This window comes from Lathamus discolor, chromosome Z, assembly GCF_037157495.1.
Source record: "Lathamus discolor isolate bLatDis1 chromosome Z, bLatDis1.hap1, whole genome shotgun sequence".
Lineage (NCBI taxonomy): Eukaryota > Metazoa > Chordata > Aves > Psittaciformes > Psittacidae > Lathamus > Lathamus discolor.
This window is the reverse complement of record NC_088909.1, coordinates 26,313,192-26,418,058: the sequence shown is the minus strand read 5'-3', so window position 1 is coordinate 26,418,058 and position 104,867 is coordinate 26,313,192. Positions and strand designations below refer to the sequence as shown.

Sequence of the window (104,867 nt, the reverse complement as noted above, 5' to 3'; positions counted from 1 at the left end):
TGCCTGGGATTGCCCTGACCCAGGGCCAGGAGCCTGCACTCGGCTTTGCTGAACTTCATGAGGCTGGCCACCTCTCCAGCATGTGCAGGTCCCTCTGGATGCCATCCCTTCCCTCCAGCGCGCCGGCTGCACCACACAGCTTGGTGTTGTCTGCAAGCTTGCTGAGGGCGCTCGATCCCACTGTCTGTGTCAGCGACAAAGATGTTGAACAGGGTCTGCCCCAACACCGACCCCTGACAGACACCATTCGTCACTGGTCTCCGTTTACACATTGAGCCATTGACCGCGACTCTCTGTGTGCAGTCATCCAGCCAATTCCTTGTCCAGCGGCTGTGCATCCAGCGAATTCATGCCTCTCCCGTTTAGAGACAAGGACGTCGTGTGGGAGGATGCTAAATGAAATTTATTGGCTCCAGAGAGCACGAACGTGGCGGGAAGGGCCAGGGGCAGCTGGTCACTTGCGGGGGGAGGCCAGGCCCCGGAGGTGGTAGATCCAGGAGCCGCCAGGGCAAGAGACCACCAGCCTGCTGGTGACAGGAGCCGGGCCGCCCGTGAAGGAGACGGTGATGGTGGTGCTGCTCTTGGCGCGCAGCATCTCGGGGGCCCTGACGCTGAAGGCCGGGTGCTTTACGGCATACTGGAACGCAGTGGCCCTCGGGAAGACGTTCCTGAAGGAGATGGAGGTGGTGCCGCCGGCTGGGATGAGGAAGGGGCCCTGGGGTTCAGGGGGCAGCGCAAGGCCGATGAGTGGGATGCAGTACTGCCCGCCCAGTGCAGAGCTGAGCTGCAGCGTGGCCTTGGCTTTGCCCAGGTGGCAGGGCTCAAAGGTCACTTCCACATTCAGCTCCGAGCCCCCAGCGCTGGCGGGTGCCGCACTGATGGATTTTGCCGTCCGGAAGTCGGCACAGTCGGTCTGCGCAGGGGAGACAAGAGACCATGGGGGGTTGGTCACAACAGCAGAGCCAGCGCCTCGGGAAGAACACGATGGTCCCCTGGCCCTGGCCCGTCCCACCCAGACCATAGCCCTGGTGAGTGCCTGCGGTGAATGGGCACGAGAAGTGTGCAAACGTGCCCAGCAGGAACAACCCTGCACCCAAGCCCCAAGACTGCCAGACCTGGGCTGCAAGCGGGAAGCAAGCCCAGGCACCACGGGGCCTGCAAAAGCAGCTCCAACCAGGGCAGCAGACACGGGCCCGCAAGGGAGGACAAGCCCACACTAGTGGGAAGGCCCCTGGGCTCACATGGCCACCCTGGCTCTGCCAGGCCACGCCAGAGGCACTCGGACCCCCTGGTGGAGAGGGCTGGTGCTGGCCAGAGGAGCTGCCTCCCAGCCAGAGCCCCGGCAGCCCGGGCTCACCTGTAGGAGGTACTCGGTCTCCTGCTGGGCAAAATTCCGGATTTTGGTGGTGATGGTCTGACGGGAGCCCAGCGTGGTGCGGAAATACACGGGCTTCTCTGGCCTGCTCGAGGTGGCTTTCAGCTGCAGGTTGTAAGACAGAGAGCCCAAGTCGCTGCTCTGGAGCACCAGGTGCCCCGTGCTCTCACCCGTTTTCAGGGGCTGATACTCCAAGACAAGATCCGCCTGGGAGGAAGGAAGGAAAAAGCCACGGCGTCAGGCACAGGCAGGGAACACGTGTGCCTGAGAAGGGGGCAGCTGGTCCCTGCTCTGCTCAGGCAGCGCTTGAAGGCTGGGCTGCCTTCCCCGCTCTGACTCCCTCTCTCTCGGGCACAGCCTTGCTCCTTCTGGGGGACGGTTCACTCAGGGACAGATCCCAACAGCTCAGAGCCCTCCAGCATGATGCCAGAAGCTGCCCACCCTAAAAAGCCCCTGTGCTCCCCCAGGGCACACACCACCTCCTGTCAATGCAGGCTGCAGACAACCTGGCCGCGGGATCAGGCTTGTCCTGCAGTCACTCGCACCTGGAAGCAACACATTAAATGAGGGGCACATGGCACAAGGGCCTGCCACGTGACGCCCAGTGGCGGCGTGTTACAGGGGCCAGCAGGGCAGACTCCACCAGCGCAGGATGATTCCCACTGGGGATATTCTCGCACACTGCTCCCTCTCTACGTCATCGGCAGGGAGCTGCCACCACGGAAAGAGGCCCCACATGGCTCCTTTCAGGCATCACCCTCCAAGAGCCCCCCCTCCGGCCACGAGTAGGGAGAGCAGAGTGAGCCGGAGGAGCTTTGCTCCTACCTTTGACTGTGCAGGAACAGTAAAGTGCTGTGGAACGCTGACGTCCGGCACTTTGCAGTTGATGGCAAATGTCACCGGGACAGGCAGAGGGTTGTCCACCTTGACGGTGGAGGACACTCTCTGCCGAACGGCGGTGCTCATTTCAACAGTGCCGATGGGTCCCGAAGCCATCACCTTGAAAGTCACCATGTGGAACAAGTACTCTCCGGTTGTCTCGCTGAGGAAGGTCACCTGAATCAGACAGAAAGGGAAGTGCTGCTCATTCCACACAGGAAAACAGACCCGGAAGAGCCCACCGAGCTCAGCGCCCTGCTTCCAGGAATGGCTATGAGCACCCAGCGAGGAGGAGTGCAAGACCAGAGAAAGCACCTGTGGTATTTCATAGGACCCGTGCACGTGGAGGTATGAAAACGGGCGTGTAGCTTCTCAGTGAGCCAACAGCTCCTTGAAGGGCCCTGCAGACCAGTGTCCTCACTCACCTTTGCCCTGTAGACTCCTTCTTTGTAGGAGAAGAAGGTGAGCTGGTAGTCCTTCTTCGCAGAGCTCGGCACGTCGATGTATGAACACCCCTGCAGCACGGAACTGCTTTCCAGGTTCTCTGGTTTGAGCATGTCAATAACCACCAGGAACCTGCGGGTGAGAAGGACGCAGTGAAGGTCAACAGGAAGGACTCCCATAGGATACCCATCGTGCGGGGGTACAATACAGTCCCTCTCATCCTCAGTGCCTCGGGCACAGGGCGCCAGCTCTCACCCCCCTTGGAGGAAAGCCCTCCAGGATGGCTCTGCACAGGCAGAACGTGGGTATGGCCAGACACAGCCAAGGAGAGGGAAAAGCTTTCAGGAGGGAGCTTCCAGGCACTGGAAGCTTCCTTCCTTGTGCTGCTGCAGGGATTGCTCATGAGGCCAGACTCCCTGGGCTGGACTCACCTCTGTGGTCTCTGCAGCCAGTTGGACACAGGGATGAGCTCCGTGTGGGAATTCCTGCACGGAACCTGCCGGGAAATGGCCCCTGAACACCTGGGGGCTTCAGCAGTTCCTTCCAGCTGGTAGCGTAAGCCTGTCCCGTCCGGCAGGGGGAAGAAGATGGAGCCCTACAGACAACGAATAGGACAAGTCGGCTCTGGAGCACCCCTGGACAGTCCCACGCCTGAGGCTCTCACTGAGGCAGCTTTCAGCACGTCCAGCTGGCAGAGCTGTGACTGCAGCCCTGTCCCGCGCAGGAGGAGACAGACGCCAGCGTCGCACCTGCTCTGAGCTGCTTGTGAGCGGGTGCGTGGCCCACAGGACACGGCACAGCTACAGGACACAGAGGCATCATCTCTGGGCAAAGCAAGGAAACACGGGCCCTGCAGCAGAGCTGCTCTGCACATCCCAACACTCCCTTACTGGCCCCACTCACCTGGGCATGTCCCTGCCAGCCTGTGCTCACGCAGGGACAGCCGTGGGTAGGGGGTGGCCGTCCCTGATGAGCTCCATTGCCTCAGTCCTGCTGGCCTTAGCCCCAACAGCGCTGACCAGAGAGCAGCCTGTAAGCTGGCACAACAGGGGCCCCCAGACATGGGCCATGGAAAGCTCATATCCATGCTCATTCTGGGTGCCCGTGCATCCCAGACACCTGCCTCTGCCTCCACAGCAGCTGAAAGCTGCAAGACTCCTCACGCAGGCTGTACGTTAAAGAGATGCTGAGCACGTGCGACCCTAAGGGCACAGATCTGCTGAGCACCCTGGAGACTTGAGGCCAGAAATCTCTGACCTGGCCCACTGTAAGGCCAGCTGGAGCGTGACAAGGAGCGGGACAAGGACCCGGCAGCTCCAGCACCACAGAGCCCTTCTGAACTGACCCCTTGGATTTAGGAGCTTGTTGCTGGCCTGGCACAGAAAACATTGCAGAGGGGCCAGTCACCCCTATGTGCCCAGCCTGAGACCTGCAGGAAGGGCTCCTCCCAAAGCTCCTGCATGACCCTCAAGAGATCTCTCTCGTTTCCCACCTGCCTGCTCACGGCCAGGACGGCACTGACAAACTGCAGGGCAGCTTTGCCCTTCTTGCTCCCTGCAAGCTGCAGAAAGACACCAGCCAGGTGCTGCTGGCAGAAGTGGTTGTGCCCGGGGCTTGGAGAGCCTGTGCAGCCCGTGCGCTGAGCATGGGGGTCTCTGAGCCCCCTGGGCTGCCACAAGCAGCGACCCAGAGCTACGCAGAACAAACTTCATTTCTTGGCCTGCAGAAAGCCTGGCTTTTTACGTTAGCTGCTCCAACACGTTTGGTGCTCAGTCCCGACTTCCCATCTGCCCTTTGCCCGTGCCTGGCCCCCAGCCACCACAAAACCCAGCTTCCAACAGACAGCACAGGACACCTTCAGCTTGGACAGGACCTCCAAAGGTCATCTCGGCCAACCTCCTGCCCAAAGGAGAGTGACCTACGAGGGTCATGCCACGAGGGTCAGCACGCTGGCACAGCTCACCTACCTGATGCTTCTTGTTCCCACAGCTCATGGTTAGGGGTCTGTAGGTGACCTGGTAGGCCTTTTCTTTTTGCCTGGCCTCCAGATGGATAAATTCAGGCCCTTTCCAGTATTTCCCCTCAACAATGGGCTGCAGGGTCCAGGCCTCGCTGCTCGGGTTCGACAGGAGGATGGTCTGGCTCTGCTTCTCACGCACATTGCAGCTGAAAGTCAGGGTCTGCAACAGAGGAGCACAGAGGCTGCTGGGTCGTACCCACAATCCTTGCCACTCTTCTCACGCTGGCTCTACACCAGGTCCTGGAGCACGGGGAGCAGCTTTTCCTTGTCACATGCAAAAATTACACTTTGGCCACAGCTTTTGGAGTAAATCAAGCTGGTTGTTCTTGAAGAAGGGAGCAGAACAAGCCTTTCGCATGCTGGGTGAAAGGAAACTTCAGGGGAGTCCTGAAAGGAAACTGCTGTGCAAGGACAGATCTGCAGCCACACAGCCCTTTCCTTCATGGGCAGGATGAAGAGGAGCTCCATGCTCTCTTTGGGAGCAAGAGCCAACTGCTCCCAAGCTACCCCCTCCCAGGGGCTGGATGCAGATGCCTTGCCCCTTCCTACTGCTGAATGCCCTCCCCTGGCCCGGCACGGGGGAGAAGTGTGGCTGCGGGTGCAGTGCTGGGATACAGCGGGGTGGCTCTGTGGGGAGGGTCTCAGGAGAGCCCGGCAGGGTGCTCCCACGGCACGGGTGCTGCAGTGCAGAGCCAGGACAACCGAGCTGCTCACTGGAGGAGCAACACCTCGAACAGGGGAGAAAGGCAATGACAGGGCTCAGGAACTCTGGCAGTCCTGCCCAGCACTTTCTCTCTGGGATACCCCGGCACAAGCGAGTCTGCGCTCGCAAGTGTCCTTCAGTTCCTGCCGTGGGAGAGATGTGGCGCAAATGCTGGGGTCCAGGGGCCCATCCTGTCCCTGCTGCGTTACCTCTCTGGTGCCAGGGGCCTCCACGCAGGATCCTGATAGCGTAAGGCGGAGCGCCTCGCTGCCCGGGATGAAGCACCGCAGCCCCTCGTACTGGACAGCCTGGCTCAGCTTCGAGGGGCGGAAGGTCACAACGAAGGGGACATCCACCCCTGGCCTGATGTAACCCTTCGTGGGGCTGATAGCAAAGTCCGGCTGGAAGCTCTCCACGTCCCACAAAAACCTTGCCAAGGAAAGCACAAGGACAGGAAAGAAGGATTAGCCACGGGGAGCTCTCAAGGCAGGGTAAGTCTCAGCGTGAGGCTCTCCGTCTCTGGTGGGCTTTCCCACCACATCTCAGGCCTGATGCTGAGCCACCTGGCAATAAGGCTTCAGGCTGGGCAGGACCCACTGCACCCATCTCTAAATGAGCTTTTGCTCGTACCCCCTTGCTAACTGCCAGGGCCTGACTGCACGGCCATGGCTGCACGACTCTCCAGCGGGATGGAGAAGCAGAGAGGAGCTATCTGGGCACACTACGGCTCCTCACAACCCTCATCCAAGCAATCAGCCCTCAGAGAGGCGGGGGGGTCCTGCTTTACCTGACTCCTGCGTCGCCCGCGTTCCGCATGACGACGCGCCGGCACGTGTAGCTCTGCCGTACCACGGCTCCAAAGCTGAGCTGGTCCTGGTCCAAGCTCACGAGGCTGCCCTGGCAGGAGCCCCGCACCGCAAAGAGGGAGCGCACCAGCCCGCGGCACTCCAGCAGCACTTCCCCGCTGAACGGCTGCATGCGGCGCTTCGGGGAGAAGGTCACCTCCACTTTGCAGGTGTCTCCTCTGGCCTTCAGCTTTAGCTCCTTGCTGGGCTTCAAGCACAGAACCTACCCGAAGAGATGAGTGGAGACTATTTCATCTGGCAAGCCAGCTGCAGAGCCTCCCTCACCAGACTCAGGGAAGAGGCTTCCAATTCCTCTTCTGTCCGCACCAACACTGACCCAGTCCCACTCATTCCCTCGTAGGCATTCCTAGGTAATACCAAAGGTGTTTTCTGCCATGTGTCCACCTGGTCACGGTGAGGTCACCTCTGCCTTCTAAAGCTTTCATGGAAGTTCCAACAGAGCTGTAACCCTCCCTCTTTCAAGATTCACCTCCCTCGCCTTTCCAGATCTAAAATATGTGGCTGCATCCTGACCTATGCGTCTAAAACAGGTTAGAGGAATTGTGCCGCCTTCTCACTTGTGGCTCTCGGGGAGTCCTGGCACCCAGCTCAGCTGAAGCATTCACACTGCAAGCATCTGCTGGCAGAGCAGTGCCAGCAGGGAGGACGGGGCAGGCACAGGCAGCCAGGGCAGCCCACAGCTGTCATTAGCTACTACCTCCCACCCACAGCAGCTCATCGCTCCCTGCAGGCACGCTAAAGTGCTCTGCAGAGAAGGAATGGCACTTACCCCAGCTTCCTGCAACTCTGGCACGGTGGATGTGACTCTGAGCTTAAAGGCGAGAGGGCCTGCACTCTTGTTGGCTATGGTGACGATCTTCTTCACCGTCTGCCCAATGCAGATGTTTCCTAGCTTCACCACCTTTCCTGGTGGATGCACAACGTCAACCTGAGGCAGGAGGGATTGATATCAAGCCAAAGGAAAGAAGGAGAAGAGGTTTTCTGCCACTCTCGTGGCAGAAACACAAACCATGGTACGCTAGGGAAGAGATGAGGAAATGAGAAAACCATGCTGGTTGCCACCTGCACTTTTAGCATTTAGATTTCATCTCACCTTCATTTCTATGCCCCTTCCTTGGGCCTCAACAGTCAGCTTCTCAGCCGGGGCACACGGAGGCAGCAACAAGCTGTTGTGGCTGTTGTCGACTTTAGGTGTCCGTAGGAGCTGCGCACAGAGGGAAGAGAAACCACAGACAGCATGAGTTTCTGGACCTTCACCACGTGAACAGACTCCCCAGACGAGCCATCCCCTCCCATATTCTTTCCCCCCAGTGGCAGGGATTATCCAAGTCCCTCCACAGCCTGCCAGCAGAGCCGGCTAACCCTGGAATGCCACCGGGCTTTGCCCTGCGCGCTGCCCCCGTCTCCCTGGCACAAGCCTGGGAATGCTGGAGCGCTGGGAATCTCCAGGAGCGTGCACAGACCTTCCCCCTCACCTGCTCCTCAGCAAGGTGCTGCTGGTCAAACTCCAGTGAGTAAACCCCACAGGGGTTCTTCACCACCACTGTCCCCTCTTCCCCATGGCTCTGTGGCAGCAGCGGTCCCAGCTCGAGCTCTGCGGGGCTCAACTCCAGCCGTGGCTCCAGACCACATCCCAAGACCGGCACCCGCAGGCGTTGGCTGCTCTGGCAAATCTGGATCTGCAGCTCGCCCCGGTAGCACTTCTGCAAAGAAGCAGCACAGAAAGCTCCTCCGTGAAGCCCCAGGTGACAGCGCCTCCAAGGCAACAATCGCCCCAGGGTCAGGGGTCTTCTCAGCACCTCTAAGCTGAACCCAAACCAGGCAGTTACTTAGAGCAGGGGCTACAGCATCTGCATGGCTCTGAGTAACTGCGGTGAGTCCTGCTGGGGAGTGTAAGTGGTCAGTTGGCTACCAGATGGATCTAAAACAGCCTATCAGAGGTTTTCACCTAGTCGTGGGGGAGCGCAACGCACGTGAGAAAAGTCTGCTTTCTCAGACACAGTCCTGGCGCTGCAGCACTGGGCAAACATCAGCTGTGTGAAAGAGGCAGCTGAGCTCTCACTGGACAGAAATAAGGATCGTCTTCTCTGCTCAGTGCTTGGCTCTGGTCAAAGCTAGACACGAGACGCTGAAATCTCCACGAGCAATTGAAAGATCCCTGCGACTGTCCCCAGCCATGGAAGCACTTGGGTCCATCCTGTCACACGCTGCCAGTTTCCAAGTCACGGTGGCCACATGCAAACTGCCTTTGGGAATGCTCCACCATTTAAGCTGACTCCCAAACTGCATGGGACCGTGCAGGGGAAACTGAGGAACGGTGGGCACAGGGCTGGCAGAAAGCTCCACGCGGAGGCAGAGCTCATTCCCCGCTCCCTGTGCTGGCCTCCCCTTACCACACTGCCCTGACAGTCCTCCTGGGGGTGACACCCACCAAACTCACCTCTCCCGTGGGTGAAAAACGGACTTGGACATGGCACTGCTGTCCTGGAGCGAGGGTTCCAGCTGAGGGCAGCACCTCAAAGCCACAGGGCGCGGGCCTCATCTCCTCCCGCAGCTTGTCACGCTCGCTCGCTGGCAGATGTTTGTCCACCTGCGCACAGAAACCAGTCGCGTGAGGTCTCCTTGGTCTGCGAGGACAGACCCTCGGTTCCTGCAGTGCTCCGAGATGCTGGCACGGTGCAGGGAGCACCTTCATCCCACCCAGACGTGGCCACCCCTGCCTAGAACTGGAGGGCAAACATGTTGGCAGGGCAGGCAGATGGGGAGGCAGTGTCCTCGGAGGGGGAGGAATGGGTGAAGATGGCAGAGAAGTGAAGCGTCAGCTAGTGAGCACGCCCAGGTGAACCAGCCTTGCTCTGTACCCTCAAAAGCTTCCTCAAGCGAGCTGCAGCCCAAGTGCTCAGGCAGCCAGAGGGGCGGGAAAGCCAAGAGAGGCAAAGAAAACCCAACCGAGAAGTTGTGTGTTACACGTTGTCTGTGCTTTACCTCCTTAACAGCCTCATTCATGCTCATGGACCATTTACAGGGGACCTGGGACGTGTTGTGGAGCTGGATGGTTTCTTCCTGCCACTGCCCACACTGGACAGAGGAGAACTCCAGCCTGTCCCTCGAGAGGCAGAGGGACGGCTCAGCCACAATGGCACGCAGACGGACCTGGAACGTGGGGCCTCCTCTGACCTAGAGAAGGACAGAGCATCCAGTTGAGAGCCCGGCTGACACTCGCTGCTGTGCCCAACCTGCTGCCTGCCCCACAAGCTGGCCTACCTTGATGGGCAGGAGCACATCCACCTTTCCCAGGGGCACGTTGGCACTTTGTGGGTCGAAGCACACTTCAAATGTCTTGGTCTCACAGCAGGGCAGGCGCTTCACAAGGTCCAGGCACACGCTGAAGCCTGAACACAGGAAAATCAAGCAGCTGAGATACACAAGCAACAGGAAATGGCTCAGAAGCACGGCAAGGCCACAGGGGTGTCCTGGCTGGCAGCTCTGTGAAAGACCCCTTTCCATCTCCAGAGAAGCTGCTCTGCTCCCCTTGTCACTGCCCAAAGCAAAAGGATTTTCACAGCCAGAATCCAGGGGTTGCAGGGTAAAAACGAACCACATTGGTTGAGGAGCTCCAGCAATTCCTTCAGCAGGCATCTCAGGGAAGGACGCATACACCTCTCCAAAGGACAATTTCCAACTAAGATACCAAATGCTGTGGTGTTCCCTGGACAGCGGCTTAGAAGAGACGCCTGGCCACCCCTCACAGACAGCAGTCCCCGTGTGACGGAGCTGCAGCCTTACCCCAAGGCCTCTTTGCGAAGCCTGTTTCGATACGGCACAGGATCCCACAGGCCGTTCAATAAGGCTGAGCAGAAGTGCTCTGGCACTAGGAACTCTAAACAAAGCACTTCCGAACCACAGAGGGTCCATCTGGCTGCAACATAAACCCTCAGAGTGCACAAAGAAACTCCGATGGTGCTCACGGGAGCCAAGAGCAGTAGATGCTGAGAGGCGATCACGCTGATCAGCCCATCTGGCCCCTGCAATGACTTTTTAGGGCAGCCACAGGCAGACCAGGTCTCTGGGCACTGCTCGACAGAATTCAGGCTCTTGAACAGGGCACCGGCCAGAGGGGTACTAAGGAGGAAAAAGCTGCCCAAGGAAGTACTCAAATCTCCCCATGCCCAATGGCTCCAGCTGATGTGGCAGAGACAGCCCCTTCAAGCCCCCGTGAAGCCTCTTTACCACTGGTTACCTGTGTTATACAGGACATATCCATCGGCCTTGAAAGATGCAGGGAAGTGCCCGGTGTTGGTGAGCTTCACCATGTGTGTGTGGATGTCACCGGGAACGACATAGCCAAGGTCCAGGACGTATTCGGGCAGCTCAGCTCTGAAAGGAGGAGGAAGGACACTCTGTAAAGCCCAGCATGGCGTGGGGTGGAGAAGCAAATGGAGGGGATAATTCTGTATCCACTGCTGTGAAAACTCAAGCCAAGCCCAGGAAACCCAAGGCCTGACCTGAGCACCCAGTAATAAGACTTGGCTAAGTCATGGGGAGTGCAGGGCCTAGGATTTATCAGCCACCAACAGGATCTTCGAGTCAGTTTAAAGCGGGTACTGGACACAGTTCCTATGCTGTGAAAAGCCATTGCAGAGAAGTCCACTGCGTCTCCACGGGTCTCAATGAAACTGCTAAGCTGGTGGCCGGCCCAAGCCTGAAACTGCTTCAGGACCTTCTCACAGGATTTCCTTGCAGAGGATACCTCCACTGCTCTGCAGCCAGATCTGTCCCCAAAGCAGCGCTTGAGAGTATCGCGTGCAGTAACCAACACTACAAGATTGCTGTGAAGGTCTTTTTGCAGGCAATCCCACTTGGAAAAGCACATAAGGGATTTGGACCATTCCCTGCTCTTCCTGCTTAGTGGGGTCTGCTTCTCGGCACAAAGACACCGGCTTGGAGATGCCCCTTTCACAGCTGGTCAGCAGGGGTGGTGCCTGTGCTGTCTGCAAGGGCTTGCTGGTCTGCACCCCCTCAGCTCTGAGAACAGAACCCAGCAACTGTGGGGAGTGGAGCACCTCCAGAGCTCAGGGTAGCACTGTGCAAGTGAGGACACCGAGCTGCCCACAGGGAGCACGGCGTAGCTCTCAGCATCAGGCCCTTTCGGAAGTCTTCAGCTATTCCCAACTCTGAGACACAAGGAGCTCTCAGGGGCAGGGCTGCACTGCTGGCTGTTACCCTCGCGGCCCCTGGAGACAGGCTACAGGAGTCCCTACTAACTTGAGAAGCCTCCGATGTACACGCTGGTGAAAGGCAGTGTCCTCCGGGGGACGGGAGGCGAGAGCTTTCTGCTGCTCCAGGGCATGTTCCTCTATCAGCATCTCCTCCATCTGCATCTGCAGCTGAGCATCCCACTGAGGAAAGGAAAGACAGGGGCTGGTTAGCCAAGGTCCTTCCCAAGGCACAAGCTTGTCTTGGGTGGAGGATCCCACCCTGCTCTTGTTGAGAGGGGCGACGGAGTCAGTCTGTCTCACTGGTCGGTGTCTGTGACACTTCCTGCTCTCTCAGGCAGGATCATATCCCCACAGAAATGAACTCCAGTGTCTCTGCCTGCCCAGTTATCAAAGCTGATCTGGACAGACACACAAACAAGCCAGAAACCTTCCAAAGCTCCAAGTATGTCCCTGCCTCCAGTCAGTGCCAAAGCAGCCTGGACAAAAGCTCTCCTGGAAAGGGAACCATGAGAGAGCTGGAGCCTCCTGGAGATACAGAACACAGCACAGCCTCAGGCTGCATTCAGGCTGCTGCTTTACGCTCTGTAAACCTGGCAGGGCTTGGCCGGTGAGCAACAAACCCCCCAGCACCGCCCTGTGTGTCCTTCAGAGCACCAGAAACCCAACTGCCCGAGCACAGCTTTCAGCATCTCCCTGGGGTAGTCAGGAGCTGGCGCATCGCCACGAGGGACAACTCCCAGAGGTGGGCAGCCCAAGGGGCACGCTGAGCTGACACACTCCGTGGCCAGGGGTGTGCAGGGAGGTGCCCAGTGCCGGCAGGGCCCTGGGCAGCTGCCGTGGGGCGCAGGGGCTCCAGTGTCTCGCAGGAGGGTGGCACGTGCGGGACAGGGCAGCAGCTCTACTCACCACGGTGCCCGAGTCGTCCACGCGGGGCTCGGCTGCCACAGCCTCCCCCAGAGCAATGGCCTCTTCTCTCTGGCTGCCTTTGTCCAGCTTTTCTTTGGCCTTTAGGAGGATCTTCTCATATTTGGCGTTGCCTGAAAGCACAGGACACCACCCATAGCAGTGGGGCAGCACAAATCCCACGGAAGACGGGAAGCCCCATTCCCCCGACACCCAGACACAAACTGCTCCAGCAATGTAGGGAAAGGAGATCCTGCTGCTTCTCACCCCCACCCGTCTTTCTCGCCACACAGGAGCATCTCAGCCCCACAGCGTGATGCAAACCCAACCCCTGTCAAAATCCCTGCCAGCCTCTATTACAGCTTTCCCAAGCTTTTCTGCCCAGCCATCATCTTCCCAGACCTTGGCAAGCTGTGCACGATGGTTCCTGCGGCAAAGCCCACATGGGCTCATCTGCCAGAGGCTAAAGAAGCAACCAGAGGGCTGACCTTGTCTGACAGCCCTGAAACCTCCAGGCCTGCTGGAGGTGCCTGTGAGCTGCCCTGTGGGCATATGGCATGGGGGAAAGCCGAGCAGACAGGCAGTGTTCACCTTTGATGTTCCTGGGCAGGTCCAAGTGGATCCTGGGAAAGGTCCCCTCTCCTTTCAGGGAGATTTTTTCTGGCTCCAGGTGACCCAGTTGGATCTGGAAAGCCCTGCAGAAGACTCCAGGCACTCCTGGCAGGTAATACACTTTCAGCACTTGCTGCTTGCCAGGTTCAACGTAACCCTGCAGGGCACACAAGAGGGAGGGACGCAGTGTACCAAAGAGGATTCCGTGGAGGGATGGCTCACATGACAGACGCGCTGAGAACACAAGACAGGTTCTCATACATAAGGAAACATCAGACATCACCACCTCCAGCTTTCCTGTATCCAAACGCCTGAGTCTCACAGCTCTTCTGCTCACAGGGTTTACCCTCTGCTAGCCAGAGCCAGGCACAACAAACCAAAGCTCTTTCACCAGCTGCTCTGGAAGAACGGAGAAGGGCCTCTGCTTCCAGCAGGGCCAGCAGCTCCTGGCAGCAGCTTGCAGGAGAGGACATCAGCATGTCACCCCTCAGACGGACAGGCACTGAGGAAGGTGGAAGCCACTTGGCCCTTTGGCTTCCTCTTCCCATCGCAAAAGGGCACCAAGACAGGAACACTGCTCCAGCTCTAAGACACCCAGGCAGGATGACAAGCTGCGATGGAGTGATGCTCCAGTGATGGCACAACCAGAGAGCTCAGCACTCAGCTCCAAAGAGCTCCCGGAGCACTCGTGCCTCCCACTGGTGCTTGCTGTAGGACAGCAGAGCCAGCGGCGCCCAAGGACAATCAGGGGCTCCGTTAGGATTCTGCTCGATGGACCTCCTCTGCCTCTGCAACAGTCGCTCACAGCCCTGTCTCTCCTGGCTGGTTTTGGACGGGGCTTGTGTGTTCATTCCCCCTGTTTTCCCCCAAAACGCTCTCCTGGGCAGCCTGACACAGGCCGGGTGAAGCCCTTGTGCTACTCACCCTGCTGGGCACGACCAGGGGCACGCCAGGCAGAGGGTTGGCTGCAGTGCCTGTGCCGGGGCTCAGCACCGCAAAGGCAAATCCCAGCTTCCCGCTGTTTTGCAGGGTCAGCGCTGCTTCCGTGACTTTGTTAAACACCTGAGGAGAGGACAGAAGAGCAGGAAGTTACAGGCACATGTCTGCTGCCAAGAATTTCATTCCTCTTCCATTGGGTTGAAAGCAAAGGAACACAGCCCAGAAGCAGGGAGCGCACAGGAGAGATGGGCACTGGGCTCTCTGGGTTAGCCTGGGTAGCCCGCGGCCACAGGGTACTCCTGGGCCCTACACAGGAACAGCTATTTGTGGCAGAGGTGCAATAGCAACCATGGAAAGATCAGTAATAAAGCAAGTAGGGGACACAAGCTCTCTGCACTTGAAGGTGTCACCCAACTGCAAGCTGAAACACAGGAGGAGGCATTGGGGCATTTCAGGAGAAAAGGCACCTGCACACAAGTATTTGTGGGCACAACACAAGCCAAAACGGAGGGAGAGAGGGCAACGCACACAGGGCCAACAGCTGGAAACAGCTGTGGGGGTTGTAACCGGAAAGAAGTACAGTGAGGGTTATTCGGGGACATTCTATCCGGCTACGTTGACTGGAAGCCCAGGTCAGCTGCCTCCTTGGTTGATGAATCAGGAGCATTAAAAGAGAGCACCTCATTTGGGCTTTAGGAGCAGATCAGCGGATGGATGTCTCAGGGACACATCCCTCTGCAGATCACCACTGGGATCCTGCCTGCCCCAGGAGGCAGCGTTAGTTAGAGGAGGGATTCCCAGCTTTGGGCGGAGCTGGGGTGGAGATGGCCATTAAACGCCAGCTTGGAGGTATCCCCCAAACGTGTGACTTCCAAGCCACAGAGCCAGCGAAGCAGCTGGGAAGGGCGGAGAGCCCTGGACCCGGGTGGGCAGCAGCCCACCAGTCATGCTTGGAGGCAAGGAGCACTGACAAGAGCAGCGTGCGGTACCTGCAGCCCGCAGTCGATCTCGGTGGTGTCCAGGAGGTAGCTGATGCGCGAGGCCTCCCCACGCAGAGCCACCTCGTAGCTCGGGCCTCCCTCCACCCTGCACAGCGCCGTGACCTGGCTGACGGTGTTGGCGTGGCCGAAGAAGGAGAAGCAGACGCGCTGGCTCTGGCCCGGCTGCAGCTCACCGTGCAGCGGCAGGATATCGAAAACCTGCAGGCAGGGAGGAGAGATCCACACATGGAGCGCGGGACTGATGCAGGAGAGCAGCCTCAGCTTGGGCCAAAGGACAGACGTGGCTGCAGGGGCCTCTTCCTCAAACACAGGCAACATCATCCTCATCTCACACTGCAGCCGTTCCACTCACCAACGGAGAGACCATGGGGAAAACCTTCTCCCACAGTCCCAATTAATGCAGTAGCTAATACACTACATTCATTTGTGGTGTCTCCTGGCAGCAAGAAATTCTCTCTGCTGCAGAACTTGCCTTCAAAAACACCTTTTCCTGCCCTCAGAAGAACACGAGACTGGGAGCTGAGAGCCTGTGGAGCCGGGGGCAGGATCCAGCCCAGCTCCTCGCACTCCTCATGCTTTTCCCTGTCTCTGATTCACATCCTGCTCTCTCCAGATGCTGCAGCAACTGCTGCCGCAGCAAATGCTGCCGCAGCAAATGCTGCTGCAGGAATTTCTTACCCACCACTAGATGAGGACCAAGATGGATAAAGTCCTCCATAACTGCCGCACAAGGAATGTTCTTGACCAGCCCGATAACACCTCCCATGTGGCCTCTCCAATGACCAGCGATGCGCTTGTTATGACATGAGGCCACTCTGGAAGCAGCACCCAGGACACCAGTGGGAGTGGGAGTACGTAACTGCTTGCTACACTGGAAATGTGGAAGTGAGACAGATTCCCACTTACCTCCTCCACACCCAAGGCGAGGGGCTCTGTCTCCATGAACCTGGAAAAAGAACAGACCTTTGCTCAGGGACCTTGCAGTGGGAGGGAGGGAAGTCTGCACAGCAGCTCCTCGGCAGGATGGGGCCCCTGCGGGGGCATCAGTGGTGTGAGCTCAGCAATGAGCTCCAAAACTGGGATGGAGCAGGTCAACGCCTGGCAATGACACTGCTATAGCAGCGCTGCAGGCAGCTGGCAACTGCTTGCCTCCAGATCTGCTATCTCCTGCAGTGTGATTCTGAAGATCCATTCCGTCACTGGAGAAAACACCTTGGTGCAAAGGCTTAGCTCAGCTTTGAGCTCTCAGAGGTCCAAGGGCTGAGGCTTAGGGTTAGTCTGTCTCTAACCACGTGGGTCTACAACAAGAGTAACCACGAGAGATTCGTGCCTCAGAAGTCAGAGAAAGGGCACAAGTTGGTCTACACTGCCTATGTCCAGCCACACAGCAACAGTTGGATTGTGTTGCTCATATGATCACTCTGCCCCAGGTAGCAGCAATGACCAAAGAGCAAGGAGGAAAGAACGGGCTGGACAATTAGAAAGAAAAAAATGTAAACACACAAAGTCTTGTTGAGGCAGAGAAACAGCGTTTTTCTCTCCTGACCAAAATAAACGTGCGCGACTGATCCTGGGAGTCTCTGATGACCAGCTCCAGCAAGGTCCCAGGTAGGGAAAGTTCCAGTCTTTGATCTCCCCTTCATGAGACCTGATGCTTGATTCCCTCCATGTCAGACTGAGTTAGAGCTGATGATTTAGAATACCAACAGTGCTTAGTGTGGACCAGAAATAACATCTGACACGCTGCCCTTCTGCAGGCTCCTAATGAACACTTTGAGTGTTTGGTGGTAACACCTTGGAGACCATCTTCATTTCCAGCTCTGGCACACAGCATCCCATGGTGTCTGCTGAGCGCCCCGGAGTGCCCCAGTGCCCTGGTCGTCTCCCCCAAGCCCTCCTAATAGCCACAGCTCATCTCCAGTTCCCAAGAGGTCACCTCCTCCGAGTCAGATCCCAATTCCCTTCACACAGCTGCTTCTTGATCGTTTCCCTTGTTTGTAATAACAGCGCTTCAGTGCCACGTGGTGAACTTTGCTGCGTTTCCTAGGGCATTACGGAAAACCATTTGCTACCGTCCTTCAAACTGCCCAGAGCAGACTTTTGTGCTATGCAGAGAAGCCGCAGCAGAAGGAACACTAGGAATGTGCTTCTAGATGTGCTTCAGCACCACTACAAGTTTGCTCTTGGCCTTGGAAACCATAGACCACCACTGCATGGTCCTCCTTCCCAGGGATGTCCATACAAGGGCTCCCTCCAGCATCTACAGCTGGACCTAAAGTCACAGCAGAACCTGCCATTCCTCACTAAAACTCTACATAGCTCTTCTGTGAATGTGACGTGCAGTTCAAGAGATGAACACTCACTTCAAGGGGCTGTTTGCCTCAGGCCACGAAGATCTGAGAAAGCAGCTTTCTACATCAGCCCTCCTGCCCCCAGGAACCCATACAGGCCTACAGCAAAGCAGAGCAAGGGACTGCGACAGCAGTGTGTCACTCTGATGGCAGTGCCTGGGTAGGATCTTAGTACAAAATGACAACAGATGGGCTTAGCAGGGAAGGACACCTTCTACATCCGCTTCTCCAAGTGCCGAAGCACGGCTTTGCAGCTGCAGAGATAAAGCAGGACTCCAGCTTATGGCTATGTGAAAAGGGTCAGTAGTGTCCTACAGTCCCAGCCTGGCTGGAGAATGCTGTCTCCTTCCCAGCATCAAACCGGCGGAGATCACCTGTTCCCTGAGCACCTTGGCTGAGCACAACTCAGAGGTGTGATTTCCTCAAGGGAAGGTTGAAAACAATTTGGCAGATCAGGCAAATGGCCTCGGGCTTTGCAAACCACAAACAGGACATCAGGAAGAAGAGCTTCCAGGAGAGGGAGAGGTGCGCATACCTCACTGGGTTCACCTGGCTGTCCTTCAGGAATGCCCAGTGGTACTGGACAACCAGTGGGCTGCAGTTGGTCATCTCCATGTAACGCACATCCTTGCTGTCATTCAAGATGCAGCCAAAGTCCACGGCCGTGGTCTGGATCTGGAGATTCGGGAAGTAGACTTCTCCCCGGACGGTGACCTGCTCTTCGTGAGGATGCTCCAGGAACTTGATCTTCAGAGCCTTCTCCGCTGCCCGGATAAGCAAATCCTCCTCATAAGCAGGGTTAAATCCGATGCAGAGTTGAAGTTCCTCCCCTGTCCTCAGCTTCATGGGCTGCAAGGAGATGAAGAGAAAATGCTCAACGTGTGACCCCAACACGGGCTTCTGGCTTCATCCTTCATTTTCTTCACGCTGTCTGACCAAGCACCGCACTTTTTTCTGAAGCTGCCTGAGGCTCACGGTTCTGTGCTCTGCACCAATACAAGAGGAAATCCACGTTGGTCTCCTGAATTCTGGAGCCGCAGAAGCCACCTGCTAAACACAACCAAAGCAGCACTCTGGCACCCAGGCCTTCGCCCTCACTCTGGAGGAACTCCTTTAGCCTGCAGCACAGCGGTGGCTGCACCTCTGACAACACGTGCACTGCAGAGCCCATGCCCAACACCTTCCGCACACACCAGGGCAGGAGCCAGACAGCAGCTGGAGAAGCCTACCTCAGCCTTCCCAAAGGCAGGGCTGCCCTCAAAGACAGCAAGCTGTTCCCCAGCTTATCTGAGGATGGCTGCTGGAGAGCTGGCATGCCTTCCAGCAGACACCTTTCCTACAGCTTGCCCACAGCTGGGTGCCTGCTCCCTCCTCCCCCTGTCTTCAAGCCAGGAGGTCTCTTCCCCATTCAGATGGCATTCTGTTTCCTTCAGCAGCTCGTTTCACATCTGATTTAGCTTGGGCCACTTTACTGCAGACTCTACAGAACACACTTCCATCATGGAGGACCTCCCAACAGAGACACACCACCACGTTCATCCCTCTTCAAAGCCCAGCAGCAAGAAAGTCCGGGGCTGCTCACCTGAGCATTTGCAGGGAGAGGCTGCTGGTCCGCAGTGCAGATGGAGAAGGGCTGCTCTAAGGCAAGGACCACGCTGAGGGGCAGCGAGCACATGTTCTTTACAGAGAGAGGCTTGTACATCACAGCCAGGACATCACCGGGGTGCTACAGAAACAGGAGACAAGAAAAAATGACCTTGAAGTGGCCATGGACCTCCTCCCCTTCAGACGCATTTCAAATTTTCCAACCCCAAAAGTGCATCCATCTCTATTTACTCTTTTGATTGGTTTCTACCCCTCTGCAAAGCTTGTCCTCCAACTCTAGCAGACGCTTTCGCGTTTAGAACCCACAGCCTTCCCCAGGGGACAGGGAAACAGTCTCGCGTACAGATGAGGGAGCAGCCCCCCAGTGGAGGCAGCTGCTTCAGCAAGATCCAACACAGAAAGTGAACCCACTCTGGCTCCAGTTGTGTGTCCTCTCCTGCCCAGAGAGCACACACAGGCACAAGGCACAAGGCCATTTCCACTCCCATACAGTAGTTTCTTACCACCCTATCAGCTCTGCCAGGCCCGCAAGGCAGTGATGCTGCTCAGAGGAGGCAAGCAAGCAGGATATGGCCTGCAGCGGACAGCCTGCAGCAGCCCGAGGTCAGCTTTGAACATTCACGGGCACATGCAGACAGCTCCAAACCTCAACAGTCTGGCCGCAACCTGCTGCCCCTGCTCCACTGACAAGATGTTGCAGCCTCAAAGCTAAGCTCAGCCTAAGCCTTTTCCTCCTGTCCATGCATTGCTCCGCGCTTCCTGCATGGTTTATCTAAACTAGACAGTCTTTGGGAAACTAATTGTGGATGCATTGGCATCCAACTCCTGCAGTGTCGCAGCACGCAACACATGGGAGCATGTGGCATCAAGCAGACCACAGGCAGACATCAGGGGGAGCTGAAAAGCTTCTGATTAGATGTGAACCGCCTGCTCACAGGATTTGTGCTTCTCTGGAAGCCTGGGAAGTGGAGGAGAGACCTGAAACCGCAGAAACTAAATCATGAGCTATCTGCTCTTTTTCAGACACCTCACGCGACGGGGAAAGGTGATGCAGGAGTCGGGATCCAGACACTAAAGGGCACACACGTTGCACTGGTGCTCTCATCGCTGCAGCTGAAGGGCACTCGTGGGTCCTTTGAAGAAGGTGAGGCTTGGGAAAGGCAAAGAGGCAGCACCCATACCGACGGCAGGGAAGGCAAAGAGGCGCAAGAGATGCCAGTTTTTCCTCATTAGCTTGAGGAGTTGACAGGAATCTCAGCTTTTCTCAGCTTCCCTACACGATCGCTGCTCGGACATCACCACACCTTGGAAGATCCTCAAAACCCTGACTACAGACACTGGCGTCTCTCTAGAGGGGGGCATGCTCCCCCTCGCCAGAGCAGCTGTAATCTCAGTTCTACCTGGCTCAACTTAGAGAACAGCCTCATCTCTAGCAGCATCCTCACTCCTCTCACCACCACCTCAGGGAGGGTGAGGAGGGATCTGCTCTCCACCTGCAGCCCCAGCACAGCAAGTGGCTCTTCCAAAGCCCACGCTGCTCTCACGGGTCCCACATCTCAGCCCGTGCCCTTGGCTCAGCAGCTCAATTCTGTCTGCACCTCGAGAAGGGCAGAATAGAGCTGCGGAGACTGTCCCCAGCCCCACAGGGGTGAAATAATGATCTCGGCATTCATGACAAAAGCTGGGCCTGGCTCAAGTCAACAGCCAAAGCTCTGTGGACTTGGAGAACTTCCTCCTTAGGACACAGGCACACCCCAGCCACACCAGTCAGTGCCAGGATGCAATGCAGAGACTCACCTTCTCCACCCGGAAAGTGATTTCTCTGCTGGATATTTGCAGAGCAGGAGCAATGAACTCGCACGTGACGTCCACCTGCACGATCAGATTCTTCACTCCCTCCTTGCCCACGATGGCGTGACACAGCAGCTTCTCCTTCACCACCTGCATGCGAGCCACACGGCCCCCAGCGGGTGTTATCAGGGTGTCCACAAAACACACTGCATCTTTGAGCCGCCCACCCACACGCCCCATTACTGCATGAAGTTACAGCCATTGGTCTCCTCAGGAGCCCTCTCTTCTTTATAAGCTGCTTCCTCTTTGTTCTGCACTCACGCGTCCCTCGTGTTACAACCCAACCACCACAAAAGGCCCTCAGGAGTCTTGTGCTGCCTACAGCTGTCAGAACAATCCCTGCCCAAACGGTTATTGCTTTGCTTTGTCCCACTGCCAAACAAAATGCTTACCGAAAACTGTAGGAACTCATGAAAAAAAAACAAACCAGACTGTATGAAGGGAAACAGGGGATAGAAGGATCAATGCCAGCAAATCCTCCCTTGCAAGTTTAGTGGAAAGGATCCCTGGGAAAACCCCAAACAGACAGCCTGCCTTCCTAGGATGTACTGTGTCCCCCTAGACCTGCCTGTAAAACAAACCTCCCCAGGAAAGAGATGTCTTCAACCTGGCATGAAAACCCTCCACTTAAGCTGGATGCTCTTACATCCAAGACTTTTCCTGATTCCTCCTCATGGTTTCACTTCCCCACATTCCTCCCTTTTTTCCTCTCTCTTCCCTCTGATAGACCACCACAACCCAACTCCTCCTCAGAGCCTAGAGACGTCAGAATCACCTGTGCTGCACGTGCACCACAGGGTCTTGGGCTTCTAACCAGCCTCAAGAGTATGAAGTTCCCGAGACCTAGGGAAGGTGGAAGACCCAATCCCAGGCTCTTGGCTTGGACTGCACGAGCCAGGTAGCCACAGCTGAGCTCACAGATGCCCATTTGGCTTTCCAGGAAGGCACCCTCACCAGTGGCCTGACCATTTCCCTTCTGGTTCCTTCTTCCCTCTTCAGCAAATCCTCATGGGCTCAGGACTGCACACGGACAGTCCCATCGGAGTCAACCAGCTGAGGGATCAAGTCTTCCTCAAGCTACCACTCAGGCAGTGTGTGCCAGGGAAGGCACACCGGGGTCAGACGGCAGCTCCTCTGCAGAGCTGGATTTCCCCCGGAGAGAAGGGTCCAGGGAGGAGAACACTCAGTGACCCTGCTGAAATCTGCCCCTCTGAGCTGCAACCCAAGGGTGCTGCAAGACCTGCCTGCCCTCGGCACACGGGGGCTGGCTGAGGGAGCGGGGCGAGCGCTGATGGGAATACTGACACAAGTCAAGCTCTCAGTTCTAATGATCCCTGGAACACTTTCCCATGTGGACGGACATCATTCGGATCATTAGAACTGGCACACTGGGTTCATTTCTCTCGTCCCGGTCTCCGGGCCGGACAAGCTCCCGGCCCGTGTCTGTCTACAGAGGAAAATCAATGCTGCTCCCAGACACTCCCTACCTTCCTGGGTGTTTTGTTTCACTCGCTGCTTCCCCACACAGACAACTGCCCATTTCTTTAGTTACTTTCTGCCTGGGCTCCCAGTCTACCTCTAACTTTAAGGCCAGCTGAGAAAACTGGGGCTGCTCAGCCTGGAGAAGAGAAACCGCGGGGAGACCTCAGAGCAGCCTTCCACTAGCTGAACGGGGCCTACAAGGATGCCGGACACGGACTCTTCTCAGGGACTGCAGCAACAGGACAAGGGGTAATGGACTTAAACTCAAACAGGGCAAGTTCAGGTTAGATACAAGGAAGAGGTTCTTCACTGTGAGGATGGTGAGGCACTGGCACAGGTTGCCAAAGCAGTGGTGAATGCTCCATCCCTGGCAGGGTACAAGGCCATGCTGGACAGAGCCTGGGGCGACAGTGCCTTCAGGCCATGTTTTGCTACCACCAAGTTGGCTTTATGGTAGCCATGGAACTCAAAAAGCCTCAGCAACTGACGGTGGCGAGCATGGAAAGCAACTGGTGCTGCCACGGTAACTTATGGCAGGAAACCAGGTTCTCAGAAGCACTTGCCCATTTGCTCAGGCAAATGTCAAGGGGCTGCAGAAATGCCCTGATGCAGAACTCACCTGGGGGGTGCTGCAGGAGCCTTTCAGCACCACCTCCACTGTCTGGCCGGGCATCAGCTCCGTCCTCAGCGGCTGAAGCTTCAGCACGGGGCCACAGGAGGAAACCTTGCCCTTGCTGTTACTGATGCGAGGGAGACGCTTGCGCTGCTTAAGTGTGGTGCCACCTTCTGTGGTCCAATAGAGCAGATGGGTGCGTCGTCCTTTGTTTGTCATCTTGAAGCGGTAACAGCAGGGATCCAGGCTAGAGGAGAAGAAGAGACACAAAATGGCAGGGGAGCTGCTATTTGCCACTGGTCACCCAGCTTCAGCACCCTGAGGGCACGACCTGACTGCACACTCGGCTTCACCAAAAGCCAGACCTTGGCTGCCCCTAGGTTTGTCACCATCCAGCAGCTGCTCTGCTGGCACCCTTCCAGCAAGGAAGAGCTTCGTAAAGAGCCGGCCCCACATGCAAGTAGCTGGAGGAACAGCCTCGCTGCCACTCCACCTTCCCCTTGGGAGCTGTTGTTCATGCCTCTGAGGCGTCTCGTAGGGAGCATCCAACCCTCATTGCCCACAACGTACCACCCTCTGGTGGCGGCTCTGCAGCCGACAGCAATGGCAACAGCTCCAAACTGAGCCCGCGGGCAAAGACATAAAGGGGGGCAGAAGACAACTACATGAATCACATGGACACCGTCCCCTCCATTGTGCAGCCAGCTTGTGGCTGCACTGAGCACAGGAAACTCTGGACAAGCACCAGCCTCCCTGCGATGTCCCTGCGTACGTGGAGGGCTCGTGGGTGCGTATTTTACCTCTCCAAATCTATCCCAAGTACTTAAGGTAGGATTAAGCTGCTCTTTCTACCCCAAGAATTCAGGTATCGGAGCACCACGGACCCTCTTTGCAGCCACAGAAAGGAAGAGCCACCCCAAGAAGACTGTTCTTCTTCTCTGAGGAGGTCTCCAACACAAGGCAAACAGCACTTCTTTCCTCCTGTCTCCAAGAACATGACTGGTTTCAGACACACACGTTGGGACCACTGAATCCTCTCCTTCCAGCTCACCAATTTCAATCGAGACTCTTCATTTATCCCACTCCACCTCAGCAGACTTCCACACTTCCACACTTCCTCCCCCTTCCAGAGCTGGTCCTGCATCCACACTCGCTTGCCCGTGCCTCGGGAAGCAGGCAGGAGAAACCAGGGAAGAGCCACCACGTCTAATAAAGAGCAACCGGGCACGGAGTGGGGTAGAGGAGCCAACTGGGGGATGACACAGGGCAAAGAAATTCTGCTGCTCCTCCAGGGCTCCTGGCCAGAGGGGAAATAAACCAGCGCCATTCATTCAGTCGAGGAGCTGCTAACAAGCTACTGCCCAGGCTTGCTGCTGCTCTGAGATCTTACTCCAGACGGAATGGCAAAGCAAGCACTATCACTGCAGAGAGAAACATGTCTGTACTTGTAAGGCAGCATTTCTCAGCTGGAGGCTTCCAGGACCTGCTCTCTTCCTCCAAATCTTTGTTTGATAAAGTGAGGAGACAAATGGATTATGACTAAAGACAATTCAGCAACAACTTAGCAACTGCTCTCCAGCTCGGTGGCTTTCAGAGTACCTACTGACTTGCAGATGGCCATAAAATGTTTCCAAAGGAAGCCCTGTGGCTTCAGGGAAGCAGAGCCAGGACTGTGAGCACTGAAGAAGCTTGAGGGACTGCAGCAGAACTCCTCCTTGCTGAGCCCATGGGGAAGTGGGAGCTGAGAGATTCCCTACCTGAAGCAGGGCGCCAGGTTGAGCTCCGGGCCAAAGGGTTTGTCAATGACAATCGTGGTGCCAACGCCAACAGCCTGGACGGGGATGACGTAGGCACGACTGTTCTCAATGAACAGCACCACCTCGTCCTTGAATTGCTCCGTGTCATCCAAGTTTGCAGTGACAGCCAGAGACACCTCGGCCTTGGCAGGGATCACTCCCTGACTGGGTCCAACGGTCCAGCACGAGTCTGCACCAGCCTGGAAGACAAACAACACTCATTTAGGACAGAAACCACGGACCTGGCTGCCACCAGCCAAGGCCTGCCCAGGCAACACGTTCACACCGAGCCAGTGGGTGTGAAGATTCCACTGACATTCATGTACAGCTTCTCTGGCTCGTGCTGACACAGGGCAGCTCGCTTGGAAAGGAGCCCTGAGAGCTCCGCTCCAAACGTGAATCTGAGAGTCTGCTCCCTGACAAAGCTCATTTATCAAAGCTTGGCAACAAGCCCGCCAGAAAATTGTACCCCAGAAACTATTCCTGAGGAATGAGGATGGGGGTCTCGACGGAGCCAGACCTTCAACTCCCTGGCGTGACCCAGCACAGCCCTGCTGGGCCCGCCCAGGCCAACAGCCCACGCCAACAGCCCAGGCCAGGGGAGGACGATTTGCATCCTCTCCTCATTCTTTCAGTCAGCATCTGCTCTGGCTCCAAGGGGCAGCACCGTGCACTGCTGAACAGGAGACCTGCCAGGGCCACAAGGCTCTGCCGAGACACATTCCCTTGGGTTTCTAGGTCAGCTTCTGCCTGCCCCCAATCCAGCCTGTGTCTCAGAGACAAGAAACCTCTTGGAGCCACGCTACAAAATACCCCCACTTTCAAGACAAATACCCAACCTCTGATAACATCTCTGCTACTTGCTTATCCTTGAGTGCGCCGCAAAATGATGCCGTAGCTGCATGCACTGCATGCACAAAGACAGTGGCTATTTCTGACCCTATAGCAGCTTCTTGTACTATTGGGCATCAGAGCTCCTGAGTAACCAGTAAGGGCTGGGATCCACCACTTCAGAAGTTCACCACGATAATCAGAATCTTATCCCAGCACAGACATCCATCGTGAATGAAAGCTTCCACAATCTGGTTACAATGGACACCAGTGTGCAGCTGACGGATGGAGGGAGGGAAGGAGAGAGGGAGGAAGGGACGGATAGCTGCCCCAAGGGATGACTGAGGAGACACCACAATCAGCTCTCTTGAATCTGTTTACAGATGAGTCACTGAAGTGATCTGGTCACTCTGGCCTTGCACAAGTGACAGAGGAAGCAGAACTCCACGTTACAAATGCAGCTGCACTTGATCAAGCCGTAGCTCTAGCGAGAGCCGTAGCTCTAACAACAGCATTCCCATTCCCGTAGCTCTAACAACAGCATTCCCATTCCCGTAGCTCTAACAACAGCATTCCCATTCTCAGTCAGGCTGAGTCACTGTCCTCGTACGGCTGCTCATGAAGGGGAAATAAACCCCGTCCTGCACCAGCTGGCTGCAGAGCCTTGTCCCAGGTGGTTCAGCATTCCCGGTGGGGGGGACCCTCTGTTCTTCATTTCAAAGCTGCTCCTTATCCACACAAACAGCCAGTGGCAGGAAACAGCCCAAAAGCACCCCGAGCCCTGCAGGAGGCGGAGATCAGAGCCTGAGGCTGGCTACATGCTCCCGCCAACAACCGGCCTCCTCCTGCCTCCTCAGCATCAGCATCTCCTCAGCACAAGCACGGGGACCACTGTGGTTTAGCCTCTGCCCCGAGCACCGTCAACGGGATGTTTTACGGGATCAAGGGGCAGAGCTTGTCTCCATTTGTGCTCCCTGTCCACAGCTCACCCCTCCATGATCGCATCTGCCCTCCCTGCCAGGCTGGGGAGGCCAGGGACACCACTCTGCGCATCGCGGCTCTCCAGGGCACGGCTACGGCTTGCCCAGCTGCTGCCAAGCGCAACATTTAAGAACCAAACTGCTCCTGCTTTGCCTTTGGGAAAAGCTCTCAGCTTGCTTCTAGAAGCACAGCTGTCTTGAAGACTTCTAACCCTCTGTAATTCAGTTGCCAATAGGCACAGCGCAACAGGACATGTTTGCTTTCCCCTGACGAGCAGAGTAACAATTGCTTTGCTTACCAGCAAGTAAGAAAGGGCACTGAAGGAGGCAGCTGCTGAGGGCACTGGGGTGCTTGCTCTTTGCAGAGGTCAAAAGGAGATTTTTATGGTGTGGACAAAGCAAGCTGCCTGCGAATCCCCCACTTTGAGGTTCTATTTAACCCCCAAACGCCTGGAAAAGCAGCAGGAGGGAAATTCAGCCCCCTCCTCCTTGCCCAGGGGGCTGAACCTGTGCTCTCACACCCTGCTGGATGCCTCATGCGCAGACACAACCAAGTCCCCAGCCACAGGCCTGCGTGAAGCGGCTCCAGAACTTCAACAACCCAGCCTGCAGAAGAACAAACCTCCTCTCAAGCCCCTCACAGACGCCCCTCCGGTGGGGAGCACCCCCCAGACCCAGCACACGAGCCCTTCCTGGCTGCATCAGCCCCTGTTAGAAGACCCCACAACCTCCTTCTGCTCCGCAGCCTGTTCCACCCTGCCGCCTCCAGGAATTAAACAGCCTCTTTCTGCAGCCACATGCTCTACAATGTTACAGAGCACACAGGCTCTGCAGGTACACAACCCTTACAAGTCTGCTTCTGGGCAACAACCCAGCTGGTTTGACCCCCGAGGAGGTGTGAAACCCACTTCACCCTAAGCGCCTTGAGGACAGACCTCTCAGTTCCAAAACAAAGACTCTCACAGCTAAACGCCTTCCACAAAATAAAGGGAGAACTTGCAGAAATGAACTCCTTTCTGCTCAAACATCTCTGCAAACTCTGTTTTACTGACGGGTGCCCCAGCTACAAGTGCCCCCGGAGCCAGGCTCCTCTTGCTGCACTCGGATGGAACATCTGGCTTTCTCTCTCAGACACATCTCAGTGACATGGAAATGTTGCATAGAAATAAGTGCTCCAGTCACAGGCTGCTATGGGCCACTCACTTGCTCTGGAAAACAGCCCCAGCGACACTTACCATCTTTGCCGAGAAGGATGCGGGGATGACAGACTGATTGGAGAGGTGAAGGGTCCGGGAAGCATCTTGTAGAACTTGGATGCTGCCAAAATTTATCTCACTTGGGTGCACGTGGACAACTGGTCCTTCTCCAGTGCTCAATAAATGGATTTCCTGCTCCAGGAGGCAGGCAGGAAAGAGAAAAAAACAACAGGGAAGGTTTAGAATGACTGGACAGCTCTAAGGGGGCTCGTAGGCTGAGGGAATTCTGACTGTTTGAAGCTGTCAGGGTTGTGAGGCTGAAACAGGAAGGCTGGAGCAAAGGTGGCACCTGGAGTGGTCCCTGCGGATCTGAAAGCCACAAGATCCCATTATGAGGGGATACAGAACCCCCATCTCCCACGCATGCTTTTCACACCTCCTCCATGCTGTCAGCTCTCCTTCCGCTACTCTGTGCCTACGCCTGCTCCTTGTACTGCTCCATCATGCCATAAACCACCCTCCCTGACTGCTGCGGCTGCACAGCCACACTGCACAGGAACTTCTTCAACCTTCCCAAAGCTTCTCCTGTGAAAACCAGTAGAGGCTGGAAGCAAAGCTCTTCTCAGCAGAGATCATGCAAGTTAGTTGCCTCTCATTTGTGCTTGTGTGCATTCCTGGTATTACTTCTTTATTGCACCAAGACATTCATTATTAATTGCATCATTCGAGCAGTATTTTTTTCTGCTGACAGCCTGAGACCCAAAAGTTTGTTCCTGCAGAAGGGGCACAAACTAGCGGAGGAGGAATGTGGATCCTTTTGCTAAACCCCCTTCTCACATCACTAAAACCAATGAGAATTTATCCAGTCTGGCGGGATTTCCCCAGCTCCAAACACCCCAAGCCTTAACCAGGCTTGTAGAGCCTGAAGAAGGGAGGGCTCGGGGGAGACCTTAAAGCACCTTGCAGTGCCTAAAGGGGCCAACAAGAAACCTTGAGAGGGGCTTTGGATAAGGGCCTGCGGGGACAGAACAGGGAAGGACGGCTCTAAATTGACGGGGGGGGGGGGGTGGTGATCAATATGGGATCCTGGGAAGAAGCTCTTCCCTGTGAGGGGTGGTGAGGCTCTGGCACAGGTTGCCAAGAGGAGCTATGGCTGGCACAGGCTGCCCAGAGGAGCTATGGCTGCCCCATCCGTGGCACTGTTCAAGGCCAGCTTGGATGTGGCTACCAGCTCCCGAAGCTGCACTCAAGCCATAAGGCAGACCTAGAGGAAATGACACCCAGAAACTCCCATTTGTGCAGGCAACACCCAGCCAGGTTTTGACCAGCATTTGCGGGCTGCGAGCAGCAGCCGAGCACGAGCGCAGCGCCTTGAGGATGGATTGACCGGGCACAGGGTCACTCAGTCCCATGTCTTCTCCAGGCATTAGTGTTGCTTATGCCACGAATGCCTTCTTTCCTTGTAGACAACAGCCATAGATCATTTTCCCTGGAAGAACCCCTGTACGCTCTACATCCCACCAAGATGAGAGGCACAAAGGCACACGTCTGCCCCAGCACTCACCAGTGGGGATTCTTTACTCCCAAACACCGCAACACGAGCAACGGTGTCCTGCTTTCCCATCACCTGGACTTCCAGTGTGAACGGGATCTCCACCGAGCTGTGAGGCTGGATAATCCCACGGGGCTCAGGGCTGGAGTACCACACAGCAGCAGCATCCTTGTTCTCCTATAAGGGACAGAACCAAACACGGCTTCAGACTGACCTTTGAGGAAACTTTCAACTCTTTAACATCTACCACAACGCCAACTCACACACGTGTCTAAAAATGCCTAGGAGAAAGCAGAAAGGCACAACTCAAGATGCAAGACATGTATGGGTTCAGCATCCCGAGGGGGGCCAACAGCTGCTGCCTCCACAACCCCCCGTCCCGTGCTGGCAGCCTCCTTGCAGCAGCTTTTCACAACCCTACAAGTTCTCCCGCATTGAAAGCATCCCAAAGACTTGAATATAATCTGCTTCCTGGAGAGTTTAAGCTGCTTCCTGGAGTTGATATTCAGGTAGCTTCCTGTTCCCAGCAAACCTTTAGGGTTGAATACAAACCAGCAACATCTTAACCAAACCCGTTTTTTCCCTAACAAACCCCTAGGTGACATTGGAGGCAGGAGGCGGATGCGATGCCAAACCTGAGGAAGAGCCCAGTAGCAGCCTGGAAGGTTGCTGTCGTTCACAAGGGTCAGCATCTGCTGGTAAGGGACTTTGAGAGAGCATCGTCCAAAGGTCAGAGCCGGGTGGAGCACTCGCAGCGGGGGAATTACACATCTAGGCAGAGAGATGAGCAAAAGGGAATTAGATTCTGACACAGCGTTGCTTACTTGTTTACTTCTCAATGAGCACCAAATGGAGCACGACCCATTTGTCACCGTCAAATAGACATTTGATACGCCTACAGTGAGAAACAGCCTTCAACTTCTTTTTACCCAACAACCTCTTGCAAAAGAGGGGCAGACCCTGAGTCTCAGCATCACAAAAGCTGCTCAGTGCCCAGGCAGAGCACGGTGCCCAGTCCCAGGTCAGCTTTGCCCCTCCTTTGCCCCAGGAGGCTCGCAAGGACCCTCTCAATGGCCCCAGCGAGGTGTGAGCTCTGAGGGAGCTTTCCCACCGAGGAGCAGCGCTCGCCAAGGCTCCAGGAACACCAGACTCCAGTGTCTCAGGGAAAACACCGCTGTGTCCCTGCCTGAAATCCAGCCCTTTACCCCAGCAACGCAGGGTGCAGGCCACCACCTGCCCTGCGCCGTGAGCGATAACCCTCTCCCAGGCCCTGTGGCTGCCTTGCTCCTTTCCCCACGGGTCCGCACGCCAGCTGCTCCCATTTGCACTTGTTCTACACAACTGCAGCCCAGGCACTGACTGCACAACTCTGCCCGGGAGAGGGAACAGCACCGGTGAAATGCATCCCTCTTGCCGTTGAACTGACGCCCACCGCAGCACAACAGGCCTGAATGTGGCTGAAGCAAGAACAACTTTGAGCTTAACTCCGAGAACATCAATGCTCAGCAGAGCCAGACGGAAGCACAAAAACCTGAGCTCACCTTCCACACCAAGGACTACTTTGTCTGTCACAAGATCTCGCCTTTACTTTTCCCTCACCAGTCCTGCCCTAAGCCCCTTGCCCGTCTGCACGGCCCCTCCTTAACTGAGGCAGACAACAGCTTGCAGCAGCTGCTTGCTGTGGCCCAAACCAGTCCTGGATTCTGGCCACAACCCAGCACAAGTCCAACACTTGCAGGAAGGAGGAGAGGCGGCCCTTTGGAAACATTACACCTCAAGCCCCCAGAGCAGGCCGATAAGGAATATAATCACAGTTTCCTGTAGGAGAAGGCCCTGGGCCGTGCCTGTGCCTGAGCACAAGTGCTGCTCATCATGGACTGCTTTCCATGCGCTGCTGTTCTCCTGTCTAGCTGGGCAGAACTAGCTCATTGAGCAATGCTCCTCGTTTGGAGCTGGAGCCAGCCAGCTCTACGCAAGGCAGCACCACTTGCTTCTGGCAGATGCATAGGGAAAGAAGAGGGGCTGCAAGGGAAGCGTTGGTACCTGGCTCTGACGGGCAGTGATAACACCTCTCTGCCAACACCATCCACATCAGCCACCAGGGCCAGCTTGTATCTCTTCACGGTGTTGGAGCACAGGGTGACCTGGAAGACAAGAGCATCAAATACTTCATCACTCCCAAAACCCATCGGCCATATGCAGTGCCCTCCACATCTCCTTCCACAGCAAGGAAAGGGAGGATTTAGTAGATATGAGGAAGATGAGGTATCAGGAAGAAGTTCTTCCTTGTGCGGGGGCTGAGGCCCTGGCACCGGTTGCCCAGAGAAGCTGTGGCTGCCCCATCCCTGGCGGTGTTCAAGGCCAGTTTGGATGTGGCTTGGAGCAGCCTCGTCTGGTGGAAGGTGTCCCTGCCCATGGCAGGGGGCTGGAACTGGATGAGCTGTAAGGTCCCTTCCAACCCAAAACAGGCTAGGATTCTGTGATGTTTGCCTTTAATTCTTCTGCTGGTTCATGTGTAGAGCACAGTCTCTGGCAGTAACAGAAGTCTTTGGACAATACCTGAATTACTGAATGCGCTTTGCGTTGCCAGGGCAGATGTAGAGCCCAACACTAGTGCCCAACTCTTACTCGCAGGATGCTCAGAGCCAGCAGTGCTAAAGCCCCCTCAATGCCACCGAAGCTCCAGCTCCACCTCTGAAGCACACAGGGCTGGACTCTTCGCGTACCTGGATATCCAAGTGTCCCTTGGCGCAGATGGTCCCTGTGGAGGGCCTGATAGTAAATTCAGCTGGCTTCTTGGCACCTGGGGCTCGCTTTCTCCACGACGGACCAGTGCTGTCTGACACCTGAGCAAAACTGGTCACGCTGGGTGCTCCCGAGCCGTCCCCAGGAATGCGAAGGTTGAAGTTGAAGGGCACCGAGGAAGTGTTAGTGAGGCGGCAGCACAGGGTGCGAGGAAAGCCTGGGAAAAGGACACAACAGGAGTTTATTATCCCGTGACTCCTGGGGTGGACATCCTGCGGTGATAAAAAACTGCGCTTGGAGTTTGCCTCCTTTCAATGGCAATTACAGCTGATTGAGAAGCTCTGTGGGGAAGTCGTCGTCAATTACGGTCCCTTTTACGCTTGTCACACAGAAATGCCACTCTGACACAAGTGTCTCTAACTGTGAGGAGCTCTCACCTCCCCCAGACCAGCACCAATTCCTTCTCAACCATGACGGTGCATCCAGAACATTTACTCTCAAAAGTCAGTCCAGAAAAGTCCCTGTGAACTCCACAAACACTCCCACAGTTTTCGAGAGATAAAAGCAGTATGTTGTCATCAAAGAGATGATCCAGGAAAGGAAAGGAAAGATGAAATTGGCAGCCACAGCATGATGCAGAGCACTCTGAAGCAGTTTCTCCAGACAGGAACCTCGGTGCATCTCCTGGTTTGGGACAATCGAGACTGAGCCTGTGGCAGCTCACGGCCCACTTCACTGGAGGCAAACCTGATGCTTGCTCAAGAACAAGCAGGACCTGTGTCTCACCCTCCCAAAGGAGTGGGGACAAACGGCCATGCTGCACACCGCCTTTCATTACCCCACAAAGGCTGACATGGCTTCAGCTTTGGTACTTGCTTTCCATAATGGAAGCCACTGAGACAATCGCAGCTGATCTGGGGGGTTGTGTTCACATTTAAACTTGAGACCATCTCAGTGAGAAGTCCTTTGCGAGACTGAGGTGGAGAACCAGAATCTGCATCTCAGTGGAGAAGCTCTGGGTGCACAGCCGCCAGCTCTGTCAGCAGAGCTGGGCTTTTGGTGGGGAAGGAGGAGCCCATGTCTGAAGACATGGGCGCCCAATGCGGAGCTACTGCTTGGCCATGTTACCTGGGAGCTGACAACGAGTTGGCCTCACAGCACTAATTGATTTCTCACGCTAACGGTCAGGTGGGTAAATGGTGCCCTTGCCTCACAACAGCAAAATTCACCCAGGGCACCTACAACTTGCCTTCAACTCCCTTCTCCAGTTGGCCGCGGACAAGAAAAACTTTCACAGTCATTCTGTTGCTGGGGACTGGCAGATTGGGGCTGGACTGACTGTGAAGGACACCAGAGAACACTGACTTTCTACTCCCTCCGTTCTATTTGAACCATTCAATTGGCTCTGTGCCATTCTGTCTGGGTCTGTTTGATCTCATGATGGCAAAATACTGCCTAGCAGCTGGCAGTCCTGGTTTTGACATGCTGAAGGCGGCTATGGAGGAACACAAGTGACAATGCTGTCCTGGACAAGTGCTCCATCTGGGTAAGGCTCAGACCTCCCACCCTGCAGCCCAAGCCCAGGGCACACTCACCAAAGGAGACTTCACCGAAGCGGAGGGACGATACATTGAAATGAAACGCCGGCCCAGTGACACAGCCACTGTGAGGACAAAGGCAGAGGAGACATGGCCTCGGTTAAAGAGAACTGCAAAGCCTTCAGCTTTCCTTACCGTTCCGGTGGGTAAAAGCCGGCCTGAGAACCTCAGGGGGTTTCACATCAAGCCCTCACCCTCATGCTCAGCACAGCATCCAGGTGGACGGGAGGCAGCCAAAGCAAAGCGGTCAGCAGCCCATAGCTGCTTGTGGGGCTTGGGGCACAGTGTCATGCAGGGTATGCCCCCAGGTTGTTGATGGCCTGAGGAAGGACACCAAACAAGTGATGGCTGCGTGCCTCAGTTTCCCCATCTGTAATGTGTTGGACACAGGGGTGTCCCCAGTAAAGCACACTCAATGTAACTACCCTTCCCAGCCACAGCTTTCCTGCTTTGGCATTTCTTAGCTGGAACCGCTCTTCCCATGGAGTACAGGAACACCTTGCTCAGAAGATCTTGATCCACGCAATCGTTATGGGGGCAGGACTTTGAGACACGAAGCCGGGGGAGCCCCAGACATCCCTTGACAAGAGCCGCAACAGCTCAACAGAGCGGACAGTTGAATCTTGGAGGAAAATATCAGCCAACCACCAGGGCACCAGCTGACCCATCCAAGAGCAACACGTCTTAAACCACCCAACACAGAATCGTCAAATCATCTACGCTGGAAAAGACCTTTAAGATCATCAAGTCCAACTGTCACCCCAGCGCTGCCAAGCCCACCACTAATCCGTGTCACTAAGGGCCTCGTCTACACGGTTTGGGAACACTTCCAGAGATGGTGACTCCACCACTGCCCGGGGCAGTCTCTTCTGACCACCCTTTCGGGGAGAAACTGTTCCTAACATCAAATCTAAATCTGCCCTGCACACACTGAGGCCGTTTCCTCTTGTCCTTTCCCTTGTTACTTGGGAGAAGAGACCAGCCACCTCCTGGCTCCATCCTCCTTTCAAGTAGTTGCAGGCATAACGGAACCTGAACGCACCGCATCTCCTCACCTGCCCTTAAATTCAGCAGACTTGAAGGCTCCAAACTCCAGGACTCACCAACATCCACCTGAATCACCACGTGAAGCTGCACAACACCCATTAATTTATTTCATGGTTGATGCCAACCAATGCCAGCTCTGCCTCTCAGCTCAAAATCAAGGACCACAGCAAATGGTGTGTTCAACCCAACCTATTCCATGGCTCCCTCTTGCTGACAATTCCACTTCACTTGCTGCTGCGGTCGCAAGGAGTCAGCATCAAACTGGAGTCAAGGTTAGTGTGGGCTCCTAGTGTGGGGATGCCAGGATGAGAGCCAAGATCAAGACCTCAGACAAGCCTTTTCTTTCTCAATGAGGTAGGTGGGAGATGACTACCCAGAGAGAGATACAGATGTGGCCGCCAAGCTCTTAGAACCCTCCTCACCTCACAGTCAGCGTCAGAGGCTCAGGGGATCCCTTCACATTGAACTGGAATTCCTCTGTGAACTGCCCCACGACACTGGCATTGAAGGAGATCCAGATGGCCTGATGATCAAAAGGCAAAAGCATGCCCTCCCGGGGGCCAAAGGTGAAGCAGGAGCCCAGAGCTCTCTCCGGAGGGACCACGCTGAAGGGCGTCTCAGTAACTCCTCTGTTGAGCAGGAACACCTGCAGCAGCAGCGAGAAGGCAACATGGAAATACATGAGGAATCCTCTTTGCTTACAGAAGGCTCACTTCTTTTCTAGTTTAGCAATTAACATCTGTAAAAGGCAGAAGATGCTGAGCGCTGCTGCCAAATACAACAGGACGAGTTCTGCCTCGGGGTTTTTTTCCATGCAAAGCAGGGATAACTTCACACAAACAGAGCCACTCTGGGCTTATTCCCCTGACACAGAGCACTCCACTTGACCTGCAGTGCCAAGCGCCTGCTCAGCACCACCAAGTTGATTCAGACCCATCCCACAGCTCCACGAGGCTCGCTGCTGCCCGGGAGCCATCCGGATCCACCCCATGCCCTGCGCCCCGTCCTGCTCACCCTGTAGCTGTGGCTTGAGCCAACAGTCACCTCCCCGATGCTCAGCTGGTCACAGCTGAGTTGGACCTGGGGCCCGACGCCTTCCCCGCTGATGCACAGGGGCAGCCTGGTCTCACAGCCTGTGGAGGGAAATCTCTGTGAGTGCAATTTCCTCTGCTACGCGGCACTTTCCAGGTTGTCTCAGTGCTGCTGCCGGTCCCTGGGCTGGATGGAACCAGCTCTAGATGCTCCAGGAGAAGATACGGGACCCATCTCGTCCCTCAGGACATACGCCTTGGGGCTGCTTTCTCATTTCTAACCAACCCCCTGGGCCGGTGTCTCAGAGAACCACAGAATGGTTTGCGTTGGAAAGGACCTTAAGATCATCCAGTTCCAACCCCTTGCCATGGACAGGGACACCTTCCACTAGAGCAGCTTGCTTCAAGTCCCGTCCAGCCTGAACTTGAACATTGCCACGGGTGGAGCAACTTCCTTGGGCAGCCTCTTCCAGTGCCTCACCACTCTCACAGGAAAGAATTTCTTCTGTATATCTAAACTAAATCTCCCCTGTTTAAGCTCGAACCCATCAGCCCTTGTCTTATCTCTCCAGTCCCCGATGAAGGCTCTCTCTCCAGTCATGGGAAACCAGCCTTCTCACTGAGCAGATCACATAAGCCATAAATGTACTGCTAACGTGCACATCCCTTGGTGCAAAGGCAACCGAGACCTCAAGGCTTACAGCTAAACTCCAAGGTGGGTCCTTTCCCTTACATTTGCTAGAGATGACAGAGCACAAGATCTTCAGTCTGAAGGCTGCTCTCAGCCACTGAAGCAGCCTAAGGTGCCTGAATCCTGGCTCAAATTTTGGATGAGCTCTCACTGCCATCCCAGCCTACTCTGCACACAAAGTGAGCAGCACGAGAAGGAGGAGAGAGCCACGCCACAAAGACTCATCTTGGAGGTAACTGGTCTACAGGGGCCTGGTGCTCCTTCACTAAAGCTGTGTTGCAAATGCTGGCAAAGCCATGGCGGGAAAGCTTATTCCTTCACTGCTTGGTCACTTCTGGGATCAGGAAGGCAGAGCCAGGCATCCTGAGCCCTGGCCTCCGACAGGAGACCACAGGGAACCACGGGGACAGCGGCGTGTGCCAGCACTGCCCTGTTGAGCCCTCCAGAACTACATGAGGTCCGAGTGGGCTGGAAGAGTGTTTCTACCTCCTCTGTGGGAACAGGAGCAGGAGGAAAGAGCTGTACCTGAGATGTCACAGTAGACTGTCTCTTGGTAGACTCTGGCTTCTTCGGGCTTAAAGATCACATTGATTTCAAGGGAAGAATTGGGCAAGACATCTCCCTCCTGAAACAGAAGTGACAGCAAACCATTTATCTTCAAACATCACATTCTTGTTTCCACTGCAGCCCTGGAAGCCTTTATTTAGAGCATCAGCAAAGAGCAAGGAGCAAGCAACGCTTGCCAACAGGATTTACAGGAGAGCTTGGAAGCAGCAGCTTCCAAAGTCCCTCGCCTTTACTGGCACCCAGAAGGGGCATTTTGTTCCCCTCAGAAGAGACTGAGCTCTTGCTCGCGGATTTAAGTCTGGGCCACGCTACCAGTTTCTGCAACTCTCTGCTGCTCTCGCAGACAATCCTGGCACTGGTGCTCAGTCCCAGGAAGCCCTGCCACACATTTCAGGAGGCATCCCTGGTTTCTATAGGCTCTCACTTCCTGCAACTGGTTTAAGGAAAGGCACCTCTCAGCCTTACATGGGCTGCAGGAGCAACCAAGAAGAGAACAGCAGCCCCTTCCTCGGAAAACAAAATAGAAAAAATAAACTACTTTCACCCACTGTAAAAGAAAGAAGAGGTTGGGATTATTCCAGGGTTTACTCCAAGACGAGAAGGGATGCTGCGCTGCTCAGACAGCAGCCATTCTTCATCTCAAGACCATGCAAATACTCAGAAGGCAGGCTCTGGCTGATTGAAGGCCATGGGGTTTTTGCTGGCATCACCAGGAAAGTGAGCAGTTTTCTCTACCTATCTGCAGTAGAACTCAAAAAGCCCGTTTAAACCTGCCAGCCTCGTGTCCAGGCTCACAGACGACACTGGAAGGGAGACTCAGACGTGGTATAAATCCAGGTTTTAGGAAGGGATTGCTGTGCTTGGGCTCAATTTGGCCTCCTTTCCACCCAGGACCATTGCATTCTGCAGGTCAGTATGTGAACTAACAGTGCACCAGTGTCCTTTCTTCAGCCCCGCGCGCTACGTGGGAATGTGTCCTTACGGAGAATAACTGATACCTCTGAACACTGTGAGGACACTCATGAAGTGCCCTTAATTCACAGCCCTTGCAGCAGAGCCCAGCCTGGGGTCGGCTCTTGCTGCTGTTCAGAAATGCTTTTTGCAATAAGTGCCCCTAGCCTCACCAGAAACCGGATGTCTCCTCTCTTGGCACATCAAGCAGCTGATGTGGGATCTGCCAAGGGACCTCCTTCAGAGATGAGAAGGAGGAGGAGCAGCAGGAAGGGAGGTTCTCAGCCATCACTTACCATGGGCACAATGGTGAAAATATCACTGCAGAAAGGCATGGAGCCTCCCTGCACCTCTGTCCCCTGGTTCTGGGAGCTGCAGATGGGAAGGGAAGGGTGTTCTCTGAGAGGGGGGACCAGCCCGTGCTCCGTAGGAACATCAACCAGCTTGTCCTCTTCCAGCCTCTGCAGCCTGTGCCATGGGAGAGACGAACCAAGCAGATAATTGAATAAGCAGCAGATTTGCAAAGCCTGTCGTGTCAGTGCACGAGCAGCAAAGCACTCGGCGAGGAAGAGCAGCAGCTCAGCACAGGGCTGACCCTGAGACACAGGCTCCCACATGGATCCCATTACTGCCGTTCTTCCCAGCACAGCAAGGAGTTTTACTCCTCACTGACGAGCTAACAAGAGGTTTCTTAAAGCTGGCAGCCCTCAAGAAAAAGCCTCCTGCATTGGGAGGGGAGAAGCAACTGGCTTTCAGCTGCTCGTTACCAGCATCACACTTTTCCCCTTCCCTTTTGCACCCACAGGGGTGAGGAGACAGTATCTGCACTGCCTTCCACCAGAGGATCCCGGTGCACTTCCAAAGCAAAGCAACGGATTTGGGCATCCCATCACTTCAGTGACACAAATGGCTTTCTGAGCATGAAAACAGAGGTGCCAAGAGACGAAGGCACTCTGCCCAGCATCACCTAGTAAAGAAGTCAGGACCAGCATCTCTGAATGCAAACCCTACGTGGAATCTTGAACCACCTCATCTTTTCCCTCGTTTTGGCCTCCACTGCAGAGCTGTGATGCACTTGACCTCTCCCTTTATTGGCGGCTGCAGCAGAAATCATTCTAGTGTTTAAAGACCACAAGCGGGAGATGAAAGGGGAGCCCTGCTGCAGAGCGGTTGCTCCTTGCTGGCACACTGCTGTCCCCCCTTCACGCTCCAGTCCCCTGGCCATGAAGAACCAGCGGGTGACAGCACTGGGGGACCAGGGGAAAGCTCCACGTGCAGCAAATCGAGGCAACGCCGTGTGAACGATCATCACCCAGCTAAATCCAAACGCAAAGAGAAGGGAAACAGGCAAGGACGTTACTTGCTGCACACACACTGAGCCTCGCGCACATGCTGTGCATGAGGAGGGCTTCCACACACTGGCATGAGCAGCCCTCAACTCAAGCTCCGTCAGCAGGCCAGAATCACATCCCCAAAAGCGCTGCAGGAGGGACACCTTCTTTTGGGGTCACATCCCAACACAGGCTCCTGCACTGCCTCCTCTCAGGAAAAGGCCCTCTCTCCTCTGAGATCTCAAAAGCTTCTCTGACAGCAGGACGGTGGCCTTGGACCATCCCCAAAACTACGAGTAAGGAGGAACCAAGCGTCGTGCTCAGAGTCAAGGACAGAGACTGGCACGACAGCAAGTCTCATACGTAAAAAATCAGGTTGAAGTGAACTCTGGGGAAAGCTGGTGGCTTCTGAGGGGACAGAGGATCACCCAGGGTCCAGTCCGAGACAGGCAGGTGGGGAGAGATGCTAAAGAAATGGTCCAGGGAAGAATCAAGGCAAGCTCACGAGATTTTCTTTTAACTCAGTGCGTTTGCACAGAACTCACACACTGTGTCATTAAAAACAGACAACCGTGGAAAACTAGTTCTGGCCTTTGAGGCATTTCTGACCTAATTACGCTGAACTTGATGTGCTCAAAGCCCTTGAAAAGTGCTGCAGTTCAAGGCAGTTTCCTGATCAGCTCTGGGTTCAGACTAATTCCTGTATATCTGCACCCATCTGAGCCTGAGAAGTCGCACAAGGATTGCCCAAGTCACATAAGCTTTAAAGTGTCATTTCCAGTTCATCCCCCCAGGCTGTGAGTGTTTCTCTGCTGCCTAAAATGGCAATTTCAAAGCTTCGCCAGAGACACCCTTGGAAGAACCTGCCCCATCTCTCACCACCACGACGACACAGGTTGCTGAAGCCCAAAAGCACTTCCAAGTCCTGGCTGCCCTCCCTTCCCCGCAGAGCCCTCCACATCTGCCCAGCCTATGAGGAAGGGGAGAAACACCTCGTTGGGCCAGAAACCAGGACACTGAAAGGCAATTCCCCAGCCTACGGCAGGACGGCCTCCACCTTCTGGGCCAACCAAGCACTCTACCCTGCCTGTGACTGGAAAAGGAGCCTGCCAGCTTATCAAAGAAGAAACTGCTAGAGTATCACAGTAGCTGTGCCACCTGCAGCTCTTCAGGGCTACTGCTCAGTGCAGTCCCAGGTACCGAGTGCTGACACCTTCCTCAGCCTCATGGACCCTCCGTAGTGCACGGATCTCTGAACTCAATAGTTTGCCGCTCCCAAACGTGAGTTTGTCCTCTCAAGCAATCCAGTGATTGCACTCAACCTTCTCTCCCCAAAACATCATCCTCAGCTGTAGCATGGCTGGGACTGCAATGGCAATGGTTAAGCTCCACGCTGTGCATGGGTTTACGTGCCCTAATCCGTTCAAAAGCCCCAACAGCCCTCTGAGACCGTGTGTTAGTTTTCCCCTGGGGCATCTATCTTTCTGAGACGAATCTCTCAAACAAACCTCAGCTTCTGCCGCTCCTCCTCTTCCAGATCAACAAAACGCTTCCACTGGAAGTGGGCCGTGATGGCACTCTGATTCTGGATGACCAGGGATCTTAGCTTTGACAGCGTGACAGAAGTCTTCTCAACTGTCAAGGAGCTCTTGTCAAGCCTGATGTTGACATTTACAGCTGTTCCACAAAGGCTTTTGTGAACATCTTCACCTGGAACAAAGCAAAAGCAAGTCTCGCCTCATCTCACTTGCTGACGGAAGTACAAGGAACAGAGCAATCTGCAGGCAACAGAAGAAAGAGCTGCAGTTTTGAGCTGCATAAGCAGTTCCCCGGATCAGGACACTTAGCATATCCTGACAGCTGCACATGCTACAGCATGAGGATGTCCTGGCACCACCTTAGGCACCTTATTTTGAGGGTCGTTCGTGGAGATGTATCTTTTCAGATGTGCCCGGGTGCCCTTTGGGCTGCCATCCCACTCAGGTCACAGGGAATTCTACATCCAAGTCACTCAGGGACGCTGAGGAGCGCCACCTCAGCCATGCCTTGCCCAGGGTCTCCTGCAGGCAGGAGATGCCCCCAGTGTCGTGTCATCCTCATCTCCTGGTCCTGAAATATTGGGCATAGCTCTGATGTCAGAACCCAAGCGGGAGCATTTGAAATGCAATGGAGAAGGGCAGAAACAACAATGGAAACTACAGAGCAGCTTCTGTGCTGAGCTCTGCACTCAACAGGCTGCTACTGGGCCCTCGGATCCATCTGCCAACTCCTTTTGCTCCTGCTACAGTCACAGCCAGGTGCCTCACCACTGCCCGCACATTCTTCCTTGTCAAACGTGCTGCTGTTACCACTTCACCACCGGAGAAGTGAGTCCCTTCACTAGGGTAAGTGTCCTCTGGAAGGCTGGAGACTTACTTCCAGCACCAGAGCAACACGCACAGCAGCACAGCCATTTCAAAGTGTTTCTCCAAGGTGGTGTTCACGACCTACCTTCAGACATCATTGCACCCTCACATTAGTGACTCCAGCCAGCCCTAGCAGCAGCTTGCTCATAAACCTCACCACTAAAGAACTGCTGCTAACAAGGCGGTTTCTACAGAATCATTCCCAGGCTACAGCAAAGCTCAGAGCACCCTAATGGCTACCGCTGCCACAGTTACTGCTCCTCCTGGTCACAAGTCCTCAGCATGGCCCAGCTCTCAGCACAGCACCAACTGTACCCATGCAGCACATCACAAGAAGAGGGTCTCTACCTCAAAGGCCTTCCCGGGAACTGTAACACAACAGATCGGGATGAAAAGCAATGACCCGTCAGGAGAGCTCTAGGGGACAGGTTGCAGGCTCTTCAGAGAGCTCTCTTGCACGTTAAAAGCCATCTCCTTTTCAGTCAGGCTCCCTGCTGTGAGTTCTTCTGCAATGGAGCACCCAGAATATTCGCCATCGCCCCCGGTGCATCGTGCGCAGGAAGATCTGCCTGCCTTGTTACAGGCTGAAATATTCCAGCACAGGAATATCTGGCAGCCAGCAGGGGAGCTTTGCTCTACTCAGCGTGAAGGAACCTTGCAGAAGGCATTCAACAGGACAATGAAGCCACCAGATGATGACAGACAGCGCAGACACCGCTCTGTTTCGAAGGACACACGGAGGGTGCACCATGCGCTTACCTGTGTCATAGTGAACGATCATTGGACTCGTATAAACACCGGTCTTTGGTGGGTGGAATTCCACCGTGACTTCCATCGCTTCTCCAACGCCAAGAGTCCCAATGGAGGGATCCACAGAGAAAGGGCTGCAACACAAAGAGAGAGATCAGGACTGTATGGGAGATCCGGGCCCTCCGTTAAGTTTGCAGTCTAGTTCGCTTCAGCTCACTTGTGCAAGCAAGGAGCAAGCAAACCACAGTCGGTACAAGAAAACCAGAACATCCAGGATCAGAAATAGAGCGGGTGACTCTCCCTGCTGAAAGAGAACCAGACCTCAGAAGATCCCGCGGTATACCACGACCCCAGCCCCCCACACTCTGCACCCAGTTCTCAGTTCTCAGCTCTTCACCTCTGCACACGTGCAATCCAGTTACTCAGAATTCTGCTTTTTTGTGTAGTTCACTTAAAACTTTCCTAATGCTTCCCATTTCTTTATTGCAACTTGGGACTGAAATAGTTCATTGCCAAAGTTCGGGAACTCTTAAAACCCTTGTCAAGGAGCTCTCAACACACGCTCTATTACCCAGTAGAGTAGTTGGCAAGCGCCTTGCAAATAGATGCTAGACTTCACTGGGTATTTACTGTGGTGGTGCCTCTCACCAGCTCATTGCTTGCCTGTTTCTTGATGCTGTGTTTGGGATCCGTGACCTGAGCCCCTCGAACTGTCCTCTGCCACACAGCACCTTCTTCAGCAGTCAAGCTGCCTTCCTACCTTGCCTCTTCCAACCCAACAGCATCAGACCTGCAAGATGCTGCGTTGGAGACACCACTGCAGTGTAAAACTTGCTTGCAGAGCTTTCTCAAAACACTGCAAGCAATGGCAAACCCCACGTGTCCTGCCCATCTCCAGCACCTCAGATGCTCTGCCTCCTTTTTCTCACAGTTTACAAGCCCATGACCACGCAACAGCGTTTTGCGCAAGGGATGAGCTCCTTTACCTCAGAGTGGTGATGCTGTAGCAAGCCTCCCGCTTCCCCACGTTGCGCACCAGCAGAGTTTTCTGGGTGCTGAACCTGACTGGACACTCGGAGAAGTTCAGCTGCTCAGGGAAGTCCAGGCTGGCTCGGGCACCTATGGCTCGGATAGGCACAAAGAACTTCTCCCTCTCTGTGATGATGATAAGCTCGTCGAAATAATCCTGCAGGGAGAGAAACAATCTCAGCACAGTGCCTTTAGCACCATGCCCATGGCAGAAGAAGAGCTGCTGGTTTCTGTGACTCTCACAGTAGCATTCGGCAATGGACATGCACTTTTTACCTTCATGGCCTTCCATTACAGATTATTTCACAAGCAGGGGCAGCCAGGGACCATGGGGCAGATCCTCTTTAGTTTCTACAGGCATGCTGCCCGAGGGTAGGCCAGAGTATTGAACTACATTTAAGCAGCAAACAGAAGATGAGGAAAAGGCCATGCACAGGCAGCAGACTCTCAGCCCTGAAGCCAACAGACGTTACGTTAAATATTCCACCACTGAAGGGGAAAACAGCCTGAAACAGGCAAGAGCCTCCAGCCTATGGGAGCACAACCTTCACCCCCAGGAAGGAGTCTCCCCCAGGTCTAGATCCAGTGCAACTCCACTGAACGCAGGCCACTTCTTCAAAACCCACACCACATGCCTGCTTTGGAACCCAGCCCTGCAGGTTCACCTTCCCCTCAAGGCGCCATCTCTCGGGACCTCCACTCTCACCTTGTCCTCATCAGGTCTGAAAAGGATGCGGTAGGTTGAAGACATGCCCGGTGCTACCTTATAGTCCTCATTACTCGGGCTGATCAACTCGAAGTAAGGAGAGTTCCCCAGGATGACGTTCAGCAGACGAGGAACCTGCAGGGAAGACACAAGTAGGATTTTGTCGCTTGTGGAAACATGAGAAGGGACCAGGACAGGCCATGTGACATCCTTCCTTACCACCTTTCCAAAACACTTTTAGCTCTGAAGCTACACGCACGTAACACACGAGGGTGGACTTGAATCCCTTCTGCTGAGCTACAAGCTGCAGCACAGAGACAGTAGGAACAACACGCCCTGCTCTGAAGGCAGCAGGAAGGAGATGCAGTACCTCAAGTCACCTGCGTATTCAACAAGCCCAAAGAACATGCTTGCTTCTGCCTGCACACATCCATGCAGTCATACCTCTGGAGGGGGAATGTATTATCTGAAGGCAAACCAGCGTGCGTTATACGGGGAGGGAAGGAAGTCACTTCTGACACACCAGGGTGGAGCGGGGTGGTCAAGCTGCGGTGCTAGTCATGGCGGTGGACCAGCAAGAGAAGCAGACCACAGACACTCTGGGCTTCCTGAGAATAAAAGCTTACCTCAAGAGCAAAAGGACGAGCGCAGGAAGACAAAAGAACAACCCCAGGAAGAAGCAGATGGCTAAGAGAATTTAAAGGGGGCTGCAAAGCAGCAAGGGAGATCCGTAATACAAGGAAAGGCTGGTGCAGAGATGAGAACACCCAACGTGCCTCTACGATGGATACCACAGGCACGGAGACAGCAAACAGACATTCTCTAGCACACAGGCAGCAACGCCCCAGCACCCAATCTCATCTCAGAAAGCATAACAAGGAGACTTTGAATGGCAGGCAGCTCCACTGATGAACACGATGAGCCTTGGAAAAAATGGAGGCTCATTCTGCACCCCTGACCCAAGCCTGGTGACCCATGGCCAAGGCAGCCCTGGACGCTCTAAACACCCTTTGCTCCCACCAATGCCCTGGGGCAGCAAGCTCCAGGAGCCCATTTCCCACTGCAGCCACACGTTCTGGTCGCCAAGTCCCTTGGCACGTGAGCCCAGGTGGCAAAGATCTTCAGCAAGAGCCACCCAGGATGCCTCTGAGGGTGCTGAGGAGCAGCCTGAAGACAGGAAAGCAATTCGACAGCAAGTAGGCAAGAGCAGTAAGCATAGAGTGCAGCACTTCCGTATCGGAGTGAATACAGAGCACCTATTGGGCTCGATTACACTTTGCCTCTGTTACACATTGCTGCTAGCTGCAGTTTTAGGGGGTAGACAACCTCAGCTACCACGCAGGATACATCAGTAGGATTCCGAGGAATGTGGGAAACTCGTGAGACAGAGCACAATGTTCCTTTTCTCCAGGGCATGACCAAAACCCAGCAAAATTAGAACATAATGAACTCTCTTGGGATTAGCATCTCTATCTTTGTGCATTTAAATATGCCAAGGGTTTTCCTTAGAGCTGATCTGCCTTTTACACCAGGGCTCTCCGACGCCTGAGGTTGTACCAGCTTCACAACTGATTCATTTTGGGTAAAATCAACAGTTCACACACTGCCTCCCCTTCACAGGGCATAGAAATCCCAAGCTGCAGCTGTTACCAGTCTATTACGTTTTATTGGGAATGGCACCAACATCAATGCAGGTGTTGTTTTCCACTTGGGAAGCACGAATAGAGCAAATTCACTGTTTGCCTCTTTGCTGGTACTTGGCAAAGGCAAACATTCTGAGGTGCTGCACGGATGAGGGAGCAGCTGAAGCCAAAAGGCACAGTGGGAATGAAGCAGAGCAGTAGGAAAAGAGAAGCTGAGGCCCATTTTAATAAGCGAAGGGCACACCTGCAGCAAAGATTGCCCAAAGTCACTGTGAACCACACCAGTGGTGTCCCTTGGGCATAGGTACCCACATTGCAACTTCCCAGTATGCCCAAGCTACACCAGGAATGACACAGTACTCTCTGGGAGTAACTGAGGGACCATACCTTCATCCTTCCTTGCCAAAGGCTCTTCCATGCTCTACCACGTCCCTGTAAAACCTGTTATCTCAGGAGATACTCTGACTTCTCTTGCTGTTCCTCCCCCTACATTAAGCCCTGACGGTGTCACTCCTTTTGTCCCCTCCTTTGTTTCTCCCAACAGGGAGATTTGAGGAGGGCGTTAATTCACCTGCACACTTCCACCTCCCCCCCGCTCCCCGCTGTGCCCTCCTCTCACACACACGTCTTGCTCTTTCTTACACAACCGGATCCTGAATTACGCCTGTTTCTCACCTTTCTCTGCTTCCAGCACACTTCCTCTTACGTACCAAGAGAATCCCTGTGCGGAAGAAAGCGCTCCGCGACAGGACGTTGAACTCAGCCCCTTTCCTCCCTCCTGTCTTTTCCCACCAGCTTGCTCTTGGCACATGCCTCACTGGAGCAAACGTTTCCCCAGCTGAAATTCAAAAGGTCTCCATTTCCCCCTCTACAGCAGAGCAGAACAAAGTTGCTGCCACTTCTCAACTTCTCCCTGCTCATTTTTCTTAGGAAATCTCAACAGGATCACAATCTTTCCCGTTCAAGTTGGAGACCTTCAGGAGCACATTACCCTGCCTGTGCTGGGATTCTCCAAAGAGAAAGCACAGCCACGCTGGCTTAGAAACACCTGAGCAGAACCGAACTAAGCTTAGCAGGAGCCTCAAGTGGCACCTCAAGTCCTCCCCTTTAACTGCTGCTGCTAAGCCAGCCTGTTTCCCCTGCTCTTCCAAAACACCCAGCCTGGAATGCTAATGCCAGGAGTTACAACTTACTCCAGCACAAAGTGGAGAAAACTCAAGCCCTGTGCTTTGACACGGAGTTGCACACAGGGGGCTCAACAGGCTGAGAGAGGGAAACATGCCCTGCCAGAAACCAGGATTAACCAAGGAGCCACCGGGACATGGTGCACACTCGCGGTAAAGCATGACAGCAGGCAAGCACTGCCCAGCCCTCGACATTCCCATCAGTCCAGGGCTTTCAAGGGGAAGCATGCTGGCTCAGAAAGCTCCTTTGGCTTAGTTACCACCAGTGCGCGGCCAAAACCAGCGGCAGAATCCCCAGCATGGCAACATTTAACCCATCTTGCAGAATCACGCTGCTGAGACATTTTATTCTGGATGCGCTGCGCTGCAGCAGGTAACTTGCTCTGCTGCACACCACGTGAATTCCACTGCTCTCCTCCTCCAGCCCAGTGCTCAGCCTCCACAGCCCAGCACTTACCCTGTCGATGTTCCTCAGAGCTAGCGCCGCTATGTAGAACTGGCGGGGAACGTAGTTCTCAAACACCACCTCGGATGGGAACGGCTGGAACAACCTCTGGTCCAGGCCAACTGCTGAGAACTGCAGATGCAAGACAGAGCAGAGAGAGCTTCAGCTGCTGCCAGAAAGATTAACGAATGAAGATCCCACACTGATCTCCAGTAAATACAGTCTCTTGGTGAGTACATCTGCCCAGCTCACACTAGGAGATGGGAGCCCACCCACCTCCGCTCTCAGCTCACAAAACGTTTCTGGACCATGTTGAGCAGCCTCAAGCTAAGAAGCTCTTTTGCAGGCTGTTTCTCCAGGCTGCCTTCTCCAAAAGGCAAAGCAGCGCCCACCTCCAGCAGAGCCCTCTGCTAAGGGGCTCACTCAGCTCCAGACGCTTGCTGGAACAGTCACGAGCACTCAGGGAGCAAGCAAAACCCAGGAGTTTCCAGGAGCCTCCACAGGAAACAATTTGCAGGTGAACTTCCCTCTGAGACAGCGAGACTGAGTCCCACGCATCCCAAATATCTTTTTGGTTTTTTGATGCAGACCCGAGAAACCAGTCGGAAGACACCAGTACCAGGGAGGAAAGGCCAACAAGAAAGTAACAGGGCAGGAGGGAAACAGACAAATGAGGTGAATGCTGGATGGGGATGAAGTTTCAGCTGAAGTCTCAGCATCAGGGGGCAACTTGAGCTAGACTGCAATTCGTATCCCCTTTCCCCACGAGCTTTAAGTTGATGCTTCACTGTATTCTCTTACTGCTCGTTTCTTGAACACCGCTGCAGAAGCAGCTCTGAAAAATGCACGCAAAGACCAAACGCTGACCCAGCAGAGGCAGTACTTGGAGATAATTCCTCCCTGCTTGCTCTCCCCTCTCCCAGCTGCACTGCTGTCACTCGAGAGACACAGGCAGCTCTCCCGCTTCTCCACAAAAGCCACGCTCAGGCCGAGCCCAGTAGCTGTAGCACTGCCAGTTATTTGGGCGCCCGTCTTACGTGTTCCCACCTCCTGTGCTGCCTGGGGCAACCCGTAACCGATGTGCTACATCAGGTCTCTTGCTGGCAGCTTTCTGCTCAACAGCCTACCTCAGTCATCCACCCACCTGGACTGTGTGTTAGACTGAGCAGTCCTGCAAGAAAAGCAGCTTTGAACATCCACCTAAGAGAACACTGATCCAGGCAAAGCGCATCCACTCTTCTCTGCCCAGCAAAACCCACCCACTGCAGCAGAGGTTCCACTGCCTTTGTGCAGACCAGGACTTCAATGGCTCATTGGAGAAATGTGTTTTTTGCCTTTCCCCCAGCACAAAGAACTCCACCACCACCAGTTGGAAATGACAACAGGACCTCATCACCAAGCTGCTTGGGTAAGCTGGAGGCAAGGCTGCCACAAGCACGTGCCCTCTTCAAATGTCACATCAAACGGCAAGGAGAAGAGCAGGGAAAGGCTACCTTTTGATGGGAGACTTCACCCATGTCCCGAAGCTGGGTAGCCCGGGGCCGCCTCATCTCCCGAGGGCTGGCCAGCCTCTGCCTGGTGGTGAGAGACTCTTCTGCCTCTCTGACCAGCTTCGGATTACGAGATGCTACCACTCTGCTCTGGAATCCATCCGCCCTTCTGGAGGACCTCATGGGCCGGGGGGTCTTGCCACTGGCCATGTCGCAGAGGTCGCCTGGAAGAAGCAACAGTTGGACAATCCACAACCCCAGAACCTTAAAACCTTGGACCCACGGAACCCTGGAACCCCGCAACCTCAGGGAAGGGCTCTTAAAGCTCACCCAGTTCCAACCCCCTGCCACGGGCAGGGACACCTTCCACTAGGGCAGGTTGCTCCAAGCCCCGTCCAACCTGGCCTTGAACGCTGCCAGGGATGGGGCAGCCACAGCTTCTCTGGGCAACCTGTGCCAGGGCCTCGCCATTCCTGGCACACCCAAAGGACACAGCTGTGTCTCCAGCCTCTGGCATCCTTCCTAAGCGGAGAACACAGGGCCTCCCCACCCTCACTCATGATTAGACCATATTTAGGCTCCATTCATAGACGTAAAACCCCACAACAAACAGACCCTGAGCCAAAACAGCCTTTTGCTCTGGGGGCAGTCCCACGAGCCACACAGACGCACCAGGCGCTACTGGCACTTCTCACCCTCTCTGCAAGGAGCCTGATGATGTTTCTAACTAAGTCAGCACAGAGTTCAAGACTCTGATTAAGAACTATAGTTTCTCAAGGCTACTTTGCCTGGCTCACGTTACAAAGATTATCTGGCAAAAACGGCTCCTTCCAGGCAGGAAATCACCCCACTGCCCAAGAGCATTTCTCCATGCAGAAGGACGCCCTAATTTTCACTTGTTAACACCCAAACTCCAGGCTCCCTCCAGGCACTCCAGGCTGCCACAGCAGGAAAAAAGCAGGAAACCATCGAAGGCACATGAGCAATTAGCTCAGAGCTACGTAAAATCCAGGATGATATTCCCTCCTGCTTCCCTGTGCTCCACATCACCTCTGCTGTGTGCACTTGCTGTACACAGCAAGACAGCATCTAGGCAAAGATGGCCATTCCCTGCCCCTCGACTGCTCCCCACACCCTGCAAGCAAGGCAATCACTTCATTCCTTTACTGCCAAGGCAGCGACAGCACGGCACGTGTTTGTGGTGCCGGGCCCTCCACGGCTTCAGGAAACAAGGCTACCGTTTCCTTTTGTCCTTGCAAGAAACTCCAGAGCTCTGCACTGCCCTACGGACAGGAGGACCTGCTGCAGCAAGAGCTGGGATTTAGAGCTGGAAATAACTCCTTTTCAAGGGAGAAACCTAATGGGGATGATCCAGCATTAAGCTGGGTTTCAGTGGTTTCTTACCGGGTCTTAAGAATAACTGCCTTATTCGTTCCAATTCTCCGAGCTGTGATTTCACTTCACTTGAAACGAACCCTGTCGTCGCCCCCACAACGCTTATTTCCAGAGGGCTTCCAACCTCCAGAGCCCAGCCAGCCCAGCAGCTTCCCCCCGCGCCCTGGAGCAAGGCTCTTCCACAGCCCCAGAGCCTGCAGGGACCAGCCTCCCAGAGGAGCAGGAAAGGAGCACAACGGAGCAATCGGGCACATCTCCCTGCAGGGGCAGGACAAACCAGCCACCAGGACACAGCACCCCTCCAGCCCACCACCCCACGGCTCCCTGCTCCCCACCTCAGACAGCCAAGGCTCCCTTTGCTGCAGGACCTACAGCCTAGCTCCAAGTCTCTACCCTCACTGCAAGTTGCACGGCAATTTCAGAGCCCGTTCAAGCCCTTCTACCTGCCCAGCCCTGCTCTTAGCCCAGGGATGTTTAAATCCTGCCGGCTATCACACAACTGCCCCATCCCTGCTGCCAGCGGAGCTGCCTCCTCCCTGCCCAGGGCCAGACGCTACCTGAGCACGGGTGATTCACGCTTCTCCTGGAGGATTCCTCCGTGCGGGGCCCAGCCTTGGCTCCTGAATGCCCTCGCGCTGCTCGGCAGCTGTGGGCAGCTGCAGGGACAGGAGCCGCCCAGGGACGCCTCGGTGTGGCTCTTGCCCACCAGCACAGCAGCTAACTGCTGCTGGGCTGCCAACAGCCAGGGGAACCTGGGCAGCAAAGGACAGGGCTGGCACCTGGGCTGCCCAGCCCCTCTCCTCAACGCTCTGGCTTTGCCAGCTAGGGCAGGGTTTCACCAGCGCCTCGAGGAAGCAGAGCTCAGAGCCTGACAGTAGCTCAAGCCTGCTCCTGCCTCAGCGGCTCAGCAACTCCTGCTCTCACTGGGCCACGGCTGCTGCTCGCATTTAACAGCAGCAGCTCCCCTGTACGTCACAATAGGCGAGGGCCACACTTGGCTTCCACGGCCACCGCAGGGCCTTGCTAAAGCTACAGCCTTGCGGATCCCTGCAGCCCCCCTACGCCTTCAATGTCTCCCCCGCAGTGAAGCCCTGCAGCAGGGCTAAAGTGCACCTTACAGCAGCATTTGGTCACGCTCCGTGAGCGACACATAAATTGCTGGAGACACCGCAGATGAGCCAAGAATTTCTCTGCTTCAGCAGGAAAGAAAAAAGCTTCCGCACTGACTACAAAGCAACCATTTAATTCCTACTTTGCTGGCCCACGAGGAGCCCCGCCACACCAGGGCCATGGCCAGCCTGCCTTTGGGGTGACCCCTGTTGCTGTCCCTGGTGAGCGCCCGTCGATGACTTTGTATCCATTAAGCCTGCGCACACGGGCACACGCACCACACAAGGCCACCCAACTGCCCGGGGCATCTCAGCTGCCAGGAGCTTCACACGTTTGCAGCACAGCGTTTGCCAGAAACAAAAGCTTCCCATGAGACTCGGGGCCACAGGCAAAGCAAATCCTCACACCTGCCTGGCGGGGAACGTGGAGCCCTCACTTTGAAACCAACACTCATCATCTGGGCCTTTACAACACAGGCAGGGAGGATATGAGCCCCGAGTGCTAACTGGCTCTCCAGGCAGCCAGCCTCTGGAAACACTCCAAAACATGTCCCGCACCATGTCCAGCCACGAATCCAGCTGGAAACTGGAGAGCTCAGGCAAAGACACCTCAGGCGTGACACCCCTGTGTGCTGAAGGCACCAAGGCAGAAGCTCTCTAACTAAAGGAAACCTCTTACAAAAGCTCTACCACAGCTGACATCATTAATAGGAGCCCACTAGTAGAGCTTCCTGCTATTTCCTTCATAACCTTCAACTGCCAGCCAACGCTGAGACAGCCCAAGCTCCCTTCCAGGGTCATAGAATCATAGAATAGTTAGGGTTGGAAAGGGCCTCAAGATCATCTAGTTCCAACCCCCCTGCCATGGCCAGGGACACCTCACGCTAAACCATCCCACGCAAGGCTTCATCCAACCTGGCCTCGAACACCGCCAGGGATGGAGCACTCACAACCTCCCTGGGCAACCCATTCCAGTGTCTCACCACCCTAACAGGAAAGAATTTCCTCCTTAGATCCAATCTAAACTTCCCCTGTTTAAGTTTTAACCCCTTACCCCTTGTGCTGTCACTACAGTCCCTGATGAAGAGTCCCTCCCCAGCATCCCTATAGGCCCCCTTCAGGTACTGGAAGGCTGCTATTAGGTCCCCACGCAGCCTTCTCTTCTCCACGCTGAACAGCCCCAACTTGCTCAGCCTATCTTCATAGGGAGGCGCTCCAGTCCCCTGATCATCCTCGTGGCCCTCCTCTGGACTTGTTCCAGCAGTTCCATGTCCTTTTTATGTCGAGGACACCAGAACTGCACACAATACTCCAGGTGAGGTCTCACAAGAGCAGAGTAGAGGGGCAGGATCACCTCTTTCGACCTGCTGGTCTCGCTCCTTTTGATGCAGCCCAGGATACGGTTGGCTTTCTGGGCTGCGAGCGCACACTGCCGGCTCATGTTCATTTCCTCATCGACCAGCACCCCCAGGTCCTTCTCTGCAGGGCCGCTCTGAATCTCTTCTTTGCCCAACCTGTAGCTGTGCCTGGGATTGCTCCAACCCAGGTGTAGGACCTTGCACTTGTCATGGTTGAACTTCATAAGGTTGGCATCAGCCCACCTTACAAGCGTGTCAAGGTCCCTCTGGATGGCATCCCTTCCCTCCAGCATATCAACCGGACCACACAGCTTGGTGGTCACTGGCAAACTTGCTGAGGGCGCACTCAAGCCCACTGTCCATGTCAGCGACAAAGATGTTGAGTAAGACCGGTCCCAACACCGATCCCTGAGGGACACCACTCGTTACCGGTCTCCAGCCGGACATCGAGCCATTGAGCACAACTCTTTGCGTGCGGCCGTCCAGCCAGTTCTTTATCCACCGAGTGGTCCATCCATCAAATTGATATCTCTCCAATTCAGAGAGAAGGATGTCGTGTGGGACAGTGTCAAACGCTTTGCACAAGTCCAGGTAGATGACACCAACTGCTTTACCCTTGTCCATCAATTCTGTAGCCCCATCATAGAAGGCCACCACATTGGTCAGGCAGGATTTCCCCTTAGTGAAGCCATGCTGGCTGTCACCAAGCACCTTGTTGTTTTTCATGTGCCTTAGCATGCTGTCCAGGAGAATGTGCTCCAAGATTTTACCAGGCACAGAGGTGAGACTCACTGCTCTGTAATTCCCCGCATCTTCCATTTTCCCCTTCTTGAAAATGGGGGTTATATTTCCCGTTTTCCAGTCGTCGGGAACTTCACCTGGCTGCCATTATTTTTCAAATATGATGGCCAGTAGCTTAGCAACGTCATTCGCCAGCTCCTTCAGGACCCGCGGATGGATTCCATCAGGTTCCATGGACTTGTGCACGTTCAGGTTCTTAAGACGGTCTTGAACCAGATCCTCTCCTATAGTGGGCCTAAGGTCTTCATTCTCAAATTTTTACCTTTAAGTGGAACCGACTGAAGTCTTAACCGTGCTTTCCCAAAGAATCTTAGAGAATAACAGAATCGTAGAACGCTTTGGATTGGAAAGGACCTTAAGATCCTCTAGTTCCAACACCCTGTCACAGGGAGGGACACCTCACACAAGAACATGGTGCCCAAGCCCCGTCCAACCTGGCCTTGAACACTGCCAGGGATGGAGCATTCACCACTGCTTTGGGCAACCTGTGCCAGTGCCCCACCACCCGCACAGTGAAGAATTTCTTCCTTCTAGCTAACCTGAACTTCCTCTGTTTCACTTTAAGCCCATCACCCCTTGTCCTCTTGATACAGTCCCTGATGAAGAGTCCCTCCCCAGCATGCTGGTAGGCCCCCTTCAGATACTGGAAGGCTGCTATGAGGTCTCCACCCCGCCTTCCCTTCTCCACGCTGAACAGCCCCAGCTTTCTCAGCCTGTCTTTGTACAGGAGCTGCTCCATCCCCCTTAGCATCCTCGTGGCCCTCCTCTGGATTTGCTCCAACAGCTCTAGGTCCTTCTGTTGAGGACACCAGAACTGTACACTGTGCTCCCAGGGGGCGTCTCATGAGAGCAGAGGAGCAGGATCACCTCCCTTGACCTGCTGGTCATGCTCTTGGTGATACAGCCCAGGACACAGGGGGTTTCCGGGCTCAAGCGCACGCTGAAGCGCCTCATGTTCCAACCCCCAGGTCCTTCTCCTCACGCTGCTCTGAATCACTTCTCTGCGCAGCCTGCAGCTGTGCCTGGGATTGCCCTGACCCAGGGGCAGGAGCCTGCACTCGGCTTTGCTGAACTTCATGAGGCTGGCCACCTCTCCAGCATGTGCAGGTCCCTCTGGATGCCATCCCTTCCCTCCAGCGCGCCGGCTGCACCACACAGCTTGGTGTTGTCTGCAAGCTTGCTGAGGGCGCTCGATCCCACTGTCTGTGTCAGCGACAAAGATGTTGAACAGGGTCTGCCCCAACACCGACCCCTGACGGACACCATTCGTCACTGGTCTCCGTTTACACATTGAGCCATTGACCGCGACTCTCTGTGTGCAGTCATCCAGCCAATTCCTTGTCCAGCGGCTGTGCATCCAGCGAATTCATGCCTCTCCCGTTTAGAGACAAGGACGTCGTGTGGGAGGATGCTAAATGGAATTTATTGGCTCCAGAGAGCACGAACGTGGCGGGAAGGGCCAGGGGCAGCTGGTCACTTGCGGGTGGAGGGCAGGCCCCGGAGGTGGTAGATCCAGGAGCCGCCAGGGCAAGAGACCACCAGCCTGCTGGTGACAGGAGCCGGGCCGCCCGTGAAGGAGACGGTGATGGTGGTGCTGCTCTTGGCGCGCAGCATCTCGGGGGCCCTGACGCTGAAGGCCGGGTGCTTTACGGCATACTGGAACGCCGTGGCCCTCGGGAAGACGTTCCTGAAGGAGATGGAGGTGGTGCCGCCGGCTGGGATGAGGAAGGGGCCCTGGGGTTCAGGGGGCAGCGCAAGGCCGATGAGTGGGATGCAGTACTGCCCGCCCAGTGCAGAGCTGAGCTGCAGCGTGGCCTTGGCTTTGCCCAGGTGGCAGGGCTCAAAGGTCACTTCCACATTCAGCTCCGAGCCCCCAGCGCTGGCGGGTGCCGCACTGATGGATTTTGCCGTCTGGAAGTCGGCACAGTCGGTCTGCGCAGGGGAGACAAGAGACCATGGGGGGTTGGTCACAACAGCAGAGCCAGCGCCTCGGGAAGAACACGATGGTCCCCTGGCCCTGGCCCGTCCCACCCAGACCATAGCCCTGGTGAGTGCCTGCGGTGAATGGGCACGAGAAGTGTGCAAACGTGCCCAGCAGGAACAACCCTGCACCCAAGCCCCAAGACTGCCAGACCTGGGCTGCAAGCGGGAAGCAAGCCCAGGCACCACGGGGCCTGCAAAAGCAGCTCCAACCAGGGCAGCAGACACGGGCCCGCAAGGGAGGACAAGCCCACACTAGTGGGAAGGCCCCTGGGCTCACATGGCCACCCTGGCTCTGCCAGGCCACGCCAGAGGCACTCGGACCCCCTGGTGGAGAGGGCTGGTGCTGGCCAGAGGAGCTGCCTCCCAGCCAGAGCCCCGGCAGCCCGGGCTCACCTGTAGGAGGTACTCGGTCTCCTGCTGGGCAAAATTCCGGATTTTGGTGGTGATGGTCTGACGGGAGCCCAGCGTGGTGCGGAAATACACGGGCTTCTCTGGCCTGCTCGAGGTGGCTTTCAGCTGCAGGTTGTAAGACAGAGAGCCCAAGTCGCTGCTCTGGAGCACCAGGTGCCCCGTGCTCTCACCCGTTTTCAGGGGCTGATACTCCAAGACAAGATCCGCCTGGGAGGAAGGAAGGAAAAAGCCACGGCGTCAGGCACAGGCAGGGAACACGTGTGCCTGAGAAGGGGGCAGCTGGTCCCTGCTCTGCTCAGGCAGCGCTTGAAGGCTGGGCTGCCTTCCCCGCTCTGACTCCCTCTCTCTCGGGCACAGCCTTGCTCCTTCTGGGGGACGGTTCACTCAGGGACAGATCCCAACAGCTCAGAGCCCTCCAGCATGATGCCAGAAGCTGCCCACCCTAAAAAGCCCCTGTGCTCCCCCAGGGCACACACCACCTCCTGTCAATGCAGGCTGCAGACAACCTGGCCGCGGGATCAGGCTTGTCCTGCAGCCACTCGCACCTGGAAGCAACACATTAAATGAGGGGCACATGGCACAAGGGCCTGCCACGTGACGCCCAGTGGCGGCGTGTTACAGGGGCCAGCAGGGCAGACTCCACCAGCGCAGGATGATTCCCACTGGGGATATTCTCGCACACTGCTCCCTCTCTACGTCATCGGCAGGGAGCTGCCACCACGGAAAGAGGCCCCACATGGCTCCTTTCAGGCATCACCCTCCAAGAGCCCCCCCTCCGGCCACGAGTAGGGAGAGCAGTGTGAGCTGGAGGAGCTTTGCTCCTACCTTTGACTGTGCAGGAACAGTAAAGTGCTGTGGAACGCTGACGTCCGGCACTTTGCAGTTGATGGCAAACGTCACCGGGACAGGCAGAGGGTTGTCCACCTTGACGGTGGAGGACACTCTCTGCCGAACGGCGGTGCTCATTTCAACAGTGCCGATGGGTCCCGAAGCCATCACCTTGAAAGTCACCATGTGGAACAAGTACTCTCCGGTTGTCTCGTTGAGGAAGGTCACCTGAATCAGACAGAAAGGGAAGTGCTGCTCATTCCACACATGAAAACAGACCCGGAAGAGCCCACCGAGCTCAGCGCCCTGCTTCCAGGAATGGCTATGAGCACCCAGCGAGGAGGAGTGCAAGACCAGAGAAAGCACCTGTGGTATTTCATAGGACCCGTGCACGTGGAGGTATGAAAACGGGCGTGTAGCTTCTCAGTGAGCCAACAGCTCCTTGAAGGGCCCTGCAGACCAGTGTCCTCACTCACCTTTGCCCTGTAGACTCCTTCTTTGTAGGAGAAGAAGGTGAGCTGGTAGTCCTTCTTCGCAGAGCTCGGCACGTCGATGTATGAACACCCCTGCAGCACGGAACTGCTTTCCAGGTTCTCTGGTTTGAGCATGTCAATAACCACCAGGAACCTGCGGGTGAGAAGGACGCAGTGAAGGTCAACAGGAAGGACTCCCATAGGATACCCATCGTGCGGGGGTACAATACAGTCCCTCTCATCCTCAGTGCCTCGGGCACAGGGCGCCAGCTCTCACCCCCCTTGGAGGAAAGCCCTCCAGGATGGCTCTGCACAGGCAGAACGTGGGTATGGCCAGACACAGCCAAGGAGAGGGAAAAGCTTTCAGGAGGGAGCTTCCAGGCACTGGAAGCTTCCTTCCTTGTGCTGCTGCAGGGATTGCTCATGAGGCCAGACTCCCTGGGCTGGACTCACCTCTGTGGTCTCTGCAGCCAGTTGGACACAGGGATGAGCTCCGTGTGGGAATTCCTGCACGGAACCTGCCGGGAAATGGCCCCTGAACACCTGGGGGCTTCAGCAGTTCCTTCCAGCTGGTAGCGTAAGCCTGTCCCGTCCGGCAGGGGGAAGAAGATGGAGCCCTACAGACAACGAATAGGACAAGTCGGCTCTGGAGCACCCCTGGACAGTCCCATGCCTGAGGCTCTCACTGAGGCAGCTTTCAGCACGTCCAGCTGGCAGAGCTGTGACTGCAGCCCTGTCCCGCGCAGGAGGAGACAGACGCCAGCGTCGCACCTGCTCTGAGCTGCTTGTGAGCAGGTGCGTGGCCCACAGGACACGGCACAGCTACAGGACACAGAGGCATCATCTCTGGGCAAAGCAAGGAAACACGGGCCCTGCAGCAGAGCTGCTCTGCACATCCCAACACTCCCTTACTGGCCCCACTCACCTGGGCATGTCCCTGCCAGCCTGTGCTCACGCAGGGACAGCCGTGGGCAGGGGGTGGCCGTCCCTGATGAGCTCCATTGCCTCAGTCCTGCTGGCCTTAGCCCCAACAGCGCTGACCAGAGAGCAGCCTGTAAGCTGGCACAACAGGGGCCCCCAGACATGGGCCATGGAAAGCTCATATCCATGCTCATTCTGGGTGCCCGTGCATCCCAGACACCTGCCTCTGCCTCCACAGCAGCTGAAAGCTGCAAGACTCCTCACGCAGGCTGTACGTTAAAGAGATGCTGAGCACGTGCGACCCTAAGGGCACAGATCTGCTGAGCACCCTGGAGACTTGAGGCCAGAAATCTCTGACCTGGCCCACTGTAAGGCCAGCTGGAGCGGGACAAGGAGCGCGACAAGGACCCGGCAGCTCCAGCACCACAGAGCCCTTCTGAACTGACCCCTTGGATTTAGGAGCTTGTTGCTGGCCTGGCACAGAAAACATTGCAGAGGGGCCAGTCACCCCCATGTGCCCAGCCTGAGACCTGCAGGAAGGGCTCCTCCCAAAGCTCCTGCATGACCCTCAAGAGATCTCTCTCGTTTCCCACCTGCCTGCTCACGGCCAGGACGGCACTGACAAACTGCAGGGCAGCTTTGCCCTTCTTGCTCCCTGCAAGCTGCAGAAGGACACCAGCCAGGTGCTGCTGGCAGAAGTGGTTGTGCCCGGGGCTTGGAGAGCCTGTGCAGCCCGTGCGCTGAGCATGGGGGTCTCTGAGCCCCCTGGGCTGCCACAAGCAGCGACCCAGAGCTACGCAGAACAAACTTCATTTCTTGGCCTGCAGAAAGCCTGGCTTTTTACGTTAGCTGCTCCAACACGTTTGGTGCTCAGTCCCGACTTCCCATCTGCCCTTTGCCCGTGCCTGGCCCCCAGCCACCACAAAACCCAGCTTCCAACAGAGAGCACAGGACACCTTCAGCTTGGACAGGACCTCCAAAGGTCATCTCGGCCAACCTCCTGCCCAAAGGAGAGTGACCTACGAGGGTCATGCCACGAGGGTCAGCACGCTGGCACAGCTCACCTACCTGATGCTTCTTGTTCCCACAGCTCATGGTTAGGGGTCTGTAGGTGACCTGGTAGGCCTTTTCTTTTTGCCTGGCCTCCAGATGGATAAATTCAGGCCCTTTCCAGTATTTCCCCTCAACAATGGGCTGCAGGGTCCAGGCCTCGCTGCTCGGGTTCGACAGGAGGATGGTCTGGCTCTGCTTCTCACGCACATTGCAGCTGAAAGTCAGGGTCTGCAACAGAGGAGCACAGAGGCTGCGGGGTCGTACCCACAATCCTTGCCACTCTTCTCACGCTGGCTCTACACCAGGTCCTGGAGCACGGGGAGCAGCTTTTCCTTGTCACATGCAAAAATTACACCTTGGCCACAGCTTTTGGAGTAAATCAAGCTGGTTGTTCTTGAAGAAGGGAGCAGAACAAGCCTTTCGCATGCTGGGTGAAAGGAAACTTCAGGGGAGTCCTGAAAGGAAACTGCTGTGCAAGGACAGATCTGCAGCCACACAGCCCTTTCCTTCATGGGCAGGATGAAGAGGAGCTCCATGCTCTCTTTGGGAGCAAGAGCCAACTGCTCCCAAGCTACCCCCTCCCAGGGGCTGGATGCAGATGCCTTGCCCCTTCCTACTGCTGAATGCCCTCCCCTGGCCCGGCACGGGGGAGAAGTGTGGCTGCGGGTGCAGTGCTGGGATACAGCGGGGTGGCTCTGTGGGGAGGGTCTCAGGAGAGCCCGGCAGGGTGCTCCCACGGCACGGGTGCTGCAGTGCAGAGCCAGGACAACCGAGCTGCTCACTGGAGGAGCAACACCTCGAACAGGGGAGAAAGGCAATGACAGGGCTCAGGAACTCTGGCAGTCCTGCCCAGCACTTTCTCTCTGGGATACCCCGGCACAAGCGAGTCTGCGCTCGCAAGTGTCCTTCAGTTCCTGCCGTGGGAGAGATGTGGCGCAAATGCTGGGGTCCAGGGGCCCATCCTGTCCCTGCTGCGTTACCTCTCTGGTGCCAGGGGCCTCCACGCAGGATCCTGATAGCGTAAGGCGGAGCGCCTCGCTGCCCGGGATGAAGCACCGCAGCCCCTCGTACTGGACAGCCTGGCTCAGCTTCGAGGGGCGGAAGGTCACAACGAAGGGGACATCCACCCCTGGCCTGATGTAACCCTTCGTGGGGCTGATAGCAAAGTCCGGCTGGAAGCTCTCCACGTCCCACAAAAACCTTGCCAAGGAAAGCACAAGGACAGGAAAGAAGGATTAGCCACGGGGAGCTCTCAAGGCAGGGTAAGTCTCAGCGTGAGGCTCTCCGTCTCTGGTGGGCTTTCCCACCACATCTCAGGCCTGATGCTGAGCCACCTGGCAATAAGGCTTCAGGCTGGGCAGGACCCACTGCACCCATCTCTAAATGAGCTTTTGCTCGTACCCCCTTGCTAACTGCCAGGGCCTGACTGCACGGCCATGGCTGCACGACTCTCCAGCGGGATGGAGAAGCAGAGAGGAGATATCTGGGCACACTACGGCTCCTCACAACCCTCATCCAAGCAATCAGCCCTCAGAGAGGCGGGGGGGTCCTGCTTTACCTGACTCCTGCGTCGCCCGCGTTCCGCATGACGACGCGCCGGCACGTGTAGCTCTGCCGTACCACGGCTCCAAAGCTGAGCTGGTCCTGGTCCAAGCTCACAAGGCTGCCCTGGCAGGAGCCCCGCACCGCAAAGAGGGAGCGCACCAGCCCGCGGCACTCCAGCAGCACTTCCCCGCTGAACGGCTGCATGCGGCGCTTCGGGGAGAAGGTCACCTCCACTTTGCAGGTGTCTCCTCTGGCCTTCAGCTTTAGCTCCTTGCTGGGCTTCAAGCACAGAACCTACCCGAAGAGATGAGTGGAGACTATTTCATCTGGCAAGCCAGCTGCGGAGCCTCCCTCACCAGACTCAGGGAAGAGGCTTCCAATTCCTCTTCTGTCCGCACCAACACTGACCCAGTCCCACTCATTCCCTCGTAGGCATTCCTAGGTAATACCAACGGTGTTTTCTGCCATGTGTCCACCTGGTCACGGTGAGGTCACCTCTGCCTTCTAAAGCTTTCATGGAAGTTCCAACAGAGCTGTAACCCTCCCTCTTTCAAGATTCACCTCCCTCGCCTTTCCAGATCTAAAATATGTGGCTGCATCCTGACCTATGCGTCTAAAACAGGTTAGAGGAATTGTGCCGCCTTCTCACTTGTGGCTCTCGGGGAGTCCTGGCACCCAGCTCAGCTGAAGCATTCACACTGCAAGCATCTGCTGGCAGAGCAGTGCCAGCAGGGAGGACGGGGCAGGCACAGGCAGCCAGGGCAGCCCACAGCTGTCATTAGCTACTACCTCCCACCCACAGCAGCTCATCGCTCCCTGCAGGCACGCTAAAGTGCTCTGCAGAGAAGGAATGGCACTTACCCCAGCTTCCTGCAACTCTGGCACGGTGGATGTGACTCTGAGCTTAAAGGCGAGAGGGCCTGCACTCTTGTTGGCTATGGTGACGATCTTCTTCACCGTCTGCCCAATGCAGATGTTTCCTAGCTTCACCACCTTTCCTGGTGGATGCACAACGTCAACCTGAGGCAGGAGGGATTGATATCAAGCCAAAGGAAAGAAGGAGAAGAGGTTTTCTGCCACTCTCGTGGCAGAAACACAAACCATGCTAGGCTGGGGAAGAGATGAGGAAATGAGAAAACCATGCTGGTTGCCACCTGCACTTTTAGCATTTAGATTTCATCTCACCTTCATTTCTATGCCCCTTCCTTGGGCCTCAACAGTCAGCTTCTCAGCCGGGGCACACGGAGGCAGCAACAAGCTGTTGTGGCTGTTGTCGTCTTTAGGTGTCCGTAGGAGCTGCGCACAGAGGGAAGAGAAACCACAGACAGCATGAGTTTCTGGACCTTCACCACGTGAACAGACTCCCCAGATGAGCCATCCCCTCCCATACTCTTTCCCCCCAGTGGCAGGGATTATCCAAGTCCCTCCACAGCCTGCCAGCAGAGCCGGCTAACCCTGGAATGCCACCGGGCTTTGCCCTGCGCGCTGCCCCCGTCTCCCTGGCACAAGCCTGGGAATGCTGGAGCGCTGGGAATCTCCAGGAGCGTGCACAGACCTTCCCCCTCACCTGCTCCTCAGCAAGGTGCTGCTGGTCAAACTCCAGTGAGTAAACCCCACAGGGGTTCTTCACCACCACTGTCCCCTCTTCCCCATGGCTCTGTGGCAGCAGCGGTCCCAGCTCGAGCTCTGCGGGGCTCAACTCCAGCCGTGGCTCCAGACCACATCCCAAGACCGGCACCCGCAGGCGTTGGCTGCTCTGGCAAATCTGGATCTGCAGCTCGCCCCGGTAGCACTTCTGCAAAGAAGCAGCACAGAAAGCTCCTCCGTGAAGCCCCAGGTGACAGCGCCTCCAAGGCAACAATCGCCCCAGGGTCAGGGGTCTTCTCAGCACCTCTAAGCTGAACCCAAACCAGGCAGTTACTTAGACCAGGGGCTACAGCATCTGCATGGCTCTGAGTAACTGCGGTGAGTCCTGCTCGGGAGTGTAACTGCGCAGTTGGCTACCAGATGGATCTAAAACAGCCTATCAGAGGTTTTCACCTAGTCGTGGGGGAGCGCAACGCACGTGAGAAAAGTCTGCTTTCTCAGACACAGTCCTGGCGCTGCAGCACCGGGCAAACATCAGCTGTGTGAAAGAGGCAGCTGAGCTCTCACTGGACAGAAATAAGGATCGTCTTCTCTGCTCAGTGCTTGGCTCTGGTCAAAGCCAGACACGAGACGCTGAAATCTCCACGAGCAATTGAAAGATCCCTGCGACTGTCCCCAGCCATGGAAGCACTTGGGTCCATCCTGTCACACGCTGCCAGTTTCCAAGTCACGGTGGCCACATGCAAACTGCCTTTGGGAATGCTCCACCATTTAAGCTGACTCCCAAACGGCGTGGGACCGTGCAGGGGAAACTGAGGAACGGTGGGCACAGGGCTGGCAGAAAGCTCCACGCGGAGGCAGAGCTCATTCCCCGCTCCCTGGGCTGGCCTCCCCTTACCACACTGCTTTGACAGTCCTCCTGGGGGTGACACCCACCAAACTCACCTCTTCCGTGGGTGAAAAACGGACTTGGACATGGCACTGCTGTCCTGGAGCGAGGGTTCCAGCTGAGGGCAGCACCTCAAAGCCACAGGGCGCGGGCCTCATCTCCTCCCGCAGCTTGTCACGCTCGCTCGCTGGCAGATGTTTGTCCACCTGCGCACAGAAACCAGTCGCGTGAGGTCTCCTTGGTCTGCGAGGACAGACCCTCGGTTCCTGCAGTGCTCCGAGATGCTGGCACGGTGCAGGGAGCACCTTCATCCCACCTAGACGTGGCCACCCCTGCCTAGAACTGGAGGGCAAACATGTTGGCAGGGCAGGCAGATGGGGAGGCAGTGTCCTCGGAGGGGGAGGAATGGGTGAAGATGGCAGAGAAGTGAAGCGTCAGCTAGTGAGCAGGCCCAGGTGAACCAGCCTTGCTCTGTACCCTCAAAAGCTTCCTCAAGCGAGCTGCAGCCCAAGTGCTCAGGCAGCCAGAGGGGCGGGAAAGCCAAGAGAGGCAAAGAAAACCCAACCGAGAAGTTGTGTGTTACACGTTGTCTGTGCTTTACCTCCTTAACAGCCTCATTCATGCTCATGGACCATTTACAGGGGACCTGGGACGTGTTGTGGAGCTGGATGGTTTCTTCCTGCCACTGCCCACACTGGACAGAGGAGAACTCCAGCCTGTCCCTCGAGAGGCAGAGGGACGGCTCAGCCACAATGGCACGCAGACGGACCTGGAACGTGGGGCCTCCTCTGACCTAGAGAAGGACAGAGCATCCAGTTGAGAGCCCGGCTGACACTCGCTGCTGTGCCCAACCTGCTGCCTGCCCCACAAGCTGGCCTACCTTGATGGGCAGGAGCACATCCACCTTTCCCAGGGGCACGTTGGCACTTTGTGGGTCGAAGCACACTTCAAATGTCTTGGTCTCACAGCAGGGCAGGCGCTTCACAAGGTCCAGGCACACGCTGAAGCCTGAACACAGGAAAATCAAGCAGCTGAGATACACAAGCAACAGGAAATGGCTCAGAAGCACGGCAAGGCCACAGGGGTGTCCTGGCTGGCAGCTCTGTGAAAGACCCCTTTCCATCTCCAGAGAAGCTGCTCTGCTCCCCTTGTCACTGCCCAAAGCAAAAGGATTTTCACAGCCAGAATCCAGGGGTTGCAGGGTAAAAACGAACCACATTGGTTGAGGAGCTCCAGCAATTCCTTCAGCAGGCATCTCAGGGAAGGACGCATACACCTCTCCAAAGGACAATTTCCAACTAAGATACCAAATGCTGTGGTGTTCCCTGGACAGCGGCTTAGAAGAGACGCCTGGCCACCCCTCACAGACAGCAGTCCCCGTGTGACGGAGCTGCAGCCTTACCCCAAGGCCTCTTTGCGAAGCCTGTTTCGATACGGCACAGGATCCCACAGGCCGTTCAATAAGGCTGAGCAGAAGTGCTCTGGCACTAGGAACTCTAAACAAAGCACTTCCGAACCACAGAGGGTCCATCTGGCTGCAACATAAACCCTCAGAGTGCACAAAGAAACTCCGATGGTGCTCACGGGAGCCAAGAGCAGTAGATGCTGAGAGGCGATCACGCTGATCAGCCCATCTGGCCCCTGCAATGACTTTTTAGGGCAGCCACAGGCAGACCAGGTCTCTGGGCACTGCTCGACAGAATTCAGGCTCTTGAACAGGGCACCGGCCAGAGGGGTACTAAGGAGGAAAAAGCTGCCCAAGGAAGTACTCAAATCTCCCCATGCCCAATGGCTCCAGCTGATGTGGCAGAGACAGCCCCTTCAAGCCCCCGTGAAGCCTCTTTACCACTGGTTACCTGTGTTATACAGGACATATCCATCGGCCTTGAAAGATGCAGGGAAGTGCCCGGTGTTGGTGAGCTTCACCATGTGTGTGTGGATGTCACCGGGAACGACATAGCCAAGGTCCAGGACGTATTCGGGCAGCTCAGCTCTGAAAGGAGGAGGATGGACACTCTGTAAAGCCCAGCATGGCGTGGGGTGGAGAAGCAAATGGAGTGGATAATTCTGTATCCACTGCTGTGAAAACTCAAGCCAAGCCCAGGAAACCCAAGGCCTGACCTGAGCACCCAGTAATAAGACTTGGCTAAGTCATGGGGAGTGCAGGGCCTAGGATTTATCAGCCACCAACGGGATCTTCGAGTCAGTTTAAAGCGGGTACTGGACACAGTTCCTATGCTGTGAAAAGCCATTGCAGAGAAGTCCACTGCGTCTCCACGGGTCTCAATGAAACTGCTAAGCTGGTGTCCGGCCCAAGCCTGAAACTGCTTCAGGACCTTCTCACAGGATTTCCTTGCAGAGGATACCTCCACTGCTCTGCAGCCAGATCTGTCCCCAAAGCAGCGCTTGAGAGTATCGCGTGCAGTAACCAACACTACAAGATTGCTGTGAAGGTCTTTTTGCAGGCAATCCCACTTGGAAAAGCACATAAGGGATCTGGACCATTCCCTGCTCTTCCTGCTTAGTGGGGTCTGCTTCTCGGCACAAAGACACCGGCTTGGAGATGCCCCTTTCACAGCTGGTCAGCAGGGGTGGTGCCTGTGCTGTCTGCAAGGGCTTGCTGGTCTGCACCCCCTCAGCTCTGAGAACAGAACCCAGCAACTGTGGGGAGTGGAGCACCTCCAGAGCTCAGGGTAGCACTGTGCAAGTGAGGACACCGAGCTGCCCACAGGGAGCACGGCGTAGCTCTCAGCATCAGGCCCTTTCTGAAGTCTTCAGCTATTCCCAACTCTGAGACACAAGGAGCTCTCAGGGGCAGGGCTGCACTGCTGGCTGTTACCCTCGCGGCCCCTGGAGACAGGCTACAGGAGTCCCTACTAACTTGAGAAGCCTCCGATGTACACGCTGGTGAAAGGCAGTGTCCTCCGGGGGACGGGAGGCGAGAGCTTTCTGCTGCTCCAGGGCATGTTCCTCAATCAGCATCTCCTCCATCTGCATCTGCAGCTGAGCATCCCACTGAGGAAAGGAAAGACAGGGGCTGGTTAGCCAAGGTCCTTCCCAAGGCACAAGCTTGTCTTGGGTGGAGGATCCCACCCTGCTCTTGTTGAGAGGGGCGACGGAGTCAGTCTGTCTCACTGATCGGTGTCTGTGACACTTCCTGCTCTCTCAGGCAGGATCATATCCCCACAGAAATGAACTCCAGTGTCTCTGCCTGCCCAGTTATCAAAGCTGATCTGGACAGACACACAAACAAGCCAGAAACCTTCCAAAGCTCCAAGTATGTCCCTGCCTCCAGTGAGTGCCAAAGCAGCCTGGACAAAAGCTCTCCTGGAAAGGGAACCATGAGAGAGCTGGAGCCTCCTGGAGATACAGAACACAGCACAGCCTCAGGCTGCATTCAGGCTGCTGCTTTACGCTCTGTAAACCTGGCAGGGCTTGGCCGGTGAGCAACAAACCCCCCAGCACCGCCCTGTGTGTCCTTCAGAGCACCAGAAACCCAACTGCCCGAGCACAGCTTTCAGCATCTCCCTGGGGTAGTCAGGAGCTGGCGCATCGCCACGAGGGACAACTCCCAGAGGTGGGCAGCCCAAGGGGCACGCTGAGCTGACACACTCCGTGGCCAGGGGTGTGCAGGGAGGTGCCCAGTGCCGGCAGGGCCCTGGGCAGCTGCCGTGGGGCGCAGGGGCTCCAGTGTCTCGCAGGAGGGTGGCACGTGCGGGACAGGGCAGCAGCTCTACTCACCACGGTGCCCGAGTCGTCCACGCGGGGCTCGGCTGCCACAGCCTCCCCCAGAGCAATGGCCTCTTCTCTCTGGCTGCCTTTGTCCAGCTTTTCTTTGGCCTTTAGGAGGATCTTCTCATATTTGGCGTTGCCTGAAAGCACAGGACACCACCCATAGCAGTGGGGCAGCACAAATCCCACGGAAGACGGGAAGCCCCATTCCCCCGACACCCAGACACAAACTGCTCCAGCAATGTAGGGAAAGGAGATCCTGCTGCTTCTCACCCCCACCCGTCTTTCTCGCCACACAGGAGCATCTCAGCCCCACAGCGTGATGCAAACCCAACCCCTGTCAAAATCCCTGCCAGCCTCTATTACAGCTTTCCCAAGCTTTTCTGCCCAGCCATCATCTTCCCAGACCTCTTGGCAAGCTGTGCACGATGGTTCCTGCGGCAAAGCCCACATGGGCTCGTCTGCCAGAGGCTAAAGAAGCAACCAGAGGGCTGACCTTGTCTGACAGCCCTGAAACCTCCAGGCCTGCTGGAGGTGCCTGTGAGCTGCCCTGTGGGCATATGGCATGGGGGAAAGCCGAGCAGACAGGCAGTGCTCACCTTTGATGTTCCTGGGCAGGTCCAAGTGGATCCTGGGAAAGGTCCCCTCTCCTTTCAGGGAGATTTTTTCTGGCTCCAGGTGACCCAGTTGGATCTGGAAAGCCCTGCAGAAGACTCCAGGCACTCCTGGCAGGTAATACACTTTCAGCACTTGCTGCTTGCCAGGTTCAACGTAACCCTGCAGGGCACACAAGAGGGAGGGACGCAGTGTACCAAAGAGGATTCACTGGAGGGATGGCTCACATGACAGACGCGCTGAGAACACAAGACAGGTTCTCATACATAAGGAAACATCAGACATCACCACCTCCAGCTTTCCTGTATCCAATCGCCTGAGTCTCACTGCTCTTCTGCTCACAGGGTTTACCCTCTGCTAGCCAGAGCCAGGCACAACAAACCAAAGCTCTTTCACCAGCTGCTCTGGAAGAACGGAGAAGGGCCTCTGCTTCCAGCAGGGCCAGCAGCTCCTGGCAGCAGCTTGCAGGAGAGGACATCAGCATGTCACCCCTCAGACGGACAGGCACTGAGGAAGGTGGAAGCCACTTGGCCCTTTGGCTTCCTCTTCCCATCGCAAAAGGGCACCAAGACAGGAACACTGCTCCAGCTCTAAGACACCCAGGCAGGATGACAAGCTGCGATGGAGTGATGCTCCAGTGATGGCACAACCAGAGAGCTCATCACTCAGCTCCAAAGAGCTCCCGGAGCACTCGTGCCTCCCACTGGTGCTTGCTGTAGGACAGCAGAGCCAGTGGCGCCCAAGGACAATCAGGGGCTCCGTTAGGATTCTGCTCGATGGACCTCCTCTGCCCCTGCAACAGTCGCTCACAGCCCTGTCTCTCCTGGCTGGTTTTGGACAGGGCTTGTGTGTTCATTCCCCCTGTTTTCCCCCAAAGCGCTCTCCTGGGCAGCCTGACACAGGCCGGGTGAAGCCCTTGTGCTACTCACCCTGCTGGGCACGACCAGGGGCACGCCAGGCAGAGGGCTGGCTGCAGTGCCTGTGCCGGGGCTCAGCACCGCAAAGGCAAATCCCAGCTTCCCGCTGTTTTGCAGGGTCAGCGCTGCTTCCGTGACTTTGTTAAACACCTGAGCAGAGGACAGAAGAGCAGGAAGTTACAGGCACATGTCTGCTGCCAAGAATTTCATTCCTCTTCCATTGGGTTGAAAGCAAAGGAACACAGCCCAGAAGCAGGGAGCGCACAGGAGAGATGGGCACTGGGCTCTCTGGGTTAGCCTGGGTAGCCCGCGGCCACAGGGTACTCCTGGGCCCTACACAGGAACAGCTATTTGTGGCAGAGGTGCAATAGCAACCATGGAAAGATCAGTAATAAAGCAAGTAGGGGACACAAGCTCTCTGCACTTGAAGGTGTCACCCAACTGCAAGCTGAAACACAGGAGGAGGCATTGGGGCATTTCAGGAGAAAAGGCACCTGCACACAAGTATTTGTGGGCACAACACAAGCCAAAACGGAGGGAGAGAGGGCAACGCACACAGGGCCAACAGCTGGAAACAGCTGTGGGGGTTGTAACCGGAAAGAAGTACAGTGAGGGTTATATGGGGACATTCTATCCGGCTACGGTGACTGGAAGCCCAGGTCAGCTGCCTCCTTGGTTGATGAATCAGGAGCATGAAAAGAGAGCACCTCATTTGGGCTTTAGGAGCAGATCAGCGGATGGATGTCTCAGGGACACATCCCTCTGCAGATCACCACTGGGATCCTGCCTGCCCCAGGAGGCAGCGTTAGTTAGAGGAGGGATTCCCAGCTTTGGGCTGGGCTGGGGTGGAGATGGCCATTAAACGCCAGCTTGGAGGTATCCCCCAAACGTTGGACTTCCAAGCCACAGAGCCAGCGAAGCAGCTGGGAAGGGGGGAGAGCCCTGGACCCGGGTGGGCAGCAGCCCACCAGTCATGCTTGGAGGCAAGGAGCACTGACAAGAGCAGTGTGCGGTACCTGCAGCCCGCAGTCGATCTCGGTGGTGTCCAGGAGGTAGCTGATGCGCGAGGCCTCCCCACGCAGAGCCACCTCGTAGCTCGGGCCTCCCTCCACCCTGCACAGCGCCGTGACCTGGCTGACGGTGTTGGCGTGGCCGAAGAAGGAGAAGGAGACGCGCTGGCTCTGGCCCGGCTGCAGCTCACCGTGCAGCGGCAGGATATCGAAAACCTGCAGGCAGGGAGGAGAGATCCACACGTGGAGCACGGGATTGATGCAGGAGAGCAGCCTCAGCTTCGGCCAAAGGACAGACGTGGCTGCAGGGGCCTCTTCCTCAAACACAGGCAACATCATCCTCATCTCACACTGCAGCCGTTCCACTCACCAACGGAGAGACCATGGGGAAAACCTTCTCCCACAGTCCCAATTAATGCAGTAGCTAATACTCTACATTCATTTGTGGTGTCTCCTGGCAGCAAGAAATTCTCTCTGCTGCAGAACTTGCCTTCAAAAACACCTTTTCCTGCCCTCAGAAGAACACGAGACTGGGAGCTGAGAGCCTGTGGAGCCGGGGGCAGGATCCAGCCCAGCTCCTCGCACTCCTCATGCTTTTCCCTGTCTCTGATTCACATCTTGCTCTCTCCAGATGCTGCAGCAACTGCTGCCGCAGCAAATGCTGCCGCAGCAAGTGCTGCTGCAGGAATTTCTTACCCACCACTAGATGAGGACCAAGATGGATAAAGTCCTCCATAACTGCCGCACAAGGAATGTTCTTGACCAGCCCGATAACACCTCCCATGTGGCCTCTCCAATGACCAGTGATGCGCTTGTTATGACATGAGGCCACTCTGGGAGCAGCACCCAGGACACCAGTGGGAGTGGGAGTACGTAACTGCTTGCTACACTGGAAATGTGGAAGTGAGACAGATTCCCACTTACCTCCTCCACACCCAAGGCGAGGGGCTCTGTCTCCATGAACCTGGAAAAAGAACAGACCTTTGCTCAGGGACCTTGCAGTGGGAGGGAGGGAAGTCTGCACAGCAGCTCCTCGGCAGGATGGGGCCCCTGCGGGGGCATCAGTGGTGTGAGCTCAGCAATGAGCTCCAAAACTGGGATGGAGCAGGTCAACGCCTGGCAATGACACTGCTATAGCAGCGCTGCAGGCAGCTGGCAACTGCTTGCCTCCAGATCTGCTATCTCCTGCTGCGTGATTCTGAAGATCCATTCCGTCACTGGAGAAAACACCTTGGTGCAAAGGCTTAGCTCAGCTTTGATCTCTCAGAGGTCCAAGGGCTGAGGCTTAGAGTTAGTCTGTCTCTAACCACGTGGGTCTACAACAAGAGTAACCACGAGAGATTCGTGCCTCAGAAGTCAGAGAAAGGGCACACGTTGGTCTACACTGCCTATGTCCAGCCACACAGCAACAGTTGGATTGTGTTGCTCATATCACAGAATCACAGAATCCCAAGGGTTGGAAGGGACCTAAAAAGATCATCTAGTCCAACCCCCCTGCAAGAGCAGGGTAACCTACAGTACATCACACAGGAACTTGTCCAGGCGGGCCTTGAATATCTCCAGTGTAGGAGACTCCACAACCCCCCTGGGCAACCTGTTCCAGTGCTCTGTCACTCTTACAGTAAAGAAGTTCTTCCTGACGTTAACGTGGAACTTCCTATGTTCCAGTTTACACCCATTGCCCCTTGTCCTATCACTGGATATCACTGAAAAAAGCCTAGCTCCATCATCCTGACACCTACCCTTTACATATTTGTAAACATTGATGAGGTCACCCCTCAGTCTCCTCTTCTCCAAGCTAAAGAGACCCAGCTCCCTCAGCCTCTCCTCATAAGGGAGATGTTCCACTCCCTTAATCATCTTTGTGGCTCTGCGCTGGACTCCTTCAAGCAATTCCCTGTCCTTCTTGAACAGAGGGGCCCAGAACTGGACGCAATATTCCAGATGCGGCCTCACCAAGGCTGAGTAGAGGGGGAGGAGAACCTCTCTTGACCTACTAACCACTCCCTTTCTAATGCACCCTAAGATGCCATTTGCCTTCTTGGCCACAAGAGCACATTGCTGGCTCATGGTCATCCTCCTATCCACCAGGACCCCCAGGTCCCTTTCCCGTTCACTACTTTCCAGCAGGTCAACCCCCAACCTGTACTGGTACATGGGGTTGTTCTTCCCCAGATGCAAGACTCTACACTTGCCCTTGTTAAATTTCATCAAGTTTCTCCCCGCCCAACTCTCCAGCCTGTCCAGGTCTCGCTGAATGGCAGCACATATGATCACTCTGCCCCAGGTAGCAGCAATGACCAAAGAGCAAGGAGGAAAGAACGGGCTGGACAATTAGAAAGAAAAAAATGTAAACACACAAAGTCTTGTTGAGGCAGAGAAACAGCATTTTTCTCTCCTGACCAAAATAAACGTGCGCGACTGATCCTGGGAGTCTCTGATGACCAGCTCCAGCAAGGTCCCAGGTAGGGAAAGTTCCAGTCTTTGATCTCCCCTTCATGAGACCTGATGCTTGATTCCCTCCATGTCAGACTGAGTTAGAGCTGATGATTTAGAATACCAACAGTGCTTAGTGTGGACCAGAAATAACATCTGACACGCTGCCCTTCTGCAGGCTCCTAATGAACACTTTGAGTGTTTGGTGGTAACACCTTGGAGACCATCTTCATTTCCAGCTCTGGCACACAGCATCCCATGGTGTCTGCTGAGCGCCCCGGAGTGCCCCAGTGCCCTGGTCGTCTCCCCCAAGCCCTCCTAATAGCCACAGCTCATCTCCAGTTCCCAAGAGGTCACCTCCTCCGAGTCAGATCCCAATTCCCTTCACACAGCTGCTTCTTGATCGTTTCCCTTGTTTGTAATAACAGCGCTTCAGTGCCACGTGGTGAACTTTGCTGCGTTTCCTAGGGCATTACGGAAAACCATTTGCTACCGTCCTTCAAACTGCCCAGAGCAGACTTTTGTGCTATGCAGAGAAGCCGCAGCAGAAGGAACACTAGGAATGTGCTTCTAGATGTGCTTCAGCACCACTACAAGTTTGCTCTTGGCCTTGGAAACCATAGACCACCACTGCATGGTCCTCCTTCCCAGGGATGTCCATACAAGGGCTCCCTCCAGCATCTACAGCTGGACCTAAAGTCACAGCAGAACCTGCCATTCCTCACTAAAACTCTACATAGCTCTTCTGTGAATGTGACGTGCAGTTCAAGAGATGAACACGCACTTCAAGGGGCTGTTTGCCTCAGGCCACGAAGATCTGAGAAAGCAGCTTTCTACATCAGCCCTCCTGCCCCCAGGAACCCATACAGGCCTACAGCAAAGCAGAGCAAGGGACTGCGACAGCAGTGTGTCACTCTGATGGCAGTGCCTGGGTAGGATCTTAGTACAAAATGACAACAGATGGGCTTAGCAGGGAAGGACACCTTCTACATCCGCTTCTCCAAGTGCCGAAGCATGGCTTTGCAGCTGCAGAGATAAAGCAGGACTCCAGCTTATGGCTATGTGAAAAGGGTCAGTAGTGTCCTACAGTCCCAGCCTGGCTGGAGAATGCTGTCTCCTTCCCAGCATCAAACCGGCGGAGATCACCTGTTCCCTGAGCACCTTGGCTGAGCACAACTCAGAGGTGTGATTTCCTCAAGGGAAGGTTGAAAACAATTTGGCAGATCAGGCAAATGGCCTCGGGCTTTGCAAACCACAAACAGGACATCAGGAAGAAGAGCTTCCAGGAGAGGGAGAGGTGCGCATACCTCACTGGGTTCACCTGGCTGTCCTTCAGGAATGCCCAGTGGTACTGGACAACCAGTGGGCTGCAGTTGGTCATCTCCATGTAACACACATCCTTGCTGTCATTCAAGATGCAGCCAAAGTCCACGGCCGTGCTCTGGATCTGGAGATTCGGGAAGCAGACTTCTCCCCGGACGGTGACCTGCTCTTCGTGAGGATGCTCCAGGAACTTGATCTTCAGAGCCTTCTCCGCTGCCCGGATAAGCAAATCCTCCTCATAAGCAGGGTTAAATCCGATGCAGAGTTGAAGTTCCTCCCCTGTCCTCAGCTTCATGGGCTGCAAGGAGATGAAGAGAAAATGTTCAACGTGTGACCCCAACACGGGCTTCTGGCTTCATCCTTCATTTTCTTCACGCTGTCTGACCAAGCACCGCACTTTTTTCTGAAGCTGCCTGAGGCTCACGGTTCTGTGCTCTGCACCAATACAAGAGGAAATCCACGTTGGTCTCCTGAATTCTGGAGCCGCAGAAGCCACCTGCTAAACACAACCAAAGCAGCACTCTGGCACCCAGGCCTTCGCCCTCACTCTGGAGGAACTCCTTTAGCCTGCAGCACAGCGGTGGCTGCACCTCTGACAACACGTGCACTGCAGAGCCCATGCCCAACACCTTCCGCACACACCAGGGCAGGAGCCAGACAGCAGCTGGAGAAGCCTACCTCAGCCTTCCCAAAGGCAGGGCTGCCCTCAAAGACAGCAAGCTGTTCCCCAGCTTATCTGAGGATGGCTGCTGGAGAGCTGGCATGCCTTCCAGCAGACACCTTTCCTACAGCTTGCCCACAGCTGGGTGCCTGCTCCCTCCTCCCCCTGTCTTCAAGCCAGGAGGTCTCTTCCCCATTCAGATGGCATTCTGTTTCCTTCAGCAGCTCGTTTCACATCTGATTTAGCTTGGGCCACTTTACTGCAGACTCTACAGAACACACTTCCATCGTGGAGGACCTCCCAACAGAGACACACCACCACGTTCATCCCTCTTCAAAGCCCAGCAGCAAGAAAGTCCGGGGCTGCTCACCTGAGCATCTGCAGGGAGAGGCTGCTGGTCCGCAGTGCAGATGGAGAAGGGCTGCTCTAAGGCAAGGACCACGCTGAGGGGCAGCGAGCACATGTTCTTTACAGAGAGAGGCTTGTACATCACAGCCAGGACATCACCGGGGTGCTACAGAAACAGGAGACAAGAAAAAATGACCTTGAAGTGGCCATGGACCTCCTCCCCTTCAGACGCATTTCAAATTTTCCAACCCCAAAAGTGCATCCATCTCTATTTACTCTTTTGATTGGTTTCTACCCCTCTGCAAAGGTTGTCCTCCAACTCTAGCAGACGCTTTCCCCCACAGCCTTCCCCAGGGGACAGGGAAACAGTCTCGCGTACAGACGAGGGAGCAGCCCCCCAGAGGAGGCAGCTGCTTCAGCAAGATCCAAAACAGAAAGTGAACCCACTCTGGCTCCAGTTGTGTGTCCTCTCCTGCCCAGAGAGCACACACAGGCACAAGGCACAAGGCCATTTCCACTCCCATACAGTAGTTTCTTACCACCCTATCAGCTCTGCCAGGCCCGCAAGGCAGTGATGCTGCTCAGAGGAGGCAAGCAAGCAGGATATGGCCTGCAGCGGACAGCCTGCAGCAGCCCGAGGTCAGCTTTGAACATTCACGGGCACATGCAGACAGCTCCAAACCTCAACAGTCTGGCCGCAACCTGCTGCCCCTGCTCCACTGACAAGATGTTGCAGCCTCAAAGCTAAGCTCAGCCTAAGCCTTTTCCTCCTGTCCATGCATTGCTCCGCGCTTCCTGCATGGTTTATCTAAACTAGACAGTCTTTGGGAAACTAATTGTGGATGCATTGGCATCCAACTCCTGCAGTGTCGCAGCACGCAACACATGGGAGCATGTGGCATCAAGCAGACCACAGGCAGACATCAGGGGGAGCTGAAAAGCTTCTGATTAGATGTGAACCGCCTGCTCACAGGATTTGTGCTTCTCTGGAAGCCTGGGAAGTGGAGGAGAGACCTGAAACCGCAGAAACTAAATCATGAGCTATCTGCTCTTTTTCAGACACCTCACGCGACGGGGAAAGGTGATGCAGGAGTCGGGATCCAGACACTAAAGGGCACACACGTTGCACTGGTGCTCTCATCGCTGCAGCTGAAGGGCACTCGTGGGTCCTTTGAAGAAGGTGAGGCTTGGGAAAGGCAAAGAGGCAGCACCCATACCGACGGCAGGGAAGGCAAAGAGGCGCAAGAGATGCCAGTTTTTCCTCATCAGCTTGAGGAGTTGACAGGAATCTCAGCTTTTCTCAGCTTCCCTACACGATCGCTGCTCGGACATCACCACACCTTGGAAGATCCTCAAAACCCTGACTACAGACACTGGCGTCTCTCTAGAGGGGGGCATGCTCCCCCTCGCCAGAGCAGCTGTAATCTCAGTTCTACCTGGCTCAACTTAGAGAACAGCCTCATCTCTAGCAGCATCCTCACTCCTCTCACCACCACCTCAGGGAGGGTGAGGAGGGATCTGCTCTCCACCTGCAGCCCCAGCACAGCAAGTGGCTCTTCCAAAGCCCACGCTGCTCTCACGGGTCCCACACCTCAGCCCGTGCCCTTGGCTCAGCAGCTCAATTCTGTCTGCACCTCGAGAAGGGCAGAATAGAGCTGCGGAGACTGTCCCCAGCCCCACAGGGGTGAAATAATGATCTCGGCATTCATGACAAAAGCTGGGCCTGGCTCAAGTCAACAGCCAAAGCTCTGTGGACTTGGAGAACTTCCTCCTTAGGACACAGGCACACCCCAGCCACACCAGTCAGTGCCAGGATGCAATGCAGAGACTCACCTTCTCCACCCGGAAAGTGATTTCTCTGCTGGATATTTGCAGAGCAGGAGCAATGAACTCGCACGTGACGTCCACCTGCACGATCAGATTCTTCACTCCCTCCTTGCCCACGATGGCGTGACACAGCAGCTTCTCCTTCACCACCTGCATGCGAGCCACACGGCCCCCAGCGGGTGTTATCAGGGTGTCCACAAAACACACTGCATCTTTGAGCCGCCCACCCACACGCCCCATTACTGCATGAAGTTACAGCCATTGGTCTCCTCAGGAGCCCTCTCTTCTTTATAAGCTGCATCCTCTTTGTTCTGCACTCACGCGTCCCTCGTGTTACAACCCAACCACCACAAAAGGCCCTCAGGAGTCTTGTGCTGCCTACAGCTCTCAGAACAATCCCTGCCCAAACGGTTATTGCTTTGCTTTGTCCCACTGCCAAACAAAATGCTTACCGAAAACTGTAGGAACTCATGAAAAAAAAACAAACCAGACTGTATGAAGGGAAACAGGGGATAGAAGGATCAATGCCAGCAAATCCTCCCTTGCAAGTTTAGTGGAAAGGATCCCTGGGAAAACCCCAAACAGACAGCCTGCCTTCCTAGGATGTACTGTGTCCCCCTAGACCTGCCTGTCAAACAAACCTCCCCAGGAAAGAGATGTCTTCAACCTGGCATGAAAACCCTCTACTTAAGCTGGATGCTCTTACATCCAAGACTTTTCCTGATTCCTCCTCATGGTTTCACTTCCCCACATTCCTCCCTTTTTTCCTCTCTCTTCCCTCTGATAGACCACCACAACCCAACTCCTCCTCAGAGCCTAGAGACGTCAGAATCACCTGTGCTGCACGTGCACCACAGGGTCTTGGGCTTCTAACCAGCCTCAAGAGTATGAAGTTCTCGAGACCTAGGGAAGGTGGAAGACCCAATCCCAGGCTCTTGGCTTGGACTGCACGAGCCAGGTAGCCACAGCTGAGCTCACAGATGCCCATTTGGCTTTCCAGGAAGGCACCCTCACCAGTGGCCTGACCATTTCCCTTCTGGTTCCTTCTTCCCTCTTCAGCAAAGCCTCATGGGCTCAGGACTGCACACGGACAGTCCCATCGGAGTCAACCAGCTGAGGGATCAAGTCTTCCTCAAGCTACCACTCAGGCAATCCTTTAAAACACCTCTCAAACTCTAGCAGCAGCAGGAGCTTAATGCACATTTATTCCCCATTCACTTAAACACTTGTGCCCAGTGCTCCTGGAGCCAGGGAAGGCACACCGGGGTCAGACGGCAGCTCCTCTGCAGAGCTGGATTTCCCCCGGAGAGAAGGGTCCAGGGAGGAGAACACTCAGTGACCCTGCTGAAATCTGCCCCTCTGAGCTGCAACCCAAGGGTGCTGCAAGACCTGCCTGCCCTCGGCACACGGGGGCTGGCTGAGGGAGCGGGGCGAGCGCTGATGGGAATACTGACACAAGTCAAGCTCTCAGTTCTAATGATCCCTGGAACACTTTCCCATGTGGACGGACATCATTCGGATCATTAGAGCTGGCACACTGGGTTCATTTCTCTCGTCCCGGTCTCCGGGCCGGACAAGCTCCCGGCCCGTGTCTGTCTACAGAGGAAAATCAATGCTGCTCCCAGACACTCCCTACCTTCCTGGGTGTTTTGTTTCACTCGCTGCTTCCCCACACAGACAACTGGCCATTTCTTTAGTTACTTTCTGCCTGGGCTCCCAGTCTACCTCTAACTTTAAGGCCAGCTGAGAAAACTGGGGCTGCTCAGCCTGGAGAAGAGAAACCGCGGGGAGACCTCAGAGCAGCCTTCCACTAGCTGAACGGGGCCTACAAGGATGCCGGACACGGACTCTTCTCAGGGACTGCAGCAACAGGACAAGGGGTAATGGACTTAAACTCAAACAGGGCGAGTTCAGGTTAGATACAAGGAAGAGGTTCTTCACTGTGAGGATGGTGAGGCACTGGCACAGGTTGCCAAAGCAGTGGTGAATGCTCCATCCCTGGCAGGGTACAAGGCCATACTGGACAGAGCCTGGGGCGACAGTGCCTTCAGGCCATGTTTTGCTACCACCAAGTTGGCTTTATGGTAGCCATGGAACTCAAAAAGCCTCAGCAACTGATGGTGGCGAGCATGGAAAGCAACTGGTGCTGCCACAGTAACTTATGGCAGGAAACCAGGTTCTCAGAAGCACTTGCCCATTTGCTCAGGCAAATGTCAAGGGGCTGCACAAATGCCCTGATGCAGAACTCACCTGGGGGGTGCTGCAGGAGCCTTTCAGCACCACCTCCGCTGTCTGGCCGGGCATCAGCTCCGTCCTCAGCGGCTGAAGCTTCAGCACGGGGCCACAGGAGGAAACCTTGCCCTTGCTCTTACTGATGCGAGGGAGACGCTTGCGCTGCTTAAGTGTGGTGCCACCTTCTGTGGTCCAATAGAGCAGATGGGTGCGTCGTCCTTTGTTTGTCATCTTGAAGCGGTAACAGCAGGGATCCAGGCTAGAGGAGAAGCAGAGACACAAAATGGCAGGGGAGCTGCTATTTGCCACTGGTCACCCAGCTTCAGCACCCTGAGGGCACGACCTGACTGCACACTCGGCTTCACCAAAAGCCAGACCTTGGCTGCCCCTAGGTTTGTCACCATCCAGCAGCTGCTCTGCTGGCACCCTTCCAGCAAGGAAGAGCTTCGTAAAGAGCCGGCCCCACATGCAAGTAGCTGGAGGAACAGCCTCGCTGCCACTCCACCTTCCCCTTGGGAGCTGTTGTTCATGCCTCTGAGGCGTCTCGTAGGGAGCATCCAACCCTCATTGCCCCCAACGTACCACCCTCTGGTGGCGGCTCTGCAGCCGACAGCAATGGCAACAGCTCCAAACTGAGCCCGCGGGCAAAGACATAAAGGGGGGCAGAAGACAACTACATGAATCACACGGACACTGTCCCCTCCATTGTGCAGCCAGCTTGTGGCTGCACTGAGCACAGGAAACTCTGGACAAGCACCAGCCTCCCTGCGATGTCCCTGCGTACGTGGAGGGCTCGTGGGTGCGTATTTTACCTCTCCAAATCTATCCCAAGTACTTAAGGTAGGTTTAAGCTGCTCTTTCTACCCCAAGAATTCAGGTATCGGAGCACCACGGACCCTCTTTGCAGCCACAGAAAGGAAGAGCCACCCCAAGAAGACTGTTCTTCTTCTCTGAGGAGGTCTCCAACACAAGGCAAACAGCACTTTTTTCCTCCTGTCTCCAAGAACATGACTGGTTTCAGACACACACGTTGGGACCACTGAATCCTCTCCTTCCAGCTCACCAATTTCAATCGAGACTCTTCATTTATCCCACTCCACCTCAGCAGACTTCCACACTTCCACACTTCCTCCCCCTTCCAGAGCTGGTCCTGCATCCACACTCGCTTGCCCGTGCCTCGGGAAGCAGGCAGGAGAAACCAGGGAAGAGCCACCACGTCTAATAAAGAGCAACCGGGCACGGAGTGGGGGAGAGGAGCCAACTGGGGGATGACACAGGGCAAAGAAATTCTGCTGCTCCTCCAGGGCTCCTGGCCAGAGGGGAAATAAACCAGCGCCATTCATTCAGTCGAAGAGCTGCTAACAAGCTACTGCCCAGGCTTGCTGCTGCTCTGAGATCTTACTCCAGACGGAATGGCAAAGCAAGCAATATCACTGCAGAGAGAAACATGTCTGTACTTGTAAGGCAGCATTTCTCAGCTGGAGGCTTCCAGGACCTGCTCTCTTCCTCCAAATCTTTGTTTGATAAAGTGAGGAGACAAATGGATTATGACTAAAGACAATTCAGCAACAACTTAGCAACTGCTCTCCAGCTCGGTGGCTTTCAGAGTACCTACTGACTTGCAGATGGCCATAAAATGTTTCCAAAGGAAGCCCTGTGGCTTCAGGGAAGCAGAGCCAGGACTGTGAGCACTGAAGAAGCTTGAGGGACTGCAGCAGAACTCCTCCTTGCTGAGCCCATGGGGAAGTGGGAGCTGAGAGATTCCCTACCTGAAGCAGGGCGCCAGGTTGAGCTCCGGGCCAAAGGGTTTGTCAATGACAATCGTGGTGCCAACGCCAACAGCCTGGACGGGGATGACGTAGGCACGACTGTTCTCAATGAACAGCACCACCTCGTCCTTGAATTGCTCCGTGTCATCCAAGTTTGCAGTGACAGCCAGAGACACCTCGGCCTTGGCAGGGATCACTCCCTGACTGGGTCCAACGGTCCAGCACGAGTCTGCACCAGCCTGGAAGACAAACAACACTCATTTAGGACGGAAACCACGGACCTGGCTGCCACCAGCCAAGGCCTGCCCAGGCAACACGTTCACACCGAGCCAGTGGGTGTGAAGATTCCACTGACATTCATGTACAGCTTCTCTGGCTCGTGCTGACACAGGGCAGCTCGCTTGGAAAGGAGCCCTGAGAGCTCCGCTCCAAACGTGAATCTGAGAGTCTGCTCCCTGACAAAGCTCATTTATCAAAGCTTGGCAACAAGCCCGCCAGAAAATTGTACCCCAGAAACTATTCCTGAGGAATGAGGATGGGGGTCTCGACGGAGCCAGACCTTCAACTCCCTGGCGTGACCCAGCACAGCCCTGCTGGGCCCGCCCAGGCCAACAGCCCACGCCAACAGCCCAGGCCAGGGGAGGACGATTTGCATCCTCTCCTCATTCTTTCAGTCAGCATCTGCTCTGGCTCCAAGGGGCAGCACCGTGCACTGCTGAACAGGAGACCTGCCAGGGCCACAAGGCTCTGCCGAGACACATTCCCTTGGGTTTCTAGGTCAGCTTCTGCCTGCCCCCAATCCAGCCTGTGTCTCAGAGACAAGAAACCTCTTGGAGCCACGCTACAAAATACCCCCACTTTCAAGACAAATACCCAACCTCTGATAACATCTCTGCTACTTGCTTATCCTTGAGTGCGCCGCAAAATGATGCCGTAGCTGCATGCACTGCATGCACAAAGACAGTGGCTATTTCTGACCCTATAGCAGCTTCTTGTACTATTGGGCATCAGAGCTCCTGAGTAACCAGTAAGGGCTGGGATCCACCACTTCAGAAGTTCACCACGATAATCAGAATCTTATCCCAGCACAGACGTCCATCGTGAATGAAAGCTTCCACAATCTGGTTACAATGGACACCAGTGTGCAGCTGACGGATGGAGGGAGGGAAGGAGAGAGGGAGGAAGGGACGGATAGCTGCCCCAAGGGATGACTGAGGAGACACCACAATCAGCTCTCTTGAATCTGTTTACAGATGAGTCACTGAAGTGATCTGGTCACTCTGGCCTTGCACAAGTGACAGAGGAAGCAGAACTCCACGTTACAAATGCAGCTGCACTTGATCAAGCCGTAGCTCTAGCGAGAGCCGTAGCTCTAACAACAGCATTCCCATTCCCGTAGCTCTAACAACAGCATTCCCATTCTCAGTCAGGCTGAGTCACTGTCCTCGTAGGGCTGCTCATGAAGGGGAAATAAACCCCGTCCTGCACCAGCTGGCTGCAGAGCCTTGTCCCAGGTGGTTCAGCATTCCCGGTGGGGGGGACCCTCTGTTCTTCATTTCAAAGCTGCTCCTTATCCACACAAACAGCCAGTGGCAGGAAACAGCCCAAAAGCACCCCGAGCCCTGCAGGAGGCGGAGATCAGAGCCTGAGGCTGGCTACATGCTCCCGCCAACAACCGGCCTCCTCCTGCCTCCTCAGCATCAGCATCTCCTCAGCACAAGCACGGGGACCACTGTGGTTTAGCCTCTGCCCCGAGCACCGTCAACGGGATGTTTTACGGGATCAAGGGGCAGAGCTTGTCTCCATTTGTGCTCCCTGTCCACAGCTCACCCCTCCATGATCGCATCTGCCCTCCCTGCCAGGCTGGGGAGGCCAGGGACACCACTCTGCGCATTGCGGCTCTCCAGGGCACGGCTACGGCTTGCCCAGCTGCTGCCAAGCGCAACATTTAAGAACCAAACTGCTCCTGCTTTGCCTTTGGGAAAAGCTCTCAGCTTGCTTCTAGAAGCACAGCTGTCTTGAAGACTTCTAACCCTCTGTAATTCAGTTGCCAATAGGCACAGCGCAACAGGACATGTTTGCTTTCCCCTGACGAGCAGAGTAATAATTGCTTTGCTTACCAGCAAGTAAGAAAGGGCACTGAAGGAGGCAGCTGCTGAGGGCACTGGGGTGCTTGCTCTTTGCAGAGGTCAAAAGCAGATTTTTATGGTGCGGACAAAGCAAGCTGCCTGCGAATCCCCCACTTTGAGGTTCTATTTAACCCCCAAACGCCTGGAAAAGCAGCAGGAGGGAAATTCAGCCCCCTCCTCCTTGCCCAGGGGGCTGAGCCTGTGCTCTCACACCCTGCTGGATGCCTCATGCGCAGACACAACCAAGTCCCCAGCCACAGGCCTGCGTGAAGCGGCTCCAGAACTTCAACAACCCAGCCTGCAGAAGAACAAACCTCCTCTCAAGCCCCTCACAGACGCCCCTCCGGTGGGGAGCACCCCGCAGACCCAGCACACGAGCCCTTCCTGGCTGCATCAGCCCCTGTCAGAAGACCCCACAACCTCCTTCTGCTCCGCAGCCTGTTCCACCCTGCCGCCTCCAGGAATTAAACAGCCTCTTTCTGCAGCCACATGCTCTACAATGTTACAGAGCACACAGGCTCTGCAGGTACACAACCCTTACAAGTCTGCTTCTGGGCAACAACCCAGCTGGTTTGACCCCCGAGGAGGTGTGAAACCCACTTCACCCTAAGCGCCTTGAGGACAGACCTCTCAGTTCCAAAAACAAAGACTCTCACAGCTAAACGCCTTCCACAAAATAAAGGGAGAACTTGCAGAAATGAACTCCTTTCTGCTCAAACATCTCTGCAAACTCTGTTTTACTGACGGGTGCCCCAGCTACAAGTGCCCCCGGAGCCAGGCTCCTCTTGCTGCACTCGGATGGAACATCTGGCTTTCTCTCTCAGACACATCTCAGTGACGTGGAAATGTTGCATAGAAATAAGTGCTCCAGTCACAGGCTGCTATGGGCCACTCACTTGCTCTGGAAAACAGCCCCAGCGACACTTACCATCTTTGCCGAGAAGGATGCGGGGATGACAGACTGATTGGAGAGGTGAAGGGTCCGGGAAGCATCTTGTAGAACTTGGATGCTGCCAAAATTTATCTCACTTGGGTGCACGTGGACAACTGGTCCTTCTCCAGTGCTCAATAAATGGATTTCCTGCTCCAGGAGGCAGGCAGGAAAGAGAAAAAAACAACAGGGAAGGTTTAGAATGACTGGACAGCTCTAAGGGGGCTCGTAGGCTGAGGGAATTCTGACTGTTTGAAGCTGTCAGGGTTGTGAGGCTGAAACAGGAAGGCTGGAGCAAAGGTGGCACCTGGAGTGGTCCCTGCAGATCTGAAAGCCACAAGATTCCGTTATGAGGGGATACAGAACCCCCATCTCCCACGCATGCTTTTCACACCTCCTCCATGCTGTCAGCTCTCCTTCCGCTACTCTGTGCCTACGCCTGCTCCTTGTACTGCTCCATCATGCCATAAACCACCCTCCCTGACTGCTGCGGCTGCACAGCCACACTGCACAGGAACTTCTTCAACCTTCCCAAAGCTTCCCCTGTGAAAACCAGTAGAGGCTGGAAGCAAAGCTCTTCTCAGTAGAGATCATGCAAGTTAGTTGCCTCTCATTTGTGCTTGTGTGCATTCCTGGTATTACTTCTTTATTGCACCAAGACATTCATTATTAATTGCATCATTCAAGCAGTATTTTTTTCTGCTGACAGCCTGAGACCCAAAAGTTTGTTCCTGCAGAAGGGGCACAAACTAGCGGAGGAGGAATGTGGATCCTTTTGCTAAACCCCCTTCTCACATCACTAAAACCAATGAGAATTTATCCAGTCTGGCGGGATTTCCCCAGCTCCAAACACCCCAAGCCTTAACCAGGCTTGTAGAGCCTGAAGAAGGGAGGGCTCTGGGGAGACCTTAAAGCACCTTCCAGTGCCTAAAGGGGCCAACAAGAAACCTTGAGAGGGGCTTTGGATAAGGGCCTGTGGGGACAGAACAGGGAAGGATGGCTCTAAATTGACGGGGGGGGGGGGTGGTGATCAATATGGGATCCTGGGAAGAAGCTCTTCCCTGTGAGGGGTGGTGAGGCTCTGGCACAGGTTGCCAAGAGGAGCTATGGCTGGCACAGGCTGCCCAGAGGAGCTATGGCTGCCCCATCCGTGGCACTGTTCAAGGCCAGCTTGGATGTGGCTACCAGCTCCCGAAGCTGCACTCAAGCCATAAGGCAGACCTAGAGGAAATGACACCCAGAAACTCCCATTTGTGCAGGCAACACCCAGCCAGGTTTTGATGAGCATTTGCGGGCTGCGAGCAGCAGCCGAGCACGAGCGCAGCGCCTTGAGGATGGATTGACCGGGCACAGGGTCACTCAGTCCCATGTCTTCTCCAGGCATTAGTGTTGCTTATGCCATGAATGCCTTCTTTCCTTGTAGACAACAGCCATAGATCATTTTCCCTGGAAGAACCCCTGTACGCTCTACATCCCACCAAGATGAGAGGCACAAAGGCACACGTCTGCCCCAGCACTCACCAGTGGGGATTCTTTACTCCCAAACACCGCAACACGTGCAACGGTGTCCTGCTTTCCCGTCACCTGGACTTCCAGTGTGAACGGGATCTCCACCGAGCTCTGAGGCTGGATAATCCCACGGGGCTCAGGGCTGGAGTACCACACAGCAGCAGCATCCTTGTTCTCCTATAAGGGACAGAACCAAACACGGCTTCAGACTGACCTTTGAGGAAACTTTCAACTCTTTAACATCTACCACAACGGCAACTCACACATGTGTCTAAAAATGCCTAGGAGAAAGCAGAAAGGCACAACTCAAGATGCAAGACATGTATGGGTTCAGCATCCCGAGGGGGGCCAACAGCTGCTGCCTCCACAACCCCCCGTCCCGTGCTGGCAGCCTCCTTGCAGCAGCTTTTCACAACCCTACAAGTTCTCCCGCATTGAAAGCATCCTGAAGACTTGAATATAATCTGCTTCCTGGAGAGTTTAAGCTGCTTCCTGGAGCTGATATTCAGGTAGCTTCCTGTTCCCAGCAAACCTTTAGGGTTGAATACAAACCAGCAACATCTTAACCAAACCCGTTTTTTCCCTAACAAACCCCTAGGTGACATTGGAGGCAGGAGGCGGATGCGATGCCAAACCTGAGGAAGAGCCCAGTAGCAGCCTGGAAGGTTGCTGTCGTTCACAAGGGTCAGCATCTGCTGGTAAGGGACTTTGAGAGAGCATCGTCCAAAGGTCAGAGCCGGGTGGAGCACTCGCAGCGGGGGAATTACACATCTAGGCAGAGAGATGAGCAAAAGGGAATTAGATTCTGACACAGCGTTGCTTACTTGTTTACTTCTCAATGAGCACCAAATGGAGCACGGCCCATTTGTCACCGTCAAATAGACATTTGATACGCCTACAGTGAGAAACAGCCTTCAACTTCTTTTTACCCAACAACCTCTTGCAAAAGAGGGGCAGACCCTGAGTCTCAGCATCACAAAAGCTGCTCAGTGCCCAGGCAGAGCACGGTGCCCTGTCCCAGGTCAGCTTTGCCCCTCCTTTGCCCCAGGAGGCTCGCAAGGACCCTCTCAATGGCCCCAGCGAGGTGTGAGCTCTGAGGGAGCTTTCCCACCGAGGAGCAGCGCTCGCCAAGGCTCCAGGAACACCAGACTCCAGTGTCTCAGGGAAAACACCGCTGTGTCCCTGCCTGAAATCCAGCCCTTTACCCCAGCAACGCAGGGTGCAGGCCACCACCTGCCCTGCGCCGTGAGCGATAACCCTCTCCCAGGCCCTGTGGCTGCCTTGCTCCTTTCCCAACGGGTCCGCACGCCAGCTGCTCCCATTTGCACTTGTTCTACACAACTGCAGCCCAGGCACTGACTGCACAACTCTGCCCGGGAGAGGGAACAGCACCGGTGAAATGCATCCCTCTTGCCGTTGAACTGACGCCCACCGCAGCACAACAGGCCTGAATGTGGCTGAAGCAAGAACAACTTTGAGCTTAACTCCGAGAACATCAATGCTCAGCAGAGCCAGATGGAAGCACAAAAACCTGAGCTCACCTTCCACACCAAGGACTACTTTGTCTGTCACAAGATCTCGCCTTTACTTTTCCCTCACCAGTCCTGCCCTAAGCCCCTTGCCCGTCTGCACGGCCCCTCCTTAACTGAGGCAGACAACAGCTTGCAGCAGCTGCTTGCTGTGGCCCAAACCAGTCCTGGATTCTGGCCACAACCCAGCACAAGTCCAACACTTGCAGGAAGGAGGAGAGGCGGCCCTTTGGAAACATTACACCTCAAGCCCCCAGAGCAGGCCGATAAGGAATATAATCACAGTTTCCTGTAGGAGAAGGCCCTGGGCCGTGCCTGTGGCTGAGCACAAGTGCTGCTCATCATGGACTGCTTTCCATGCGTTGCTGTTCTCCTGTCTAGCTGGGCAGAACTAGCTCATTGAGCAATGTTCCTCGTTTGGAGCTGGAGCCAGCCAGCTCTACGCAAGGCAGCACCACTTGCTTCTGGCAGATGCATAGGGAAAGAAGAGGGGCTGCAAGGGAAGCGTTGGTACCTGGCTCTGACGGGCAGTGATAACACCTCTCTGCCAACACCATCCACATCAACCACCAGGGCCAGCTTGTATCTCTTCACGGTGTTGGAGCACAGGGTGACCTGGAAGACAAGAGCATCAAATACTTCATCACTCCCAAAACCCATCGGCCATATGCAGTGCCCTCCACATCTCCTTCCACAGCAAGGAAAGGGAGGATTTAGTAGATATGAGGAAGATGAGGTATCAGGAAGAAGTTCTTCCTTGTGCGGGGGCTGAGGCCCTGGCACCGGTTGCCCAGGGAAGCTGCGGCTGCCCCATCCCTGGCGGTGTTCAGGGCCAGTTTGGATGTGGCTTGGAGCAGCCTCGTCTGGTGGAAGGTGTCCCTGCCCATGGCAGGGGGCTGGAACTGGATGAGCTGTAAGGTCCCTTCCAACCCAAAACAGGCTAGGATTCTGTGATGTTTGCCTTTAATTCTTCTGCTGGTTCATGTGTAGAGCACAGTCTCTGGCAGTAACAGAAGTCTTTGGACAATACCTGAATTACTGAATGCGCTTTGCGTTGCCAGGGCAGATGTAGAGCCCAACACTAGTGCCCAACTCTTACTCGCAGGATGCTCAGAGCCAGCAGTGCTAAAGCCCCCTCAATGCCACCGAAGCTCCAGCTCCACCTCTGAAGCACACAGGGCTGGACTCTTCGCGTACCTGGATATCCAAGTGTCCCTTGGCGCAGATGGTCCCTGTGCAGGGCCTGATAGTAAATTCAGCTGGCTTCTTGGCACCTGGGGCTCGCTTTCTCCACGACGGACCAGTGCTGTCTGACACCTGAGCAAAACTGGTCACGCTGGGTGCTCCCGAGCCGTCCCCAGGAATGCGAAGGTTGAAGTTGAAGGGCACCGAGGAAGTGTTAGTGAGGCGGCAGCACAGGGTGCGAGGAAAGCCTGGGAAAAGGACACAACAGGAGTTTATTATCCCGTGACTCCTGGGGTGGACATCCTGCGGTGATAAAAAACTGCGCTTGGAGTTTGCCTCCTTTCAATGGCAATTACAGCTGATTGAGAAGCTCTGTGGGGAAGTCGTCGTCAATGACGGTCCCTTTTACGCTTGTCACACAGAAATGCCACTCTGACACAAGTGTCTCTAACTGTGAGGAGCTCTCACCTCCCCCAGACCAGCACCAATTCCTTCTCAACCATGACGGTGCATCCAGAACATTTACTCTCAAAAGTCAGTCCAGAAAAGTCCCTGTGAACTCCACAAACACTCCCACAGTTTTCGAGAGATAAAAGCAGTATGTTGTCATCAAAGAGATGATCCAGGAAAGGAAAGGAAAGATGAAATTGGCAGCCACAGCATGATGCAGAGCACTCTGAAGCAGTTTCTCCAGACAGGAACCTCGGTGCATCTCCTGGTTTGGGACAATCGAGACTGAGCCTGTGGCAGCTCACGGCCCACTTCACTGGAGGCAAACCTGATGCTTGCTCAAGAACAAGCAGGACCTGTGTCTCACCCTCCCAAAGGAGTGGGGACAAACGGCCATGCTGCACACCGCCTTTCATTACCCCACAAAGGCTGACATGGCTTCAGCTTTGGTACTTGCTTTCCATAATGGAAGCCACTGACACAATCGCAGCTGATCTGGGGGGTTGAGTTCACATTTAAACTTGAGACCATCTCAGTGAGAAGTCCTTTGCGAGACTGAGGTGGAGAACCAGAATCTGCATCTCAGTGGAGAAGCTCTGGGTGCACAGCCGCCAGCTCTGTCAGCAGAGCTGGGCTTTTGGTGGGGAAGGAGGAGCCCATGTCTGAAGACATGGGCGCCCAATGCGGAGCTACTGCTTGGCCATGTTACCTGGGAGCTGACAACGAGTTGGCCTCACAGCACTAATTGATTTCTCACGCTAATGGTCAGGTGGGTAAATGGTGCCCTTGCCTCACAACAGCAAAATTCACCCAGGGCACCTACAACTTGCCTTCAACTCCCTTCTCCAGTTGGCCGCGGACAAGAAAGACTTTCACAGTCATTCTGTTGCTGAGGACTGGCAGATTGGGGCTGGACTGACTGTGAGGGACACCAGAGAACACTGACTTTCTACTCCCTCCGTTCTATTTGAACCATTCAATTGGCTCTGTGCCATTCTGTCTGGTTCTGTTTGATCTCATGATGGCAAAATACTGCCTAGACCTCCCACCCTGCAGCCCAAGCCCAGGGCACACTCACCAAAGGAGACTTCACCGAAGCGGAGGGACGATACATTGAAATGAAACGCCGGCCCAGTGACACAGCCACTGTGAGGACAAAGGCAGAGGAGACATGGCCTCGGTTAAAGAGAACTGCAAAGCCTTCAGCTTTCCTTACCGTTCCGGTGGGTAAAAGCCGGCCTGAGAACCTCAGGGGGTTTCACATCAAGCCCTCACCCTCATGCTCAGCACAGCATCCAGGTGGACGGGAGGCAGCCAAAGCAAAGCGGTCAGCAGCCCATAGCTGCTTGTGGGGCTTGGGGCACAGTGTCATGCAGGGTATGCCCCCAGGTTGTTGATGGCCTGAGGAAGGACACCAAACAAGTGATGGCTGCGTGCCTCAGTTTCCCCATCTGTAATGTGTTGGACACAGGGGTGTCCCCAGTAAAGCACACTCAATGTAACTACCCTTCCCAGCCACAGCTTTCCTGCTTTGGCATTTCTTAGCTGGAACCGCTCTTCCCATGGAGTACAGGAACACCTTGCTCAGAAGATCTTGATCCACGCAATCGTTATGGGGGCAGGACTTTGAGACACGAAGCCGGGGGAGCCCCAGACATCCCTTGACAAGAGCCGCAACAGCTCAACAGAGCGGACAGTTGAATCTTGGAGGAAAACATCAGCCAACCACCAGGGCACCAGCTGACCCATCCAAGAGCAACACGTCTTAAACCACCCAACACAGAATCGTCAAATCATCTACGCTGGAAAAGACCTTTAAGATCATCAAGTTCCTAACATCAAGTCTAAATCTGCCCTGCACACACTGAGGCCGTTTCCTCTTGTCCTTTCCCTTGTTACTTGGGAGAAGAGACCAGCCACCTCCTGGCTCCATCCTCCTTTCAAGTAGTTGCAGGCATAACGGAACCTGAACACACCGCATCTCCTCACCTGCCCTTAAATTCAGCAGACTTGAAGGCTCCAAACGCCAGGACTCACCAACATCCACCTGAATCACCACGTGAAGCTGCACAACACCCATTAATTTATTTCATGGTTGATGCCAACCAATGCCAGCTCTGCCTCTCAGCTCAAAATCAAGGACCACAGCAACTGGTGTGTTCAACCCAACCTATTCCATGGTTCCCTCTTGCTGACAATTCCACTTCATTTGCTGCTGCGGTCGCAAGGAGTCAGCGTCAAACTGGAGTCAAGGTTAGTGTGGGCTCCTAGTGTGGGGATGCCAGGATGAGAGCCAAGATCAAGACCTCAGACAAGCCTTTTCTTTCTCTGCTCCATCAGCAAATGAGGTAGGTGGGAGATGACTACCCAGAGAGAGATACAGATGTGGCCGCCAAGCTCTTAGAACCCTCCTCACCTCACAGTCAGCGTCAGAGGCTCAGGGGATCCCTTCACATTGAACTGGAATTCCTCTGTGAACTGCCCCATGACACTGGCATTGAAGGAGATCCAGATGGCCTGATGATCAAAAGGCAAAAGCATGCCGTCCCGGGGGCCAAAGGTGAAGCAGGAGCCCAGAGCTCTCTCCGGAGGGACCACGCTGAAGGGAGTCTCAGTAACTCCTCTGTTGAGCAGGAACACCTGCAGCAGCAGCGAGAAGGCAACATGGAAATACATGAGGAATCCTCTTTGCTTACAGAAGGCTCACTTCTTTTCTGTTTTAGCAATTAACATCTGTAAAAGGCAGAAGATGCTGAGCACTGCTGCCAAATACAACAGGACGAGTTCTGCCTCGGGGATTTTTTCCATGCAAAGCAGGGATAACTTCACACAAACAGAGCCACTCTGGGCTTATTCCCCTGACACAGAGCACTCCACTTGACCTGCAGTGCCAAGCGCCTGCTCAGCACCACCAAGTTGATTCAGACCCATCCCACAGCTCCACGAGGCTCGCTGCTGCCCGGGAGCCATCCGGATCCACCCCATGCCCTGCGCCCCGTCCTGCTCACCCTGTAGCTGTGGCTTGAGCCAACAGTCACCTCCCCGATGCTCAGCTGGTCACAGCTGAGTTGGACCTGGGGCCCGACGCCTTCCCCGCTGATGCACAGGGGCAGCCTGGTCTCACAGCCTGTGGAGGGAAATCTCTGTGAGTGCAATTCCCTCTGCTACGCGGCACTTTACAGGTTGTCTCAGTGCTGCTGCCGGTCCCTGGGCTGGATGGAACCAGCTCTAGATGCTCCAGGAGAAGACACGGGACCCATCTCGTCCCTCAGGACATGCGCCTTGGGGCTGCTTTCTCATTTCTAACCAACCCCCTGGGCTGGTGTCTCAGAGAACCACAGAATGGTTTGCGTTGGAAAGGACCTTAAGATCACCCAGTTCCAACCCCTTGCCATGGACAGGGACACCTTCCACTAGAGCAGCTTGCTTCAAGTCCCGTCCAGCCTGAACTTGAACATTGCCACGGGTGGAGCAACTTCCTTGGGCAGCCTCTTCCAGTGCCTCACCACTCTCACAGGAAAGAATTTCTTCTGTATATCTAAACTAAATCTCCCCTGTTTAAGCTCGAACCCATCAGCCCTTGTCTTATCTCTCCAGTCCCCGATGAAGGCTCTCTCTCCAGTCATGGAAAACCAGCCTTCTCACTGAGCAGATCACATAAGCCATAAATGTACTGCTAACGTGCACATCCCTTGGTGCAAAGGCAACCGAGACCTCAAGGCTTACAGCTAAACTCCAAGGTGGGTCCTTTCCCTTACATTTGCTAGAGATGACAGAGCACAAGATCTTCAGTCTGAAGGCTGCTCTCAGCCACTGAAGCAGCCTAAGGTGCCTGAATCCTGGCTCAAATTTTGGATGAGCTCTCACTGCCATCCCAGCCTACTCTGCACACAAAGTGAGCAGCACGAGAAGGAGGAGAGAGCCACGCCACAAAGACTCATCTTGGAGGTAACTGGTCTACAGGGGCCTGGTGCTCCTTCACTAAAGCTGTGTTGCAAATGCTGGCAAAGCCATGGCGGGAAAGCTTATTCCTTCACTGCTTGGTCACTTCTGGGATCAGGAAGGCAGAGCCAGGCATCCTGAGCCCTGGCCTCTGACAGGAGACCACCGGGAACCACGGGGACAGCGGCGTGTGCCAGCACTGCCCTGTTGAGCCCTCCAGAACTACATGAGGTCCGAGTGGGCTGGAAGAGTGTTTCTACCTCCTCTGTGGGAACAGGAGCAGGAGGAAAGAGCTGTACCTGAGATGTCACAGTAGACTGTCTCTTGGTAGACTCTGGCTTCTTCGGGCTTAAAGATCACATTGATTTCAAGGGAAGAATTGGGCAAGACATCTCCCTCCTGAAACAGAAGTGACAGCAAACCATTTATCTTCAAACATCACATTCTTGTTTCCACTGCAGCCCTGGAAGCCTTTATTTAGAGCATCAGCAAAGAGCAAGGAGCAAGCAACGCTTGCCAACAGGATTTACAGGAGAGCTTGGAAGCAGCAGCTTCCAAAGTCCCTCGCCTTTACTGGCACCCGGAAGGGGCATTTTGTTCCCCTCAGAAGAGACTGAGCTCTTGCTCGCGGATTTAAGTCTGGGCCACGCTACCAGTTTCTGCAACTCTCTGCTGCTCTCGCAGAGGATCCTGGCACTGGTGCTCAGTCCCAGGAAGTCCTGCCACACATTTCAGGAGGCATCCCTGGTTTCTATAGGCTCTCACTTCCTGCAACTGGTTTAAGGAAAGGCACCTCTCAGCCTTACATGGGCTGCAGGAGCAACCAAGAAGAGAACAGCAGCCCCTTCCTCGGAAAACAAAATAGAAAAAATAAACTACTTTCACCCACTGTAAAAGAAAGAAGAGGTTGGGATTATTCCAGGGTTTACTCCAAGACGAGAAGGGATGCTGCGCTGCTCAGACAGCAGCCATTCTTCATCTCAAGACCATGCAAATACTCAGAAGGCAGGCTCTGGCTGATTGAAGGCCATGGGGTTTTTGCTGGCATCACCAGGAAAGTGAGCAGTTTTCTCTACCTATCTGCAGTAGAACTCAAAAAGCCCGTTTAAACCTGCCAGCCTCGTGTCCAGGCTCACAGACGACACTGGAAGGGAGACTCAGACGTGGTATAAATCCAGGTTTTAGGAAGGGATTGCTGTGCTTGGGCTCAATTTGGCCTCCTTTCCACCCAGGACCATTGCATTCTGCAGGTCAGTATGTGAACTAACAGTGCACCAGTGTCCTTTCTTCACCCCCGCGCGCTACGTGGGAATGTGTCCTTACGGAGAATAACTGATACCTCTGAACACTGTGAGGACACTCATGAAGTGCCCTTAATTCACAGCCCTTGCAGCAGAGCCCAGCCTGGGGTCGGCTCTTGCTGCTGTTCAGAAATGCTTTTTGCAACAAGTGCCCCTAGCCTCACCAGAAACCGGATGTCTCCTCTCTTGGCACATCAAGCAGCTGATGTGGGATCTGCCAAGGGACCTCCTTCAGAGATGAGAAGGAGGAGGAGCAGCAGGAAGGGAGGTTCTCAGCCATCACTTACCATGGGCACAATGGTGAAAATATCACTGCAGAAAGGCATGGAGCCTCCCTGCACCTCTGTCCCCTGGTTCTGGGAGCTGCAGATGGGAAGGGAAGGGTGTTCTCTGAGAGGGGGGACCAGCCCGTGCTCTGTAGGAACATCAACCAGCTTGTCCTCTTCCAGCCTCTGCAGCCTGTGCCATGGGAGAGACGAACCAAGCAGATAATTGAATAAGCAGCAGATTTGCAAAGCCTGTCGTGTCAGTGCACGAGCAGCAAAGCACTCGGCGAGGAAGAGCAGCAGCTCAGCACAGGGCTGACCCTGAGACACAGGCTCCCACATGGATCCCATTATTGCCGTTCTTCCCAGCACAGCAAGGATTTTTACTCCTCACTGACGAGCTAACAAGAGGTTTCTTAAAGCTGGCAGCCCTCAAGAAAAAGCCTCCTGCATTGGGAGGGGAGAAGCAACTGGCTTTCAGCTGCTCGTTACCAGCATCACACTTTTCCCCTTCCCTTTTGCACCCACAGGGGTGAGGAGACAGTATCTGCACAGCCTTCCACCAGAGGATCCCGGTGCACTTCCAAAGCAAAGCAACGGATTTGGGCATCCCATCACTTCAGTGACACAAATGGCTTTCTGAGCATGAAAACAGAGGTGCCAAGAGACGAAGGGACTCTGCCCAGCATCACCTAGTAAAGAAGTCAGGACCAGCATCTCTGAATGCAAACCCTACGTGGAATCTTGAACCACCTCATCTTTTCCCTCGTTTTGGCCTCCACTGCAGAGCTGTGATGCACTTAACCTCTCCCTTTATTGGCGGCTGCAGCAGAAATCATTCTAGTGTTTAAAGATCACAAGCGGGAGATGAAAGGGGAGCCCTGCTGCAGAGCGGTTGCTCCTTGCTGGCACACTGCTGTCCCCCCTTCACGCTCCAGTCCCCTGGCCATGAAGAACCAGCGGGTGACAGCACTGGGGGACCAGGGGAAAGCTCCACGTGCAGCAAATCGAGGCAACACCGTGTGAACGATCATCACCCAGCTAAATCCAAACGCAAAGAGAAGGGAAACAGGCAAGGACGTTACTTGCTGCACACACACTGAGCCTCGCGCACATGCTGTGCATGAGGAGGGCTTCCACACACTGGCATGAGCAGCCCTCAACTCAAGCTCCGTCAGCAGGCCAGAATCACATCCCCAAAAGCGCTGCAGGAGGGACACCTTCTAATGGGCCATGTCTTTTGGGGTCACATCCCAACACAGGCTCCTGCACTGCCTCCTCTCAGGAAAAGGCCCTCTCTCCTCTGAGATCTCAAAAGCTTCTCTGACAGCAGGACGGTGACCTTGGACCATCCCCAAAACTACGAGTAAGGAGGAACCAAGCGTCGTGCTCAGAGTCAAGGACAGAGACTGGCACGACAGCAAGTCTCATACGTAAAAAATCAGGTTGAAGTGAACTCTGGGGAAAGCTGGTGGCTTCTGAGGGGACAGAGGATCACCCAGGGTCAAGTCCGAGACAGGCAGGTGGGGAGAGATGCTAAAGAAATGGTCCAGGGAAGAATCAAGGCAAGCTCACGAGATTTTCTTTTAACTCAGTGCGTTTGCACAGAACTCACACACTGTGTCATTAAAAACAGACAACAGTGGAAAACTAGTTCTGGCCTTTGAGGCATTTCTGACCTAATTACGCTGAACTTGATGTGCTCAAAGCCCTTGAAAAGTGCTGCAGTTCAAGGCAGTTTCCTGATCAGCTCTGGGTTCAGACTAACTCCTGTATATCTGCACCCATCTGAGCCTGAAAAGTCGCACAAGGATTGCCCAAGTCACATAAGCTTTAAAGTGTCATTTCCAGTTCATCCCCCCAGGCTGTGAGTGTTTCTCTGCTGCCTGAAATGGCAATTTCAAAGCTTCGCCAGAGACACCCTTGGAAGAACCTGCCCCATCTCTCACCACCACGACGACACATGTTGCTGAAGCCCAAAAGCACTTCCAAGTCCTGGCTGCCCTCCCTTCCCCACAGAGCCCTCCACATCTGCCCAGCCTATGAGGAAGGGGAGAAACACCTCGTTGGGCCAGAAACCAGGACACTGAAAGGCAATTCCCCAGCCTACGGCAAGACGGCCTCCACCTTCTGGGCCAACCAAGCACTCTACCCTGCCTGTGACTGGAAAAGGAGCCTGCCAGCTTATCAAAGAAGAAACTGCTAGAGTATCACAATAGCTGTGCCACCTGCAGCTCTTCAGGGCTACTGCTCAGTGCAGTCCCAGGTACCGAGTGCTGACACCTTCCTCAGCCTCATGGACTCTCCGTAGTGCACGGATCTCTGAACTCAATAGTTTGCCGCTCCCAAACGTGAGTTTGCCCTCTCAGGTAATCCAGTGATTGCACTCAACCTTCTCTCCCCAAAACATCATCCTCAGCTGTAGCATGGCTGGGACCGCAATGGCAAGGGTTAAGCTCCACGCTGTGCATGGGTTTACGTGCCCTAATCCGTTCAAAAGCCCCAACAGCCCTCTGAGACCGTGTGTTAGTTTTCCCCTGGGGCATCTATCTTTCTGAGACGAATCTCTCAAACAAACCTCAGCTTCTGCCGCTCCTCCTCTTCCTGATCAACAAAACGCTTCCACTGGAAGTGGGCCGAGATGGCACTCTGATTGTGGATGACCAGGGATCTTAGCTTTGACAGCGTGACAGAAGTCTTCTCAACTGTCAAGGAGCTCTTGTCAAGCCTGATGTTGACATTTACAGCTGTTCCACAAAGGCTTTTGTGAACATCTTCACCTGGAACAAAGCAAAAGCAAGTCTCGCCTCATCTCACTTGCTGACGGAAGTACAAGGAACAGAGCAATCTGCAGGCAACAGAAGAAAGAGCTGCAGTTTTGAGCTGCATAAGCAGTTCCCCGGATCAGGACACTTAGCATATCCTGACAGCTGCACATGCTACAGCATGAGGATGTCCTGCCACCACCTTAGGCACCTTATTTTGGGGGACGTTCGTGGAGATGTATCTTTTCAGATGTGCCCGGGTGCCCTTTGGGCTGCCATCCCACTCAGGTCACAGGGAATTCTACATCCAAGTCACTCAGGGACGCTGAGGAGCGCCACCTCAGCCATGCCTTGCCCAGGGTCTCCTGCAGGCAGGAGATGCCCCCAGTGTCGTGTCATCCTCATCTCCTGGTCCTGAAATATTGGGCATAGCTCTGATCTCAGAACCCAAGCGGGAGCATTTGAAATGCAATGGAGAAGGGCAGAAACAACAATGGAAACTACAGAGCAGCTTCTGTGCTGAGCTCTGCACTCAACAGGCTGCTACTGGGCCCTCGGATCCATCTGCCAACTCCTTCTTTGGCTCCTGCTACGGTCACAGCCAGGTGCCTCACCACTGCCCGCACATTCTTCCTTGTCAAACGTGCTGCTGTTACCACTTCACCACCGGAGAAGTGAGTCCCTTCACTAGGGTAAGTGTCCTCTGGAAGGCTGGAGACTTACTTCCAGCACCAGAGCAACACGCACAGCAGCACAGCCATTTCAAAGTGTTTCTCCAAGGTGGTGTTCACGACCTACCTTCAGACATCATTGCACCCTCACATTAGTGACTCCAGCCAGCCCTAGCAGCAGCTTGCTCATAAACCTCACCACTAAAGAACTGCTGCTAACAAGGCGGTTTCTACAGAATCATTCCCAGGCTACAGCAAAGCTCAGAGCACCCTAATGGCTACCGCTGCCACAGTTACTGCTCCTCCTGGTCACAAGTCCTCAGCATGGCCCAGCTCTCAGCACAGCACCAACTGTACCCATGCAGCACATCACAAGAAGAGGGTCTCTACCTCAAAGGCCTTCCCGGGAACTGTAACACAACAGATCGGGATGAAAAGCAATGACCCGTCAGGAGAGCTCTAGGGGACAGGTTGCAGGCTCTTCAGAGAGCTCTCTTGCACGTTAAAAGCCATCTCCTTTTCAGTCAGGCTCCCTGCTGTGAGTTCTTCTGCAATGGAGCACCCAGAATATTCGCCATCGCCCCCGGTGCACCGTGCGCAGGAAGATCTGCCTGCCTTGTTACAGGCTGAAATATTCCAGCACAGGAATATCTGGCAGCCAGCAGGGGAGCTTTGCTCTACTCAGCGTGAAGGAACCTTGCAGAAGGGATTCAACAGGACAATGAAGCCACCAGATGATGACAGACAGCGCAGACAGCGCTCTGTTTCGAAGGACACACGGAGGGTGCACCACGCGCTTACCTGTGTCATAGTGAACGATCATTGGACTCGTATAAACACCGGTCTTTGGTGGGTGGAATTCCACCGTGACTTCCATCGCTTCTCCAACGCCAAGAGTCCCAATGGAGGGATCCACAGAGAAAGGGCTGCAACACAAAGAGAGAGATCAGGACTGTATGGGAGATCCGGGCCCTCCGTTAAGTTTGCAGTCTAGTTCGCTTCAGCTCACTTGTGCAAGCAAGGAGCAAGCAAACCACAGTCGGTACAAGAAAACCAGAACATCCAGGATCAGAAATAGAGCGGGTGACTCTCCCTGCTGAAAGAGAACCAGACCTCAGAAGATCCCGCGGTATACCACGACCCCAGCCCCCCACACTCTGCACCCAGTTCTCAGTTCTCAGCTCTTCACCTCTGCACACGTGCAATCCAGTTACTCAGAATTCTGCTTTTTTGTGTAGTTCACTTAAAACTTTCCTAATGCTTCCCATTTCTTTATTGCAACTTGGGACTGAAATAGTTCATTGCCGAAGTTCGGGAACTCTTAAAACCCTTGTCAAGGAGCTCTCCACACACGCCCTATTACCCAGTAGAGTAGTTGGCAAGCGCCTTGCAAATAGATGCTAGACTTCACTGGGTATTTACTGTGGTGGTGCCTCTCACCAGCTCATTGCTTGCCTGTTTCTTGATGCTGTGTTTGGGATCCGTGACCTGAGCCCCTCGAACTGTCCTCTGCCACACAGCACCTTCTTCAGCAGTCAAGCTGCCTTCCTACCTTGCCTCTTCCAACCCAACAGCATCAGACCTGCAAGATGCTGCGTTGGAGACACCACTGCAGTGTAAAACTTGCTTGCAGAGCTTTCTCAAAACACTGCAAGCAATGGCAAACCCCACGTGTCCTGCCCATCTCCAGCACCTCAGATGCTCTGCCTCCTTTTTCTCACAGTTTACAAGCCCATGACCACGCAACAGCGTTTTGCGCAAGGGATGAGCTCCTTTACCTCAGAGTGGTGATGCTGTAGCAAGCCTCCCGCTTCCCCACGTTGCGCACCAGCAGAGTTTTCTGGGTGCTGAACCTGACTGGACACTCGGAGAAGTTCAGCTGCTCAGGGAAGTCCAGGCTGGCTCGGGCACCTATGGCTCGGATAGGCACAAAGAACTTCTCCCTCTCTGTGATGATGATAAGCTCGTCGAAATAATCCTGCAGGGAGAGAAACAATCTCAGCACAGTGCCTTTAGCACCATGCCCATGGCAGAAGAAGAGCTGCTGGTTTCTGTGACTCTCACAGTAGCATTCGGTAATGTACATGCACTTTTTACCTTCATGGCCTTTCATTACAGATTATTTCACAAGCAGGGGCAGCCAGGGACCATGGGGCAGATCCTCTTTAGTCTCTACAGGCATGCTGCCCGAGGGTAGGCCAGAGTATTGAACTACATTTAAGCAGCAAACAGAAGATGAGGAAAAGGCCATGCACAGGCAGCAGACTCTCAGCCCTGAAGCCAACAGACGTTACGTTAAATATTCCACCACTGAAGGGGAAAACAGCCTGAAACAGGCAAGAGCCTCCAGCCTATGGGAGCACAACCTTCACCCCCAGGGAAGAGTCTCCCCCAGGTCTAGATCCAGTGCAACTCCACTGAACGCAGGCCACTTCTTCAAAACCCACACCACATGCCTGCTTTGGAACCCAGCCCTGCAGGTTCACCTTCCCCTCAAGGCGCCATCTCTCGGGACCTCCACTCTCACCTTGTCCTCATCAGGTCTGAAAAGGATGCGGTAGGTTGAAGACATGCCCGGTGCTACCTTATAGTCCTCATTACTCGGGCTGATCAACTCGAAGTAAGGAGAGTTCCCCAGGATGACGTTCAGCAGACGAGGAACCTGCAGGGAAGACACAAGTAGGATTTTGTCGCTTGTGGAAACATGAGAAGGGACCAGGACAGGCCATGTGACATCCTTCCTTACCACCTTTCCAAAACACTTTTAGCTCTGAAGCTACACGCACGTAACACACGAGGGTGGACTTGAATCCCTTCTGCTGAGCTACACAGCTGCAGCACAGAGACAGTAGGAACAACACGCCCTGCTCTGAAGGCAGCAGGAAGGAGATGCAGTACCTCAAGTCACCTGCGAATTCAACAAGCCCAAAGAACATGCTTGCTTCTGCCTGCACACATCCATGCAGTCATACCTCTGGAGGGGGAATGTATTATCTGAAGGCAAACCAGCGTGCGTTATACGGGGAGGGAAGGAAGTCACTTCTGACACACCAGGGTGGAGCGGGGTGGTCAAGCTGCGGTGCTAGTCATGGCGGTGGACCAGCAAGAGAAGCAGACCACAGACACTCTGGGCTTCCTGAGAATAAAAGCTTACCTCAAGAGCAAAAGGACGAGCGCAGGAAGACAAAAGAACAACCCCAGGAAGAAGCAGATGGCTAAGAGAATTTAAAGGGGGCTGCAAAGCAGCAAGGGAGATCCGTAATACAAGGAAAGGCTGGTGCAGAGATGAGAACACCCAACGTGCCTCTACGATGGATACCACAGGCACGGAGACAGCAAACAGACATTCTCTAGCACACAGGCAGCAACGCCCCAGCACCCAATCTCATCTCAGAAAGCATAACAAGGAGACTTTGAATGGCAGGCAGCTCCACTGATGAACACGACGAGCCTTGGAAAAAATGGAGGCTCATTCTGCACCCCTGACCCAAGCCTGGTGACCCATGGCCAAGGCAGCCCTGGACGCTCTAAACACCCTTTGCTCCCACCAATGCCCTGGGGCAGCAAGCTCCAGGAGCCCATTTCCCACTGCAGCCACACGTTCTGGTCGCCAAGTCCCTTGGCACGTGAGCCCAGGTGGCAAAGATCTTCAGCAAGAGCCACCCAGGATGCCTCTGAGGGTGCTGAGGAGCAGCCTGAAGACAGGAAAGCAATTCGACAGCAAGTAGGCAAGAGCAGTAAGCATAGAGTGCAGCACTTCCGTATCGGAGTGAATACAGAGCACCTATTGGGCTCGATTACACTTTGCCTCTGTTACACATTGCTGCTAGCTGCAGTTTTAGGGGGTAGACAACCTCAGCTACCACGCAGGATACATCAGTAGGATTCCGAGGAATGTGGGAAACTCGTGAGACAGAGCACAATGTTCCTTTTCTCCAGGACATGACCAAAACCCAGCAAAATTAGAACATAATGAACTCTCTTGGGATTAGCATCTCTATCTTTGTGCATTTAAATATGCCAAGGGTTTTCCTTAGAGCTGATCTGCCTTTTACACCAGGGCTCTCCGACGCCTGAGGTTGTACCAGCTTCACAACTGATTCTCATTTTGGGTAAAATCAACAGTTCACACACTGCCTCCCCTTCACAGGGCATAGAAATCCCAAGCTGCAGCTGTTACCAGTCTATTACGTTTTATTGGGAATGGCACCAACATCAATGCAGGTGTTGTTTTCCACTTGGGAAGCACGAATAGAGCAAATTCACTGTTTGCCTCTTTGCTGGTACTTGGCAAAGGCAAACATTCTGAGGTGCTGCACGGATGAGGGAGCAGCTGAAGCCAAAAGGCACAGTGGGAATGAAGCAGAGCAGTAGGAAAAGAGAAGCTGAGGCCCATTTTAATAAGCAAAGGGCACACCTGCAGCAAAGATTGCCCAAAGTCACTGTGAACCACACCAGTGGTGTCCCTTGGGCATAGGTACCCACATTGCAACTTCCCAGTATGCCCAAGCTACACCAGGAATGACACAGTACTCTCTGGGAGTAACTGAGGGACCATACCTTCATCCTTCCTTGCCAAAGGCTCTTCCATGCTCTACCACGTCCCTGTAAAACCTGTTATCTCAGGAGATACTCTGACTTCTCTTGCTGTTCCTCCCCCTACATTAAGCCCTGACGGTGTCACTCCTTTTGTCCCCTCCTTTGTTTCTCCCAACAGGGAGATTTGAGGAGGGCGTTAATTCACCTGCACACTTCCACCTCCCCCCCGCTCCCCGCTGTGCCCTCCTCTCACACACACGTCTTGCTCTTTCTTACACAACCGGATCCTGAATTACGCCTGTTTCTCACCTTTCTCTGCTTCCAGCACACTTCCTCTTACGTACCAAGAGAATCCCTGTGCGGAAGAAAGCGCTCCGCGACAGGACGTTGAACTCAGCCCCTTTCCTCCCTCCTGTCTTTTCCCACCAGCTTGCTCTTGGCACATGCCTCACTGGAGCAAACGTTTCCCCAGCTGAAATTCAAAAGGTCTCCATTTCCCCCTCTACAGCAGAGCAGAACAAAGTTGCTGCCACTTCTCAACTTCTCCCTGCTCATTTTTCTTAGGAAATCTCAACAGGATCACAATCTTTCCCGTTCAAGTTGGAGACCTTCAGGAGCACATTACCCTGCCTGTGCTGGGATTCTCCAAAGAGAAAGCACAGCCACGCTGGCTTAGAAACACCTGAGCAGAACCGAACTAAGCTTAGCAGGAGCCTCAAGTGGCACCTCAAGTCCTCCCCTTTAACTGCTGCTGCTAAGCCAGCCTGTTTCCCCTGCTCTTCCAAAACACCCAGCCTGGAGTGCTAATGCCAGGAGTTACAACTTACTCCAGCACAAAGTGGAGAAAACTCAAGCCCTGTGCTTTGACACGGAGTTGCACACAGGGGGCTCAACAGGCTGAGAGAGGGAAACATGCCCTGCCAGAAACCAGGATTAACCAAGGAGCCACCGGGACATGGTGCACACTCGCGGTAAAGCATGACAGCAGGCAAGCACTGCCCAGCCCTCGACATTCCCATCAGTCCAGGGCTTTCAAGGGGAAGCATGCTGGCTCAGAAAGCTCCTTTGGCTTAGTTACCACCAGTGCGCGGCCAAAACCAGCGGCAGAATCCCCAGCATGGCAACATTTCCCCCATCTTGCAGAATCACGCTGCTGAGACATTTTATTCTGGATGCGCTGCGCTGCAGCAGGTAACTTGCTCTGCTGCACACCACGTGAATTCCACTGCTCTCCTCCTCCAGCCCAGTGCTCAGCCTCCACAGCCCAGCACTTACCCTGTCGATGTTCCTCAGAGCTAGCGCCGCTATGTAGAACTGGCGGGGAACGTAGTTCTCAAACACCACCTCGGATGGGAACGGCTGGAACAACCTCTGGTCCAGGCCAACTGCTGAGAACTGCAGATGCAAGACAGAGCAGAGAGAGCTTCAGCTGCTGGGAGAAAGATTAATGAATGAAGATCCCACACTGATCTCCAGTAAATACAGTCTCTTGGTGAGTACATCTGCCCAGCTCACACTAGGAGATGGGAGCCCACCCACCTCCGCTCTCAGCTCACAAAACGTTTCTGGACCATGTTGAGCAGCCTCAAGCTAAGAAGCTCTTTTGCAGGCTGTTTCTCCAGGCTGCCTTCTCCAAAAGGCAAAGCAGCGCCCACCTCCAGCAGAGCCCTCTGCTAAGGGGCTCACTCAGCTCCAGACGCTTGCTGGAACAGTCACGAGCACTCAGGGAGCAAGCAAAACCCAGGAGTTTCCAGGAGCCTCCACAGGAAACAATTTGCAGGTGAACTTCCCTCTGAGACAGCGAGACTGAGTCCCACGCATCCCAAATATCTTTTTGGTTTTTTGATGCAGACCCGAGAAACCAGTCGGAAGACACCAGTACCAGGGAGGAAAGGCCAACAAGAAAGAAACAGGGCAGGAGGGAAACAGACAAATGAGGTGAATGCTGGATGGGGATGAAGTTTCAGCTGAAGTCTCAGCATCACGGGGCAACTTGAGCTAGACTGCAATTCGTATCCCCTTTCCCCACGAGCTTTAAGTTGATGCTTCACTGTATTCTCTTACTGCTCGTTTCTTGAACACCGCTGCAGAAGCAGCTCTGAAAAATGCACGCAAAGACCAAACGCTGACCCAGCAGAGGCAGTACTTGGAGATAATTCCTCCCTGCTTGCTCTCCCCTCTCCCAGCTGCACTGCTGTCACTCGAGAGACACAGGCAGCTCTCCCGCTTCTCCACAAAAGCCACGCTCAGGCCGAGCCCAGTAGCTGTAGCACTGCCAGTTATTTGGGCGCCCGTCTTACGTGTTCCCACCTCCTGTGCTGCCTGGGGCAACCCGTAACCGATGTGCTACATCAGGTCTCTTGCTGGCAGCTTTCTGCTCAACAGCCTACCTCAGTCATCCACCCACCTGGACTGTGTGTTAGACTGAGCAGTCCTGCAAGAAAAGCAGCTTTGAACATCCATCTAAGAGAACACTGATCCAGGCAAAGCGCATCCACTCTTCTCTGCCCAGCAAAACCCACCCACTGCAGCAGAGGTTCCACTGCCTTTGTGCAGACCAGGACTTCAATGGCTCATTGGAGAAATGTGTTTTTTGCCTTTCCCCCAGCAGAAAGAACTCCACCACCACCAGTTGGAAATGACAACAGGACCTCATCACCAAGCTGCTTGGGTAAGCTGGAGGCAAGGCTGCCACAAGCACGTGCCCTCTTCAAATGTCACATCAAACGGCAAGGAGAAGAGCAGGGAAAGGCTACCTTTTGATGGGAGACTTCACCCATGTCCCGAAGCTGGGTAGCCCGGGGCCGCCTCATCTCCCGAGGGCTGGCCAGCCTCTGCCTGGTGGTGAGAGACTCTTCTGCCTCTCTGACCAGCTTCGGATTACGAGATGCTACCACTCTGCTCTGGAATCCATCCGCCCTTCTGGAGGACCTCATGGGCCGGGGGGTCTTGCCACTGGCCATGTCGCAGAGGTCGCCTGGAAGAAGCAACAGTTGGACAATCCACAACCCCAGAACCTTAAAACCCTGGACCCATGGAACCCTGGAACCCCGCAACCTCAGGGAAGGGCTCTTAAAGCTCACCCAGTTCCAACCCCCTGCCACGGGCAGGGACACCTTCCACTAGGGCAGGTTGCTCCAAGCCCCGTCCAACCTGGCCTTGAACACTGCCAGGGATGGGGCAGCCACAGCTTCTCTGGGCAACCTGTGCCAGGGCCTCGCCATTCCTGGCACACCCAAAGGACACAGCTGTGTCTCCAGCCTCTGGCATCCTTCCTAAGCGGAGAACACAGGGCCTCCCCACCCTCACTCATGATTAGACCATATTTAGGCTCCATTCATAGACGTAAAACCCCACAACAAACAGACCCTGAGCCAAAACAGCCTTTTGCTCTGGGGGCAGTCCCACGAGCCACACAGACGCACCAGGCGCTACTGGCACTTCTCACCCTCTCTGCAAGGAGCCTGATGATGTTTCTAACTAAGTCAGCACAGAGTTCAAGACTCTGATTAAGAACTATAGTTTCTCAAGGCTACTTTGCCTGGCTCACGTTACAAAGATTATCTGGCAAAAACGGCTCCTTCCAGGCAGGAAAT

At 55.0% G+C, this 104,867-nt stretch overlaps 3 protein-coding genes across 3 annotated transcripts; all 3 read right to left on the bottom strand.

Moving 5' to 3' along the window:
* Positions 1–454: 454 nt before the first annotated feature.
* LOC136005930 (hydrocephalus-inducing protein homolog) lies at positions 455–48,924 on the bottom strand (the record flags this gene model as incomplete). Its single annotated transcript, XM_065663820.1, has 34 exons — positions 455–715; positions 833–913; positions 2,243–2,431; positions 2,752–2,830; positions 5,722–5,850; positions 6,209–6,318; positions 7,826–7,990; positions 8,728–8,877; positions 9,273–9,464; positions 9,552–9,679; positions 10,528–10,664; positions 11,553–11,686; positions 12,413–12,543; positions 13,001–13,178; positions 13,946–14,083; positions 14,950–15,159; positions 15,868–15,907; positions 17,848–18,161; positions 18,895–19,038; positions 20,715–20,858; positions 22,870–23,110; positions 24,621–24,859; positions 27,706–27,858; positions 29,231–29,395; positions 29,854–29,989; positions 31,262–31,362; positions 31,945–32,112; positions 39,038–39,164; positions 40,688–40,889; positions 42,344–42,468; positions 43,321–43,520; positions 44,070–44,204; positions 47,354–47,473; positions 48,835–48,924. Coding segments are annotated over 34 exons (5,256 nt in total), but the record flags the coding sequence as incomplete, so codon positions are not given.
* Positions 48,925–49,010: 86 nt separating this feature from the next.
* On the bottom strand, positions 49,011–59,376 carry LOC136005928 (hydrocephalus-inducing protein-like; the record flags this gene model as incomplete). Its single annotated transcript, XM_065663819.1, has 7 exons — positions 49,011–49,055; positions 55,034–55,426; positions 55,871–56,074; positions 56,720–56,944; positions 57,193–57,343; positions 57,643–57,806; positions 59,179–59,376. Coding segments are annotated over 7 exons (1,380 nt in total), but the record flags the coding sequence as incomplete, so codon positions are not given.
* Positions 59,377–59,384: 8 nt separating this feature from the next.
* Positions 59,385–104,117, bottom strand: LOC136005927 (hydrocephalus-inducing protein homolog; the record flags this gene model as incomplete). The annotated part of the gene is made up of 31 exons (XM_065663818.1): positions 59,385–59,391; positions 60,235–60,363; positions 60,722–60,831; positions 62,339–62,503; positions 63,241–63,390; positions 63,786–63,977; positions 64,065–64,192; positions 65,041–65,177; positions 66,066–66,199; positions 66,926–67,056; positions 67,516–67,693; positions 68,461–68,598; positions 69,465–69,674; positions 70,383–70,422; positions 73,202–73,515; positions 74,249–74,392; positions 76,060–76,203; positions 78,304–78,544; positions 80,055–80,293; positions 83,112–83,264; positions 84,636–84,800; positions 85,259–85,394; positions 86,667–86,767; positions 87,350–87,517; positions 94,730–94,832; positions 95,875–96,076; positions 97,534–97,658; positions 98,511–98,710; positions 99,260–99,394; positions 102,547–102,666; positions 104,028–104,117. Coding segments are annotated over 31 exons (4,629 nt in total), but the record flags the coding sequence as incomplete, so codon positions are not given.
* Between the last annotated feature and the right edge of the window lie 750 nt (positions 104,118–104,867).